Source organism: Corvus hawaiiensis, chromosome 3 (assembly GCF_020740725.1).
Source record: "Corvus hawaiiensis isolate bCorHaw1 chromosome 3, bCorHaw1.pri.cur, whole genome shotgun sequence".
Taxonomy (NCBI): domain Eukaryota; kingdom Metazoa; phylum Chordata; class Aves; order Passeriformes; family Corvidae; genus Corvus; species Corvus hawaiiensis.
Window position 1 is genome coordinate 17,130,529 of NC_063215.1, and position 144,179 is coordinate 17,274,707.

General features: G+C 42.6%; 3 protein-coding genes across 4 annotated transcripts; 1 reads left to right on the forward strand and 2 right to left on the reverse strand.

Annotated features, from left to right (window-relative positions):
• Window positions 1–16,421: 16,421 nt before the first annotated feature.
• RNF144A (ring finger protein 144A) lies at window positions 16,422–89,225 on the reverse strand. Of its 2 annotated transcripts, XM_048296904.1 has the most exons (10): window positions 89,062–89,225; window positions 72,190–72,272; window positions 51,924–52,069; window positions 28,990–29,094; window positions 28,721–28,781; window positions 27,501–27,708; window positions 25,522–25,669; window positions 24,190–24,279; window positions 21,299–21,358; window positions 16,422–21,186 (listed from the first exon to the last, which is right to left on the reverse strand). In XM_048296904.1, exons 3-10 carry the CDS (start codon window positions 52,056–52,058, stop codon window positions 21,055–21,057), a joined length of 939 nt encoding a protein of 312 aa, XP_048152861.1. In that variant the 5' UTR covers window positions 52,059–52,069; window positions 72,190–72,272; window positions 89,062–89,225; the 3' UTR covers window positions 16,422–21,054. The 2 variants fall into 2 exon arrangements, with proteins under 2 accessions (XP_048152861.1, XP_048152862.1); XM_048296905.1 differs by lacking the exon at window positions 21,299–21,358 and having other exon boundaries at window positions 89,062–89,221.
• A 1,330-nt stretch (window positions 89,226–90,555) lies between these two features.
• Window positions 90,556–98,629, reverse strand: RSAD2 (radical S-adenosyl methionine domain containing 2). Its single transcript, XM_048299360.1, has 6 exons — window positions 98,110–98,629; window positions 97,765–97,926; window positions 97,064–97,293; window positions 96,104–96,253; window positions 94,409–94,441; window positions 90,556–93,838 (listed from the first exon to the last, which is right to left on the reverse strand). The coding sequence occupies exons 1-6, from the start codon at window positions 98,432–98,434 to the stop codon at window positions 93,674–93,676; spliced, it is 1,065 nt and encodes a 354-aa protein (XP_048155317.1). The 5' UTR covers window positions 98,435–98,629; the 3' UTR covers window positions 90,556–93,673.
• A 20,676-nt stretch (window positions 98,630–119,305) lies between these two features.
• On the forward strand, window positions 119,306–129,918 carry CMPK2 (cytidine/uridine monophosphate kinase 2). Its single transcript, XM_048299004.1, has 5 exons — window positions 119,306–119,908; window positions 120,256–120,370; window positions 121,185–121,386; window positions 124,789–125,022; window positions 127,908–129,918. The coding sequence occupies exons 1-5, from the start codon at window positions 119,306–119,308 to the stop codon at window positions 128,026–128,028; spliced, it is 1,275 nt and encodes a 424-aa protein (XP_048154961.1). The 3' UTR covers window positions 128,029–129,918.
• Window positions 129,919–144,179: the final 14,261 nt, after the last annotated feature.

Genomic DNA, 144,179 nt, shown 5'->3' on the forward strand with positions numbered 1-144,179 from the left:
ATTCCTAATGCAAACTGTCTGCTGAAGCCTCCTGGAGTTAAGTAAGGAACTCACGAGTGTTGGAACATTTTAGGCTTTGTCCCTTAGAACAAAGTTGTTAAACTATGACCTCATGGTGCCTCTATCGTGGCCTAGATCCAAAGGCAGTTGAAGTCAACTCCTATTGACTTCAGCGGGCTTTGGAACAAGCCCTCTTCCACTTCAGCACAAGGCTATTTTTAATTAATCAAGACAGCCTCACTAGAATCCGTTTTGGCCTTTAAAAATGGAGTGTACTGTTGCCCTGGAACTGAAAGTCTCATCATGATGCTTGGCTATGATATCAGGATGGAAGGAGAGATAAAAGCCCTTTTCTTGCATCAAGCTGCTCCTGTTGGAGCAGCTCTTTTCTTGTTTCTTGTTGCTCAAATAGCAGTGCTATTGTTTGCATTTATTGGTCTCATCTTTTGAGATTTGGAAATCCCTTCCAGGGCAGGCAACCTGCACGCACACATACATTCCCCCAGACCCCCCACCCACACAGGCACACATCATTCATGTGCGCTCATTGCTGCCTATATTTCTGCAGACTTATTTTAACTTCATTGTCTACAATTCACTGATTGTCTATTCAAAATATTTTTTTTATACCTATGTATAATCCAGGACAGATTTCCCAGAAGAATCTGCTATACTATATAGCTATATTGCTGTACACAAGCACTTTTTCCATTTCTTAAACATGTAGCAGAACAACTTTCTTACTATTTTTTGTGTTCAAGGGAGTTTTTTTTATTTCCATTAGTTTTCACAATGTGTTGTCCTGCCTTAAATAATCAAACAATTTCATAGTAACATAAACAGGAGATACTGATTTAAAAAAAGGAAAAAAGAAAAAAACGAGAAATTTCATTTGTTGCTATGCTACTACAGAGCAGTTTTCTCCACAGTCTAAAACAGAAAACAAAATCAAACTGGATTTTTCAACCATATTTCTATCTGTTACAGGCAGTGATAGTTTATATTTCAGACTGTAATTAATGATAGATGTTGACTGTCATACGTCTAAAAGAAGAAAAGCCCATTTCATAAGTAAAACAGAAAACTGAAGAATAACCTCTGATTTGGTATTTCAAAATGTGAATAACTTCTTAGGTTATTATATTTTTTAATATTTGTGTCATAAGAAATCAAAGAATCATAGAATATGCTGAGTTGGAAGGCACCCACAAGGATCACCAAGTCCAGCTCCTGTCCCTGCACAGCACTGTTCCCAAGAGTCACACCATGTGCCTGAGAGCATTGTCCAAATGCTTCTTGAGCTCTGTCAGGCTGGTGCTGTGACCACTGTCATGGGGAGAATGTTCCAGTGCCCAGCCTCCCTCTGCATGAAGAATCTTTCCCTGATATGCCACCTAAACTTCCCCTGACTCAGCTTCACGACATTTTATTTTTCTAAATCAGAATGAGAACAATCTTCAACATGTTACAATTTCTTATTCAAAGTTAATTACAATTTTCAGCTGCCACTGAATTGTGAGAGGAGTAGAAGGTGAGAAGACCTGTTTTTCAAACCAAAAGGTCTTTATCTAGCTTGATATTAATAGAATTCATAAAAGGAAATATTACGAGCTTTCAGTGAGCTTTGTGGATACAAGTCACCACAGAAATGGAAAGTGTTGTTATTTAAAAGAAAAATAGTGATTTCAGGTCCTGAGCCAAAATGAGCCAGGATATGGAAAGAGTCACATCCAAAGCCCTCTGGAGTTAACAATAAGTCTTTCCATTGCTTGCTGTGGAACTTTATTCAAATTGTGAATTTCTCATGGTGACATCTGTGCGTCCTTCATTGATGGATGTGGTGAAACAGTGCTGGTGACGATCACAGATAGATGCCATTGCTGCAAACTGACAATTTCCTGGCTTTGTGTAGCATTTCTTCAGTTTTTCATGCCATTCTTTGGATGTCATCATTCATCTGTTTCCCATGGCTCTTTTCTGTTTCCTATTTGATTTAATTCTCTCCCTTTTTTTTTTTTTTTTTTCTTTCACAAGGTAAAGTTATATATAATCAGATGTAAAACATCATTCTGGAATATGACCAGCCACACTCTATACTTTCTGGTTTACTCTATAGAATTTGTTTCCCTGCTTTTTTTCTTCCCTACAGTACCATACAATACAATACAATACAGGTAAGAAGGGTGGAAATGAAGTACAGTATTGCATTTGTGACAACCTGAGGAATAACACCAGCACTCCTTTCCCATGGGACATGAAATTTCAACTCATGATTTCATGCCACTTCTCCCTATTTAAGTTCTGATGTCATCTTACATTAGAAAAATGCAGGGAAAATGAAAGTGCAGGTTTTTTCCTTGCTTTCCATTTCATAGGAAAACACATTGATATGATTTTGTTCCATTGCTTTGGGAGTAGGGGAGAGTTTAGGTTCAGCTGAGGTCTCCTAAACACGTGCAAAGTTGTGTGAGTCCAACCTGTGTAAGGCTTGCATGAGTACTACTGAGCTGGACTACTGCTCCTCAGTGCATGCTCATAGCTAGCCCAAAGGGACTCAGAAAGTGTCTAATACACCCCTGGAAAACAGTACGCTGTCAATATGTGCGGATGCTATCTCCACTTTGATCTACACAAACTGGGAGCAGGAACAACTTGGTTTTGTGCATTGAGGATGTGTAGGTCTAGAAAGGGTCTCTAGATTCCACAAACACCGTGATATGGCAGGCTTTCAAAGATGATTTCAATCCAGTAAAACAATAAGAAAACAAAGAGAGTAGCGATTTAGTCTATTGACTTCCCAAATAAGTCTGACTTGGCAAACATCACCGCCTGCTATTTCTTTCCCCTCATAAAAAGCTTTCTTTAAGCACTGCAGCTGATACCTGAAAAGACAAGAAGTCTTGTATCCAAGCAGAGTAGTATGTCCTTCTATTTTAAATCTAGTCAGCATGGCAGAGCTGGTGTGCCAAACTGTCCCACTGTTTGGTTATTAAAAAGAAAATAATGTTATTGAATGTGTCTGCATCAGATCTTACCTTCTGGACAAGCAAACTTGGTTTGACATAGGCCTTTGAAACAAGGCTTTCCTTTACCATTGTTCTTTCCTAAATACCCTTTTCTCTGTCTGTTGTTTCTTGAGCTCTCTTCACTTCCAAACCTCTGTTGAAACTATTTCGAAGTCAGATATTTTCCCCTCTTACTGTCTTTTCTCAAAGCCTCTATAAAACAGAGCTCACTGAGCAGGGTGGTCTGTCCTTTCATTTTAGCTGCTGGAAAGGCAAGGAAAAGCCTCTTGCATTTGTTAAGCAAGACTTCTCCTTTGTTCACAAACAGCCACTAAATACTGATATGGATACCTACATCCTGGTAATCATGTAAAGCGGCAGCTGGGACAAACTCAGGCTGCCTTCTCCATGTGCTGTCTTGAGTATTTTCTTCAGGGAGTGAGATTTTAGTATCAGTCCTATCTTATAAAATACCTTAGTGGCCATAGTGACTTGCCCAAGTGTGTGAGCACAGGTCTGAACTTTCCTGAAAATTTGGAGTAGGTACTCCTTGAATCATTACAGATAACACAAGGTCTCATTGTGGATTTAAAATCATTGAACAGCAAATTTCAGAGGTGTTTTGTGAGGTCCCAATCCATCACCAAAACAACCTTCTTCCTATGAAATATTTGTCCAATCTCTTACTAAAACTTTTAGCACAGAGAAATCTGAAAATCTTCAGCCTGTTCTTGGGCTTCACAAACTCTTCCATTAGTAAACCTTTGTTTCACTTCATTGTCCTTTTCTGCGGGCTAAAGCCACTGTTTACCCATCCACTACAGATACAACATGCCTCAACCATTCAAGATCTTGCTCTGAGGAAATAAAGCAGCTCAAGTTATTGCAGGATAGCCTGATATAGTGGGAAAAGGTGATAGGAAATGATAATAAGCCCCTGGCAGGCGAATTTTGTGATAATATTTGATTTAGCCATGTAAAGTACCTATTTTAAAATTACTCCATAACTATTGGTTCATAACTTGGAAGAGTTATAGCTGCCTTCCTGTACATGAAGAGGGCCCATGAGAGAGCTGGAGAGGGACTTTTTACAAGAGCATGTAGTGACAGGACAAGGGGGAATGGCTTCAAACTGAGAGCAGGTTTAGATTAGGCGTTAGCAAGAAATTCTTTACAGTGAGAGTGGTGAGGCACTGGAACAGGTTGCCCAGAGAAGCTGTGGATGCCCCATCCCTGAAAGTATTCCAGGCCAGGATGGCTGGGGTTCTGAGCAACCTGTATAGTGGACGGTGTGCTGCCTGTGGCAAGGGGGTTGGAACTGGATTATTTTAAGGTCCTTTCCAACCCAAACCACCCTATGACTCTACGATTCTGTAAGATTACCATTTAGATTTTCAGGGGCTGCATACCTGCAGATGAAAGTAATTGGCTGAGGGGTGACCAGTCTTCAGGTGGAAACTCAACACCTATCTGGATTTGAAATGAAATGCCAAAACAGAACAAGCTGAAGAAATCCCCTCTATTTTTCATACAGGCACGTATCTTCCCTGTGCAGCCAGGAGGTGGGGAGTACTCTCCAGACATCTCATTTGCTCAACTCACATTCTGGTGGGGGATGTTGCAGAACCTTTCTTAAATGCAACATATACTTCAGTAGCCTTATAGGCCACTAATTGTAGAATCCCCAAACCAAGTGACTAAAATATAAACTATTTTATTTTTCATTCTGATCCCCAGAACCTTGTCACTTTGAGTTAGGGACTTAGAGCACCAAATAAAAGTTAAAAAAAAAAAAAGAATAGATATGTCATCCTAGGTCTTACTACTCCAGAAATAATATCATTGGTCATGGCCTTCAGATTTAGGAGATTATGCTTTTAAACAAAAGTGAATATAAAACACAAGCATGAGACTCGATTTCAGCCAAAATACATTAAGAGGTAAGACTTGCCAAAAATATGATAATGGCAACAGTAAGGGAATTTAGTTTGACCTGCATTTTTTGAACTTCATTTTCATTATAAAATATTATTTTGGAATATCAAACTGCCCAGAAACACATAAATACTTGTGTTAAGCAAGTCTTAGAGAGTCACACCATACAAAGAATTATTATTTATCATTTTTCAATAAGAAAAGATCAAAGCATTCATCCTTCATTGGGATTTTTGAATGTAAGACACCCATCTATTTTTAAACTTACGAATTGCTCTAAAAACAAAGATCAGTCAGAAGGAATAAACCAGAGGGGACTACAGACAACATATAAATATTCAAAGTGAAGACATATGGCTTCTGGCACCAGTGTTCTGCAGTTATGCTGGAAGAGAGAAGAGAATGGAAAGAATGAATATTACCCAAAATTATATTGATTTAAAACATGAATGTCCCAATATGGATCTTCTTATATACGGGCTACACCTGGATATATGGAATTGTGAACTGCTATCTGGAAAAGGCACACCTGCAGACCTGGTGGATATGAACAACTATAAGCAGAAGGGTCACCAAGATGGCCCCATGTGCTTTGGGTGAGTTTAGGCAAGTGTCCCCCACAGATAACTCAGATGACTATTTCTAATCACAGTTCAGAACAGGCATGAAAGCTTAACTATTTGCCACTTTTAATCAAATTCACTTCAAGTTTCCCATGTATGGCTGTATCAAGTTCACTGCTTTAATTTCTCTACTATCAGGTACTTCCCTCAGGAATTCAATTGCTGAAAGAGAGCACATGCAACACTCTGTTTGCATTTCCCCAAAAGATTTCTAGACTTTTTCACAGAAATAACACTTGAAAACAGCAAGTCTATCCTGTCAGCTCAGAAACAAAATGAGAACCAACCTCTGCAGCAGGCAGTCAGGAACATAACCCTCTAACCAGTTCCACAAAAACAAACATACAGAACGCCTCAGAAATAAATTTATCTCCGGAAGTTTAAGCAGCTAAAACTTATTCATCTCAGACTGCAATTTTACAGCAACTACAGTGATACTTCCAAGGGGCTGCTAAATGTACAAGTGTAAAAGTATCCCACAAGCTCCAGTGTTGGTTCTGGGGAAGAGAAGAACCTTCTGTCAGGCTTGCTTGGGCTATGGGAAACCAACCCCATGGTTCTTTAACATCAGTGGACTGAAAGAGAGAGCATTTAAACCCATCTCATTCTCCCTAGATACCAACCTAGAGACAAGACTAAAACTTGCATAACTTGTGAGATAAGCCTCCTCTGGAGGGAACTGCTTCTTTCTGTTGGATGTAACAGGAGGCTTTGCTGTCTAGCTCTCTAATTTGTAGACATCCAGTTTGGGTGAGATAAAAAAATGTGAGAATCAGTGTGAGAAACTCAGTTTTGGGCTCCTCATTACAGCTCTGTGAAAGGAATGAATGAATAATTTTGCAGAATATAGTAATTAAGCCCACCAAATGTAAATGCTGGAAATTTGCATGTATGCATGTAAAAGAAAGAGAGTGAAAGATTTTGGAGAAATAAGGCTGCCTTGTAAATCCATTTCTTTTGGACACATTTTCGCTGTTGTTATTTATATCCCAGTCCCCAGACTAAAGTGGGATGGAAACTTGCTGTGTTACTGAAAGGTTTTGTTGCATGTTTTGCCACCACTACTAGAGCCATCACTGCTGTTTGATGCAGATCCCTTTACTCTTTTTCAAAATCAGAAGTTTCTCCAGGATACTTAAAAGCAAGAGAAGATGCTGAATAATATAAAACAAGTGACTTCCGTGGTTACCTTTTGGGTTGATTTTTTGACTGGTCTTAGCATTTGCCTCCAACACTGAACACAACAAAATGTTCTTAGAAAGAAAGGATGGGAAATTCAGGGTCAAAAACTTTGCAAAGGTGGAATACAGGCATATTTCTTTGCAAGGACATCAGGTTCTATCAGCAAGGCGTGCATAGGCTGCCACCTAAAAAGTCTAGTCTTCTACAAAAGACAGCAGTTTCCAGCCCTGTCTCCTGAGGGGTTTGAACCTTTCAGCAGTGGCACATTGTTTGGCTGAGAATGGTGTCTCTGGTCCCCATCAACTTCCTACTAGGATGCTTAACCTCTAGCTTGGGCAGGAAAAATACTGACTGGAAAAATACCCTTGAAAGGGTGCCAGTCCCTGATTTCAGTCCTTCTGCCAAGGTCAAATTCCTTTCAATTTCAAAACTCTTTTCATTTAGTATTATTCCCTGTGGTTGAGAAGAGTTTCCCATGGACACCTTTGGAACTATTTAATCATTCTTTATACTGATCTAAGTCTCATTAAATGTTAAGCTGTAAGATGCTAAAATTACAGTATTACAAGGTTTGGCCCATGAACTTGCCCCATATGAAGATGAAAAGTGACTCTCTTCAGTGACCCTGGTTGAAGTGCTGAATGAAGGCAAGTCAGTTTGTGCTCAGCCAAGCGGGAATGCTGCAGCCATCAAGGGAAGTGTCCTGCCAGCAGTCCAGGCTTGAGCAGATTTGCATAGCAGAAGTAAAGTGACCCTGATATGCACTTTTCTGCACAGACAATTAATTAAACACAGTAGAAATAGTCTTTTACACAGGTATTCTATGAAACAAAGTATGTGTTTTTCACATAAACGTTTTACACTTGCTTGGTTTGCATATGGTGTTTTTTCTCCTTTCACTTGTATTTGCCTGATGGGCTTATGCAATGGTTTTCTTTTGTTTTTAATTACACTACTGTGTGTTTCCTTTTTTTAATAAGTACAGCATCCTCTTGTACTCTACTGGACAATTCCCCCCTAATTCTTTACACTTTTGTCCTTGCCCCCACATGAATCTGCTTTGCCAAGTTTTCAGCTGACATAACATTGTTCATATCCAGGAAATTACTGAGCTCCTACTGTTTTACCGCTTCTGTTTAACCATGGATTAAACAGACAGCCTCTCTTCAGCTGCCTGCAAGGTCTCACTGGTACACATCAGGACTCTTGATTGCTGCCTGCTTGCCAGTCTATATGGAACAAAACCTGTGTCTCATTATCTCCATGCATAAAAGAAGCAGAGTAACGTAAAACAATATCCCAAAAAAATGGCAGTAGTAATTTGTGGAACTATCTGAAAACATGCTAGAAATCCTCCAGTATAATCTATAACCAGTGCTGGCTGCAGGCAGTACAGATTCAAAACACTGAAAGAGAGCCACAGTAAGAGAGCCACAAGGAAAGCATTATTTCTCAGAGTAATTGTGGACTAGTAAATCTGGTTATTTCCTTCTCTCCTACCTACTCTCCTTTAGCCTCACATATTTCTTCAGAAAGCTGATACTAAAGTGATATCACATACCAGAATATCTTCATCCTGCATCTTGGGGAAGTGTCTACACCCCCAAATATTTCTGTTGAACTGAGTAACTTTCTGTCTTCAAAAATATGGCTAGCAGAGTTCACCTCTTCGATGCTCCATATGTGGACCCAAGGAATCAGGAAAGGTGCTTGAACTCGTCTCTTATATCTGGTAAGTGGATCAATTCCCCAACACTCTGCATGGAGGACATCAAGATGCTGTTCAGTGCTTTTTGCTACTTTTCCCACATTCTTTCTCAGTTGTTGCAATGAGTTAGCTGTTGTTCTGACAGAAGTTAGTCACAATATTCACAGGTTACTTACGCAATACCACTGATCCCTGATGTCAAAGTCTGGGAGGGCATTAGCTTCTGGAATTGCCAATCACCAGCACGTATTGTGCGATAACTCTAGAAATCGTGTTGAGACCCAGAGGTAAGTGAGTGTGGAGAAACTTAGGGTCAAAGTGCCTTCTAAGTAGCTCTCACTGCAAAGGCTTGAACAGCAGTGATGCTCACAAGCTGCAGGACTGCCTAGTGCCTGACTTCTGGGGGATTATCAGCCTAGATAAAGATCTCTTTCACTCTTCACTAAGTCAAAAACTAAATGCACAGTGATATCTGAATATAGGTTGTTGGGGTTTTTTCCCCCAGATAGATATAGATTTTCATGCCAATATAAAAAGCATTTCTCTTTCACATTTAAAAAAAAAAAAAAAAAAGAGAAAAGAGAGACTATTCAGTTTAGCCAATGGTAGGTTGTTTCTGGGTACCCTATACCTGGAACATGTAATTCTGACCGATTTGGCATAAAGGAACTAAGCTGCATGTAAAATATTTTGTACAAAACAAAGAATAAAATGCAACACCTTGTTGTATTTATTATTTATTCAAAAAATCCTACTTTTGAAGCTTGTGCTGTATCTTAGTTTTGGTTTGTTTTGGGATTTTTTTAAACATATTGGTTCTGATTGTCATAATGAATGAAAACTTGCACACATGGATGTTTATCGTTCAAAAGCCAAAAAGACGGACATAGATAATCCAGAACTTCCTTTTTCTTTATGATAATGCCTTTACACCTCCCATGATTTTCCAGAAGCTGCCTCATAAATGGGTCATTCACACATCACATGAGGACTATTTCTGCATTATGCAGAACAGAGGCTGAAGGAATCTGCTGCAGGGTATCTCAGTCTGCATTGCAGTCCTTCACAGGATACACAGTGTGTCTGCAGGTGGAAGTGCAAAATAGACTTACTGGTACAGATTTGCAGGTTTGCCAGAGCTGGCAAACCGGAGCTGGTTTCTACGTGTAAGGATTCTATCTAATGGTTAAAAATTGAATGTAGTCCTCTCTATATAAAAACTATACAATATATGACTCTTTAGCAATGCAGAGAAGAGAAAAATGAAGAATTCAGTACTTTGACTTTGAATGAGGAAGTGAAACACCTGTTAGGCTGGAAAGTTTAACTGAATTTTTATTGAGTTCCCTTTGTGTACCACCAAGGTGTCTTTCAGGTTAAGGCATCACCATATCAAAGCATGTCCTGAGCATGTCTCAGATGAAACACATTCTGATACCTGATTAATAAGTCATAAATCAAATCTTTTTAGGGAAATTGTTAACAATTGTTAACAATAGTTGTTGAGCTGTTCCTGTTTAAAAGAGCATGCTTTGTTTTACTCAAGAGTTTACTAAAGTTTAACAAGATCTGTTTCCTTAATCACTTACTACTTCTTCCTCCTTTTCCCTTTGAATATTATTTTGTCTCATATCTCTGTATTAATTCAAAGTCATAATTTTCATTGGCAGCTTTCTACATATTCAAATTATTGACCAAAAGATCTTTACCAGAGAAAGAAAAATCCTTGGTAGCAAAGAGCACCTCTCATACTGCTTTGTCAAAAAAAAAATCAGGAGGCCAGGCTAAATCAAACATAACTAGAGGCCATCTTGCCTGGATTATAATTAATTTTGAATTCCTCCTGTTGCCATGACACCATGCATGAAAAGAAATAAGCCAGGCATTGTGCAGTACTCAAGAGCTCACTGAAATTTTGGGGTTTGCTTCTTATGTTTAAAATAGGAAGAAAACAGTGAAACAAAAGCCAGCAGTAACACTAGTGCAGTTTTCCTCTCTGTGGAGGGGGAGAGGGATACATGCCAGGTATCTTTTGAAATTTTGCTTGTTGAAGGAAGTAATAATGAATCAGAGATATTTGCCTAAATTTCCTGATTCTACTCCTGACAAACCAAGTAATTATCACCTTTTCTAATCTTTGCAGACTACCTTAATTTAATATTCCTAAGTGACTACCCCCTCCCAGCTGCTTCAGGGGCAGCAATTAGCCCAAGCACTGCACACAACCCACACACTCTTCACACAAACCTTATGTTGAGCCTTCAGTAGCTCTTCAGAGAAGCTGGGAGAGAATGAGTTCTTCAGGCAAAAAACCTATTGTACACAAAGAACATACAGGACACTCTAGAGAGGAATGAAATTTTTTCTGAACCTCCTGTTCTAACTGCTTTTATGGCTTTTAAAGAGATTATTACACTTTGTTGTTAACAGAAAAAGGTTTTCTTCTCCCTACCGACACGTTGAGTGCTCCTTGTATCCAGAAGCTTTGTTTGTAGTGCTTCACATGTGGTTGTTGAACACTCAGAAACATAAAGCTCTATAAAACTCTTCCACTGGGGCGTTGTTAGTTGTTTTATTGGCAAATCCCACCTGATGCAGCCTCCTGAGCAAGACCAGTAACTGCTGCTTGAAGAAACACTGCAGCTGTCTCTGTGGGGCTGCTGCCCACGCATGTTTGGAGATGGTCATCTCTGAGCAGAGACAATCATGACCATTGCTAGGGAGTGCTCCATGGTGCTGTGAGCTGCATGAAAAGGGCAGGCAGGCAGCTCTCAGCTGCTTTGCTGACACTGGATAGCAGCTAGAGCTCCTCTGCAAGCTTCATATTCAAGTTGGGATAAAGAAAGTCATAGTCCATCCAGCCCAGAGCAGCGTTATAACCTTACTGAGCTGTGCTGACAGGCTGCACATCTGAGGTTTCTGTCAAAGACTTTAAAGACTTTAAGTACTGAGTGTCCTGAAGGGTCATTAAGGTATCCTGTGATTTAAAACAGATGTTGCTGCAACCTCAAGCATTTCTCAGCTTCCTTTCCCTCACAGCCATAGCTTTTCCCTGCAGCTTCTGGCTAGACCCTGTGGCTCAGAAGGTGTTTTCTCAGGCTTAATGTTAAAAGCTGTGAAAGACAGATGGTTGCACCCGACAGAATTCTTTAGGTTTAAGGAGCCCTAGGATGTCTCTAGAAGGACAAAGGATGCTGCTTGGCTGTAGCTTTTCACATTCAGTTTATTTCCACAACACAGTGCCAGAGAAAATATCTGGGTAAATTCTCTCAGTCTTAGGGCAAAGGAGAAGCTGAGTCAGAGGGTCAGCTCTCACATAAGGCACTTGCATTTTAACCCAGTCACAACCTTCCTCTGCCTCCCTTACTAAGTCTTAGGTGTAAGGAAATGCTAGTAACTGACTGCAGAGCCTGCAATGCAGCACATCCTGAGATCACAAGCGAAAGGATAAAAATTGCTGGTAAGGATGATGGCACTGAGCACCAACGTACATTTTAGTCACAGCATAGATAAAGGTGACAGAGAGAAAGGTGCAATTTCTCAGAGCCTCTCCCTTCTGCTGCTCTGGATCTCTCTGCTTTCTGATTCCAGTTGTGGGAAACAGCAAGACAGCACTCCCCCGGCCCCCACGGATTTGCATCTTTCAAGGGCTATTCTTCAATACTCTGCACCTAGAAACACTACCCTGCTGCTGGGAAGCCAGGAAAAGCTGCAAGGAACACTGAAAGGCTGGAGGCGTCCTTCACTGAGAAGATTCTCAGTCCGTAGCCCCCTCATTGATACTGAAGGCTGGGATTTGCTGAACAAAATGCATGGATATGGTGGGAGTAAAGCACTAGTGGTCTGGTAAGATACACTGTCCTATCCTAATCCTCTAATTGCACCATTTCACATAAGAAAATTTCAAGGTTCTGAAAAGGAAAAACGGATTCAGCTCAAAAACATGCTCCAAGCACATTCCTAACAGGCTGAAATTGGCATGAACTAGAAGTTTCCTGGGAGTCCCTGGAATTTTGTCAGGGAGATGGTGGCAGCCAGGAATGCACACTATATGTTTTTTTTTAAAAGTTAAAGTTTGTGTTAGTATTGGCAGGATCCTGAAACAAACCTCTAGGCCACAAAAAAAATGAGAAACCAACTTTTTGCTTTGCTCTACTCAGATGCACTTGGTGGCTAGGCAGGGGTAGGAAGACATGTGAACTTTGGAATGTATATAAATAGAGACGTAAAGGCAGAAGGACTCACAGCAACCTCCCCTGTTGCATCTTGCCTCCCCTGCCAAACATGTTGACTGTTGAAGTGATGATTGCAGTTATTGTTTGGACAGTTGCATTGTTTCTGCTGAACATCTGTATTAAGGAACACAGATACAACAGCAGGCGTGGGTAGGAAGGGAGAAAAGAGTAATTTGGCTGAGCTACAATATCCGTCCATTACAAAATATAGAGAAGATGCAGCGTTATTAGCCAAATCTTACTCTGTTTGTAACCAACTGATTTTTAGTGTTTCCCCTTCTTCTCCCAGTGAAGTCATTGTTTTTTGAACCTGGCATTTTGAAAAAGACCCCTGGTACCCCTGCTTTGCACCTCTCATTTTACATTTGTAGGCTGGAACATCTCTATATCGACTTTTGAAAGTTCAAACACTTGGGCTTTTTCCCTGTCAGAAAAGGTTTATACATGCTCGGAGAACAGGAGCAATAATGCCTGCTAGTATCAGAGACTGGAACAGCCCCAGCAGAGTGTGCAGGCCCATCATAACATCGTTATTTTTAGCCTCGTCTTTACAATTAGCTCTGCGGAGGCTTTGAAACACAGACTTTACAAGCCCGAGGTAGAAATCCGGTTCCCAGGGATTTCTCCTGCAAGGCAGCCCACGCTGAGCCGAGGCGATCGGCGGCTGCTCCCTGCTGGTTCGCGGCAGCACCGCTCACTGCCCGGAACACCCTTCCCGGGGGCTTTGCTAAGGCAGCTGGGACAGTTTATCCCTATTCCAACTCAGGAATCCCTCACTCGACCTGTACCCCTTGTAGCAGTTACATGAGGCTTCAGCCAAATGAGTCCACTAACAATTACTAAGGCATGAAAACAAAGAAACACTGCACTCTGCTCATCTGCCGCGGCAATTTTAAACGCAATTTTGCACAAGCTCATGCATTTCTCTTGTGGCTAACCCCTGAAGTGACAGTGGCATTCTCAAAATACAGTAAGATCTCAAGATTTTGAAGCAGCCCAAGCATTTCTGCCACCCACCACATCATCATCTTGAGGGAGCAAAGAGAAAAAATGTGTGCTTGTTTGCAATTGTTCTCAAGAATAACACACAGCAGTGAGACTACAGGAATGGCTGAGCCAACACCTTTTAGACTGATATGAGCAGCTCAGGCCTACAGAACTTGCTAAATTGCAGTTTCTACAAAATTATGCAACAGAATTTCTTCTTCCTGTAGTCTCATATGAGTACACAAACTAAAAGACACATTTGACATTTAGGGAGATGCTGTGCATAAAAATAAAGTACACATCAGCTAGACTCATATATAGATCCAGATTTTAGAATTTTGCACTGAGTTAGGACACTTACAGTTTACTCCCAGGGGCTCTCTTTATTGGGCTTACAGTGTTAATTTCATTTTCGGCTTTAAAAAAACAAACAAATAAAACAAGGAACACTGGAATATATTCACAGCACACACAACTTGACATTGTTCTGTCACATACCACAAAAGAACTGGAGTCTTTTAAGTGCATTTCCGTTGCTTGCATGTGTGAGTTGGTTTGTATGATTTACAGCATCTAAACATTTTGTATATGTGACTCATGTTAAGTTATAATCATCACACACAGAGTGATCTGGAAAAAGAGTAACCTGGTTCTTATTTGCACCACTGAGTTCTGCACTGGTATCTGAAAGCAGTCCTTGTGATAAGGCACTCTATAACTGCTGTCCTCAGTTTTAGCCATGTAAAAGTTACAAGGACAAGGACAGTTTAGACTTCTGTCCTCAAAGTATATGGGAAAAAAACACACCTGAGAAGCATCTTGAGAGGCTAAAAGAGCTGATTTTTCTAGACAACAACCTTAGTAAAAGCAGCATAGAATGGGAAGGGAAATGTCCCAAAGACTCGGGAAATGTGTCTTTGCACTGACTAGCACTAGTTAAGGCCAGACACACAAATGTCAAGACACCTCATACTTAAGTGATGTCAGATACTAGGCTGAATCTTGGTTCCCAGAGCACAGAATCTGGGTAGCAAAGCTTTCTTGTACAAATAGCCATACCTGTCACCTTCAAACTCAGCAAAAGTTTCATTGGTTTCAATACATCCTGCGTAAAGTAAGTCCTGGTACAGATGCAGTGCTGACAGGTCAAGTACCCACGGCACAAAATCTCTTATGAGGAACTTCCTAGCAGATCTTCAATTAAAAAAAAAGAAGAAAGGTGCTTTGTGGATGCACTGTGCTCACAAGTTGGTAGTGGCAATTTCTAGCACTACCCCCCATACATGTGTGTGTACACAATACTAATTCCATTAGTACCACTGTAACTAGCAGAATGCTAGAACTAGCACAAGGGTTTTGTGCTGTGCAATTCTATTGTCTCAATCTTTCCGTTCTTACAGGACAGTTACTGACATGATTTTGACCGGAACTGTTCCATCCAATGCCCAGGTAGCACTTCAGGAGTTACTCTGGGGCTGGGGTCCCTCCTAACAGAACTTACTACTATGGATGTGGTTCAGTTCTGGCAACTGAATGATCTTGGACACTGTTTACTAGAACATACGTGTGCTAGAAGTTTGTCACCTAAGAATTCAACTTAAATTTTCTTATTTTAGACAGTTGACTGTCACTCCACTCAATTTCTGCAGTGCTTGATTTTCTGATGACAGACTGTTGTGCAGAAGCCCAGCCACGCATCTGAAAGGCATGGCTTATAAAATCCTTCTATAGCGAGGGAAGCTGAACCTGGTAGATGAACAGAGGGACTGTCCAGGAGCTAAAGATCACTAAACTACACAGTTATTGCACATGACTGAGAAATAATCCTACTCTCCAAGAGAAAACTACACCACCAAACATACGCTAATTGGAAACAACCCAGTGTGGGAGTAGCAGAAGCAAGCAGAAAGATCATTTTGTTACCAATACCTGCTCCTAGAAGAGGTCAAAACTCCTTGTGGCTTTTAGAGACTATTTTCTGCCCAATTAATTGAACAAAATATCTAACTTGATCTTACCCTTACAGAGAAAAATCACTATGCTTCATGAAAATGAAACAAGAAATGACTTAGTAGCAGCTATTATGTGGCCTTTTCTAAAGCTGTCAGGTATAAAGCACATGGATGCATATTATTTATGCACACTGTCTTCTTGAAGAAATTGTGCCTGTGCTTTTTTTATGGTTATAGACAAATTGTACCCTAACAAGTGAGAAATATACTGTGGGGATTAAAGGAAAGTCTCCACTCTCAACTGCAGTTTAGGCAAAATGCAAAGTGCTTGTTGATGGAGTCAAGAATGAGAAGTCATTACCACTGTTGGAGAGTTAAATACACTCACTTATTCAGGAGATTGGGCTTTGCCTTTAAGTTTCACTTCCACACCACCAGACTGAGGGGAGTACAAGCTGCTTGCAGCCACCTGCACCAGACCTAAACCCATGGTGCAAGAACACACACACACACACACCTCAGAGTGATCCTTGGGGCAGCATGTTCACCTGGCTAGAGCATCCATCCCCGGACTGCAACAGGAGCTAGGACAAGGACCCAGCTGTGCACCAAATTAGCACTAGAGATACCCAGATTCCCTCTTTTAGCTAAGCTGAGAGATGATGAGTCAGAAACCACAATTATGCCCAGAATTGTGGCAGGAGGTCTCCAGGCCGCAGGCTGTGCTTGCTCCAAAGGACTGAGAGGCAGAGAAGCACAGGGAAAAGTCACTATGAAGAATCACAGGAAACACATTCATTTAAAATATCTATTGAAATTACAAATTAAACTCTCCAATATGATTCAAAGTACAAAACACCACATTAAAAGGCATTCAACAGCTCCTTTATACATCACAGTGTTAGTGGCACAAAATGCACTTACATTTCAAATACATCAACAGAACTATTTTTACACTGGTCAAATACATTATTTATACATATGCATGACTCCTTCATGCTTATCCCTATACAATTTTAAAATACATCATAATGAAATGATCAAGAAAGGTTCAGTTATGTACCATGTACCTGTACCTAATGTTCCTGGAATTCTTATAACATATACACAAATCAAAGCAGTAATGAAGGCCACAGGGCTCTAAACACAAATAGCATGCCTTACTTAGTACAAGTGCATGAGCAATTAAGGGCTGATGCTGGCTTTTTTGATGTCCTTAATATCACTGTGATCAACAACTGTAATTTACTTGTTTCCCTCAGGCTTTTAGATTATGTACATGAAATGTACAAACTTTGGTTTTAAAAAAGCAAACCTGCACAAAGGTTTATGCATGCTGCACCTCACTATAATGATAATGGTCTGCATTAAAAATATTCATTCCTATACAGTAAAAGGCCTATAGATGAAATGCACACAGAACTTCATTTTAATCTTCCTGCCCACAACAATTTTTTAAAAAAAGAACTTCGTATTTTTCTGACCTATGGATATTTTATCCTGTCAGCTCCGTAAATGAGAGCTTTTCACTAATTTTGATTGTCTTCTGCATGTCAGGAGCTCAGCTGTACACTGAAGTGTTGATCCAGTCAGCCGTTATTTGGGCTTTTGCCTAATTTATGCACCAGAATATCTGAGAAAAGATCATGCTTCTTAGTATGCGGGGGACAGTATCCTAAATTCTTGACATGCTAAGGTCAGTAGTAGGAGGCTTCAGGATGAATGCCAACATGAATACAACTGAAATATTAACATAAAACTACAGTAATCTTTTGTATATAATTGTTCATTTTGAAGAGCCTCAAAACCAATGAATTTGCCCCCACAGCCCTCCTGAAGTAAACACTGGTCCATTCACTTATAAGATGGTTAAACTGAGATAAAAGGTGGTAAGTGACTTGTCCAATGTCACAGGGAAAAACCCAACACTACCACCACTGAAGATGAAGTGGGCTGCGCTCCTGATCTCTCTCAGGACTGGCTTCAGCCCAGCTAATGGCAAGCCTAGGGAGATGCACAGCCTCTGGAACTGGGACTCCACACTCACTAGACACGACACCACATGACACCCCAGAAGAACATGCAGATGATGTACTGTTACAAACTCCATTAAACAGCATTTACAAACAGGCCTTTCAATTAAGAGCTGGACTTGATTCTTGTGGGTCCCTTCAACTCAGAATATTCTACGATTCTGTGTGAATATACACCCCCTAAATAATAGCATAACCATAAAAATGCAACAAAAATCATGCTGTGATACTTATTTTTCTGGTTCAAAAAAAGCCATAGCTGTTGTAACAGATTTTCATTTGAAAAGAAGAAGAAACAAACATTCCCATGGCAGGAGGTTTAAATGTCAGAGTTTAAAATGATGTATTTACAATTCAGTTTTAGGGTATTAAATGTCACAGTATCAACATAAGCTGTAACATAAAAGCACCCTGAATTTAATACATCACCACCAAAAGTTGCTACTTTGGAACCAAATCAGCATTAAAAATAGTAATAGTAGTAATAATAATATTAACAATAACAAAAACAAACAAAAAATCCCCGAGAATACAGATGGAATGACATTTAGCAAACCTGAAGAGACTAGGTAGGTATTTGGTAAATATATGTAGGCATATAGTCTATCCCAACAGCTGGGATGCGAAACAAGAGCTGTGTCGTTAAAATCACCAGTAGAAATTCAAGTACGTTGAGATCAGAGAAATACTGACACAGTTTTCTGATTATACATAATGTTACCTGTGAGTATCAATTATAAATTATCATTTTAAAATTTCTGTATTTGCAAAGAACTTATTTCTCTTTCCTTTTTCTTTTAAATCTGGAAATGCATTAATTTTGACATTGACTATTAACTGGCTGCACAGCACTTTGGAAAAGTCAAATTTTGCTGTATTTCCACATAAAACCTCTCAGAAAGTCACAGAGAAAATAAACCTCCTCATACCAGGACACTCAATACTGTTCACAGGCCACTGAACCTCTCCTGCTTACTATGATCCCAGTAGGAGAACTGGTCATCAGTCACAGCCACAATACAGCAAAATCCCTCAGTGCCCCCAGCTAGAAAATTAATAACCCATGAAGTCTTTACATCCTATTGTCCAGAGTTTTTTTTCTCCAGTTAAACAGAATTACAGGGCCAAGGAGGAAAGGCCATAGTTCAAGCTTACCTGCAGGAAGCTGTCCTTTGCAGAAGGGTTTCCATTAATTCTGCACAATGAAGCTGTGACGCAGGACAACTCAGGTGTGTGGCTTGGGATCCCTCTGGGAGATGGACTGAGCTGATGCCAGAGCCAGAGGAACACAAGCACTTCCCTGCCTGCTCAAGTCAGCAGTGCTTGACACACCCCTGGGAGCTGGCAAACATGGATCAATTACCAGACTTCCCTATGGATATTCTTTAACAACTAAGCAATTTTTAGTAATAAAGATAGCTGAAATACTAAAAATACTCAGATAACAAAAGATATGAACTGTGCATTGCCATAAACAATCTGAAGATATCACAAGGAGTTCAGATTTGCTGGAAACCAGCTATCCTTTTTATTCACATTACAGAGGCTGAACTCATTAAAATCAAGCCAAGCAAGTGAAATGCAGATAATCTTCAGCTCCTAGAGCTAAAATCTCTGGTTATATACAGTTTGTATTTGGATAGCACTATACTTGGAAGATAAGGGAGAAGTTTTATAAAAAGAAATTGTCCCTTTTCAAAACTGTATCCTACAACATTTTTATTTAACAGATAGACAGTGTAAAACAAAAGATAACAAGGATTTTTTTTTATGGTTGAGGTATGAAAACATATTCCCAGCCTGTGACAGCAGCCAGATCCATTTGAGAATATTAAGATATTTTCAGTGGAAAGTTATCTTGGCTTCAAGATATTCATCCATCTCAGTACACTGCCGACACAAAGAAATAAATGATGAAGAAAAAATGCAGTACAACTTCAGTCCAGAAGCCATTCAAAACAATGTTTTGCTTCAGTACTACAGACATACACATTGTCTCAGGTGCTTCATATTTCATGGCAAGAAGTTACTAGTCAAATTCTTGTAGCATTTAAAATCAGAGCAAAATGGTTTTCAACAAAATATTTTTAAAGAGAAACCTCAATGATGTAGTATGTTGAACAGCACGCTTTACTGCCCTGAAAACACAGCACTGAATTCTGCAAAACTATCAAGTGATTAGTTCTCAAATAAAAACTTATTTTGTCACAGTATTGTTATTAACATAATACACCACATATCATACAATATTAACTCTGGAAAATGGGCTAAGTAGTTTAAATGCAAAGTACAATTTCCACAAATATCCCAGGCATTTTCATATTAACTACAGGGATAACCATGACGTATTTTTGTATTTAAAAAGAAAGACTCATTGATAACCCAAGAGTCTGCTAAATAGTAATGTTAGTCCTGTATTTTTTAATAGTTGTCCTAAAGACAGAAGCAAGCTATCCTGAATTTCCAAAATATTTCAATAGCACAGCTATTTACACATTTGGTTTAAATAGGATTATATATATATATATATATATCTCTATGTATCTATAAAAAGATTAAGATACCTGGATTAGAACTTACACAGCCCTGTAAGTGTACCAGAACCCTAAACAACAGCAAAAAATAACAATTCAGAAAAACACTAGTGGTCCAGGGGTAATCAATACCATCAATGCATTTTTAAAAGAAACTTGATTAAATAGCAGGTTTGTGTCACCATTCAACCTTTCAGCTTCATCAATTAATTTTAAAATGTAGTTTTTAACCAAACAAATTTCCTATAAGACTTTATAAAATTTGTGGAAGGCAGTAGGACCAACTTGTCCCTCTGATCCTCCCAAAATTTCAAGAAAGGCATAGGATGGCCTATATGCACCTTACTAATTTTGTTACACTTGGAAAAATAGGTACTAAAAAGGACATTGTGATGGCTTTAACAAAAACAGATGTGTAATAAAGTCACACAAAGTTGACTATCTGATTTAAATAGTAGGCAACTTAAACATATGTTTAAAACACCAAATTTGGAAGCAAATAGATATGCAGAAGTTTGTATGCTTTTTCAGCTTGGCTTGCTGATGTCATTCAGTACAGTTTCCAGTTCACCAGCAAGGCAGCACCAACTTTTTGTACTATATTTAGCAGTATCACCTCTTCATTTCAGATAGCTACTCAGGTCTGTGGTCTCCCTTTAGCACCTAACTTGCCTTCTATTACCCTCCTTGTCTATTATCAAGTGATCTGTACAACGGTAGTAACAACAGTTCCTGGAATCAAGACTGTGTCAATGAAAAGCAGAATGGGGCACGTAAGGCTACAGCAATGTAAGTGCAAGAGGGAAACGTAACAGCAACAGTAAAATCAAAACATGTGATGAGTCCAATCTTCTCCCAGGCTAGGTAGGTAGAGGGTCATCATCTCCTTTATTACATTTGCACTTGCAGCACAGAACAAATGGTGTAGCAAGTAGAAGGAAAGGGGAGGCCACCAAAAGTAGAAGACCAAATCCTGCAAAAATGCCTACTACCTGTAAGAGAAAGGGATAGCATTGAGTCAGGGATAGCATTGCCTAGATTCTGTGTCTGCTGACACCATTGCATCATCTGTGTCCATCAAAGACTTCAGCAAATGCCACTGACCTTATCAGAGCCAGGACCCTCCCACAGGTATACTACAGTCAGCTCCTGTGACCAGTAAATGTGAGTGAAAGCAGAGTGTGAATGTTTGTGTTTTATGGCTCCAGTCAAACTGTGCCACACAACTGTTTTATCATACAAAGTGATGCAGAAGGCTATTTGCCTTTTTGAGTTTTCCTTTATCTCAAAAAAATACTGAAGCAAATCACTACTTTTTTTCTGGATCAAACCTAAATACTAAATATTGGAATCAAGGCTACAAGAAAGTTAAGACTTCCACTTTCAAATGCTCCCTTTTTTTCTGAGGAAAGCTTCAAGAAGAATTAGTCAAGGTGTTGGTGGTGTTCAGAGAATCTGGGAATACTCCCACAAATGTCCCACCAGCATACCCACAACCTTGGGAATTTCAATCACAGATTACAAACACTAGGGGCTACAGGAGGACTTTGCATATGCAATGGCTTTTTGCAGTCAGACCTGAGCTCAGCCTGCTGCTTCAGGGAACAAGATCTAACTCTTTTCCATTGACATTTATTGATCACCTCCTTCCCAGCATGAGCAGAGGACCATAGATTTACCCATCTGGTCAATGTGACAAAGTAGTAATTTCTACAGAGCGTGGATTTGGAAAATTATTTAAAAAACATTCAAGTTGAGCTTCATTGCCTGAGAAAGTTTCCCATTTGCCATAGGCAACTCTAAGAGTGATGCTGCAACAATATGCCCACAAATTATTTGAGAAAATAACTTAGATTTATTCATATGAGAGTGTCTCTGAATAATTTTGAATAATGAAGGCAAGAGTGGATTGCTAATGCAATAGCAAAACCTCACAGCAGAAGGTGAAACGAAATTAAGAGTGCATTACTCATTAAGGATTCTTCTAGTCAGGGCTAGATACGCCACTTCAATTAGCTGGCAAATATTAAATTAGCATGGGATGATGCAGTAGCACTTTTGCTGGCCACGGATAATTTGGTGTTGATGATCTTGCACATGGTCCGAGGTTGTGCTGCCGCGGAACTTCGGCGGTGGGAGCGCCGGGCAGCCGCGGGAGATGGCGCTGTGGGACAGCGCTCCCGGCGCACACGCACCCACCCTGATCAGCATGCCGGGCGCGGCTGCCCGGCCATGAGGAGCCCGAGCTGCCTTGCTCTAACGATTCTATTTCTTCCCAGCAACAATTTCTTTTTCAGCTTCAGAGGTGGGCACGTTTCATAACTCATTCTCTTTATTTTGGTGGTGCTGACAATCTGATGCAACTTCTACTAATCTTTACATTTATTTCCCAGAAACCAAAGTTCAATTCTCATCTTTAAAAAACATGAGCTGCATCTATTGCCATGCTGCTCTTTGCAGCCCAGGCTGAGTGCACTGGTCAGACAGAGCCAAGCTAGAACTTGGCAATTCAGTGCACCAGACTGACTACTCGTAATTAATATAAAACATCTATTTACACCTTCCTTTCAGCCTCAATATGCCATCAAATAAATCATAAAGTTTCATTTTTTTTTGTTTTGCTAGTTTTGTTTTTTGATGTGGTTGGGGGGGGGGGAGGGAGGTGTTTATTTTTAAGTCAAACTGTGTGCTGAGTATTATTTATTTACTTTTTACTTGGTTCTTTTTCTTCTGAAGAAATTGCTGCCCTACTAGGCATCAAGCCATTTTCTCTGGCCAAAACAAGTATTTTTTTAAACCCACAAAAAACAAACCAAAGACTCACCTCAATTTGCTTTGGATAAATCTAAGAAGAAATTTAACAACTTAGTCAAAGTTAACATAAGGAAACAACTGCAGTGTTGATTTGGCTTCAGTGGGTTTAGCAGAATTATATTTTGACTAGTAGTGAATTATCACCTTTCTCAACAATGACCAGATTATCAAACATGCCGTGTATCAAACAGATCTGCACAAACTGCAATGGCTTAGAGCATATTCCAAATACCAGATTAATCACCTCATACTACAGCTTTGTCAAGTAAGCTTAATGTACTCACTTCGTGAGATACCACTGGCTAATCCAAGCAAAACCCAGTCCACAGCTCAGACACCCAGCGGTGTGGGTGGAAGGAGAGGGGTGAGATCCTTCTGTATTTCAGTTTAGCTGTTTATCCAGACTTGATGATTATTCTATAGACTTGGGGTTTTTGCTCACATGGAAAGACATCTGTACTTCAAGAAAAGTACCTCATCTGAAGCTAAGGTAGCTTTTTACAGGCACACAGTTAATTTAGGAAGAGATGACTCAGATATGCAGATGTCCCCGTATCTCTGAAGTGACTGTAAAGGCGGTAGATTGGACCAAGTCACACATGAGCATTTATACTGCATGCATCAAAGTGCTGCAGAGAGCTCTTTTATTACCAGCATTCCTGCTGAGTCTAGCAACACTGAATCTAGACTACAAGAGGTATTCCCACACTCTCTGCAATTGTCAGTTTGAATCTGTGTTTGAAACGACTGAAAAACCTTCAGGGTTACTTTCTATCCAGCCTACAGGAACGAGTCCGATGGAGTCCATAGCTAGTTAATGACTGTATTCAGGTTAATTCCTTTCCAGCTCTGGATCCAGAGCTAAAAATGCCTTGCAGGAAGAGCTTGCTTGAAAATAATACTGACGATGGCAACCTAATTCATCCTCCAAATTCAGTGAGAAGATATCTGGACTGGCACTGAACTTGCTCTGCAAATGTATCTTTTCTTCTCAGTGGTGTTTTGCCAAGGAGGCTCTTCTCCAGGAGAGCTAATTGTTCCACTCCAAGCTACTGCCCTCTTTTTATCTGCTATGAAAATCAGGTACCATTTGGCACAGAATTTTACCCTAAGGTGTTAAAACGAGGCGTTAAAATGACAGCAGCAGACCTGTAGAGAGCTTTCAAAGATCTGAGCTTTACCTGTGTCCTGTGCCAGATAACAGACGCCCTGGAGTGCCCCAGCTTGTTTCGACAAGGTCCTTTGTCATAATGTATAAGGAGAAAATCATCCTACAAAATATTGAATGAGAAGGTAGGCAATAAACAGAAGTTCTTCAAGTTACAAAATACTATATCCTGACAATTTAAACCCAGGAATCACACAGGAAGATAGAAGCAAGCAGATACAGCCACGTCCAACCTTTCCAAAGTGCTTTGTTTACAGTTAGGTGTCTTCACAAACACGTTTGTTTGGCGTGTGTTGTAGATTATAACAAATTCTTCTCCCAAAAGGTCTCAGGCTGCATATTTAAATGCTAGCATGAAGTTTAGCAAGAGAATCCAAGAAGATAAGCCAACCATTACATGTATTTTACACACATACAGAAGGAGCAAAGGAAAATCAGTACTTGTACTGCAGACTTCCCAAAGTTGGTTCCTTTACCTAGCTGAAGAACAGAAAGACAATACAGATTTTTCAGATATTATGTCCCTATCGGTCCTGTAAGCATCTCACAAACCAGCCAAGATTGCAGGCCTAGTTATAAGTGAACACTGCTTTTTTTATCTATGAGAGCATGTGAGAAGCCTGTGACTTCAGGATTGTTAGTAAAGTATTCAAATGGGACAACCACAGGATTTGAATAGTCGCAGTAGCTTTCAGGAACCTAATTTCCTTTGCTATTGTTAACAATGTTACAAAGTAAAACTGATGACATGGAAACAGATGCTGTGTATTGTACATACTCTGATCTGTAGGCATGATAACAGGCTGATTATAAAAAAATATAAACATATGACAGCAGCAGCTTATAGACCAATAAATTCCTGGTGTTGTGAGAACACTGCATTCTTTCTCCTATGTCAGATCTATTTCTTGTCCAACAGAATACAATGAATGGTAAACAAATCTGACTGCTAGTGACATACCACATATAGTTTTTTAAATTTCCTCAGACTAAAAGCATTGCTAGTCTCACACTGTAATGCCTTCAAGAAAGGCAACATTGAAAAGTCACTACTGGAAAAAAAAAGACACACCCCTCTCCATGTTAGGTGCCATGTAAAGATCATGAACAGATTCTTGTCATAAAATTTAACTATTTATTTACTGACTCAGACTAAATGCTAAGTTCATACAGGTCAGACAAGTAAAACAGAGGATACAAATCCTATCAAATTCCCAGCATCAGCTCTGGTCAGTTATGGCCAGAAGCTAGTGAGCTATTTATTTAATTGATTAAAGAGACAGCTGGATGGCAAAGCAATGAACTTTTAAGCTTCTGAGAGCCAGAGTGCATTGCATGTACTCACATCAAGAGATTCCAGACAGTACCAGCAAAAGGCATGTTTGCAATTCTTACACATCATTTGGGCACAGCCTTCATCTCGTTCAATGTAAACTTTACACTTTGGACAGCGTTTGATTGGAGCATCATCATCTTCCATTTTAAAAACTGAACTGTGGGAGAGAGTGAGAAATTAGTAAAATGTGTGGCCATGTCAGTTTAGAGAAGAATGTCTACTAAGAACTGTGCTACGAAGGCAAGCCTGCTTTTTTGTTTAAAAAAAGAGAAATTACTAGAGATTCAGGTATTCAAGTGAGTTTTATTATTCAGATATTTTGGCTACACACTACTTTTCAAACATATCTCTAGAAAAAGATATTTAATGACTACAGTGTCTACGTAAAAGTTAGGATATTTTCTTTACCATGTAAAAACCAGCTGGTTTTGTTATAGAGTGGTACTAATAGATATTGAACAGTTTTCTCCTGTAATGTATCAGATGAGCAGCAGCTAGCTCACACCTAAATGTTTTGTACATCTAGATTATTTTCCTTTTCTCCCCTTTCTTTCTCAGATGAAGAAACAATCCCATGATTGCACAAAAAACCCCAGACCACATTCCTTTGGACTAGTGCACCAGGGATAGATTACTCGTCTGTGCCTTCCTTGAGGATTCTCCCCAGGAGTTTCCTTCCAAATCAAGAACCCTAAGGTTTTGGTGCATGTCATTCTTTCATTTTCAGTTAAACTTTGTCAACAGAGTGCTAACAAGTCACTATTCATGAGTTAGGGTCAGCACTGACTCTTCTTGCACAAGTGTGCAGAACCACAGGTGTCCCCTCACATAATGGGCACAAGACAGAGGAATGTTTAAACAGTGGAACAACTTCTATCTCCCTTGAGTAGCTTTCTACTGTGTGCAGGTTTTATGCTAACAACTAAAATGTACCTTAAATGACAATTCCTGCAGCTACTGCCAGTGTGAAATACAATAATGACTGATGGGGAATCAACAGTTTGCTGGAAAACAGGACTCATGATTGATTGATTGATTTGCCCAACAGCAGGATAAAAGGACACACACTAATTACTAACGCTAGGGGCTACTGTACTAGAAAAAAATGCTTTGTATACATAAAATGTATATGAAACTCCAAATGCTGCTAAGAGGCACATTATGCTCCAGAATATGAAAAAACAAATTTTACTTTTACTTGGTGAAGTAAAAAAATGAAGCGTGAAATGAAAACTAAAAGCAACCAGAGCACTAAACAAAAATAGATTAAGTTTGTTACCTCGCCATGAAGTTTAGCAACCTTCAGTTCTTGTCAAGGACACACAAAAGCATGTGCAAAAGTTAGCGTATTTGATCAGGAACTCATCATGACAGCATCCTAGCTAGTCATCTGTTACAGCAAAGTGTCAAAGAAGATAAGTTATGAGTAACTAAGTCCAAGGATGGGCAGGGCTTTAATGATGCCTTGGAGTGCAATACAATCTTTGAAAAAGCCCAAACATGACGTGGAACACATGCACAATGGCCTTTCTTATTCAGTGGCTGCAGTTTGCCACCAGAGACCACTTGAAACAGAACCTAAGATCATAGGCCAAATGTGCAGCAGAGGGGATGATTGACAGGGTATCCTAAAAATCACTGTCTGGCATGATGTAATCAACTCTCACATTGTCCAGGAGAGCAGCAGTAACAAGATCATCTCTCAAGAGAAGCTGATGAGCTGCCTGGATGTCATATTTTTCCCACTAGGGCAAAAGGCCAAAGGCTTAAGCAGCTCCTTTGTGCTTTGCTGGGAATGGCGGCAAAGAGTAAGGCTGCCAAGAGCTATTCAGTTTTAGAATACAGCATTTAAAGAACAGGAATGACTAAGTGAAGGAAACAGCTTTAGAACAAAACATCAGGAAAATGCTTCTTTACTATTCATAATCCGATTTGTTCAACGATTGAGTGTTTAGCTTCTAAATACTTGATTTTTTGCAGTATTTTACCTTGTTTCTCCTGGAAGAAAAGAGATTGGCATGTTCTCTTGACAGCCTTGACCTGGATGCCAATTAGATTTGCAAGCAGAGCAGAACTCAATGTCACACACTTTGCACTGCACCAGTTGAGGGTCCTGTGGGCTTGATTCCTGGAGCTGGCAAACTGCCTGGCAAGTAGAGGATGGACACCAAGTCCGGCATGGATCCAAAAGCACTTCTGCAAAGGGACATAAAAGAACCAAATTCAAAGGCGGATACAAGATCAGCCTTCCATAACAATGCATTCCAGCTGAGGTTGACTGGCACGGCATTTGAAGACACAAATTTTCAAAAGGAGCTTTTTAATTTATGCAACCTACTTTGACATAAATTTGGCCTGCTTTGCGAACAGGCACCAAACCAAAGTGAGTTTCACAAGTCTCAATTAATTGCCCACTTTCATTCACTGAACTAAACTTGTTCTGAGAATGAGATGTGTTTTTTTACAGTTGTACTTGAAGTTAAATACAGCGTATACTATGCCGTAAAACCCACCAGAAAGTGTTTTTACAATGCCTTGCCCAGAGGAACCTATTTCAAGTTGACTTCTACCCTAATGTAACCACATGATTAACAACAGCATAAGATACAGTTTCCTCCCTTTCTTGGAGGCTCCTTACACGTAAGTCATTTCATGTTTCAAAGCCTACTGAAGGCAATAAATTACTGCAGTGGTTTCTAGGCTGGGTCCTGCCCTCAGTAAAACCTTACTGTAAGTTCTCTATGGCCACACCATTCCACATCTCCATAGGCACACAGTCAGCTTATGTTCTTAACATGCTTGTATCATTACACACAGAACCACCCATTAATTCTGTACCAAATGCCATCCCAGGAGATAATGTTGGCTCTGTGAAAGAGGTCAGTATTCTTCTCCAGCCCCTACAGTACTAGTAGGCAACTTAAACAGCAAAGCTCAAAATAGAAGTCACTCCCTCCTTAGTTATTTAGGAATATAATACATAGCAATTTTCTTTCCTTAGTTTATTCCCAGAGTGCTGCAGTTCTGGGAATCATGCAGGCAAGAACAGAAGCAATTACTTTTTAGGTTTTAGGGTTTTTCTTTCTGATGACCAAGCAATTAACACACAATGCTACTTCAAGAACATATACAGAGATTCAGATTTATAGGATCACTCTGAAACAAACCCATTCTCACAGCCTTCAGTGGGTAGTGTTACACGTGTTACCTCTTTCAAACTGTAGCTTCTTATACCTTTGCATGATTTCTGATGCAACCATACACTCAATCTGTTCAAAGAAGGAAAAGAAGAAAAAAGTTCTAGTTAGGAACAGTAATAATCTAAGTCCTTTTAAACAAAGAGAGACAGAGTATTTGACCTTTGAAGAATTAATTAAGATATATATTGTCAACAATGGAAGCTGTAACATAAAAAGCAAGACCTATTTAAACATCCTGTAAGGAAAATAAAACACCCTGTTTGCAGGAAAAGCGTACCTCATTTTCTTGCAGATGACCTCTCTTTGGGCAGGCAGCATCTGGGCAGCTGATTGCTGTTTCTAGACCTTCTTTGATCAGAAGTTCCACATACTGTTTTAGGCACTGTAAGAGAGCCAAACACTGAGTTAACTATTCTGTGAATGATAAATCACTCAGTATTTTAACAGCTTTAGTCTAAAAATCTGAAGAACTCAAACTTCGAAATCAAACAGGTACTACTGTGTCCCTTTTACAGCCATGAGCCACACTCATAGCTTTTGCTACAAGTAGAAAACAGGAAGTTCATTTCCCTATCAAATCATAGAATCATTTAGGTTGAAAAAGACCTCCAGGATCACTTAAACCAAAATTAACAAAATAACTCTTCATCAATTTAAAATATGCAGCAAATTAAAAAATAACAATGGGGAAAGCACAAATCGAACAGGAAGCAGAGGGGGCAAAAACAATAAAACACCTCCATGACACAATTAGATTAACCACACTCTGAAGATCACTGCCTAACTGGAAGCCACAACATAGCCTAGTAAGCAGTAATTCCCCATAGAGAGACATCTGTCAAGCATACTAGAGCACAAAGGGAGTTGTGTATCTTGCCATCTATTCCTGGAAAATAACTATTTCAACGTCATAGTTAAAGAAGTAACTTTTCCATAGAAAGGAAAAATGTGAGAATTAGGACTCCCTGAAGAACTACAGTTTCCATGGGGACCAAATAATAAATATTGGTAATACTAATACTTTTCTCCCCTAGCAACCACAGCATTTTACCCAACTCATAACTGAAAATGTAGTCTCTAACACAGCAGTGCACCACGCGGCTGTCAACAAAACAGAGAAGAAAAGTGGGTATTTTTGACCAAGGGCAAATTAAGATCAAACCTTGTTATTCTTGAAGAGCAACAACCCCCCTCCACCTCCATCCTTCCTACATCAAGCTGAGAGCTAATGCATAGGCATCTATTGGGAAGGCAAGGGAGCGATGAAGAGACCCAGCTCTCTGCTGATACCATCCAACTTCTACCTGCCCAACGCTACACAGAAAGAGCAAACGAGGGTCTGCTTCCCAGTGGATGGGGCACCCTGTGATGTTTTCATTCTGCTTGTGAGCTCAGCTGGCATTAGCGAACTGCAGACAATTACAGAACGAGGTCCCTAACTCTCTCCTAGCAGATGTGTGAATAAAGAGTGAGGCTAGACCAACAGCAGAGAGAAATGAAACCAGCTCTGCATACAGCTGTGTGGGAGGCAAGAAGGATTACACACTCTGCAGCAAACTGGCAAAACAAGGATTTTAGTTACCATTTCCAGACATTTGAAAAAGGTATGCAGCTGCTGACTCACCACCAGCCTGGAAGGGAACGGGCTGCATTGACCTTGCCAAGGCTGGTATGCCTAACTTCAGGTCAGAGCACAAAACTGCTTCTCCCAAACTGCTTCTGCCTTCAGCCTGCGCAATCAAACAGCCCGTCAACAAGCACCTTCCAGCCTAACCCTCAGGCATGTGGCTTATAGCTGTTAAAAGTTCAGACTTCAAAACTCCTCTCTTTCTCTTCTGCCTCTTGATTTGTCTATTCAGCTCCTTTCAGACACCTCTATTAACAAATTATTCTAAATTTTACCTCTTGCAGCTTGATTGCAGCAAAGATGTTACTTCCTGCCCACACAATCTCTGTTGCTCTGGTCCACAGCATTTCTGGTGGCAACTTGCCACCACCTTGATAGCACAACAAATCATTTGTTAGAGCCCCCTTTCCCTGTGTCTACCATGCATTAGAGAAAGCAGGTCAATTTTTTGGGAAAGAAAAACAGAGATCAGATAACTGATATTTATAAAATTTTTAATTGTGCAAAGAAATCCATGCATGACAGACTACATGTAATCTTTGTCTTCCTCAGCAGGGATTTAATGAGGCAACTGTTCACTTAGAAGATGTTTGACTTGCAGAAGATTTCCAAGCCTTCATTTGGAGCTCTGCAGGGCGGGTGGTGGAACACTTCAAGAGAGTCAGTACCAGCAACCAACAGGCTGCGCTCTGCAAGACCCAGGCCCTAGGTTGCATACCTTGGCAAGCTGTGATTTCAGCTGTAGTGAGGTCATTAGTACTCCTATAATGACACTGCTGGCTCTTCCCTTTCCTCTCCATTTGCGGATGCAAAGTGTGGATTAAAATGAAAATGCATACATTTTTAATGCCAGCACTTAACACTTATAGAAAGTACTTTTCAAGCTGAATGAGCTTTGCTATCATTAATCATTAATGTGGCTAATTCTCCTCCTCAACCTGTTTAGGACTATTGCCAAAGCCTATTTGATTTGCTTCCCTTTCCTCTCATTTTCCAAGAAACAACACAGTTCATCCCTGTCATGAGCAGTGTCCATGGCCTTTCCCTTCCCTTGATGGGGCATTGGCCCCTGCCTTCTCAAAATCAGCACAACCAAGTGCATTTCTCATGCTTCACCTTCTGACAAATGCCTCAAGGCTACGGAATACTGCTGGAAAATAGGCAGAGGATAAAACACATATCAACTCAAGGCTCCCCTGAGAATTCTTGGGTGGAGAAAGAGTAACCCAAAGCGGTTGTGAGGGAATGTGATGCACAGGGTACCTGTGGCTTCTCTTGAGAGCGGACACAAAATGCGCAACTTGTATCAGACAGGCTACAGTACCAGAAATGCAGCAGAATGCAAGCAAAACAACAAAGTAGGATTAGGTATTCAATCATATACTATGAAAAATTCATTGTAAAACAATTACAAAAATGTGACAGATTTTTGCTAATTTTCTATGCAACTTGACCCAATGCTGGAAGAAGTTCATACTCCTTCCATTAAGGCAATAAAGTACTGTATAGCACAAACAAAAAATGTGGGAGTGCAAGTCACCCAAAACAAATTCAAAATGAACTGTATTATGTAACTTTTCTCAGAGAAAAACAGGAACCAAAATTAGATACCTAAGGGCTGAGACTGGAGTAAGGTCACAAGAGTACACTGATCCGTGTAAAACGAATATGCTGAGGAATGTATTTATTATTCCTCTAATGGACGTGTGTCAGAAGAGACCAGTTAGCTCCCCTGAGCACTACTCCTGTATGGTTCCCCGTGCATACATACTCCTTGTGCATCCCTGCTCTGTCCTCTTTCCATCACTGTTGTCCTTTCTGATGTGTGGATAACTTTTTCTGTCACATGGTAATCCATAAATCCTACTGGCATTTGCTGTCCCCATGACAAAGTGCAGGAGCACATCCACTTTGAGGAGTTTTAGCCCAGATCCATTCCCCCACAAAGATCAACTGAGAGCCCAATTCAGCAGCAGTTTTACTATAAGCTGCCTATGTAAATTGGGAACACTTTTTTTTTCTGTTGCCTCAGAGACAGATGACTAATAAAGGAATGATTTCCTTTCTGAAGCTGCCAAGCACAGCGTAGTATTTAAAGCTTCGCAAGATGTGTTGCACTTCTAACTTTTATATATCAAGGATTGTGCCACTCAGAAAGGTACATGTAGTGACCACTGATGTGCCATGGCTTTAGAGCTGCATATCTTTTTGTCTAACATTATAAAGATCAACGTACCTATATAGGAATCAAAATGCTTATTTTTTTCCTAATTTCAAAACCATAACACATAATCTTGCTTTGCTGCATTTAGCTCTAACAAATCTGCACAGGCCACAGCAAAGTTTATATATAAAGAATTAAAATTTTTTGCTTTCCCTTTTCTTTTAGAAGAATTTCAGGAACAATCATGCTTACTTCTGATGTTGGTGCTTTGATTTATTTCTCCTGACATCAAACCCCAAATAAACCCCACCATAATTCCAAAAAAGGAATCTCAACTTTCATTGTTTACATGGGAGGCAACACTAATCTACCATCTGCTTTGACAGAAAAAATGTGTTCATTTGGTGCCTGAGGTCATTTTAAAATACGAAATGCACATAATTAAAAACATTTCGATGGTTTGGGAAAGTTATAACCAATTTACTTTTAAGAACATGTTATTGCTGCTATTGCAGCAAACAAGGAATGGTTTTTCAAGATGTCACCTTTTATTTGAGAGTTAGGCAGACAAAAAGATTATCCTGCACTATTTTCTTAACAGCTGATAGGTGGAATTTGTCAAAATGGAGACTTCTGACTATACTAATGCTGCAGATGCAAATGCCAAATCATATGGGAAATTTTTAAATCAGTCCAGGGATTTGGAAAGGCCAAAAACACATGACAAGAGTCAAGTGTATCTTCACCATATCACTTGATTTATTTCTTAAAACTTCAAATATATTTTAGTGTGGGCACTAGGCCACAGTCATCAGATCCAAATGAATTGTGCACTACATGCAGAATCGTCACATGCTGGTATTGGAAAACAAATTTTAAAAAACCAAACACATGCACTGGTAAAACTGAAAGGGGAAAAAAATAAAAATAAGAAATCTAGCATTAATCAAGTTCTAAAAAAGAAAGGGAATTGGGTTTTTACAATGCATTTAGTAACAATAAATATTAAAAGTAGGCAAAGGTAGTTGCTATTGTGCACAAACATTAACCTTGGAAATAACCCTACACTTCAGGCAGACAATCACTAAGAGTTTACATTGCATTTCAGAAACACAAGAAAGGGCTGACATGCTTTTTCAATGAGGGTGATTTTTTAAAGCTCAAGCTGAAAATGTTTTCAAATAGGATGATTATTAACATGTGGACTAAATTGCTGGTCTCAAATTCTGTATCATCTGCAAACCAGGGTTAGATGAACATCTAAAAATATACATGCATAAATACACATACATATAATTACATAAACTTGCATTCAACCACATGAAGACTCAGGAAACACTGGATGGTATTTTGTGATCCACTTTACAAGTGACATCAGGGTAGATGCACGCAAAGATCCCTTTGGGCCCTACATTCTAGGAAAGAATATGAAGAATATGAAAGGATATTGAGTGAGAAGAATTTATTTTGTAGTGTCTTGTAGCTACAAATGTACAGTTTGGTCTATGGGTCGCTTTTATGCTAATAGGATACTAAGCTAAAGCTCAAAATTCATGTGATGGGGGTACAGAGATGACAAAAACTACTACTGCATCAACTACTTTTTCAAGTATTTTGTAGCATTTTTACGCTATGCATACAAGGAATTTTTCTTTACATTGCTTTGAAACGACTACAAAGAAGGTGATATCTTTTCCTTCCATAAGACAGTGCAATACCATGGTTATTATACTGCTCTGTGCTAATTCCCCTAAGCCAATTCTGCAGTCAGTCTGGTGAATAGGTATTTATACTGGTAGACACATTGCCTGTCAATCTTTTGGGTAATGTGATGTAATGTGCTATTTTAACTTCAAATTATAACACTACAGTGATGCAGTGTGCAATACTCACTGGGGCAAGGCGAGACAGTGCGTGTGAGAGTGAGTGAATTTCTTCCACAACAAAAAAACCTGAGTGTCTATGTCTCAGGCGAAGGCTAATACTCTTGGAATAATAGCTCCCATCCCTTTTGTCCAAATAGCAAATTCACTCTGGTAGAGAGCTTTTACCTGAATGTCATTTTGTAGAAATATTTTCCATTTAGAAAAACCTGAACAATTCCAAGAAGAAAAACTCCCCTAAAATAAGCAGCCTACGTCTCAGGTGCTCTCTGAAGAGGGAAGAATGATATAATGCTAGGGTCTTTGCTACTCCTGAAAGAGAGATTCTTGTAGCCATATATAACTATAATATGCTACTTTTTTAAATATTTTGGTGATACTTCTAAAAGCAACAGGAATGCTCATCTGGTAACAGGACAAATCACAGAATCATAGCATGGCCTGGGTTGGGACAGACCTTAAACGTCTAGTTCCAACCCTTTTGCCATAGGCAGGGACACTTTCTACTAGCCCAGAGCTCAGAGCTCTATCCAAACTGGCCCTGAACAGTTCCAGGGATGAGGCATTCACAACTTCTCTGGGTAACCTGTCCAGCACCTCGCCACCATCATCGTAAAGAATTCCATACTAGTATCTAATCCTACTCTTTTCCAGTGTGAAGCCATTCCCACTTGTCCAGTCACTACATGCCTTTATAAAAAGTCCCTCCAATTTTCTTGTACGGCCTCCTAGTTGGACTCCCTTTAGCAAACCCCATTATAAGGTTACCTGGCCCTGCCCTCCCTTTAATCCTGACCCACAAGCTCTTGGTCGGTTCCTTATCCATCCTGAAGTACAGCTCCACACCCTCCAGCTGGTTACTGACATACAGGGTGACACCTCCATTTCTTCTGCCTGTCCTTCCTAAAGAGCCTGTATCCTTCCATTCCAACATTCCAGTCACAGGAGCCATATTATTTTAAACTTAAGTTTTTCACAGAAAAAGAAAACTACTTTCTGAGAAATTTCCATGGTATACTTACAGCACACAAGAAAACAAGTGCGAGAAAAGAAAAAGAATGGGAAGTTCCTCAGAGAGCTTTTAAGCTTCTTTCGAATTTACTACGTGGCCTTTTTGTGTTTAGTTATAAACCTGCCTCAAATCTATAGCTGCTTAATAACAGGCTCAACCTGGAACAACTCTTGCATTGCTGCTCCAGTGTGCCCAATTCTCTATAGTAGATCTACACCCTAGCTTTTTAGTATCACCCTAATCCTACTTAGTTGACGAGTGACTTACTGGAAAATACCTATGCACACTTAATCACAGAGATCTGTTTGAGGCATATGCGTGACTGTGGGAGGGATTTTTTTTCTTTACTAGATAAACTGTCAGCTATACTGACCAAATCCACAAGCACAAGCTATACTTAACGTCACAAACCACCTCGATTGGAGACAGATGTACGTTAGAAGTGTTTACTTTGAACTTAAATAATTTCCACTTCTATAGACATTTTTTCACAAAAAATTACCAACTTGCAAAGAAATCTTCACTATTACAACTCAAATTTTTATAAACCCTGATTTATCATCTTAAGAATAAATCACAGGAAGAAAAAATCCACTTATCTTGACACGCAGTACTTCAAATCTGAAAGCAGTAACAGAGAACTCTTACATGTTTAGCCTTTATATCCTTGGTTTTGTTATAGAGACAGAAATTCTGCAACACAAGCATTATCAACCCTTGACTCCAAGACAAGCATGTGCAAGGCACTCCAGAGCTCTGCTGCAGGGAAATATCCAGAGCCTCATGCTGTGAACAAGAACATACACACCGAGAGACTCTGGTCAGGACCAGAGATAGGTAACATCACAGCTGATACATGTTTTCCCCAAAGTGGCAAGCAACTTGGAAGACCTCTGAGAGGTTTCCTGCCTCTACCTTCCCGATACTTGGCCTCTTTTTAAAGACATTTTTTTGTTTGAAATTGCCAAGGGTAAATGCCTCTTTCTCCCATCATGCTGCCAATGATTAAAGACTCCGTCAGCTGTGCTGTAGCCCTTTCATAGACTATATTGACAATCTAAATGCCATCACATCATCTTGCCTGTGATGATGGCCAAACAGGATGATGGCTAGGAAAGATAAACACAACCCATGTGCTTCCATGTTTGAGGACAAACCATCCAAGCATTCTTTCCTGAGCTGTAAAAATTATTCTTGTCCAAGAGTCCCTGCTCTCCCAGCCCCTGGAAGAATCTTCGTATGGGGACTGACTGCATCTTGGCAGGAACACACTCACCCATTGCAAATGCTGCTGTGGTTAGTGCAATGAGGGTTGTTGATTCATCCTGTGGACAGCACAGCAGACAGTGCTGCTTTGGTTCTACCTCTGTCTAAACTCCTTCTGACAGTAAACCCAAGTATCACAGCAGTCTCCGGTACACACTACTTAATCAATGCAAACAACAACCCGCAGACAAGATGTTCATATTAGGGATGAGGTACATCACCTCCTAACGCTCCACCATAAGACTGCCAGTTTGAGTACAGGGAACAGCACCATCAGGCCCATCAGTCAACAAATGATGGAAGTAAGGCAAGAAGAAATGCATGTACTATCAAGAATGCAGAAAGAGGAGGCCTGATGTTTACTTCAGCTTGAGAAATATCAGGACATGGCAAATATCCTTGGAGACACAGCAATCAATGGCTGCAGAAACCACAAGCAGGACCAAGCAACCAGAACTAAATGCACTGGAAAAACAAGTGCCTTATTCCAGCTGAGTATCGAGAAAGAGAAGGCAACACAGACTTAGAGCTGCCTAGCCTGTGAAAGGTGGGCTAGTTTTTTTTATATACACACTTATTCATGGCTGTGTACTGTAAGATTTATAGAAGTTGAACAATTTTTCTTCAGAGAAATCAATCATATCAGTAGACAGCAGAAATTGGCCAAATGAGACAAGGATAATACCCTGTGATCTGGGCATATCTTCATCTTTGAGTAGGTATTCCAAGTGGATGTACATGTAAACTGTTTTCATTACGGATTTTTATCCCTCCATTACCTTGCATAAAATTTTTGTTCTCAGCTATTCAGGGCTGCAATTGGTAAAAACCCACAGAATAAACTTTAGGAAAATAAATTTATTTTCAAATGTCAACATATGTGGGATGAAACAAATATTCAGAAAGCAAAAACACCACACAAAAAAACCAGTCTTTCTTTATATGTTTGAGAAAAGTTTATTCTATTTCCTAACAGAAATAGCAATTCTGAGTGGGAAGAAAATACACCTGCAGCAAACAAAGGGCCTTCCCTTTTCACATGCAAAACCCTATGCAAACAACAATGAACTAGTTTTCCCAACACCCTGATGAAGACAGATAACATTAACTTAATTTAGTGACAGCACACAGGAGAGGAAAGCTGAAGGCTCTGGATTAAGTTTAGTTTTTACCCAGGGTTCTGTGGTTCCTGCCTATTAAATCAGGGAGTTCTATCATCCCAGCACCTGCACGACAAGTGAGAACCCAGCCAGCCATGTGAACTGCTATGCAAACACACAGTGACCTCGAACCATGAAGCCTCTACTGACACATCACGTGTCAAGGTCAGTATCAGTTCTGTGCTACGGCTGGGGTGTGTGAGCTCAAGCAGCGAGCTCTAAGCTTTGCTGGTGGGAAACAGGGAAACACTACAGCTGCTAAGAAGGACCTTGAACTCTACAAAACCTCACAAGCCATTAGGGTTTTCCCCCTCCCTCCTGTCTCCAAGCAAGTAGGGCATCTCCTTTGATAGAGGTGAGGAACAGCCTGGCATCAGCACGGTCCTGCCCTGCTCAGGTAAGCTTCTCTTGGCAAGCAGAAACAAACTGCACAGGATCAGGAAGGCAGCCAAGCCCACCTGTTTCCATCCACACTGCTCTTGGTGTCTGCCTTGCCTTGGGGGAAGGAGAGGCTGAGGAGGCACTCTGCCTCATATGGAGTGAGGGATAACACTAAGGAAATCACATCTTTTCCTGTCCTTCAACTCAGAGAAGCTCCATGTGCTTCCAGTCAAGCATGACAATAAGAAAAAAAAAGGGATGCCTGATATCACTTATAGGCAGGATAATATTTGCTTTACTGATCTTCAGCCTATAAGGAAGCACAAATAGGGGAATGATTAGAGTATAAACAGTCATGATTAGGCAAATTCAGTAATCCTGTTTAAAAAGGGCTAGTGATAGCAGGAGTTTGTCACTATCCTGCTTGTCAAGCTACTTGAGATAGAATACAACAAACTTAGAGGGACACCTAAAGGTCCAGGTAAGATTAACCAGCTGGCTCAAGGGCTTAAGGTTAGAGCTTAGGGGCAAGATGAGTATGAGTATCTACTAAGCACTGTTAGTTTCAAACACCAAAGTTGATCCACATGTGTGTATCTGGCCAAAAAGAAAGCACAAACAAGCAGCAGAAGGCAGGTCGTAACATTAGTTTTGTCATTTTCTAACTGTAGGTGGCCCTCTCTTTCACATATCTGACTACAGTTTCTCCTTCTATCAGTGTTGGGGTTTTAGTTTAGTCTTAGGTTTTCCTGTTAAAGGAATTTTCTCCCATATGCATGTTGCTAGGGGACAAATAGCTGTACTTAAGAAAGACAAAAAGGGGAGTGGGGCGGGCCTGGCTACTCTTTTGTCTACACCTGGGTGTGGGGACAGTTCGCTCTGAGCGTCCGGAGAGAGAAGCTGCAGAGAAAGGAGCTGCTGCTTCTTTCTTTTTGGCCGTTCTTTCTTCCTGCTGGAAGCAACGCCGGGACCCCAAAAGCCGCTTTCCCTGCCCTGCTGGAGACCGGGCTGTGGCTGCCCTGCCCCGCTGCTGCTTCGAGCTTTCGCTACGCTGTAGCCCTGCTCGCCCTGCCTGCCTGGGCCTCCGTGGTTTTTCCCATCTGGATACATCTCGTCTGCCACCCGGGATTTGCGTTCGTCCCTGCCATTCCAGCCTGCTGTTTCCTGAGAGCCCGGGATCAGCTGCCCAGGGGTTTGTGAAGCCTTTGTTCCATCCTTCCCGGGATCCCAGGGCACCAGAGCCGCGGGTTTCCCAAGCTCGCTCCGGAGCGCCCCCTGCAGCCGCGGGGGAACCATCGCACCTGCCCTGCTCACCGGGAGCCGCCAGCGCCCCTGCCGGCTGCGAGCGGAACTGCACCCGAGGGGAAAGGGCCTGACAGCCGAGAAGGCTGGGACTGGGTTTGTGATTGCTGTTACTGCCATAGTTGTTGTTGTTTTGTTGGACTGGTTATATACATATATATATATAGTAAAGAACTGTTATTCCTATTTCCCACATCTTTGCCTAAAGGCCCTTGATTTCAAAATATAATAACTTGGAGGGAAAAGGGGTTATATCTGCCACTTCAAGGGGGGCCTCTGCCTTCCTTAGCAGACACCTGTCTTTCAAAACCGAGACAGATCTTGGCGCCCAACGTGGGGCCTGAGGGCATTAAGAGATAGAGGTGAAAAAGGAATAACAGTTCCTCGATAACTTTATTTTGTGTGCTGGATATTGGAACCTTGTTAGGCAGCACTATGTGGTCTAGTTTACCCTGGTTTGGGTGGCATGTAGCCGTGGCTATATTCTTCCCCTTTGCAGCTCCTTACTTGAATATGGGTCCTCTGACTAAGGCTACCATTGCTGTTATCCAGCTTGCGTTATGGGTCGAGAAGGTGAGGAATTCATGGGTTTTTAACTTCCTCCGGAATGTGGGCACATGGATAAACAGCTATCACACACTGAGCACATGTTTTTGGGGTTATGTTAACAATGGTACCTTCTGTGAGGAAATGACACCAGGGGAAGTTTTCTCCCAACCCCTCAACCAGTTCTTTGGGCCCACCCCATCAATTTTCGAAGGGTTTAAATTCCCTCTGAATACTAACCATCTGCTGCTGATAGGCCTACTCTATTTAGCATTCAAGGATAAGTTGAGATTGGCTTGGATATCTACCCGGACACCAGCCCCAGAGACTAGAGATCCTGCCCCAGAACCTGACATGGCCCCAGAGAGTAGAGTTCCTACCCCAGAGCCTGATCCTGCCCCAGAGCCTGACACGGCCCCAGACACTAGAGATCCTACCCCAGAGCCAGAGCCTGCCACAGCCCCAGACACTAGAGATCCCGCCCCACAGACTGATACCGCCCAACAGTCCACCTCAGAAATGGACTACCCAAACTGGGTGGGGGTACTGGCAAAAGGGATGCAGGAGATGTGCCAAGAGATGGGTCAGGTGCGCCAGGGGATATGCCAGGAGATGGGTCAGGTGCGCCAGGGGATATGCCAGGAGATGGGTCAGGTGCGCCAGGAGATATGCCAGGAGATGGGCCAGGTGCGCCAGGAGATATGCCAATTGCTAAGGGAATACACCTCCTCAGCTAGTGAAAAACCCTCTCCCTGCCCCAAAGAGGGTGAGTCCGATGGTGCAGCAGTGGAACCCACGGATGTTACAACCGTCCAGGCTTCAGCTGAACCACAAAGACAACCACAGCCAGCAGCAGTCGCCCCTGTGCAAAGGAGGAAGTATAAGACCAAATCAGTACGACCAGTTAATGATGATGGGCAACCAGGGCCCTCACAACCAGCAGGAGAGCCAGAGCCAGAAGTCATCACCGAGTCCCTGTCGCACGACAGTCTCCGTGCTATGCGAAACGACATTGTGCGAAGGGGGCGTGAGCCTTATACCACCTGGCTGCTTCGGGTTTGGGACCTTATGGGCACAAGTGTGCAACTGGATAGTGGTGAGGCAAGGTATCTGGGATCGTTGACCCAGGACCCAGGTGTGGACCAGATATTTGTGAGGGAGCCAGGGCCTCTCTCTCTCTGGGAGCGGCTCTTAATGAGTGTGAGAGAAAGGTTCATTCACAAAGAAAGAATGCAGGAGTATCATCATAGAATGCAGTGGAAGACACTCGAGCAAGGGATCCAACAGCTAAGAGAGGTGGCAATATTAGAGGTACTCTTTGGGAAGGATGGACAGCATGATAATGACCCCGATAAGGTCAAGTGCACAGGACAGATGATGTGGAACCTGGCAAGGCTAGGGCCATCGCAATACACCACCTTCATTGCAACGATTGATGCTGACAATACCCGAGAAACAGTGGGCTCCGTTGCCAACAGGCTCAGGCATTATGACAGCATGATCAATGGCCCGCTGAAAGCTCATGTCTCTGCTGTGGTCCAGGACCTCAAAGAGGACATGAAGGAGATGAGGAAGGAAATGAGGGAGGAGATGAGGGAGGAGATGAGGGAGGAGATGAGGAGGGTCAGTGTGGCACCAGTGCGAGTCACAGGCCCCCAAGTCAGAGCCCGTCGTCCCCCTGCTAGAGAGAGAGGGTACACCCCACGAGCTGAGCTGTGGTTTTTCCTGTGTGAGCATGGGGAAGACATGAGAAGGTGGGATGGGAAACCCACCTCTGCCCTGGCAGCGCAGGTGCGTGAACTCAAGGAGGGAGGCACTAACCGAGGGGGTTCCGCTAAGGTGAAGGTAGCTTCAGCCTCCCGTGACCGAGCTGCCAGGTATTACAGAAGGGAGGATGATATATCGGATCCCCTTGAAGGTACCTCGAGCATGTACGCCCAGGGAAAGAACGATAACCAGGGCTAGAGGGGCCCTGCCTCTAGCCAGGAAGAGGCACGGGAGAACCGAGTTTTCTGGACGGTGTGGATCCGATGGCCTGGCACATCAGAGCCACAAAAATATGATGCATTGGTTGATACTGGGGCACAGTGTACTTTAATGCCATCGGGACATGTGGGGGCAGAACCTGTATCCATCGCTGGGGTGACCGGGGGATCACAGCAGTTGACCCTTTTGGAAGCTGAGGTGAGCCTGACTGGGAAGGAGTGGCAAAAGCATCCGATTGTGACCGGCCCAGAGGCCCCGTGTATTCTGGGCATAGACTTCCTCCGGAATGGCTACTACAAAGACCCAAAAGGACTCAGGTGGGCATTTGGGATTGCTGCTGTGGAGGCAGAGGGCATTAGGCAATTGAACACCCTGCCCGGACTATCTGAGAATCCTTCTGCAGTTGGGCTCCTGAAAGTGGAAGAGCAACGAGTGCCAATTGCCACCTCGACAGTGCACCGCCGGCAGTATCGGACAAATCGAGATGCTGTGATCCCCATCCACAAGATGATCCGCGAGCTGGAGAGTCAAGGGGTGGTCAACAAGACCCACTCACCCTTCAACAGCCCCATCTGGCCTGTGCGCAAGTCTGACGGGGAATGGAGATTGACTGTGGACTATCGTGCCCTGAATGAAGTGACTCCACCGTTGAGCGCTGCCGTGCCAGACATGTTGGAGCTCCAGTACGAGCTGGAGTCCAAAGCAGCAAAGTGGTACGCCACTATTGACATTGCCAATGCATTCTTCTCCATTCCTCTGGCAGCAGAGTGCAGGCCTCAGTTTGCCTTCACCTGGAGGGGCGTGCAGTACACCTGGAACCGACTGCCCCAGGGGTGGAAGCACAGTCCCACCATCTGTCATGGACTGATCTAGACTGCACTAGAAAAGAGTGAGGCTCCAGAACATCTGCAGTACATTGATGACATCATTGTGTGGGGGAACACTGCAACCGAAGTGTTTGAGAAAGGAGAGAGAATAATTCAAATTCTCCTGCAAGCTGGTTTTGCCATCAAGAAGAGCAAGGTCAAGGGACCTGCCCGAGAGATCCAGTTCCTGGGAGTAAAGTGGCAAGATGGACGACGTCAGATTCCCACTGAGGTCATCAATAAGATCACAGCAATGTCTCCGCCGACCAACAAGAAGGAAACACAAGCTTTCCTAGGTGCTATAGGTTTCTGGAGGATGCACATTCCCGAGTACAGCCAGATCGTGAGTCCTCTCTACCTGGTTACCCGCAAGAAGAATGATTTCCACTGGGGCCCTGAACAGCAGCAAGCCTTCGCCCAGATCAAACAGGAAATTGCTCACGCCGTAGCCCTTGGCCCAGTCAGGACAGGACCAGAGGTGAAGAACGTGCTCTACTCTGCAGCCGGGAACAATGGTCTGTCCTGGAGCCTCTGGCAGAAGGTGCCTGGTGAGACTCGGGGCCGACCACTGGGATTCTGGAGCCGAAGCTACAGAGGATCTGAAGCCAACTACACTCCCACCGAGAAGGAAATCCTGGCAGCTTATGAAGGAGTCCAGGCTGCCTCAGAAGTAATCGGCACAGAGGCACAACTCCTCCTGGCACCCCGACTACCGGTGCTGGGGTGGATGTTCAAAGGAAAGGTTCCCTCCACGCATCACGCCACCGACGCTACTTGGAGCAAATGGATTGCCCTCATCACGCAGCGCGCCCGAATTGGAAACCCAAGTCGCCCTGGGATCTTGGAAATAATTACAAACTGGCCAGAAGGTGAGACTTTTGGGTTATCTTCTGAAGAAGAAGAGGAGCAGGTGACACGTGCCGAAGAAGCCCCACCATATAACGAGCTACCAGAGAGTGAAAGACAATACGCCCTCTTCACTGATGGTTCCTGCCGAATTGTAGGCGCTAGCGGGAAATGGAAAGCCGCTGTATGGAGCCCCACACGACAAGTTGCACAGGCCATTGAAGGAGAAGGTGGATCGAGCCAATTTGCTGAGCTCAAAGCTGTCCAATTAGCTCTGGACATAGCTGAAAGAGAGAAGTGGCCAAAGCTCTACCTCTACACCGATTCATGGATGGTAGCCAATGCTCTGTGGGGTTGGCTGGAAAGGTGGAAGAAGGCAAACTGGCAGCGCAGAGGAAAACCAATCTGGGCTGCTGAAGAGTGGAAAGACATTGCCACTCAGGTAGAGAAGCTATCCGTGAAGGTCCGTCATGTAGATGCTCACATCCCCAAGAGCCGGGCTAATGAAGAACATCGTAACAACAAACAGGTAGATCAGGCTGCGAAAATAGAGGTGTCCCAGATAGACTTGGATTGGCAACATAAAGGAGAACTGTTCCTAGCTCGATGGGCCCATGATGCCTCAGGCCATCAGGGCAGAGATGCCACCTATAAGTGGGCACGAGACCGAGGGGTGGATCTAACTATGGACAGTATCTCCCAGGTTATCCATGACTGTGAGACATGCGCTGCGATCAAGCAGGCCAAGCGGGTGAAGCCTCTGTGGTATGGCGGGCGATGGTCCAAATACAAGTATGGGGAGGCCTGGCAGATTGATTACATCACACTGCCTCAAACCCGCCAAGGCAAGCGCTATGTGCTCACAATGGTAGAAGCCACCACTGGGTGGCTGGAGACCTACCCTGTGCCTCATGCTACTGCCCGGAACACCATCCTGGGCCTGGAAAAGCAAGTCCTTTGGAGGCATGGCACCCCTGAGAGAATCGAGTCTGACAATGGGACTCATTTCAAGAACAGCCTTATAAACACCTGGGCTAGAGAACATGGCATTGAGTGGGTGTACCACATCCTTTACCATGCACCAGCAGCTGGGAAGGTTGAGCAGTGTAATGGACTGCTTAAAACCACCTTGAAGGCACTGGGTGGGGGGACTTTCAAAAACTGGGAGATGCATTTAGCAAGAGCCACCTGGTTAGTTAACACTCGAGGTTCCACCAGCCGAGCAGGCCCTGCCCAATCCGAACCCCTACAAACAACAGATGGAGATAAGGTTCCAGTGGTGCACATGAGAGGTATGCTTGGAAAAACTGTTTGGGTAAAGTCTGCCTTGAGCAAAGACAAACCCATCCGTGGGGTTGTTTTTGCTCAGGGACCAGGTTGCACCTGGTGGGTGATGCAAAAGGATGGAGAGACCCGATGCTTACCTCAAGAGGACCTTGTTTTAGGGTGAACTACCCATGGCTCTGTACTTGTATCAATATCAGCATGTATATTTGTATATAATTTGGGTAATGCATAGATTTATATGGTTAAAAAAAAAGTTAAGTTTCATGTAACATGTTAGCATGGGAAAAAATTCGGGGTGGATAATGTTGGGGTTTTAGTTTAGTCTTAGGTTTTCCTGTTAAAGGAATTTTCTCCCATATGCATGTTGCTAGGGGACAAATAGCTGTACTTAAGAAAGACAAAAAGGGGAGTGGGGCGGGCCTGGCTACTCTTTTGTCTACACCTGGGTGTGGGGACAGTTCGCTCTGAGCGTCCGGAGAGAGAAGCTGCAGAGAAAGGAGCTGCTGCTGCTTTCTTTTTGGCCGTTCTTTCTTCCTGCTGGAAGCAACGCCGGGACCCCAAAAGCCGCTTTCCCTGCCCTGCTGGAGACCAGGCTGTGGCTGCCCTGCCCCGCTGCTGCTTCGAGCTTTCGCTACGCTGTAGCCCTGCTCACCCTGCCTTCCTGGGCCTCCGTGGGGTTCTCCCATCTGGATACATCTCGCCTGCCACCCGGGATTTGTGTCCGTCCCTGCCATTCCAGCCTGCTGTTCCTGAGAGCCCGGGATCAACTGCCCAGGGGTTTGTGAAGCCTTTGTTCCATCCTTCCCGGGATCCCAGGGCACCAGAGCCGCGGGTTTCCCAAGCTCGCCCCGGAGCTCCCCCTGCAGCCGCGGGGGAACCATCGCACCTGCCCTGCTCACCGGGAGCCGCCAGCGCCCCTGCCGGCTGCGAGCGGAACTGCACCCGAGGGGAAAGGGCCTGACAGCCGAGAAGGCTGGGACTGGGTTTGTGATTGCTGTTACTGCCATAGTTGTTGTTGTTTTGTTGGACTGGTTATATACATATATATATATAGTAAAGAACTGTTATTCCTATTTCCCACATCTTTGCCTAAAGGCCCTTGATTTCAAAATATAATAACTTGGAGGGAAAAGGGGTTATATCTGCCACTTCAAGGGGGGCCTCTGCCTTCCTTAGCAGACACCTGTCTTTCAAAACCGAGACAATCAGTAAGAAGGAAGACTACAGAGGAGTAATCAAAATTTTTCATCAAAGACAGGTTTTCTGTCATGCTTCATATTTCTTCAAGACATTTGCTTGCTTGGACTACCTACTTGACAGATTTTAGTTTTAAATTTGAGAAAAGTAAGCAATGAATCCGCTGGTACCAGAATGATCAGTACTGCATAACATCTGAAGGGAACTGAACAACCTAATGTGAGGTCAAAAGGAGCTTAGCCTGTCTTGAGCAATAGTGGCATCACTGTACTTGCAACACATTGACACATCTGTGTGTTATATATATATATATAAATTATACAGTATTTATGTACACAGATGTACATGTAAATCCTGAACCAGAACAAATTCAAGCAACTAACTGCTTGACTTCCATGCAAGAATATCAACTGGAAAAAAGCTGTTGTAACTTCAGCACACATACAATTGGTAACACATCAAAGGAACATTGTCTTTTAAGACACGTGAGAATTTCATCATAGATTACAAAATAATCAGAATTTCAGACAGGAATTGGATAAAATTGCTCCCTGCTTATCTCCCATGATCCCCTTAAAAAAACCAAGGCTAAGTCGTAAGTGAAAAAAATTAGTGCAGCAAAAAATGCCAAAAAAAAAATTTAAAAAATGGTGTTCTCTCCTTTACTTTCCTTTTCCTTCTCTAAATGTAAAGCTTTCTGAAGAAAAAAATGCAAAATCAATTACTTCTTCTGAGGCAAGCAACTCCTAAGTGACTATCTAAAAATTTAAGATTACTAGCTATGTATTGTGTGCTACTTAAGTGGGGAAAAATAATTTAATGAAATTATATTTAGGCATTTTGGTCCAAAAATTACACAAGCACGCTTAGGATTGGTCCTATTGTTAACATGATTGTAAAAAGAGAGATACTGGTTTGTCCCTTGATACTACTCAGGAAAACAAACAAAAAGCTAAAAGCAGGTATCTTGTTTTCCTCTCTGCTCTTTAGACTTTTGTTCCTCTGGTACCTCAAGCAATCCAAGAACAGATTTGCTTGAGGTACCAGAGAAAATACATTCTTATAACATTCCTAATGGATGAGATATACAAAACTTGAGCCCACAGCATTTCCTGGGCATTAATGATCATAATGATAAAAACAATAATGGAGTATTGTACTAACTGGCAAAATAATACTATGGGAAATTGTAGTGCCTATGCCTTATCAGCAGAGGAGTGGCAGTCTGCTCTATTTAATCCATGCACAGCTCTGCCAGAAAGCAAATGGAAACAGTGTCCCCATTCTATCTTTCTGAATAGCAATGCTGAACCACTGTACAAGTGTCAGGAAGAGACAATCCTTCATGGAATCTTTACTACAGCACTTCTATGATTATAAAGGGTGAAGACTTGCAGACAAAAATATAGGATTGAGAGACCAGTATATTGATCCAAATACTGCCAACATACCGGTAGTACTGCACTTGAAAGGTCTCTTTGTAATACATACTCATGTTGTTTCAGCTTGCTGTGATTTAGACAGAAGGGCTAGAGCTAGTGGTAAAAGCTGTAGCAAAAGTAGTATTCACATTTGTATGGACATCCCTTTTTCTTTTTTGCTTATATTCCTGGAAAGGCGATCAGTTATGTCTGTTCATTTACAAAACGGAAGCCAGAACAGAATTACACAGTGGTCAAACAATAACCAAGCAGAGAAGAACTGGGTCTACTGTACATAACTCCATGCAAAATCTTGAGTCAAAAGGCTACTCCTTTTTCTTGTTGATTTCAAACAACTTTGATTTGGCCATTTACAAAGCACAGTTCATATGCTGTGTCCCTGGTGTTTCTGGAAATTGTCGCTGGAGGAACACCAGTGGAGGATTCTGCGTACAGCTGTCACACTCTTCCTTAACAACTGTCAATAGGCCAAACAATCTTGCCAGACTCATGGGAGTATTTTCCTCAGCAATTTATCAACCTTCAGGCTGGCCAAAAGATAGAGATGATGGCCTTGGGTTTCAGATGAAGGCCTGGGCTGTAACAGGTTTACAGCTATTGCCTCTTGCATTTACTGGGATTGATTCTTAATACTGCCCTCACCATCATCAAAGAAAGTAAGGGTAGTATTTCCTGTTAATTCACAGGAAAGCTTGAAGATAGATAATTTTTTCAGGGCGCTCATATGTCACCGTAGTAAAGCTTCTAAGTGGCAAACAAGAGGCAGACGAACTACTACTAATTTCTTTAAACAGGATAAAGTTGAAAGAACTATTCAAGACAATCAAATACAAGTAGTAAAAGTGGCTGATGATTCCACCTGAACCGAGTTCAAAACACAAATTCCGTGTCACCAGTCAGATTACTATGTCAGCTGCTAAGAACAGGTTATCGGTAAAGGTTACAGATCTGGTGTCTGTAACCGGTTGTATCTTTCAAAACAGCAGGAAGAGTCAGCAACCACATCCTACCAAGAAGCAGAAGATCAGGGACAGCAGTAAACATCAGAAGGAACAAAGCGAACATGAAAAAAAGTGTATTTGGTAACACAGTCTTTCTGCTGCCATGGAAATGTTACTGAAAACTGGCATTTAAATATTCTCTGCATTCAAGCAACAGGGAGAAACAACACTCAGCTGTAAGTACTAGAACACTAGAGAACAGTTTGCATGAAGTCTATTATTTTATATGCTTTTGCATGCTTGAGCAAACACTTTTTTCACAGTTGATCTACCTTGTTCCATTGGCTGCCTCCTATCTTCAATAACCACCAGGAAAAATAAAATCTATTAAAAAATGGTAGTATTTCCATGAAGAAAAATAAAATATACTAACTAAAATCCTTGATCTAAAATACTAAAAACACATACCCAGAAAACTTTGCTGGAAATGACTTTCAAATTAAAAAAAAAGTCACCCAAACCCATGTCCAAGTCTGTAATACCATATCATAAACCCTTGGGAAATTAAAGTCTGAGCATCATGTATTCCAGAAGTTATAGTCTTACTGATAATACTCCAATTTTTCCTCTGCTGAACCATCATTACAAGGTTTTTGGTGTAAGTGCGCCCATTGCAAAATTAAATGAACTAAAATTTTAATTTAAATTCAGTATTAGGGATGAAAACTTACTAGTAGTTTCCTCTGTTCCTAAATTAACAATATCCATTAACTGTGATGATGATGTTCTTTGTCAAATACTACACTTATGCTCCGCAGTGTCTTGTACTTAACTGACAAGATTCTTGTTATTCCAGGTAAGCATTTGTACAATACAGTAATGTGAACCTGTTATGTGACTAATTATGATATAGCGAAATTAGAATCTGTAATACATTAAATACTTTTCTAGTTACAAGCATGTGCATGGCTATGCTGAGTACTTTTAAAAGGCATTTAAAGAACAATGCAATCATCAGGCACTGTCAACATGGGATTATAAAAAGAAAGTCTGTTTAACTAGTTTCATAACCTTCTATGACAAGGTCACCCACCCTGAACTAAGAATTAGGCAGTGGATGTACTTCCTCTGTATTTTAGTACAACTTCTGTTACTGACGCTCTCAGCATTCTTCTGCATGAGCTGTCCAGCTGTGAGATGAACTCAGTGAAAAACTGGGCTCCAAGGGTTGTAGCGAATGGGACTACATTTATCTGGCAACCAGCCACCAGCACTGTTCCTCAGAGCTCAGTTCTAATGTCAGTTGTGTTCAATACGTTTATCAACTGTTTGGACGCAAGAGATGAATGCACCATTAGCAAGTCTGATGATGATATGAAACTGGGAACTGCTGCTGATTCTTTTGAGGGACAAGATGCCTTGCAGAGGGATCTAGATGAATTGGAGCAGGGAAATGATTAAATCTAACAAGTTGAATTGCCAGATTCTGTACCTGGCATTGAGTAACACCAGGCACAAGTACGAATTAGGAGAGGAGTGCCTGGAGAGCAGTCCAGCAGACAAGGATCTGGGGGTGTTGGGGTGACCCAGCCCCCTGCAGGGCTGGGGCAGCGAGATGCCAGTCAATCCCAGCCCCTCCCCGGACGGAGTTTCCCGAAGAGGCAGACTCAGGGGGTGGGTCGAGGGGCGGCTCAGAAGCCTAAGCCGCACCCCCTGGGCGGTGCCCGGGTCCAAGCCGCCTCCCCCGGTTCTGGAAAATTCCCGGTTACTCGGTTGTTCACTGGTTCTCTGTTATAACTCCCGCCTCTCGGTTCCACCCCCACTCCTGGATATGGCTCTTGTTAAATTGTATCCTCCCCCTGGCTTGTACCTCATTGGTTGTTTTCCCCTTTCACCGGGATTTTCAAATTCCCTATAAAACTGAGGACAAGGCTCCGAGGAGCCATCCCATCACAATCCCATCATTCCCATCACATCGGATTCCAGCCTTCCGAGTTCGTTCGGGTTGCAAAACTTCTAACAATAAACCTGTTAGGAGCCAGACCAGAACAGCCTCTCTCTTCCTTTGTCTCCAAGCTAAGGTGAGCTGATACCATCAGTTCCTGCTGTGTTTCCTCTGCCGAGAGGCCATCGAGCTAGGTCAGCCAGCAGCACCTTTCCTGATTCCGAAGCCGCTTCAGCGATGCGTGGAGGTAACGCATCTGGACTGACTCTGACCTGGGGCACGCCAGAGTTGGTGCCTCGAGCACCAAACGCTGCGTTATGGGGGTGCTGGGTGACAGCAGGCTCCACATGAGTCAGCAGTGCCCCGGCAGTCAGGAGGGCAAAGCCCATCACAGGATCACCAAACACAGCATTGCCAGTTGGTCAAAACAGGCGATTGTCCCACTGTTCAGTTGGTGCAGCCTCACCTTCAGCACTGGGTGGAGTCCTGGGCTTCACCATTTAAGATGTATGTGAAGGTCCTCGGATACATCTCCAGAGGACAACAAAGCTGGCAGAAAGGCTGGAAGGGGTGTCCTGTGAGGAGCAGCTGAGAACCTTAGGTTTGTCTAGTTTGGAGAGAATGAGACTGAGGGGCAACCTCACTGCTCTCTAAAGCTTCTTGAGGAAGGAAAGTAGAAAGGGAGGTGCTGAGCTCTTCTCCTTAGTATCCATTGACAAGAGACATGGGAATGGTTCAAAGATGCACCAGGGAAGATTCAGACTGGACATCAGGAAGCATGTCTTTACAGAGAGGGTGACCAAACACGAACAGGCTTCCTAGAGAGGTGGTTGCTGCACCAAGCCTGTCAGTATTTAAGAGGTATTTGGACAATGCCTTTAATACCATGCTTTAGCTTTTGATGAGCCATGAAGTGCCCAGGACCAGGGACTTGGACCACAGATAGTTCAGTTGAAATGATCCCTTTCAATTGAAAGGTTCTATTCTCTTCTAAAATTAAAAAAAAACCAAAACAAACAAAGACCCACCAAAATCCCAACAGAAAAAAACCCCACCTAAGCACCCAACAAAAACCCAACCAACCACAAAACCACCCCCAAATCCAAGCCACTGACAGATAAAAGGAAAAGTGTGAATAACCTTGGTAAGGAGATAACCATGCAGTATATTAAAGTGCTAAGTAATTTATTTTTTTTTATTACAGGAAAATGAAGGTTTACTTGCCAGTATTTGTGTCATGTACACAACACCATTTCCACTGCAAGAGCAATACTTCAGGGTGAATCCTACCCAGAAGAAACAGTATTTATGCAGTTAAAACCATCCTGTTTTTCACGTGTAATAAAGAACACAAACTCACCAGGGTACAGAAGATGCATTGGCATTGTGCTATTGTTGTCATCTGCTCCACGGGGTATTCACCAAGGCAGAGCTTACAGGACACTAACGGGTCAAGTACCAAGTCCCAGGTAGGCCTGTATCTTGCTGTAGTCATTGCAGAGCAGTCTGAAGAACAGCACAAAAAGCAAAGATACTCCATTATTTCCTTATATTGATACTCTGTACATTTCTGCCACTGGAAATCACATTGTCAGCTATTGCCTGTTGGGTTCGTTTTTTCCAATGACCTAACAAACAACCAGCAACAGTTAACTTCACAGTGCCAGCATATGCACTCCCTTTTATATCCCCTGCCTGATAGAACCTGCATACAGAAAGCAGAAGGAAAAAAACCTCACACCTAATACACTGAAGGTATGAGAGCAAGCAGGAATACACTTAGGTCACAGGCTTTTGTCGCACATTACAAATACAAAAGTCTCGTTTCCAATTCCTATGGTTTTCATCACTAGTTACAAGCTTTCTCTCACCAACATTAAAATTTACTCACGACATTCCTTAACCTCAGCTACCCAGACAAGACTCAAAAGGAGTTTCATAAGTCAGAAATTTATTATGCCCTTTTCCAGCATGATATTTCAACTCAGAGAGCCAGATATTTTTGTTCCCAAGAGCATGACAGATCAATCAGTTTGCTGTTAATTTTAGCAAGAACAATAAATTTTGAGTACACTACAAGTTTTAGCCTGCATTTTCCTCCAACCCTTTCGATATGCTAAGAGCACAACTTTGTTGTGGCAACAACCAGCTGGTGCAAATAAGAGCACAAAGTGAACTATAAGAAGAGGCTATAATAACCTACGTATCACCCTCAAGACAGTGATATGATAGGATCATGCAGAGCATCTTTATCCTAGGCTTCAGGGCCCAGATGGAGCACTGTCAACTGACTAAGCAGAAAGAAAACCTTGCACATAAGAAACATTCTCACAAAGAGGAAAGCTAATTTATGAATTTTACATGAAGAAAAACAAAACAAAACCCCACACTCCCCCGAAACATCTAGGGTAACTTATGGAGTACATCAAATCTTAACAACATTATTTACTAGTAATGTTTTATCACTGTGACACTGACCTTCCAAAGTGTAGAAAATTCACATCCCAAGCTGCTAAGAGGTTCACATTATCGTGCCTGCCTTCTTCCCAAAATTAGGTGTTTCTTTAACATTGTCACACCAGCAATTATGTCACTTGAATCATGATTACAGTTTTTTTCAGGTTTTGTTTTCTTTTTTTTTTCTTCCTTTTCTTCCCCCCCACTTCCACCACCCGCCCTCGCAGGAACTGCTTATTTTTAAGTCATATCTGTGAACTTTGCAAGACCTCCAGAACTGCAACAAACTAATGTTTACTAGACTAGATTTAGGCAGATGTTCAAGAAAAACGTGCTTTTTGTCCCCCAAGAAATCACATGCAGACTTCACAAACATTTCTTTGAAGTACCAGTCTTTGATATTCAATTAATTGTGGGCATGACTCCACCATGGTCTCTAACACATTTCTGAAACAAAGTGAAGATTTTGTCAGCCCTCCCATTCAGTCCAACTCATTAGAAGATGCTTTTTATAAGGTACATAACGGCCACCAAAAGACATTTTTCTAGTGCAGTCAACAGGGAAAAGAATGGGGGAGGGAAGAAAGGTCAAGCAACCCGATTTCCAGGGCTGCTCTAGATCACTTCCTCTGAAAGCCCACACACAAACTCCACACAGTTTCTAAGGAAACAGATGGAACAGCCCCACAGAACAGCACATGAATAACGGCTCCTCCTCACAAAATACAACTTGTGCTGTGCAGTCTTTTTGTAGACCTCAACAGGAAAGTCTGACATGGTGATATGAATGAAACCCCAGGACTTTTAAGGCTGCTAGACTGCTTCTTTACTTCACCACTACTTTTTCATTACACACAAATTACAAGCAAAACCAATTTTCTTCTTCCAAACTTTGGTTTATCTGACACTTACAGACAGATTCATGAGGTATTTGAGAAGTAGTGACCAAACACATCTGAACTGTCTGCTATTAGTTATTTGCTTGTCCTGCCTAGTTTATTGTGTATTTGATGCTTGTGGTAGCAAGTAGATGATACTAGGAAATGAACAATGAAGGACAGATTTGTGTTAAGAATGTACTTGCATACATCAGGCAGACCAAAATCATAGCAAATTTTGCAGTTAAGATGTAGAATCTGACAATTCAGACTAAAGCTCACCAAATATGTGACATGGCTCAATCCAGAAAAAAAAATTAAATATACATATATTCAGTGTGGGTCAATAAGTGACAACAAAGGGAAAATACCAAGCTTTCAGCCCCAAGGCTTACCCTTGTTTTCTAGGACATTCAACAGAGGCTTATTGGTATCACTGTGGTAATTCCACTTTGGCAGCACAACTATACTTCAATAACACCTCACTAGGAAATATTTCTCCTCTTTGTCTTCTGCAAAGCAAGAATGAATCCAAGTAAAATGCCTTCCAAGTTGGCTTTCAAGAGACCAGCAGAAATTAGCTGCCCCAAACAGCTGGCATGTAATCCATGCTGAATTCAGCCATGGTGATAACTGAGCAAAACCTGAATTCAGTCTCAAATAGTAGCAGAGCCATTCCTGCTCACCCCCCCTCCTTGCCAAACACCTTCTTTTAATAAAGAAATTTTGCATTCATTATGGGGCAAGGGGAGGACACGCAATGTCACTGGTGCCATTAAAGCAAAGACCAAGAAATTTGCCTAGAAAACTTGTACAAAAAGCCTCCACACCCCACTGGATCATCTCTCCTGGGTACCCCTGTAAAGGAACAGAGAATGAAGCTTTTAAAAGCACACACTACATCTTGTTTCAAGATCATCCAGCACATTGCTGCAACTAAATAATAAGCCTCTATGTTTACATCACAACACTTAAAAAAGCTTTTTTTTTTTTTTTAAATAAAGCATAAAACTGAACAACAAATTCGTAAGAGAAAAGCTGAAAAACAAACACCTTCTGTCAAAACCAGATTAAAACTCCTACTGTTCCACAACTGTGGCCTCTTATGGCTTCAGACTGTATTCTCATGCTCTGTAGCAATTTGCAATGCTTCAGGGAGAATGCTAAGTAATTGCAAGAAAAACAAGGTAACTAAAAGGATTTCTAGAGGAACAAGATACTGAAAAACATCACTGTGTTGAATGACAACACCAGTTACACAGCCAGTAGAAAATTCTGCCCCATGGTTTGGCTATTTATTAGGAGGTCCTAAGAAATACAGCTAGTAAAGGTACAGAACTACAGTCCAATAGACCTTAGCACACTAAATATATAGTTCACTGGAGATTGTGTTACTTGCCAAACTCAGTCCAAACATCAATACTGATAGCAGATACACCAAATCAGACTTAGAGGCACAGTAAATTAGAAGAGAAGTTAGTCATTAGTTCAGACTCCCAATTCTACTGCAGTTAAGGTCAGTCTCATTTACATATTTTTGCCATGGTCCATATCTGGTAACACTGAATTTGTGAGATCCATGGTAAGACAGCACACAATCTTCCGGGACAGCATCCCAAAGCAAGCTGGAAGTCAGAAGCATAGGATATAGCTTTAGTAAGAGTTTGTTCAGAGCAGTCTTGTCATAAATAATTAACAGCCTGACTAATGACTGTTTAATTCTACAATTACATGTACATCCACACTGAAAGGGAACCTCTGCACAAAGAGAGACAAGAGACTGAAGTCTTCTTACTGTAATAACACATTAGTATATATGAATGCAACTCTTAGGCATTCCCGGAGATGCGCATGGAGTGAGAAGGAAACTTTCATTATTTCTGAAGAACAATTAATGAATTAAGTGAACATGAACTGTATTTCTGAACAGTAATCCCTCAGTTTTCAGTCCACCTACACAGACTACATTTTCTAGTGAGAATAAGTGGCTGATGACCTCTGGTAAGTAAGTCAAGAATAGAACAATTCTTTCTTTTTAGGCCTCAAAGAGTTGCAGAGAACAGTGAAACAAAAAATACTGTGAAAACTCCTGTGAAAGCAGGAAATAATGCAACTTTCTTATATACAAGTCATTCAAGAAATCATAAAACAGTATGATTTTTCTTATTGCATGCTAGTCAGGTATTTAATGGCATTGTACAGTTAAACTGCAATTGCATCATCAACACTTAGGATACATGACTACCTATGTGAGAAGAGTGACTAGAAAATAGGGTTGAATAAAAAGTCATATGCAGCCACATTAGTCACACTAACTGGTGGGTCTTTTCCACCAAGTAAGACTCAAAATAGAGATTTCAGCAGAATCTCAATTTCAGCTTTAGGTCAGGGATGGTTTTAATTTCTAAACTGTCTGTCTCCTACCAGACAGACAGTTAATCAGGTACACTTAAGACATCTGCCTTAAGGAGTTAACTTAATCTGAATTTACTGACATGATGAAAAGCAGCTCTTTTATAAATCAAAGGAAGGGACTTAAATGGGATTTAAAATTTGTTCTCAATCCTCTCGTCCCTCTTTGTCAAAATAACTCTAATTAAAATAATAGAGGCTACTAGATGAAATCAGACATCTGCTATAGTACAGTTTTAGTACTGTGTATATATATTTATAGATATAAAAAGTATATAATTCAGATAACATTTCCTCCTATATAAAGTCAAACACATCTGTCAGTACAACTGTATGTATTTATTTAATACATAGGAAGTATGTTTATATACTATATATTTATACAATTAATATTTATAAATATATAAAAATATAAATCTATACAAAAATCTACAGATTTTTACTTACATGGAAGAAGTCCACAGATGTCTGAAGCGGAGTCATCTGTAGAAGGGCTACTACACTGCATCTTGAAACTGGCCCTGTCTGCCACATCCTCTAAGTATTTTTGACTTTGACCTAAACAGTTTTGAGCCTTCCTCTGCAGCCACATCTGTGCACACGATCCCACAGCTATGGGCCGCACCCTCACGCCAGCAGGGGCTAGGCCCATGATCCAGGTATGGCTAAGGGTATTCAGCAACAGTTCTGGAGCTTGCATTATTTGCTACCCCTCCATCAGAGCTGGAATGTGATGTCATTTTTCATTCTTCCTAGGCTTTTCCAGAGATCCTCAGACAGATCATAGGAAAGAAGCCTACATCACATAATTGACCACTTTGCAACTGTTTCATGTTGGTGTCACCAGTTTTTATTATGCAACTACACAAAAGATAAGGTAATTTTGATCTCACTTTATAAAACAAATTAATTATTACACTCCCCCATCAGGTGGATTTTACAATAACACAAACTGGCAGGCAGACTTACTATCTCTAACTTATCAATCACAGTTAGTTACTGGCATCTATCACTGCAGTAACTGTGTCTCCAAGTCTTAATCCTCACAGAACTGCTTGGGAGGTAAAGCAAATCACTCTCTGTGAGAGGTATCAGTCACACCAACACAAGACTGATTTACAAGGATGTTTAGAGATGACTAACTTCAGAGCTTTGATGCCTGCCTTCCTTAGGTTCTTAAATCCTGTCAACCTGTCAAATGCCTACCTAACTCTCCAGGCTTAACTCATAATCTGATCCACATTCAACTGCACAAGTCCAGCAGATACATATCACCCTGTGAATTCCAGACAACCCCAACCACTAAAGCCACATTCTTTCTTCCAGCAGTATAACAGAGTGCTGTTTATAGGCATAACTCTTTTCAACATGTAAGAAACTTCTGTTTATACAGAGTATAGTCCCTACACAGGCTAACCACTAATTTCAACCTCTCCAGGTTCTTATCTTCAAGCTATTCCAGGGCCCAAACCCAGAAGAGATAAAAGACCATGTATAAGCTTAGAGCACTGTCAGCAACTTCAGTCTCCTGGACAACATAGCACAGGGGAAACAAGCTCTGAATTGAGGGACTTCAATCCATTCATAAATAACCACTGTGTTTCTTTGCTTTACCTCCCTGACTGATAAAATCCTGTTTTAAATATATATATAACATATATACACACACGTATCTACGTGTACATATAGATGTATAAATACATACATGTATAAAGATTACATTGATATATTCCAATGCCAAGAAAATAAAGAATGTCTTTTTTCACTGATAAAAGGTATCTGAACAGTAACATTGAGTGCAAAACAAAATAAATCTAGTGGACTGTTTCAGGGAAAAAACACTGTTAGGACACGTTAGAAGACGGAAAAAAAACCAAAACCACACCAATTTAATTGCTAAATACCTGGTTAAAATTTTTTCTTGTTTCTTTTCCAGAGAAAAGAGTATTATACAAGGCAACCATCCCTGCCAAAACCTAAGACAATGTGGTTTGATTACTGTACAGACCATGAAAGATTTTAAATATTAGAAAAGCAATGGACAGTTTCTAGACCTATGGATATGAGGATACTGCCTATCAAACACATGGGTGGGTAGAGAGGAAAATATGGAGACAAACACAGAAAACAACAGATTGTTATAACCTCCTTCAGAAGAATACTATGAATAGACATGCCATAAGCTGTCCATGCAGAAGTACTCCAGAGAGCTGGATCCTTGCACATATTCCAAAAACACAGTCACTGAATGTGACAGAGCCAAAGACTTTCCTGACCTCGCATTTTCCTATGTTTGTCACTGGCACTGCTGCCACTGTGGCTTCTTGTAGCACTGCCAAACAGCAGCAACCTGAAATAAACTGGGTGAGGCTGTTATTCAGATCCTGTAGGCAAGGGTGAAAACATTTCAAAGAAAAAAAAGAAAATCACTTAATTCCATCTGAAAGAAACTGCAGATGGGAAAGGCAAACAGGTAGAAGGGAAAGAACTGGAAGAGTCAAAGGTAAGAAAAAAGAAATTTAATAAATATAAAAATGGTGTAGTAAGTAAGACAATAGAAAACATAGGAAAGATGGGAGAAATCTGGAGAAAATAGCCGAAACAGATCATCCTCCTGGCTCTTCCCAGAAGCTGCATATTTTGTTACACAAAGTAAAATAACAATTGAAGTGGAATCCCACTGCAACATGGCCCAAACATTCAATATTCCCAAAAGATGACACAAACAAAAGGACAGGTGTGTAAATACTAAAGAACATTGTTCAGAACTCATGCATCTAATCAATGTTTGCTATCCAAGAGATTATAAAAGCATTGGAGCAGCACATGACAGGCAAAAGCTGGGAAATCCTTGCACCATGCCATTTCCCAGCATTGGAGTCCCAGATCCTCAGCACACCTCAGAGCACTCCCAGCAGTCAGAGGCACAAGGCCTAAGATAATTTGAAACAGCCAGGTCAAGATGATATGCATTTTAAAAGCATCCTCATCTCTGCTGGATGGGAAAACTCCATCCCACATAATATGGGAGAAAAGCCTGGACACTGTAGAACCGGTTTATCAACTGGATCTGAAACTGGAATGAGTGCATCACATTTTGGTCTACAAAGAACAAGCCTGCCCATCTCATTTTCTTGCTTTAAGAGTCATGAAACTATTAGATCCTTATTAAAACCCTTCGTATACTTTACCACAGTAAACCACTGTCTTTGAATACTGGGGCCAACACCAAGGCAACCATCTGTGAATTACCGTGGCAACGACTAAACCCATACGAAGCGTGCGAGGCCACAGGTTAAATCACTAACAGTCAAAATGTTTAAACTTTGAGTATTTTAGAGAAGGGAAATCAGCTGCACACAGAAGGGGTCTTAAAGTGAGGCAAGGTGAAGTCAACCTAAAAGAGACTGATCTTACAGTCAGTTGTAACCTAAGCACAACTGCATAGACCCTCCAACACTATCTGGCACTCAGAAGTGACTTGAGACCAAATAGCATCCTAGCCTGTAAAGGCCACAGTAAAAAGAAGGGCACAGACAATTCCACTGCTCTCTAGGGAAACATCTTATTTTATTATTTTCCAGACATTCCTAGACCACCCACTCAAAAACAACTATGTTTTCTGCTATGTCTTTTCTCCCCATCGCTTACATTTCCCCATGTTTTTATTTTCTCTTCCCCAACTCTTTTCCCCTCCACCCCTTTCCTTGTTTCCTCTTATTCTTTCCCTCCTCTCTGCTTACAAGAATTGATGAATTAATGCACTCTGGGCTGTCTCCACAACAGCAATAAATCAGTAAGGAGCAGTTTGAAGCTCTGACATACCACAAGCTTTTTCCTTCTCCAGAGTTGACTCTCTCAGAAAAGTAAGAGCTATGTTTACACCAAGTCCAAATAACACCAAGTTTGAGCTCTTTAGTTTTCCTTCTTGGGGGGAAAGAGAAAAGCCTTAGAAGCTTAAATCTAGAAACCACATTTAAAACTATGCAAAGTTATTGTGAAACTGAAAATATGAGCAAGGGCAATGGAACTCTAATTCTTACCGAGACATTTGGACCACCTCTCAAAAGGAAATCAAAACTGTTCTTTTACTTGCAACTATGACAAAATGCATGCGCAGGGCATGCTGTATTTCCATTGTGCTTTGCAAGTCTCAGATGAGGAGCAGAGTACATGGGATTGAGAAGCCCACCACAAACCCTCTCAAGGTGTCACTTACATACTAACAGTGGAGCTCAGGTTTGAACAACAGCTCCTGTGTTAGTTGTAAGACAACACATGTCTAAGTACCAGCCCTTCCTATGCTAGATCTGAAATGCAAAGCAGATATGCTGCTGGCTGAAAGCAGCATTCAGAGGGGGGTAAAGTCTGGTTAAGGCTATTAACTGTAGCTCTTTGTTCTTTTGTCTCAGTAACCACAAAATTCCAGGTAGATACTGGTAAGAGACAGCATCTTTCACAGCTCTCGGTGTGGACAAGTTCCTGGTCTCATTCCCCCAGAGATCAGAGTGAAGGTTTCCCTTGTTCAGTATTAAGAGGAAGAAGAACCAAGAGAGCACATATAATCAATAGGATTAGAAAGAATGTATTGCCAAAACACAGAAAAAGTGAAAGATTCTTCACAGAGTAAATCTTTATAGGTGTATTTTGTGTACTCATTACAATCATATGGAAAGTTACATTTACTTTTTCCAAAACTATGCCTAAAACCAGCTACACTAACGAGAAGTCAGAGCTTCTCTCCCAAACCACCAGCTTCTATTATACCATTTCACCCTGTGAATTAGACGTCATGGCATACACATTCACCATGCTGGTGTGACACACCAGACTAAACATAAGGAAAAACTTAGGATGGGATTTAGACTGCCTAAGATAGTTACCCTACTGCTGGTGCCTACAGAACCAGATTTTCAGGTAACTGCCTACACTACTTATTCAGAGAGAGGAAGGAAAGTGATTTTGAAGATCTTCAGAGGAAGACAGTGTATCTAATATCAGGCACCTCAGCCAAAGGGAAAAACCCCATCCAAACAGGAAAAAAACCCCAAACCACCACATTTCTGTAGAATTCTGTCTACTAATAATAAACCAAATGGCTTGAGCTGTGCAATGGGCTGAATTATGTGCCAGTACATTTTTTTCCCCCTCTCAAAAACTGAAAACACTGATACAGCCTCCTCAGTACATCCTGCAGACAGGATCTAGTCTCGTCAACACTAGCTGCTACTCACTGTTTTTCTTACTAGTGGTACTAAATTTCAAAATAGATAAGAGAACAAAATATTTTTATCACTATTCATATCATCTGATGCTTTACATGATAAAAATTACAACTATCAGCTAAGACATTTTACAACAAATCTCTGGCCTGACAAACTTGATGACTCTGGATTCAAATCTCCCTTCTTGCACTGTTCAAATCTAATTGATTATTCCCCTGCATCATCCTGAAAGTTTTGTCTTTTCATCTCCTTTCCTATACTTAATACTGTCGTTCTGATTTCCTCCTGCTTGAAGCAGCCTGCTCTCTTCCCATCATACCATCTGTAGCACAATCCAGTTCTCCACTCTTACTGTCCTACTAGGCAACTGGCTTGGAACAAGTGTTCCTTTTCTCTCTGGGAAAGGGGCATCTTGCCTTTAAGCACAATGTTACAAAATTTAATTATACTTTGGTCTATGTTAATATCTAGCCATGCTAACTTGGTGAATAAAGTGATGTTTGTTTCCACATTTCATCTCGCACATCCAAAATTGCATGCTCCAACTATGTATCTCCATGTCCTGGTGAGACAGCCAGCACATGCCTGTGCACAGATGTGTCACTCACATGGGCCAGGGAACGTAAAGACAGATGTTTAATACATAACAGTGCTTGGATTAGGGGCAGATGCTTAATTTGGTCTAGTTTCTAAGTGATGGTCTGGTCAAGTCATTTAGCACAGGCCTTGCAAGACCTTCAATAAACACAGTCAAGACAATTTCTTATGTCAGTGTGAACCACTAAGACTGCGTGCACCAAATAAAAGAGAATCTGATGATTAGAACATCAACTGAGTTAGAAGGAACAACTGATTACCTCTTCTGTCCTAAACTTACTGCATAACTGAGCAGCTCACACAGCTTAGTCAGACAGACACATCAGCTGGTACTGACTACAGCACATGGGCTGAGCAGAGGATGGTGGATGAGTAGTGTATTAGCTGCCTGAATACATGTTTTTCTTCACTTCTCCCTCTGCAGAGAATCTGCATTTAACAGTATTTTCAGAGGTATAATGTATTAGCCTCAACATCAGCCCCAGCTCTAATCCTTCACAGTAATATTACTGCTGCATAGTAATGCTTCATGCTTCATTGCTGTTTTTTCCTCCCTCCCCACCTTAAAACAACATTTGCAGTACAACATACATATACAACCCTTGTTCACTGCAGAAAGCAGCAGCACGTGGCGGCGACTGTGCCTAACACCCCGGCAACACAGGCAGAGATACCAAAACCAAAGGCTGAAGCACTGAGGGCACGTAGAGACAACTGAAAGCATACCAGGGAAGAAACAAAGAGCACAGAATCACCCGTGATGGAAATGCTTCCTTCAGGGCTCCCCTTGTTTAGGTAGCAGATACAGTAAGTTACAGACCTTTTGATTTTGGGAACACATGCAGAGTGCTATTGGGATTTAATCTGTACCACTTTGTACACTTGAGCACAGCTCAAAAATGAATATGTGTTGGTCTCTGGTTTATTACTCTTAGTTTACATTTAGTTTCCTCCTTCTACTCATGAGTAATTGTAGTAAATTAAGATTAAAAATTAAATTTTAGTGCTTGAACTACAGTTTTCTTCCTCATTTACAACAAAATGTTAAGAACAAGCTACTGATAGTTCTACAGTGGCAAATCACTTTCCCTGCCAACTAATTCATTTAGTAAGGACAAGAGGCAGAAGGCAGAAACTAATGCACAGTAAGTTCTACCTGAATATAGGAAGAACTTTACTGTGGAGGTAACTGCACAGGAACACATTTCCCAGAGAGGTTGTGGAGTCTCCCTCACTGGAGATATTCAAGAACTGTCTGGACACAATCCTGTGCCACGTGCTGCAAAATGACTCTGCTTGAGCTGGGAGGTTGGACTGGATGATCTACTGTGGTCCCTTCCAACCTGACCCATTCTGTGATTCAGACCTTTGGGATTTTTAACTTTTACTATTAAGGGACTTGGCTTTTGATTTACACAAACAGAACAGATGTTAAAATTATTCAAGGAATATACCAACAGAATATGCTATCAAAAAAAAAATTAAATAAAGCTTTTCTAACATGGTATCAACAAAATCAATTTGTATTGCAATAAAAATATAAACAGAAAAAGGATGCTGCCGTACACGCCACTGTATTGCTATAAAGAGGAAGCTGAAGGTACTTAAGTCAATCCCTTACACCGTCTACGTACTCATGTAATTCATCCTGTTAAAGAGGGAACACCTCAGGTACAATGATATGCAGGCACTAATACCAAGTGTGACCAGGTACTTAACTCTGTTGTGGATTTGGTATGCAGTGAATGTGACAGCCGACTCAAGAGAGGAATTGCCTGCTACCATTTTGCATTGGCTCCTAAAACTCCTAGACCATAATAACCCCTTCCCCCGATTAACACAGACACTGCAACTGGTGGTCAGTCCTGGTACTCAGAATACACCCCATACTGCACATTCACTGGAGCACTTTTGGGTTTTGTGTCAGTACAAACCATTGGGCATCCTGCTCAATCTGTAACTTTTACCTGCTCATGCACGTGGGCAGAAAGGATGCTGAAACACAGCCCTCCCTGCACATCTTGTGGATCATAGTGCTGACCTGTTTACTAGCAGAAAGCATGCTGGGACCTGGGATAGAAAACACCTACTTACTCTTCAGTTTCACAGTGGAGAGATCTGGCTTGCTGCATAAAGCAGCTGAAATTTGCATAGACTTATTCTGGCAAGGAGAAAAACATTTTTAGGGCAGCTTAAGCTTGTGGTTATCATTCTAGAGGTTTATAAAGAAAAGCTTTAAAAACAAAAACAGTCAAACAAAGCTTTTTCAGTGATTTGTGATGGTTTTTAAAGGAAGTTAAAAATACCAGAATTAAGTAATTTTATTTCCTAAAGAAGGAAACAAAATAAAGCAGTGATACTTATATTTAAAGCACTGACATACACAATATATTCCCTAAGCAACTTCATAAAATTATCTTCTTCCACAGGTACATATGATCAGTCTATGTCCATTACCTAAAAGGTAACTAAAGCTTGTCCCACAAAAACAGGATTCAATAAAAGGCTAATAGTTCTTTGAAAACATGGTTCTCCCTATGTAAAATATCTATGTCAAGTCTTTTACCTTGGACATCCAGTTATGTCTGAAAAACACCTTTTCAGGAGCTTGACATATACTCATATGGGTACTCTGCACAGTCCCAGGTTATTAACAGAAATCAACTGCAAATTCCTCTGTAGGAAAAAGATTTCCCTTTTTCTTTTATATCTGATTAGTGCACACTGCAGTGGGCCACGGGTTACTGAAGTTTATATCAATACAAACAAGTTGTAAGACAATTCAACTAATATCAATAGCCTTGGTACTAAATTCTCTCCCTCAGAAAACAGATGACTAGCTGAATTTAGTGAGCAACCACTTTCCGCAGAGCCATTTGGGTGTCTACTTTGGGGAAGTATCCCTATACAGTATTTGTCTGAGCAGTTCTGGCTCCTGTAGCTTCCCTCCCTTTGTACGCAGCCCAATCAAGTCAAGTTAACATTGAAATAGCTAATAAAGAAAAAAGCCTTTTTTCTTTAAAAAGTTATGACTAAAAGGCTGAATTAAAAACTGCTAAGCAAAGACACTCTACACTTCCCAGAGGTCAAGCGGAGAACATTTTAGATAGTAGGAAACTTTCCAAGTTCAACTTATGCTTTCCCAAACCAAACAAGACACAAACCACAGAAGCCTGCCCTCTTTTTCCAGCTGCTGGGAAGATCACAAATGAGGTTGTTCATTTATGGTCCCAACCAAGTAACATGGTACACACGCCACCACCCACTTCTTCAAACATACCTCTCTATTTAAAGGGAATCCACTGTACTAAAAAATAATTCTTTATTTTAAGTTCTGTAGTTGTTACTTTTTCCTATTTACTTTAATGGTCACCATAGTGTTTTATGTTCAGGACATTGTGAAAATACTGCCAGAGGTCTGACATACCAGTTTAAAATAGACATTTGGAAAGGAATTGCTGCAGGGGTTCTAAACCAAACAACATGGATTACAACCCACTGTTTAAAATTAGGTTTTGTGGTTTGTTTTTAGATATTCCTAGTAACAAACTCAATCTGATTGCTCTTTCTTGGCTCAAGTTACTGCACCTAGCAATCTAGGAGGCCAATAATAGAAATTTCATTCAAAATATTGCTATTAACGTTCCAAAATAAAGAACTATGTGACTGAGCTGTGTCATAGGCCTTGAGGCATTCTCTAGATTTTGCTGGGATTTTTTTGTTGTTGTTGTTTTTTTTTTTGTTTGTTTTGGTTTTTTTTTGTTGTTTTTTTGGATCAACGGACAGTAAATGCTTGACTAGGAGTTAGAAGTTTGACATGCTTTTAGGATTAAATAGTTTCTCAATTTTAAACTACGCACGAAAGAAAAGCTTTCAGGAAGAAACTGAACCTGGAACATCTTTGAATTCCTATTGCACGTTTAATGACAAGACCCCAGCACCAAAGAACAACTGTTTAACCATCAAAGGTATCCCACATTTCTTTTCTGAAATCCTTGGGTAACCTATATTGTCTACTAATAGAGTGTTTTGTCCTAGTTAATTGGCAAAGGCAGCCCTTGAGTTTCTTTCCAGCAGGAAGCCAATTAAACAGATTCAAGAACAAAGCAGTGCTGCTTTAAAAAGCAAACAAGAGGGAGGAGCACAGGAACTGGCTGCTGCTTCTCCAAAAGATTTGGAACAAGCCATTCCTTGAAAAACTGGAGACACAAAGCAGTGCATCTCCTTTACTCTGGTGAGCACAGATGGGAGCAGGAGCATTGCAGCTTGAAGCAAGGTGCTTCAGAACTTGGTGGGCTTCAGAACTCAGGTGAGAAAGGCTAGAGCAGAGCAGTGTAGGAAGACCCCATAATGCAAGAGAATATGGGAAATTCAGGTTTTATTTCAGCCACATCAGACTCTGTTCTGGATAGAGAATAGGGAGGATTTAGCATCAGCCATACTGGACCAGTTGTAAGCCAAGGCAGTGCTACATAAACTCTAAACCTGTGAAGCCTGATAGCTGAAGTCATGCAGTTGAGTTAATGGGGAGTTTGGGAATATGACTGACAAAACAACCAGGTCAGTTTTTACCAGCACATTCATAATTTATCTGTACTTTAAAAGAACAAAAAACCCCAAACCCCACTAAAGAAGGCCCATGGGAGACAGTGGAAATGAGAAGGATAGACAGGAATCATCCAAACACTAGATTTAAAAACAAAGCAAAAGCTGATCACATGGGGCTTCTAACCATGTGGTTGTTAGAAATTAATAAAAGTAACCAACCATTTGTAAAAATGGCTAATGAAGATTTAAAAAGTATAAAAAAAAATAATTGCAACACTATAAAAGGAACCAATTATGGACACAGAAAAATAGCACTAGAGCAAGAATTCAGGGTGCTGGGCAGAGACCTCTTCACTCAGGTGTTGAACAACAATACAGGCTCTCACACTTGGGCACAACACTTCAATACTGAGCGACAAACTGAGCTTAACTTCTAACCACAGATCTGAATCACCTAAGCCGGCTTGAAGAGGATGCTACAATACCTGCTAGTGACCTGAAATAACCAGGAGGTCCAGGTTCTTGCAATGACAGCAATGGTCAGAGAGTTAGCAGATGGAAAAAGCAGACAAAGTGGTATGTGCATAAGTGCATAAGACAATATAATTATCCTGTGACACAGACAGTTTGTACTCTTTCCTGCCTTCCCTACTAATACTCAAAACGAAATGTTTTCTTCTGTGGAGACTGGTTTTGCTTTTTGGTTAAAGAAAGCAGCATTGAAAAGTGGCTGCTGGGCTTGGAACAGCAAGTTCTGAGGTCTGAGAGGGCTCCCAAGTACTTGGAGAAGTTCTTTCCATAGCTCCAGAGAAAACCAGCTTGCTCATGCAGCTCAGCTTGTGCCTGACAGGCCAGCCACCAACCAACTTCCTCGCCAGCCCTGAGCTCAAGGCTTTACAGAAATGGGAACCAGCATCTCAATTTATGACAGACATTAAAAGGACTGCTGAATAATACGGCAAGCTGTAAATCAGCCTTTCACCATGGCAGAAAAGGAAAAGGACTAACTGGACAGTTCCCCTCTCTGAGATCCAGACCTCTCAAGCAGCTTCTCTCCTATTGGCAGTTCTTATTCTGCAGTGTTACTTCAAGCCAACCTGCAAATTTTATAGAAAAGTGAAATTGGATTGAGACATGCAAAAAGCAAGCCACAAGAAACAGGAAGAGCTGAATTTGTACCTACTGTGGATGGGAGGAAGATTTAGTAATAGACATGACGGGAAACACAGAAAGAGCTATCGATCCCTGTAAGGATCAATATACTACCAGGAGAATGGAAAATTGATCAAAGAAATTTAGAGTCTCCACTGTAATGCCTGAATCTAGGGACAAGAAAATTCTCAAGTACTGCTGTAATGGAGTTGTGTACATTGCATTCAAAAAAAAAAAAAAGTGGAAGACCGCTTGTGCAAGCTTAGGAACTGACTGTTATGCAGCAACAAGACTCTTTTGCACAAGATATATGATTGCTGCAAGGTATGCAGCAGTTGCCTAACTCTTTTATAAAGGTCAAAATATACAACAGCAGACACATGTCTTGACTTGTGCCTCCTTCCCTGCTTCATACATTGCCAGTACATTCCAGCACACTTAATACTTTGTACATCTGGAGTAGTCAATGTCCTCTATACCCTTTCTCAAATGCTGAGCTGGAAAAAATGAACCATTCCCAACCCCACTAACTCTTGCAATCCCCTCTTAGAAAGGTGACCAATTTTACAGAACCTGGAACAAACCAGAAAAAGACGATTTCACACATACACAGAATCCATATGAAAAGTAAACATTCACAGCCGGATTTAGTCCTACAAACTTCAAAAGAGGGGAGAAGTAACTCCTAATCAGGTTTTGGTACATGGTACAACACTAAAACGTCTCTATGTTAGAAGCTAATACTGATTAAAAAAAAACCTGCCTGCAACAGCAAAATGACAAAAATATATGAAAAGAAAACCCCTCCAACATTTGAAACAAAGCCTCAGAAATGCTATCTACAGCTATTTATTTCAACAGGATGCCAAGTTCTTCTGCAGCAACAGAGGGGCATTGAAAACTAAGAATTAAAAATCACAAAGGCTGAGAAGGCCATGCCTGGTCAGAACCACTTCCATGTTGCTCTGAACAAGCCACAAATCCAAACATACAAACAACCAGGTAAACAAAGAAATACAGATGGCTTTCAAATGAGCTAATTTACTTTTACAAATTTTGCTTACTGATAAATATTTCCCACTTTCAAACCTTTCTTTATTAGTCAGGAAGATTTTTTGTGAATAAAGCTAATAAAGACATTTAGTTTTTCATCCTATTTCATGAACTATAATTAAAAATAAATTTCACTTTGCAGCTGACAGCACAGAATGAGTTTGTCACCTCCACAATGCAATTCTTTCTTCATGTCACAGGCTGAAAAAACACTTCTTGACTTTTGTAGACAGATATTTACATCTTTATTAAATTTCATTTTACCTACTAGTTTCCTATGTTGGACTGAGCCAAGCTGTGCCTTTGGCTACTGCTATAAGACATAGCAATGATGATTATGATAATAATAATAATGCAAATTATTACTGTATCACTAGATCTTGATCACCCACTTGTCACTAAATTACGGTACAATGACTCAGTTCATATAGGTCTTTAGCTGCATTAAGGTTACAGACAGCTACTTAGAAAACATCTTTTTCTGAAGCAAAGCCAAAATATTTTGATTGCTTCCTTTCACCATGAAATGAAACTTTAGAACCATTTTAAGGTTATAAACAATGAGACACATGATCAACTCTAATAGAAAGTCCCACAATTGCAAGCCAACACTAGATCATTAGAGAAGAATTTTGCATTTTACTGGCAAACTCTGACTTTCCCCATCTGCTCCCTTCTCTCTCTACTAATGAGTAGGAGCAAGCTATGAAAGCATGTCTAAAGATGACAAGAGCACAAGCTTCTCTAGATGCTTAGCAAAAAATCAATGAGCTGTCCCCCTATGTTCAGTATCACACTGACAGGAGTGGCAGGCCTTTGCCTGCCAGACGAGGAAAATCAGAGGGCAACACTCCTCTGCTTTGTATTAATCATCTGAGCTATGTATGGTATGTTCTTGTTCTTTACACAAATACCTCATGATCATCTGTGTGCCACAAATATTTTCTAATACAGATCTCTGCCAGGACATGCTCCATTTCAGTAATCCTTTAGAGCCATTTCAGTGAAATAGGATTGGAGAGCAGCAGAAAGATTCAAGAACTCAAGGCACATTTCAACTATGTATGTTCACAAGATGCCAGAGCTGCTCTCACACTCATCGAAGGCCAGGAATGATTATAGAAGTTCACAGTTGTTTGACTTTTGCCAGAACATATCATACTCAACTTAGGTTTCCACTTGTTTGAGAAAATGAAAGAAAGACTGACCAGTTATGCATGCTTTTTCAAGACAACAGACACAGCTCCTGAGAGTACTTTACAAATGCTTTTTCCTTTGTGTTTCAGAAAATGAGATATGGTGCCTGGAGAGGTTTGAAGATCTTTAGAGGCACCTCAGCAGAAAACTAAACAAACAGCAAGGTGCGAACAGAACAAGCTGCACTGCTGGTAAGAACATGGTGGTAAATGTGGGAAGAAGCAGACCACTGTGCCTGAAGGCATGGGACTCTTCAGGAGAGGGATGGAGAGCTGAAGGAAGGGAGAGAGGCTGAGGGACCTTGGCTCATTTAGCCTCCCACATGGAGATCAAGAAGAGATACAGTCACTCCTGGAATATCCATGATGCAGGGTAAAGTACATCACCAAAGAGGAGAGGAACTGTTTCAAGAAATCATTGACCCCAAGGACAGACATGTATAAACTTGTCATTTTCCACTTCTTATAATTTTCTTCAAGTTTCTAAGTATCAGAAATAAATGTGTTTCTACTATAGCTTTCTAAAAGTAGGAAAAATGCTGATTACTTGTAAACTGAAAGTTTATAAAAGGAATTAACTATCTACAGCCCAAACTGTGATGGACACACAAAAAAATTCTTTTTGATTCTTTGTATTTAAATTTTAAATCAACTAGTTAAAGAAGAAAACAATAAAACTGTAGATTTATTTTTTTTAACCTCAACATGTTTTTTAAACAAGGGATATGACAGACAGCATCAGACATCTTGGTTTTAAAATAAAATTTATCTCTCTTCTTCCCCCTCCATTTAGATTTTCTGCTTATAAAAATATGTGACAATACAGACTTTTCCACTTAGTACTAAAAAATGGAGCAGGAAACAAAAGCCTAGATGAAAAATATTTCAACTAGCTATATAATTAAGAAGTACTTCTTTATATTAAGATATGTAACTCAGAGCATACAGATTGTTACATTAAATCTTCAGTACTCAAGTACAAGCCAATGAGGGTATGATTATGTTTCCACAAGAGGTTTTTCCTGTGATCAAAGAGTCAAGCAAGAACACCATTACACTTTGATAATTAAGCCAAGAACATGAGTTTCAAAAAGGAGGGGAAAAAAAAGTACAGTCTGCCAGTGCATAAGTATATGACTTTTTAGTACTATTTCCAGAAGATGCATATGTACAAAAGTGGCAGTGCTTGGAAAAATGGAAAGCTACCAACAGCAAGTCACAAGCTCATGCAAATGAAAAATCTAGATCTGTCATTATTTCTGCATATAGCCACATATTAGAGCAAGCATAATGCAGAACTTGCAGCTCTAGCCATATTCACGGGATGACCTTTTCCAAACCACAGAGAAATAGATAGGTTTTAATTATTTAAACACAAGTTCTGCTGCCTTGTAAAAGATCTGAAGATAAGTATGTACTCTGTTTTTTGTTTGACTGGAGATACATTTACCAATTCTATCAATAATTAGCTATGGAGTACATATAGAACTGTAGCTATCTCAAAAAGGAAAGGACTATTATCTCACTCCCTTACTTGGAGTATATGGGACATATGGAGGACATGGGATATGGAACTATTAAATCAAAAACCATATATGAAAGCAAAATAGGCTCTGCTACAGAGATAAAGATATATGTGTTTTATATGTGTGTATATATATATACACACATATGTATGATATTTAGAGATTTAAATTTAAAAGCCTAGTGAGCCCATTTTAGGTAGTACCATAAAACTGTACTTTGAGGACTACTATCAAACAAGTCTCTGTGACTTGGATTTTGCTAGGAAGCTAATTAGAACACAGATTTGGTTGTTTTCCTACATTTCTTTGGTAAATGAACCAATTTTTTTCATGCTAGAGATCCATAATTAAAAGCAAACTTTGACAAATTCCCTCCTCTATACTACCCCAGGCTATGTGGCTTCCACTTTTAGGGGAACCACAAGAGCAATTCCAAAGACTGTAAAACCCATGTCTCAGGCATATTTTTCCCTTCCCACAGCTTCTGTTGGCATGAGTCCTATGAAAGTGTGGCTGAATTGAAAACTGCATCTGTCTGTGCCCTGGCCAAGTGTTGTCAAGACAGTCAAGGCAAACACCTACCACAACAATCTCTCCTTTGTCAGTCACAGGGATCCCATGAGAAAGCACCAACCAGTCTACGATTTCAGTAGTGTTAGACAAGCCTGAAAGAAGAAAAAATAAGGGTCACACTTTATTTCAATTGACTGTATAAAACAGAACTAAGAGCTCCATTTTGCCAAGGAGCTTTTAAAATTTGATAGCACGAACAGTCTTAGCAAAGACAGACAAAATTCACCTCCTAACCCTTCCTACTCTCTGCACTTACTGAATCAGTTTGTACTTATCAGCTTGGGAAGATTAATCTCATTACACAAGAGACTTTTACTATTATTAATTTTATTTTTAACAATGATTTTCCAAGCCTGAAAAAAAAATTACATATTACTGTCATCTTGCATACCTGCAGCCCACATTATCCAGAGCTTCAGGAAAACATCACAAACTGTATCCAGATCTAGGTTCAGGGACTTCTTACATACAAAACCAGCAGTGAGCTACAACAGCTTTCTACACACTTAGCAAAGCCATTCTCGAGATTATACTGGGCAAACATACATACAACACAATGTACAAAGCCCACTATGCTGAGCAATAATCACTCTGTAGGCAGAACATTTTAAAAACTGTGATCAGATGGAAGCTATTGTGCAACAGGAAGGCTATCACACAGCTGCCATCAGAGACATGGTGGGATAGCCAGCACAACTGGAGTGCTGCAATGGATGGCTGTAATTCTTCAGACGGGAAAGGCAAGGAAGCAGAGGCAGTGGGGGTAGCCCCGTATATTAGGGAATGTTTTGACTACCTCGAGTTTGATGATGATGACAAGAGGGTTTATAGGTAAGAATCAGGGGAAAGCCAATAAAAGCAGCAGGAGTGATGTAATCCTAGCAGGAGTCTGTTACAGACTGTCCAACCAGGATGAAGAGGCAGATGAAATATGCTGTAAGTAGCTGGAAGAAGCATCATGATCAGTAGCCCTGTTCTTGTGGGGGAATTCAACTTCCAGATAACTGCTAGAAATACAATACAGCAGAGAGAAAACAGTCTAGTCCTGGACTGTGCAGAAGAACTTCCTCAATCAGCTGGTGAATCAGTCAACCAGAAGAGGTGTTCCGCTAGACCTGTTTTTCACAAACCCAGGACTTCTGGGTGATATGATAGTTGGAGACTGTCCTGGGCATAGCAATCACAAAATGATGAAGTTTTTGATTCCTAAAGAAGTAAGGAAGGAGGCCAAAAGAAGGACAGTTTATGACCTTGGCAAATCAGGACTACAAGGATGTTGCGAGGTTATGCAGGGAGAAAATTAGAACAGCTGAAGCCAAACTAGAACTTCATCTGACTACTGCCATAAAAGACCATAAAAAAACTTCCATAAATACATCAACAAGAAAAGTTTCTATAAATACATCAGCAACAAGAAGGGCTAAGGAGTACCACCATCCTTTATTGGATGCAGGGGGGACAGCATAGTCACAAAGGTTGAGGAAAAAGCTGAGGTAATAATACTTTCTTTGCCTCAGTTTTCAACATTAGAGTAATTGTTCTCAGGGTTAAGCAGCACCCTGGGCTGGAAGACAGAGACAGGGAGCAGAATGAATAATTCAAGGCGAAGTTGTCAGTGACCTGCTACACCACTTTGATATTTCACAAGACTGGGGCTGGATGGGACCTACTCAAGGGTACTGAGGGAGCTGGCAGACATACTCACCAAGCTACCTTCAATCGTTTACCAGCAGTCCTAGCTAACCAGGGAGGACACAGGAGACTGGAAATTACCAAAAGTGACACCCATCTAAGAAGGGGCAGAATGAGGATTTGGGGAACTACAGGCCTGTCAGCCTGGTATCAGTGCCAGGGAAGGTGACAGAGCAGATCATCCTGAGTGACATCACACAGCATGTACAGGACAACCAGGGGATCAGGCACAGCCAGCACTGCTTAGGAAAGGCAGTTTCTGCTTGATCAGCCTGACCTCCTTCTGTGACAAGGTGACAAGATTCCCCCATATGTGGCACTGGTGAAGCCACACCTCAAGAGCTGGGCGCAGTTTTGGGCCCCTCTTCTTCTTCTTCTTTTGGGCCCCTCACTTCAAGACACTGAGGTGCTGGAATGTGCCCAGAGAAGAACAACAGAGCTGCTGGAGGGTCTGGAGCACAAATCCTGTGAGGGAGCTGAAGGAGCTGGGGGTGGTTTAGCCTGGAGAAAACAAGGCTGTGAGGAGTGACCTTATCACTCTCTGCAACTACCCAAAAGGAGGTTGTAGCCAAGTGGGGATCAGCCTCTTCTCCCAGGTAAAAAATGATAGGAACAGAGGAGATGGCCTCAAGCTGCACCAGAGGAGGTTTAAGTTGGATATTAGCAAAAGCTTCTTCACTCAAAGGGTTGTCAGGCATTGCAATATGCTCTCCAGGGGAGTGGTGGAGTCACCATCACTGAAGGTATTTCAAAGATGTGTAGATGTGGCACTCAGGGACATGGTTTCGTGGTGGACTTGGCAGAGCTGGGTTAACAGTTAGACTTTATGATCTTAGAGATCTTTTTCAACTAAACAATTTTATGATTCTGTGAATTCAGAAAATAGCAATTGGCAGGAGCCCTACTTTCACTGCAAGCTATTTCCCATTTTTCTGATTTATCCAACAGTATTTTTTTCTCAGAGATAAACCATCAGCTGAGTTCCTTTCCAACAAATACTTATAAAACTTATATACTCAAACTGAGTATATAGATTTTTAACATAAAACCTGTCTTTTGTTACCAAATCTAAAAAAAAATGCAGCTTGGAATTAGTTTATAGCCAAACACACACAATTCTGATCTTCGTTATTCACCTCAACATGCTATTTAAAAATATTTGTAATTATTGAAGTATACCTTAACATTTCAAACTCCTAAAAATAAGCATTTCATTCCTGCAACATTCTCATCCTCCACTGATTTCCATTTAGAGGGAGATGCGATATTGGAAAAATATCTACTATACTTCTAGAAAAAACAAACAAACAGTAGTTACTGCTACTCAGGCAACCAATGCTCAAAAAAAGCTCAGAGATATATATATATGTACTCTAAAATTCTAGGCTACTGATCAGTAATTCAGCCAACATGTGTCACCAAAACAAGGTTCCCCCCTCACTTCTCCCATATCTTCCTCACTTCAACCTTCCCCTCCTTCTTTAAAACAAATCTTGCTTGAAAACTAGGGAAACTGACAAAAATTATTATTGCCCTCTTCCTAAATTATCTTGACCTTTCAGGAGGAAAACCAAAATCTATTTTCATTATGGTGTATCTACTTGTAAAATCAGAAAACTGCTTCCTGGACATTGGGGTCAGAATGTCCATGGGATATATCAGATTGTTAACCTGAACACCACAAATTATTACACATTTCCCAAATACCTGGACAGCAATAAGTAACTTTTACATGGATTACAAATACTGCCTGGGCATACGACCTGCCTTGGGCTGGAAACCTCGAGAAATTCACTGCTTTCTCTAATGGCAGGAAGGGCAATTTACTGGTTTGAAGTAACAGATATAGCTGTTCACCTTTCCATTTAGCTCTTCAGACAGTGTTTCTAGTTATGCTTATCACTCTCTAAATGGGAAGAGGAAAATAAATTTTAAAAGGAAAGTAAAAGAAATTGAGTACAATACACTTTCTTGTCAAGGGAGCTAAGATGCTCAGTCTCTCCTACAGTCAGGGTATGGCTAGTGTTTAAGCTGCTTTCAAACTCATTTCCTAAAGCTCTACCACAGATGTTTTTCATTTCTTCTGCCAGCCCTCCTTCTTTTTAGCACACAACTTGTCCTGGGCCAGCACTCTCAGTCATTACATCAGCTTCATCTGACTTATGCATATCCTAATCTCTTTCTTCCTCTTAAAACCTTGCCCTTGCCAGCACCTCACTCAGCACTTCACTAACCTCTCTACCAGAGCTGCCTTCCTGGGGCCCTCTCCCACCTCTATCTTGCAAAGGTGAGAGAGTTCCTGAGGAAACAAACAGTTCTTTATCACCAGCGTTTGTCACTCCTCCTGTTTGCTCCTGGGCAATCTCTTCGAACCACAAAGAAACAGTTTACCCTCTCTAAAGAACGACCTCACAGATTTACCTCCTACTCCAAGTCTCTCTCTCTCTCCTTATCCAAACTAGAAATTTCAACTCTTCTCTCTGACACTTCCTTGGAGTTATCCAGCTATTAGGTTAAGCTCTACACAGATATGGACAAACCTCTTATCTCCCCTCCCATACAAACTTTCCCAAGAGGCTCTTCTTGATTAGCCAGCATTCTGCCAGTCCCCCAGCCTGCAGACTGATCAAGAAGCTGTACGTCTAAATCCTGTAAGGAAGAACATGCATATAATGTACATAAAATGCAATCTTTTTTCTGATCTCTTAGACAACTAAAATGGTTATCCTGGTACTCAAGATCTTCCTCCTTTTCTCAGGCTTCAACCAAGTAAATCCAACTTCAAGAACTTCTGAAAGGACATAAGCAATGGTCATCACCTGTGCATGCCGCTGGACTATTTTAACTCTTTTATTGCTATTTAATTCACATAACTCCCCCCCCCAACTCTTTTCCCATGATTTTAATACCCTTCTCAGTCTGTTTTCTCTTGATCATTTTTACTAGTGTTTTGTCCCCCATTAGCAACAAAGCAATTTATCTCACAAAGATGACCTGACTAATCAATCCATTCAACATTTTTTAGACATTTGTCTTTGGATGAGATGAAGTCTGCATTAAAATTATCTGAACAGAAACCAGTAACTACTAATAAAAATGCAGGTAGAAAAAAAGCAGCTGCTCACACTCCACCCTTTCCATATTAAATCACTTCCAGGCATTTTTTCACCATTAATGATGATTGTGGGTCTTTCTATACCTTCTGAAGGTTTTCAAAAGACCTTTTAAAGATGTAAAAACAAGGATCAGACACAGAATTTGAGTGTTATTGCCATTAATGCCATGCCAGGAGAAAAATGCTTATTTTATAAATCCCATCAGCCAATGATTTAATTAGCCCTCTCTTCTCTGCCTGTAACAGTGCACTGGTACCTTAAGAGTTCTGTATCCAGCTTGATCCCTACACTTTTGCAGAGTTGCTCTTTTCCATGATGCACTCCCTCATGCTTCATGTCTGGAAAACTTTTCACCAAAAAACCTGAATTCAGCCACATCCTGTATACATACCTTTTGGTTTTACTCATCAAAAAGAAAGAAATCATTCTTTGTGGCTACTTACTTATTATTACAATCTGGTAATGACAGACTGGTAAACAGTGTAATTGGATGCCTTTTTTTTTAAGCTTCTGTCTTAGAAATGAAAATCTTAAATGGTGTCTTGTCTCAGCCCAGTCCTGGAACATCTTGATTCTCAGTTTATTTCCCACAGATATCTATCTACTTGTTTATATTTTACAGTCAGCTGCTGCTCCATTCACCTGGCAGGCTTTTGCTGATGTGCTGTAATGTTTTTCCCAACAAGAAAGCTGTATTGTACAGAGCCACAAGCTGACAGACAGAATTAGGAAACCTGTGTCAGTCTCAGCACAGGGCCAGTGGCAGATGTGGAAAGAAAGGCTGTGGGATCTACTCTCTATTTGTGTGACAGCCCATGGGTCATCTGTTTTTTGTGTCAGCCAAGAGTAGCCAGGAGGCACAAATGGCTGTTAACTCATCTCTCTCCACTTCATCCTGTCAGAGCTTATGATGCAGCTCACAGCCTGGCAGCCACAGGGTCCAAGGACAAACACTAAAGGACACATAGGAAAGAGGATGAGGTTTGACAGGTTATAAGCACAAGAAGGAATTTCAGCTTTGGATTCTCACTTTACTTATAGTGGTGACAACTTGTGATTATGCAAAACATGTCCTCACCAACCTCCTTAGCTTTGTCAGGAGACAGCATTTCATACAGTCCTACACTGTCACCCCTACTCACAGGGGGAAGGGACATGGGATGAAAGATGAGATCCCACAGCAGCCAGGGGCACAACACACTGCTCAAAGGGAAATTCTGCTGTGCAAGGTATTTGACACAAACAAATTGAAGCCCTGTGCCAAGGAGACACAGAGCTACGTCCTGGAAACTTAAGCAAAATTTAAGTGTACAGCTTAGAGAAGAGAGAAGCACATATGAACTCCAGGTAAAGCTCTTTGCTGCGCAGTGCCAGCCTAAGTATGCTGTTGCTCAAGCCAGGAGAGGAAATTCCCATGGATTCTCTGAAGCAGAGTAGGCAGCTACCCACCTGCCACAGTCCTTCCCCTCCTTCCCTCTGGTTTACATATCCCAGACCATTTTCTCTTGGCAAGTGCTATTCAGGTTACCACAGCTGAACAACTATTTGACTGGCTGGTTCCCAACAGTGAGGTGCTTTTCATCAGATCAGATGTGGGAAGCCCTTTAAAGACTTTTTAGAGAAAGCAGCTACATGACTTCATGAAGACAGAAAAGCTCAAAGCACAGTGATAAAAGACATTTTAACAGATCCATTCATACTAATACAGGAGATACTGTGTCCTGAAAACAGGGAAATATAATACATTTCTAGCATGATAGGCCAGAAGATTTAATTGCTAGCTTTGCTTTGAACCTGACAACTATTACTACTCTACTAACTCTTGGATGCACTTCCAAAGAAGCTTTGTCATTTTAGATTTTTAAGAAAAGGTGGTTGGATTTAACTATCAGGTTTATTATAATATGTGCAATAGAAAAGCACACCAAATTAAGCCTTTGTGAGAAGACAATTCCCCACCACATACACACCTGCTCATTAAAAAGCTGGAATGGAAAATGTCTTCCCTGTATTTATTTTTCCCTCCAATGAAGAACAAACAATGAAAACCTATGGTTAAAACAATGAAATCACCATTTCATATTCATTTTACTGGATGAGCTTTTCTAAGCCTTCCAGATGATCCCCAAATGCAGTAAAGTTGAATAAATATTGTATGGGGAGAGGTAGGCATATCACATCATTTAGAAAAATAATATAATTGTGTAGGAAAAAAAAATGCTTTTTCCAGATGGCTAGTCTAATTTCCTAGGGAAAAAATATTAAAATAGTGTAACCACTATTGGGATCTGAGTGTAGTGTAAAAAATGTCTAAATTTTGCAACTTGTCTATCCATCCCTCATAACTGTATGAGAACATAAACCCATTTTTAATTCCTTCATTTACAAATATTTTTGAAGTTATTGTTCACTTACAAGTAGCAGAGAGAAATTAACTAAACAGGGGTCTAAGGTTCAGTCTGACCTAGAAATCAACACTTAACTTGACTTCATTTTGACAGTCAATCACAAATGGACCAAAAGTTGCCAGTCATCTCAGATACACTGAAACACACAAGGGATTTGACTGAAAGAAAGAAAAAAAAGGAAATACACTCTTCCATTTTGAAGACCTCAGATTCACATTCCTGCAATCCTGAAGCATCTACATTCCCTCTTGAAACTTGACCACCCAGAAGATGGACTGGGTGAAGAGAAACACACGGGGCAACTCCTCTCAGGCTACAAAGTGACCACACAACACACGAAGGGGCACAGATGTGAACTGCGGTACAACTGCATTTTGCACAGCCTAAGCCAGATGGACTGACTTGGCAATGGCTCCATCACTGCGACTGCCAGTGAGCTGCACAGCCAAAACAAAGGCACAACAGAAGGCAAGAAACTGATACAATGGCATTATCCCAAAGCATATGCTCCCTGTAACCCTGGAAGTTTTGGGGTAGTCTCCCTAAGCCTGTTGCATGCGAGCTGTACAGTGACTGTCAGTACTCTTCTATACATTGTTCCGTGTCAAACATTTCCCAAAGGCACTCTATCAGTTAAGAGAGGACTATGGTTCTTGGATGGAAAAGGGAATTAGACATGCAATTTATCTTCAGTTTTCTGCCTCAGGTTTCCCATGTAGTCTCAAAAACAAGTCAGTCAACCAACACACCCCTCCTAACACACACAGGAGAACACAGGGACAGTGTGTGAAAAGAGGGAATCCAAATCGGAACTGTCATGAAGGAGAATACAGATCCACATACAGAGCACACAGCCCCTTCCCTGTGTAATCATTTATGACAAGGGAAGCAATGCTGCAATTCATAACACCACAGGCCCATTCAACCTGGCTGTCTTCATGGCTAACACCAGACAACCCTGAGAGGGTTCTGGAATAACTCACATCTTTCCCATCATACAGCACTGCTCATTCACTAACGGGCACATTAAGCCTTCACACATTCAGAGTTCATACAGTTTAAGATGTACCATCAAATGCCCAACATTTGTTTGTTTTGGGACAGACTGCCCCAAAGCCTCTCTTTGCATGTGCATGCTTTGCATATGTGGTACTTCTCCGGAATAGATGACATCTACAAAAGTATACTGCATTCAGATGAAAACAACTGTATTTGTATTATTCTTTTCTGAGGAGTTCATACCTGATTTTCTTTGACAGTTTCATTATATTCCTTAACTGTTAACATCAACAGAAAATATCAACATTCAAATACAGCAAAATATTTTTGGAAATAATTTATGCAAAGTATCCCTATTTCAAAATATCCTCATTTCCTGGTTTCCATGTACTGAATGGCTGCTGAGTAGGAAAAAGAGTATGGAGGAGAAGAATTTGGAAGAGGCTTTTTGTATTATTGTATGAAAAGTAACTTCTTTTACAGAAATATGAAAACAGTATATTCAGGAAAAAAAAGTTCTCTGTTAAACAAGGGTATCCTTCCTGATCCATGAAGACTTTCCATCACTGTAGGTACAGATAATAATTTCAAGTGTCAAGAGCCACCTCAATTAAAGAGAAAGTTAATTTGGCACTTAGACTCCCTAAGCAGATAATGATGCAATAACAGAAAGTACTGTTACAAAGCCCTCTTGAGCATTTAAAAAATGCATTAAAACATGATGTGCTTTATATAATGCATACATTAAAAAATTAAGTGTCTGTATAAAATATGAACACTTATAAAACAGGAACACAAGTTTTAAATTTTTTCTTATTTTCTTGTTACAGCATTTACTATTTTCAGGTAGTGGAATTCTACATATTTTCACTGAATGAAAAAAATCAAAGCCTGATGAATGCCTGGGAACAATCTCGTTGAGTAACTGCCGATTTTCTCCCACTCGAGCACTGAAACATTTGGACAGCAAACACAAAGACTTTAGCTAACATGAAGTACCTAAACTCAGGTCTACAGCTCCTACAAAGAGCATTTCCTGCATATTTCCAGGAAGACCTATTTGCTGATGGTCAGATACTAACCTTCAGTAGCCTTTCAGCAATTTACAAGAGCTCAGATACATACTGTCTGGAATTTAAGCCTGCTTGTTTTAAGTTTATTTGATTGTAAAGATTTTTTTTTTTTTTAGGAGAATGATTTCCTCTCTTTCCTGTAAAGCTCTAGATACTGTGAATTCTTCATAAAGAATAGGGCTGGGTAAGTCCCATGTTAAGGCAATCACATGAAAACTCCCTTGGTATTGAGAAAACACGTGGATTTTCACATTAGTTGAGATGGTCTTGATAAGACATCCTTATGTGCACATACTGTTTTACTCCAGAACTCTCCAGGTTATAATTTTAGTAACACCCTGTCCAGCACAGCACAAAAACTGTTTTGTGGGGGTTTTTTTTTCCCCTCTGAAAATAACACCATCTTTGCCCTCCCACAGTTCAAGATCAGAACTGGTTGATACTATAGTGAAAATACACTTATTTCTATGAAAAGGATGGGTTCAGTCTCATGGGGTGAAAAATGAAGCTGCACAAGAAAAGATACTAAAGGGAAAGGGAAAAAGTAGAGATCCTCACCGACCCTGCTGCCCTTGCAGCAATCCCTCCTGAAGCTGTCACTAACAGCAGTGTTGCCTGCCAATAACATGGTACATCACTATTATTAGCACAACGAAGGGGCACAATAGTTTGACTCTTCCTTATATTGGGATCTGTGGTGAATCATCCCATCCAAAAGCAACTATTCCTATTAATAAAAGCAACAAGGACATGCCTGTATTGGTCTTCAGACCAATACAGTAGAATCATGGAGGACAGGAAACAAAACCAAAGAAACCCCCAAAAAACCCATGCAGACCTTTCAGACAAGACAGAGCAAAACAGTAAACTTTCCAAAAAAGAGCAGACCCTGAAAACACATTTATCTGTAACTATAAGAAAGCTTCACAGCAGTAGTCTAAATCAAAAAGCAGGGAACACAGTCATAAACATTGTATTTCATTCAAATCTGTGAACTTCAGCTTTTTAAGGAGCTAATGGAAATGTGAAGTGACTGATGCAAATATTTAGCACTAAATGACAGTTTGCTAAAAAGAATATCACATTCTTTGGATTTATGAGTCGTATCTGAATTTGTCATTCCTTGATTTTTGACTAAATACGTAACATAAACTGAAGTTAGAACTACCTTGTTGCTCCCTCTGAAGTGAGACTTTATTTTTAAGACAATGACGACCTGGAACAAAAGAGAACAGAAGACAGAGAAGTGGCTTATCACACTCCTAGTGACTCTACAGATGCAAAAGGGCTAAGACAGTAAGACCACTAAGAACTATTATGTTTCACTTTCAATAAAAGTCAGTGTTAAAACATTTAAGAATGGATTTTCAGACATAAATCCATGCAAAGTAAATGGCCAATGCTGCTGCTCCAGTGGGACATCACATAATGGAAGAAAGGAGATAGGTGATGGCAGGTCATATATTCTGAACACCACCACAGCTGATGCCCAGTGACAGCAGCAGTTTGATGAAGTCAAGCTGTTTGCTCCAGCAAGCAGCAGAGGTAAAAAACTACAGAGGAGAGAAGGACGAACTCACACTGCAGAGAATGGCTCTCTCAGAGCCACAAGGATCCAAAGTAAAGGACATAACCGCATAGAGCGGAGACAACAGCATGGAGAGGTGCCAGGGTCAGCAGCATTGCTTTGAGCAAGCTTCACACAGCACCAATTTTTCCAGCATAACCTTCCCCAAGGCCAAGACTGACATATCTCATGGTAAAGAGAAACAAACAAGCTTGCAGACTTTAGATAAACTTACGCCCTGCAGGTGAGTATGAACAGATGAACATCCATAAACTTAAAAACCTTCTGAGTGCTTACCATCAGAGCTACAGCTACACCCTTAGGAAGTGGTTGGCTTCAGCTCCCGTAGCAACTACAAGGCTCACCACCATCTTGTGCCTAACCTGTAGAGATTTCACTTCTCAGTGATTAACAGGAAGAGCTGACTACTCTGTTTTACCTGAGGCACAAAGCTTATGACCTCAGCTTGGTCTTTGGAGCAAGCCAGAGCCCAGCAGGCTCAAAGTCTGGTCCTCAGTGATCAGTGAGGCCAAACTTCAAGATGGAATAAGCATCAACAACCCATTGGAGCTGGCACGTGCATCCTGCAGCTGTGACTGTGGTTATCCTACTTCTCACAGCTTTCCAGCAACAGTTAGTGAGACCTAATGAATACTGTCACTACATCTTCCCTAGAAAGCTAGACTCACACAAACACAACTAAGAAACAGTAATTGACACAAGCATAACCTAGTGATTTTAAAGTAGAGAGAAATCACCAGCAAACCTTTCAAAAGATAAGATGTCAATAAATATCTCAAATACAAAGAAAAAAAACTGGAAAGCTTTAATAAAAGCTGTGGCTTGGTTGGGTTTGTTTTTTTTTTTTTTAATTTAAATATGGTCTGCCTTTCCACAAATCTAACACACCTTATATACCTTCAACATGTATCTTTGGTCAGCACTTTTTCCACAAAAGTAAGGACAGTACGCATCAAAGGTAAAACTAATGCATAATTAATCTAAGAAAGTAAGTGTAGGTGTTTTCTCCTCTAGGTTCCAACTGCATGACAGGAAATACATTATTCATGAAGGAAGATGATGGTACAACATTAATCAAGTCAGCATGACAAGACAAACAAAGACCACAAGATGTATTCAACAGATACCAGTGTGCAAAAGTGATCAGCTAACTGAAAGGTTCACACAGAGTCTGTTTACAGAAAACACATACTGAGGAGAAATACAGAAATAAGATGGAACTGTTTGAATTTGCATCCTATTAAGTCTTGTTCCATTTGGGGAACAATCTTTATACAATACAACTACAAAAACAAGTTTCTGGGTGCCTAAAGAATTGTTATTACAAATCAAAATTGTTAAAAGAATTATTTTAAGTCTTGCCTTTTATTAAACTGGAATTCACATAAGCAGGACATATGAAGAACAACAATAAAATAAAATCTTTTATAAACCAATGAATCTTTCCTTTCATATCATGTACTTTTGCCATATTACAAGGCTACTTAGGGCTAAAGACTAAACACTTGCTCTTCTTCATATTCAAAACTATTGCAAAAATATTCAGAAATGAAGGAACAGTATAATTTGAAACTGTGTCAACAATGTAAGTTGATTTGTAAGCAACTGAGCCAGTAAAACTCAGTTTCCTAGGAATGTGTGTCAAAGTTGCAGGAAGAGTTCAAGCTCTCCTTCAGCAGGCATCTTTCCATCTGCTGAGGCTACCTACTGCCAGAAAAGGTGTAGATTTATTGGAAATAAACTACCACCCTCTCACAAATGCAACTGGAATTGCTCAAAAGATTTAGAAACTAAGAGCAAGAATGAAAATTACACATTCACAAGAGAGTTGCATGCAATCTCTGTTTTCTCAGAAAACCAGGCTAAAAATATACATACACTGACTGCAAATAGCTTGGTCTTGAACTTGCAGCGTCTGTCATAAGACTGCACTGGAGACATGAGCCTGACCACACAAGTCACAGAGCATTGCTCTCATTCTGTCTGGATGGATGTACTTCTTAATACGGGAATAGAGAGACGAAGGGAAAACGGTTTCCCTTAAGAAGGAAACCCAGACTTAACAAAAGAGGACAAACATTGTCTGAAGCACCAGGCCCAGAAAAATACAGTTGCTTTACAGAATGCAGCAAGACCCCTCCTATCACCAGAGGGAGGGTGCATTTGGGCAAGGAACAGACTCTGCCCACCCACATCACCACAGCCATCCTGTGCAGTCACTAAAGGGACGCAGCCCTGACTGAAAACATTGTGTAGGACAGAATGCAGCCACTTCTGATGCTTCTGTCGGACCTACTCCCACCAGATGCTGTTTAGAGTAACGAAAGAGTAAAAAAAATATGTATTTATATACATACATTACATAAAATATTGTATAGAGCATATGTTTTATATACATACACATATAAAAGGAAATTAATATCTGTGAGATTATAAAATCCATACACAGATCCTCATCAGTGATAAAACATGAAGCAAATCAACAGTTAAACAGCAATGACAGAAGTAAGCATAGGAAGAAGCTGATCATGTACCAGATTATCAAGGACCAATAATGGATTTTTGTCTCAATATATTTTCCTAATTCATTTTCATATTCCTCATACTTCCTATTCCTGGCTAAGTGTAAGAGTCCTCTACAAGGACTAGATGTGTGCAACAGTATACGATTCTTATCCTACACATGATCTATTTATTAGAGATTGGAGTTGAGATGAAGGCTGGTCAGCTGAAACTGCCTCCAAGAACCATAGTGATAGCTTTTATAACTTGTAGTTCATACTGGAGTTTTATGGTTACAGGAAATAACCCAAATACTCCAGAAACAGAACATTCAGTAAAATTTCCAAGTGAAATTCAAGAATAAAGACTCCAAAACTATGAAATCTGGCAAAGCAGTGATCAGTACAAACAAGCTGAACATTCGTACGTCATGAAAAAAATTATGCCTGAACCTGGTAAGTTAGAATTTTATTTTCCAGACAGCCTGCAAGACCCATCTATACTCTGAAGTATTTCAGATGATCCATTGGAGATCATGAACAAGAAAAAGTTTATATTAAATAAGCTGTAATGTGTTTCTTCAAACACAAATCATTTCTGTTCAATATAAACATGATGTAGTTGTATTAAACTGTCATAGTGATACCTGGAGGACAACAGCAAGGTGATTCAATGCAACAAGCTACCACCCACTTGCTATTCTTGGAATGAAAAGATGAAAATACTGCTGTAATAAGGAAATAACATAGTCATGCCAAGACTAGAACCCTCTGAAAAGATATTTTTTCCTCACAGTAACTAAAAGTTACCAGACATATTGATTCACTTTCTCTGTTCCTCATTTTCTTCAGCCTTTTTGAGAAAAGTCTGAACTTATAGTGTTACCACTTTAAGTGGCACCATCAGCAAACAGTCAAGCTATTTGAAAATCCATTTTGTACGATCACTGTCAGCTCCAGAATTTGCTGACTGCATATGCAGAAAAACTGTAAGCATTTTTGATCCCAGCTGATTAAGAAATACAAAAAAACATTCCTATCACTTTGCAGCACGCAGCCAGAGGAGTAAGTATATTTTCAACAGCTCCTCCCAGCCATCAGAAGTGAAAAACAGACATTATCATTATGATCATTTTGTTTGATCTCCTTCAAAAGGTCAGGGAAAGATGAATTTTATGAGCTTGTTTCTGCAAAGCAAAACAGAAAAGGATCCTGCCTTATAAAAAGAACAGCTGAGCACAGCCCCAGTTGGACATGGCAGAATCACTACACCACTCAAACCGAGTGGTGGGTTAGTTTGTAATTGTTTTCCATTTCTTTTTTGTAATTCAAGATGTAAAAAAGAACACAGTGAAAAGCAAGTCTTCTAATGAAACCACAGACTACTAACTCAACTGCATAACTACTGATATTAATCCACAGGAAATATGGTGATAAGTGTAACAGGTTCCAATTCCCCTGCTGCATCAGGTCTCTAGGAGAGAAAAGGTCTGTGCTCGCTGACCAGGCTGCAGGATGATCAGAGCCATTATTTTTCCCTGAATCAGCACTGGGAGGGCAAACAAGAGTTTTCTGCCAGCCTATGAGAGCATTCTTGTAAATACAGCAGATATACTGAAGCCATTCATACCCACTGCATGACACTGCAGCCAAAATTCATGTTTAAGACAGCAGCCTTGTCCTTTGGCTTAACTGAAAGAAAAGCTGTCAGAAGTTATAAAAAACCCCCACAAGAAATATGACAAATACTTGGGGGAAAAAAAAACAACCCACACTTAAAACCAAAAAAGTTAAGCAAACGTAGTATTTTTTCCCCTACAAATGATTGCCTTAAAATACTGAATTAGGCAAAACAACAGTCTCTAAGTGAAGGTAACTTACAATACTGTGCTTCAAGGGCAAAAACCTACAATAAGTGAATACAATAAACATATGATTTGATCTAGCAGCTCCTAGGATATGAATTATGGTGATTGAGAAATAAGGAAAAATCAACCTTCTGTTTTACATAAAGGATGGCTTATACAAAGTAGTTGTATCAAATTGAAACACCCATCATTGTAATATTATTTCAATCACAGATGGTTTTTCCCGCTCATAATACACAGATTGCACAAGTGGATAATGATAATGAGACATGATGGGAAAGGGGGGGAGTAAAGAAATAAAATTTCATCCCACGGGGCAAGGATGGTGGTGGGAAAAAGCCTGTCTTTTTCAAGACACTCCTAAACAAAAGAACTATTTCTCCCTCCTACCACCACTCTTCTCACGTGATCTTGCTTTTCTTGGATATTTAACAAACTTCATGTCAAGTCACTTTGATACCTCACTGCCAGGAAAAAATAATCTAAGTTTTCCCACACTGTAAAGTCCCATTTAAGTATAAACTAAGCATTTTCATTAAAGGCACAAATCTCCCCCTCACCATACTATAACCCCACACACTCTTTTACCCACCCCGATCACCCCTTCACTAGCTTCTGATGCCTGCGAGAGAAGCATAAACAAGCAGACAACCAGCCACCAGAAGTTAAACTACTGATGTAATCTCTCCGGTAGCACTCTGCCCAAGAACATGTAACTTCAGTTCAGCCACTCCTGGGCCAGCGCTGATAAGATAATGTGAAATGAAGCAATCCATTTCACAATGTAAACAGTTGTTTGGCTACACGGAAAACAATATAAACAAATGCATCTATTTATAAATCATTATTTATACTTGTTGTAGACCAGGAATATTATGTTCCAGGGCAGAAGTGACAGTATTTCCAAGAACACAGCAAAAATTCAAACAGCTGGTATCTTCTTCCATCAGCCTTCCCCGCTGACAGTCCCTGTTCCAGTTCTATAGAAGTCATAAACCCATAATGCGGGGCCTGATCTGTTCAGGAACAAGATACCCTTGAGCCAGCGGGTGGGTGGGGCAACCTCATTATCGTACCTATGGGTTCTTCCAACAGCTCAAAAAAGTCAACAGTAACATCTCTTCAGCTCAGGGAAGGAAAACGCGAGCCTTTTCCTACTCCTACCACGCCTGCAACCCAAACGAACCAATTTCTCCCCAAGCGGCACACTTCGCTTCTACCAAGAACACTGGCTGGGGATGGCACTTCACAGACCCCTATACTCGTTACTTCTCCCTCCCCGAAGAATGGCTACTGCACTCCAGGGCACTGGGCTCTTTCGAGGCGTTTTCGCTCATTTACGGAAACCCCAAGACAGAGCACACGCGGGGCTGAGGAGCCGCTGTCATTACGCCCCCGACGCGGCGCTCCGCCGGCGGCAGCGCTTCCAGCCGGCAGCCTGTGCCCTGCCGTGCCCTCCTCACAACCAGGCACCGCTCCCGACACAGGGATAGGGATAACGCCGCCCCGGGGAACGCCCGGCACAGCCCTTTCCGTAAAGGGGTCGCGGGTCCCCCGCGCGCTCCGGCGCCGCCTCCCGTTGCCCCACCGCCCCGCCGGGGTGAGCGACGACTCCCCACCGCCCCGGGCGCCTTACCGTGCCGCAGCAGCCCCTGCCAGCGCCGGGCGGCCCGCGGGCGGTGCGCGGCGCTGTCCCGCGCTATCCCGCGGAGCCACGGCAGGACGCCGCCGCCCCATCCATGATCTCCACCTCCCGCAGAGCCGGAGTGTGCGCGGCAGGCGCCGCTCCCGGTCTTTTCTCCGGCGGGGGAGGAGGAGGAGAGGGTGGGGTGAGGGCGGGCGGGGGCGGGCGCACCCGCGGCGGGCGGTCGCCATTAACGGCCGCGCTCGCGCCGCCGCCCACTTTGAAGCGGCCGCGCCGCGCCCGGCACAGCGGCGCCCCCTGGCGGCGGCGGGAGGCGCCTCCCGGCCCGCGGCCGCGGGGTTCCCGGGGTTTCCCGCTTGGCAGCGCCGCCGGCCCGGGCGTGCCAAGCCGAGCCGAGCCGAGCCGCCGGTTTTACCGTGGGGTTTTTCATCTGCTTGAAGCAATAGCACCTCGGGTTGCCTGAGCGTGATAGCCCGGGCCCAGCAGGTCCGTCAGCGGCAGAGAGAACAACGGGGCTGGTTGTGCAGAGGAGGCGAGGGTTTGTCCTGCCTTCCAGGGAAGGAAGGAGGGGAGCGCACGGGAACCATGACGGGCACGGCTCTTCTGCGAGCGCTGTTCGAGCCTCCCTGTTGCTGGTGTCTGTACGGAGCAAGGGCCGGTGCTCCTGCGACAGGCAGGGAGGCACAGCAGGATGCACACCGAGCTGGCGTGCGAATAGGAGCTGTGTGGTGGGTTCATCCGGCGCAGCTCAGCCCTGGCCCGGGCCGCTGCCGGGGTGACACACAGCCCAGCAGCCACCCCAGGGTGACACACAGCCCAGCAGCCACCCCGGGGTGACACACAGCCCAGCAGCCACCCCGGGCTGACACACAGCCCAGCAGCCACCCCGCGCACGGGGCACACAGCATCTCGCTGCGGCACTGCTGTTGGGCATCCTCAGACCACCGCAATATGCGGGGGGGGGATGGCACGGGGTGGGGGGGCGTAAAAAGCTAAGCATCCTCTCACACACAGCCAAATACTGTGAAAAGCTCAATTCAGATTGTCTAGTACAAGAGTTTACACCGAGCCTGAAGATGGAAGATGAGCTTGAGAAGCTGCTTGTCTCCAGTCTTCTAAATAGACTGTCTTTTCTCTCTTATTTACCGTAACAGAAGATAATCTTATTTTTGTCCCCGGATATTTATGGATAGCTGTGCCTTTCATATCAGCTGTCGTCTGAACAGCACAAGGTATTTGAACTGTCTTCTCCCAGCACAGCCCAGTCCACTCAGGCTTGTAACAAGTGCCTTTCATCACGAGGAGAATCACCACCATTGTTCTCCATTTCAGCCTAGATGCTGCCCTTGGCACCGTGCAAGTAGCTCCCCCCCCCCCCCCCAAATACAGACTAAATGCATCCAGAATTACAGATCTCTTGTGAATGCAGCCACACACTCTGTGAGTATGGCTTATATTACAGGAAAAAAAAAAATACAGACAAACTTAGGAAAATAGAAACATTTATTGAAATGTGCAAGACACTCGTGAAATACTTAGCACTAATTATTTGACACTATTACTCCAAAATTCAGCATTTGTAACATTCAAATATATCAGCATCCTTCACACGGAAAAAGAGGGCATCCTAAAGTGCATCTTAAGTGACAATTTTACTCATTAGCCTAGGTATAGTCACAATTTTATCAAAGTCATTCTCTCAAACACTCATTGTCTACAAATTTTTTACTATACTAACTGTAAAATGTTAGTAGAATGCAGCGTTAGTTCCTAATTCAGCTTGTTTAGCAAGTGCTTAGCTGCAATACTATGATATTACACACAAATATACAATTAAGCATATCTGTGTTTATAAGACTTAAATTTACTCCTGACTTTTCAGGATCACGGCATATCTGTAATCCCTAAACCTGGGAGTAACCCTGTTGAATTCAGTTTTATTTTTCTAGTCCCATACTGAAAGGTAGCCCCTACTACATAATGAAAGCCTAAAGTCCACTTTTGGTCCAATATGAACTGTGTTTATAATTTTTTTAAAATAAACTAGATTAATCAACTGTAGCCAAATTTTTGTTGTTTTACACAACAATAGATTTTGTGTATAAAAATGCCAATAGCTGTTCATTAACTTAAATAACTCTCAGTCAAACTGTGTAATGTCAGATTCTTCATTTCTGATTTACACAACTCGTATTTCCTTTGAAAAAGAGTATCACACAGAGCAGAAACTTTTTATTAATTATGTATGGTAGCAAGAGGTGATCTAAAATCCCTAATATTTTAGGAAGGTAAGAATGTAGAACCTTCTAACAAAAGCCATCTTAAATGTCTGTCCATTATTTACTGGATTTTGACATTTTTAGCTCCTTGTTTCTCCTGCAGCTTCCTCCATAGGCATAGAGGAAGCAAAAGAATAACCATTTACAGGGTAAAATGCAAAGCAAAGAATGTCAGGATTTCTGGATCTGAACAGGAGTTTGCGTACCTCACATCTGAGTGCTGTGCTACAGCTGGCATTTTCTGCAGAAGCTGCAAGGTGGTAGATTTTTGGTACATTGATGCACTAAATCTTTGCCCATGCTGGGACTGAGCCAGCAGCAGAGGAAAATGCTTCTTTTCTATCAGTGTGGTGTAGGTACTGGGGAAGAGACTAGATTTAATATTTGGGCAGGGGAAGTCAAACCCCAGTTACATAAATTTGCACTGCCCATAGAGCCAGGCAGAATTCCAGCCAAGGTCAGTGAAACAGCTGCCAGAAGACTGTGGGGTTACTGTGTGTGGGCCACATTTTAAATGTCACTTTGTGTTAATACAAGAAAAAAAAAATACTCAAATGCCAGTGTCTAGGAAGTGTTGTGATTGCAAAATTCAAAATACAAAGGGACAAAAGAGCACCACTGAGTATACTTACAGTTAGGATAGTAAAAATAGAAACTGAAGGAATTATAAATGGAAACATTTTCACAGTGCATTCAGAGTAGCACTCTCCTTTACACAGAAGTAGCAGCTCCTATTTAAGCATTTTCCCCTTCAACTTTGAAGATCCATTAGGTGAATACAAAACATTTCTCTCAAAAACCTCTTAAAAAATCAACTAACATTTCCAAAAAAATGAAAGAAGGTGTCACTTTCTCTACGTGGTACATTTAATGCATGCTGGCTCCCAACTGCTGCAAATATTTAAATGTGTGAGACAGCCCAGACATTGAGTTCAGTGGACAGGACGAATGAGTAGTGCTGTCTCACTTCTGCTCTGTGCAGTGCTTATCCCCGTGCCCTTCAGAGAGAGGGAGGATGGGACTAGTTAAATTTGAAAAACCTCAATTATAAAGCCATAACAATTGCCAGAAAACCAAGAATGAGGGCAGTATATTAGATTATTTTTCAGTTTTTGGGGATTTTTCTTATTTTTCTGTATTTTATATTGATGCTACCTGTTCTTAAAATCATAAGCAGCTCTCACAAAACCCAATTAGTTTCATTTAATGTCTGCAGCTTTGTAACCAGCAAGCTAATTAGTTACTGAGACAAGCAACTTTTAAAACAAGGTTGTTTGATATATGAACTTTGTTGTTTGTAATTCCATGGCTTAGCAAAAAAAAAAGCTAGTATGCAACAGAAGATATATGTAGGTTGTTCTACATGGTATTAATTAGTTTGAGAAAGAATCTTCATCAGAACTGTATGCACACAGAGAGAATATAGTTAAAAATAATAAATCAATATTTACAAATGAAAGGAAAATGGAGCAATTAATTAATAAAAGGAAAACAATGTTTCAGTGTAAATATTTGTTAGAACCAAGGACATTGACAATGTGAAATATGATGTTGTTTGTCATTAGGTAAAATGTACTTCTAGGTTTTAGGACGCACAAATACAATATTTTTTCATGACTAAAAATATGTTTTCACAGAAAATTACATCCCCCAACATTTTTGCAAATATCATGTGTATATAGAGGAGAGGGAGAAGATGATCTTACAGTTAAATCTTAAAGAATGAAAAGTGACATTTTTTTCACCTTGATTTCCTTTTAAATACATGGTTACTTAATGATTCCTAAATTCTTACCCTCTATTACCCCTGAAAAAGGCAGAGGGTGCTTCCAGAGGCCTGCCAGCTGGCCCTTGTGTGATCTACTGAGGAACTGCAATCCATCTTTCCCTGAGAAACAGGCAGAATGCATTCCCCTATAAGAATTTTGACTTCTCCATCATTACAGCTGTTTATAATGAATTAGAGATTGGGGTGTTTTTTGGTTTATTATCTGGCATGCACACTCATGTAGTGTTTTATAAACATTTCCTACATGACATTATGTTAACAGTTTGCATAAGTCCTTTGTGCAATGGACTAGAAAGTTTATTTCAGAGATCTGTTCATGTGAAAGCTCTGAAAGTACTTGGTCATGTTTAAGAAAATAAAAAACAACATAACCTGCTTTTAAAAAACATGTAACATGTTCACATATAGAGTTATACTGAACATCAGTCTGTGTAAAATACCAAGTGTAGTTAAAAGCATTAGATACAAGTATACACTCACCTATAAATATACACCTATTTTTACAGAATGCACTGCCCTAACTCAGTATATTGAGTCACCAGTCCAGTTTCATGTCAGCTTTACTCCATACATACTTTCCCCCTCTTCTTAGGAACATCTTCTCATCAAATCCACTGAATTTTATAGCTGCTTCTACACCAACATCCAGGATAGATTTGGAAGGCTCTTTCCGTCCATTTCTACAGTTTAGAAAACGCATCTGGAACATCAATATACAAGATGATAAGATGTTGGAAAGTCAATTTGCACAAGCTTAATTTTTCTACAGACTTAAGCAAGTTGGACTGCAATTCCACAAAAGCCTTTGTAAGTGCATGAAGAGGTTCACTCTAGTCCTTAGAAGGCTCAAAAACTCATGGTTAAACATGTGACCTATCTTAGCAGGAACAAAACAATATCATAATTCATGAAGATTAAACGTTGGCTCTTCAGTTACATGTAAACTAAGTAGGCACTTTGAAACTTAACTTTCAGGGCAAGTTCTGTATTTTTATATTACAGAAGAAAAAAAGCAAAGATGTCCTGCAAAAATAGACATCTACACTTTAACATTTGTGATGCAGTGATTATGCATGCAAGCTGATGGCGACTTCTCCTTAGGTCATACTATATTATAGTTCACAATATGTCTGATGGGAATAAATCACATCTGTTCCTTGTACTACATGGTAAAATTGTTTTATAGAATGCAGAGTAAATTTAACTGGTTATCACTGTTGTATACATACATATATTAGCATACAAATACCACGTATCAAAAAAGACTTACATATTCATCCAGAATGAGGTATGAATCCCTCATCTGTAATAGAACAAAAGGAAAAACTAAATTAATATACAAATCAAAATTCCATTATAGTGAAAAACGAGGGACAAAACAAACAACTATTCATTCAAAGTCTGATACAAATCTTTGAAACAGTTGCTGTATGACCACTGTTTCAGTGAGCTTGGATGAAATTTATAGAAATAAATTACAGAATTGCTAGAATAACTTTATGTATGAATAAATTAATAATTCTTGGAATATGACCTGTCCAGTTTCTAATTGAAATGTAGGTGTCCAACTGGATAAAGGTGTTTTAAATAATATCCAAGTTTTCTATTAACTTCTACACCAGAAGAACTTAAGAGTTTTGCGTGCTGGAATGATTATGCCATTTTCCAAGCAAATGACATGACCATTTAAACTGGGGTATTTAATCATTACCCCACCAGACAAAGGTGTTCTCCCAGCTCAAAGGTAAAAAAGCTCTCAGGTCTGCACCAAGAAATAGGCCAACAGCTGAAATAAGACAGGTTTGCTTAGCTAAATGGGCATCTCCTAAGTAATCCTCCTTAAAATTCTCTGGGTAGCTGGAGCTTGCTGCTGTGTAGGACAGGAAATCTGATCAGTTTGGTGTCCCTCTTTCACACAGGTTTACCAGAAATCAGAAACAGTCTTCTGGAAGCAAACCTACCATGGGAAGCCTTTTTCGTAGGACTTCTTTTATGAAAAAATAAAAGTAGAAACAGTTCTGGGTTCTTATCTTTACCCCTTCTCTGATGAGTGCTCCCTCCCACCAAAAGCCTTGAACTGCACAGTCCCACTTTTATGTCTTACATAGCAAAGGCAACCCAGTCTGCTCACTTGAGCTCTCCATACATTAAGAAGTAAACTGTAAATGGAGTCTTAATCTGTGGAGAGGAAAAGGAACACAAGATGGAAGATTTAAGGCACTCCTGAACTTGATTCAACTTGCTATTTCCTCACTTAGCTCATAAACTTTCTGAACGATGAGTCTTCTTACTCTTCCCATCCCATGTTTAGGGTCTGTAGGCATTTACAAAATGGCCAGAGCTCCACCCTTAGGCACCAAAGTACTTTAGTGTGGCTAATGTAAGCTGGATGGCAGCTGATCAAGTTAACTGGTAGGCTCTGCAGGAGCACAAAGAGTCTTCTCCTGAATAAAGAGCCTAAGTGTGCAATCCAAAGGAGTTCAGACAGAAAATGTTAGAAATGTAACTTTATTGTGAGCGGGATTACCTAAAAACACTAAATATATTGCTGGCTGCCATGCTGTCTTACTTCATGTAGGTTGATGACACTGGCATAATGTAACATCATAGTGAATTTCTGTCAGGAAACAATACTTAGAGTATAAATTGTGTTTACATTAACTTTGAACCTTTTCAGGATCTTGCGCCCAAGTCAGGAAGAGTATTCCCACTGGTGCCCACAGGACTGGAATCAGTGGGTTTTTACTGTTTTGCTAATAACTTTGTTGTCAATGAAAATCCTAAAAGAAAATTAAAACTCTTGGCTTCCACCATTACAAAACCAGTTGCTGATAAAGTTGTACTGCACCTCTTCTAAGCTACCTTTAATAGGAAAAATACTAATTGCCATGAAGGTTTCTTGTTCCTTTCAAATATTTTAACATTATTTAAAAACAAAGTTACAAAAGGACAGTTTAATTTTTACCTTCTGATTAGATTCAGGTACCAAACAGGAGACATATTTGTGGCGATCCAGGAATCGATCAAAATCTTCATCACTAATAACAAATTTTTCTGCTTCTCTTAGAGCATCCTCACCACTGTTCTCTCCTTCGATAAGCAGGCACTGGAATACCTGAACACAGTAAACACCTGGTTAAGACTTTATGTTTTCGCTTGCCTTGAGGATAACAGTCTCAGTAGCAGTGTCTTTAATTTTTCTGTCAGTGGAGTCACACTGACACAATTTGTGATAACCGAATACTACACAAAGGGCATGGTGCAGATTTATTTTTTGTAAATTAACATTACAGAGTTTTAAATGTTATAAATGATGATTCTCCTTACCATGTGATATTTCACTTACAGTGTGTTTTGGTGTTTGTTTTTTTTTTCTGAGTAATTCAGTGTGCATAAAAAATCACATGAAGCAAATATTGAGAAATTATTCCACAAGTTCTCCCATATTTATGTCACATAATCTCTACCCATTTTCAGAGTTATTTCTAGTAAAAAATCATGTGTGTACAGTAACCTCTAATGCTCTATAAAATTAATATACACTTACATCTTGCTAACAATATATTGACTTTAATGTTCAGTAATTTTTCCTAATTTTCTCTACACCATAACATATTTTCACATGTTAAAGGCTTTCTGTATTAATTTTAATATAATAAAACAACCTAGATCTACACACACTGAAACAGTAATTTTCTGTACATAACAAAACCCAAAAAAGATTCTTGATCTACTGGGCTCCATTTAAGTGCAGAAAGAGAGAGAACCTATCTCAGCACTATGCAACATTGACAAGAAGGCTCCTAACACCAGCCTAAGCTGGAACTAAAGATAAGACTTGGGTAAAATAGAGGTTCAGACAACTCCAGGACTTCATTATTACTTTTCTTTGAACAGGAAATCTGTAGTAACACTACTTTCTTACCTTCCAGCGCACAGGGTTGAGTGCCTTGATCTGCTCATTCATATCTTCCTCAACATTAAATCTGTTGATGACTGAATTTATTTTAAAAGCAACAGCATACTCTCGGCACCACTGTCTCAGTTTATGCAGATTTTCTACATGGTTCTTCTTTCCTTGACGACGGCCAATTAAAATGTTGACATCCTCATCAAAACTATCACATGAAATTGCCAGAATATCTAAATATTCACCTGAAAACAAGTTTTAAAAATTGATTAATGTCTAGTCCCTCAGCTAAAAGCTGTCAGGACTCTGCTCGCTTTCACTTCCTTATCATCTCTCACGAAACGCCATGTAAATACAGTTCTGTGGAGTCATCCCATCAACCACAAAAGCCACATCAACAGCAGCATCAAAACGTAGCTTGTGTGTGTGTGCGCGTGTGTGTGTGCGTGTGTGTGTGTGTGTCCCCAGCATTATGGAGACAGCCGGAACTATTGTTTTGTTACACCATTATACCAAAAATTTTTTGGTATAATGCCTATATTCACAACAGATAATCAACACTGTTTCACTGGTATTTACATTTGGTTTGCATTTACTATAAATGAACCACTAAGAAACCATCTCCCACTTGCTCCCAAGCCCATCTATGGGTGAGGCTGCCCCGTGGAGGCTCCCCAGCCCTGCCAGTGCAGCTGTGCCCACTGGTTCCTCCTTACCATACTTCTCGAACCACTGCTTTCTGATCAGGCTGCCATTGCTAACGATGCTGACACTTGGGAGCTCCAACTCCTGCTTGCAAAACTGGACCAGTTTGCCTACAAATTCGCCTCTGTCCTGAAGAAACGGTTCTCCTCCCGAGAAATTTATTTTCTCCATTCCTAGAGAAGGACCAAAGTAAGATGCTGTGAACTTCTGCTGCCCATCCCCTGCTCCTGCTCAATGCTATCAGTGTCCCACGGCAGAGGGACAGGGACATCCCCGGGATAACTTTTTCGATGGCACTTGGTCCTGCGGGGTCCTCCCTTCCCGGTTCCCTCCGGCCGCCCCTCCTCTGGACTCACCAGCCTCCTTGAGCATCGCCAGCCCTCGCTTGGCTTCCTCCAGGGGCAGCACGAAGGACGTCTTGGCCGTATGGAAGCAGAAGCCGCACTTGTAGTTGCACTGCCGGGTGAAGTGGTAATTGACGCTGGTGGGTGTCGGGGCCGCGTCCTCCCATTCCCGCTCCCGCTCCGGCCGGGGGGCCGAGTCCCGCCAGCCGGGCAGGGACAGCGACAGGGGCAGGGACAGGGGAGCCAGGCTCCAGCACAGCGCGCCCAGGCGCCCCCGCAGCGCCGCCAGCACCGCCCGCCCGACGGACAGCAGCCGGCCCAGCACGGCCAGTTGCATGGTTCGGCTCGGCTCGGACCCGATGGGATGCGCTGCCGTTCACTTCCACCCGCCTGGACACGATTCGACTGGACTTGGTTCGGCTGGTCTCGGCTCGGTTCAGTCCGACCCGGCTCGGCTCGGCTCGCAGGCTGCAGAGAGGTGCCCGGCGTTCCGCATTTAAATGCGCGGTGACCGCCTCCCCTCCGCGCTCGTCCCGCCCCGCCGTGCCGGACCGCGGGGGAACCGCTCGGTTTCGTTTTCCGTTCTCGCAGAAACGAAACTTGGCACCGAGCCGCGATGTTTTCCTTCTCCCTCCCCGCCCCACGTGTGACCCCAGTGTCCCTACGCCCCAGAGCCGCTTCTCGTCCACGGCCACCGCGGAACCCGCCGACTGCCCGGGGCTGGGAGCAGGTTTGAGCACCTCTGGCTTTGAGCGGGTCTGGCATCCAGGACCCCTTTTGGTGTATGAGGTCCCAGTGACTTTGTCTCTTGTGGTTAAACTCATGAAGCATGGGGAAAACTGAGCTTGTATAACTGCACTGCACCCTTGTCAGGCAGTCAGGAGCTTCTGTAAGTTTAAATAATTTTGCATGGAAGACCAATCCAAGTTAGGAAGCCTGATGACTTCAAATACATGAAAAGAAAATAATTGCAGATTCTGTAATTCTTGGTCTCCAATAAAGCACCTCGAACAAAGCTACTGCACCAAGTTGAGCATATGGTTAGCCTTAACAACAGGAACAGTTGGCAGCCTGAGGTGAGACATTGGTGGCTGCCCACTCATGGTAACACCAGAAAGGACCAGGACCAAACTGCCAGTTTCCATATTCCTGAATTCCTTGGTAGCACAACAGGTATTGCTGGAGAAGGAGCCCCTCCATCATAACACCAGTTGCTGTCTTCAGTCCTCCAGTGCGTCCAGATGCACCAACAGGTTTGTCATGAATTTTCAGCCTCACTCTGTCTTCAGCCAGCTTGTCCTCACTCTTGTGTGAGCTTTTTAATGTTGCTGCTGCTGCCAAGGTGTTAAGATTTGAGTGGTACTCAAATCTTAACACCTTCCAACTGCGTGTTATCAATGGCCTAAAATGGAGCTTGACTCATTTTCATTGGCCAGTTAGAACTGCTGATGTAGCCAAGCAGTCTTTTCCTCACGTTGCCTTCTTTTTATCTCCTTTTTCTTTCCCCTTTGAAAAAAGGGGTGGAACTATCTTCATCCTGTTTGCAAATTTTCATGGAAAACAAAACCTGATTGTGAATAAGAAATGTTAATTATGCCTGTCATTGGCTATCTTCAAATTCCTTTCATCCTTCCCTCACTTTCCTGGAGATGATCTACTGGCTGAATAATGTCTGGATCAGCAAAAACCAGTTTGAACAGTTTTTACTGTTTGAACAGTTTTTATTGTCATCTCTATCAGCTGTTTCTTGCTGGAACAGGTTCATGCCAGTAGGGAAGGATGAGAGACTTCTTGCTGTGTCTGGCTCCAGTAGTGCCACCTCACAAAGTTATTGCTGCAGCATGATGGGAAACATCTCCCTTCTGAGGCTTTCCAAAATGGTCTCAGAGGTTGTCAGCAGAGATTACTCCAGCAGGAGTTAACCATGTGCCCTTCCAGTTCCTTGAGGTTTATGTAAGACACAAGCTTAAGGATAAAAGCAGGATATTCTAATAAATAAAGAGTTTGTTGATCACAAACTCGAAAATATAATTGGAAAGGGAGGTGGACAAGACAATGCAAATTTAAACTGAAATCTGACATTGAAGTTGTGCATTGGTAGGGTCAATGTTTCAAATAATTTGGAGAAGTCTGACATACCCTGTTTCCTCCTCACTCCGTACATCCCTTCTGTTGCATGGTAAGAATCCTATTCCATTTCTTATCTTCTCTGTTCCCAGTTCAAATTCCTTTCTTTCCCCATTCATGTCTCTTGTTCATGTCAAGTTGAGCCAATGAAGGTGTAGAGCTACAACCTTTTTCTCTTCTTTGAGGTGGAAACCTTATTACTAGCCCTGAGCTTGTTGCCTAGTACCTCAGCTGGCTAGAAAAATTAAGTTCAAAATACTTAATCTCCAAAGTCAGTAAAGAATCCTTGATGGTTATCAATTTCTCTCAACACAAGACTTACATCCAATACCCAAACACTCCAAAAACATGTCATAAAAATATTGCTCAATGAATCAGAAAACTAAAGCATTAGCATGTTTGGATTGTTTTTTCTTTGAAATCACAGATCTCTGTTTCAAGGAACAAAACATGCAGGGAACTTTGCACCCAAGCGTACCCAAAACTTTGTAATTCTATCAGTGCTTTCTTAGAAAATGGAAATTAAAGTTATTTTTATTTTTTGCCTCAACTAATTATGTTTTCAGATGACACTCTCTGCATTACTAAAGAGCCTCACAAAGTAAACCCAGACCAGGATGTGCCCCCTGCATATGTACAAGTCCCAGCAGCATCAAGAAAGACATTCGCATTTGACATCCCAAACTGTCTTAGCTCACAGGCTCTATGGTGAGACCTACAAGAAAACACAAGTGTGCATTTTTATGTGCAGGCTTTGAATCTACACGAAATATTGCAAGCAAGAACTGTAATGAATTTTTCTGTCCTGATGCCTTCTGGAAGAGTCTCAGAAAAGCATAAATGTTCTTTGAAAACTGTAGGAAGTATGATTCCTTCCTCTAGCTTCCTATAGAAATCATCTTACAGTGGCCTGATGGAGTCCCAGTACTAAAAATGTTTCAGTTCTCCAAATCTGCATCTAAAAACCCTTTAAAGATTAATAGAATTTTCCAAAAATGATTGAATAATGTTATTAATGGTGCACTAGATAATAAATAAGTACACAACTAGCATGGAAGAATCCAAATGGATAAACATACATAATACACTTGTGCTTAGTTGCTAGGAAAGCAAAACTTTTAAAACAACTATCTAATATTTATCTAATTAATGTAATTTTATATTTTAAATAAATATATTGCTTTTTCCTGTGTGGCTGTTTGGCAGTTTCAGTCAAACAGTTTCTTACTAGGGAAACCAAAGTACTGATACAAACCAGTAAAATAAAAAAGGTTAAAGGAGGAGTCATATCACGTCACCTGGGAGGACTAGAAATGGTTCAAGGACAACCAGGCAAGTCATTCAATGGCAGATGTAATTTTTAGCATTTGATAAATGTATTACTTCTTGCTCTAGTCTCAGCTGGAAATTATTTCTTTCTCATTGCATCTGCAGCACTATAAATGGGATTCTGTCAAGGACCTTGTACTTAGAGTGACTCATCTCTCCTTTGGATGCAGAAATCCGATGGGAAATTACCAAACAGAAAGCTAAAACTCACATGCAATTAAGTTATGAAAGACATATGAAACACACAATATAAATATAGATACAGATTAGGCACATTTGAAAGAAGTCCACCACGGGCCCTTAGTAGTGTACATGTGATTTCCCATTCAGAAAGTATTTTAAAAGATAGTTTCTATGATCTAGAACAAGATTAGAGAATTGTGGAATGATAGAATACCAGGTTGGGAGGGACTGAAAGGATCTGATGATCCTTTCTTGACAAAAGTATGTTGCAAGAAGGATCCTTCTGTGTCCTTTCCACAGCCTTCCCCAAACATCTGGCAGTGGCCACTGTCATGGGCAGAAGAGGAATCTCTCCTGGCCTGACACTATACTGACATCGGTGTGTTGCTGCCTGTTTTGAGCTTCCCATCCCCCCTCCCAAAGACATGTGCTCCGAGTTCCTTTGTTCCAAGCGCGGGCAAAGCCAAATGTAACTCAGACTCTTCAGCAGTGTCTGATTGGCCGCTCACCCCGGGTCCGCCCCCAGTCATCCCCTTGCCCCTTCTCCGAATAAAAAGATGGTCGAGGGGAGGCAAAGGCTCTCTCTCAGCTCAGCTACCTTCCTGTAAACATCTCTGGTCGTCTGTCTCATTTAAAGGCTTCTAACTGCAGGGAATTGAGCGAGCAGGGAGCTATATTTCTCCCTCTTTGCTTCTGCTGATGGTATTTGCTCTGCAGCTGATTCAGGTACCGATTTTAGAGCTACTAAAGTGCTAGATCGCCCGTGCTACCTCTCAAGGTTGCTCGAGGCTTTCTAAGGCATTGAAATACAAGCGCTAGCCGGTATAAAGCTGAAAAGATACCTTCCACATTTGGCGCCCAGCGTGCTATCTCTGAACTCCGGTTCTGAGAGACTTTCAGGGTGTCCCGGCAGCTGTGTCTGCTGGAGTTAGCTCTGCACGTCCTGCTGTGCCAGCTCTGTGTGGCGCGGTGTTACTTTTTGTGTAACATCGAGCCCAGAGCCTCAGCCTGTGCCCTCCCCCACGCCACGTGGCGAGGGAACGGCTGGAAAGCAGAAGACCCTTCTCGCGTGTTTTTTTTTTCTCCGGACCTGCTTTCCTGTGATAAATCCAGAATTCTGGTGAGTATTTCCCTGCTGGTTTAGGGGCTCCTGTCTTAAGCTGGTGCCGGTGTAAACTTTCTCTCTTTTTTTTTCCTCTTTTTTCGTGAGTAAGGGGTTGAGGTTTCGTGTGCATTCATAATGGGATCTGAAGTTTCTGCACACCATAGAGAAATATACCACCAAGTTCAAAGTTACCTTTCTTTAACTGGGCATAAATACCCTAAAAATCTAGTTCAATCTTTTGTACAATGGCTTTTTCAGTACTTTCCTAATCTGACCTCCGAAGACATAAGATCTGCTGAATTTTGGGATAAGGTGGGGAGAAAACTCTCCTCTCTGAGGCGTGCAGGAGATGAAACAGTTTCAAAATTCTTTCCTCTCCTGTTACTAAGTTATACTTTGCCGGAGAAAAAGGCAGTACATGAAAAGCCACTGCAAAACCCCCCTGTTAATCCCCTCATACCCTCTTCCAACCCCTGTGTCCCGGACCCCTCTTCCCCTACGCTGGAAAACACAGCTAGAGCAGACTGCTTCTCAGCACAGGAGAGCTATCGTCCTCCTGGCTCACCCGTGTTTCCTCAGCACCCTGCCTTGGATGGGAATCCGGAGCCCATCCCAGGACCTTCCCAACCCCTTTTCTCCACTCCTTTGTCCCCAGTTTCTAGCCCTCATGTTTCAAGCGCGCGAAAAAACCCCTTCTCCCCTGATCTCTTTGTTCCCAGGGACGGCCATTGCCATGTGCTCGCAGCCCGGGAAAAAACCCCTCCCCCCAACCGCTTTTCTCCCAGTTTGTTTGTCTCCAGTAATGGCGGACGCAATGGTCCTTCCTCTCCAAACTACACCTCCCACAATCCCTTTCTCCCCCATCCCACAAATCCCTTCTTGTCCCCATCCCCTCCCACTCCTGCGTCACACCCTGACCCCGCCCCCAACCCCGTCCCCACAGCGTCGTGTTTCACCCCTCCCTCTGTTCCCGCCCATGGCTCAAGTGCCGCCCCTGCCTCCCACAACCCCGCCCCCGACCCCTCCCCTCCGCCGGCCGTGTCCCCGCCTCCACTCCCCGCCCCTGCCCCTCCACTCCCTGCCCCTGCTTCCCATTGTCCCGCCCCAGGTTCCCACAGTCCTGTGACTGCCCCTCTGAATCCGAGAACCCATGCCTACCAGGAAGTAACTCCAACTGCTTCTACTACACTCTCTTGTACTAGCAATGGAGCTAACCCTGACTGGAAACCCCTTTCTTATTCTGATATTAAGGATTTGTGCAAGGCAATTAAGGAGTTTGGAATGCATAGTAATTATTTTAAGAGCCTTTTAAGTGCTACTTTTGCAACTCACTTACTTGTACCTCATGATTTACTTACATTAATGCAAACTCTTCTCACACCTGGTGATTTTATGGTGTGGAAAAAGCAATGGAAAATAATTTTATCTGATTTATTGAAAATTTTGTGGCAAACTCCAGATAATTACCTGGATTTTGAAAACAATTATATCACATTAGACCTTTTATCTGGTGACAATAATATGGCAAATCCTCAAAAACAAGCAATGCTTATCCCTCGTCCAGTTCTTACTGAAATCACACGTGCTGCTGAAAAGGCCTTAACATTATTACCATCTCAAACTCCTAATTCTCATTATACCACCATTAAGCAATTGCCAAATGAAAATATTCACTTTTATAACCGTTTGTACGAAGCTGTCTCTTCCCAGGTCCCTAATCCTGACCTCCAACAAGCACTCCTACTCGAACTTCTCCAAGTTAATACAAATGATGCTTGCAAACAAGTCATTCTCACTCTCCCGCTGTATCCTCCTCCTACTGTTGAATCCATCCTCGAAGTCTGTACTAAGAAGGTGCAGCTGAACACAGCTGCTCCCTTTTTGAAAAAAGTGGGGATGGTTGGGGAGGTTGTGGAGAATGTTACAGGTACAGGAGAAACTCAATCGCGCGGTAACTTTGTATGCTATCGTTGTCAGAAAAAGGGACATGTAGCTCGCAATTGCAGAGCAATTATAACTGCTGATAAAAACTCTCCAAAGACTGTTTCCCCAGGTCAACAGCAGGGAAACTAGCGACTCAACGCGTCCTAACAGCTCCGCGTTCAGACATAAATAGGGCTGCAGACAAAGCAACTTGGACTTCTGGACTCAGGTTTAAGGTAACCTGTGATAAAGCACACCATTTCAACAACAACAAACAGACTGTAATACCCATTTCATTCCAGAATTTGGACCACATGCCAGAATTTACATACCTTTTTGTTATTGGGGATACTCGGGAAACACCTGCTGGGATAGAGGTTTGTTGGGGTTTTAGTTTAGTCTTAGGTTTTCCTGTTAAAGGAATTTTCTCCCATATGCATGTTGCTAGGGGACAAATAGCTGTACTTAAGAAAGACAAAAAGGGGAGTGGGGCAGGCCTGGCTACTCTTTTGTCTACACCTGGGTGTGGGGACAGTTCGCTCTGAGCGTCCGGAGAGAGAAGCTGCAGAGAAAGGAGCTGCTGCTGCTTTCTTTTTGGCCGTTCTTTCTTCCTGTTGGAAGCAACGCCGGGACCCCAAAAGCCGCTTTTCCCTGCCCTGCTGGAGACCGAGCTGTGGCTGTCCTGCTCCGCTGCTGCTTCGAGCTTTCGCTACGCTGTAGCCCTGCTCACCCTGCCTGCCTGGGCCTCCGTGGGTTTTTTCCCATCTGGATACATCTCGTCTGCCACCCGGGATTTGCGTTCGTCCCTGCCATTCCAGCCTGCTGTTCCTGAGAGTCCGGGATCGGCTGCCCAGCGGTTTGTGAAGCCTTTGTTCCATCCCTTCCCGGGATCCCAGGGCACCAGAGCCGCGTGTGTCCCGAGCTCGCTCCGGAGCGCCCCCTGCAGCCGCGGGGGAACCATCGCACCTGCCCTGCTCACCGGGAGCCGCCAGCGCCCCTGCCGGCTGCGAGCGGAACTGCACCCGAGGGGAAAGGGCCTGACAGCCGAGAGGGCTGGGACTGGGTTTGTGATTGCTGTTACTGCCAGAGTTGTTGTTGTTTTGTTTGACTGGTTATATATATATATATATATATATAGTAAAGAACTGTTATTCCTATTTCCCACATCTTCGCCTAAAGGCTCTTGATTTCAAAATATAATAACTTGGAGGGAAAAGGGGTTATATCTGCCACTTCAAGGGGGGCCTCTGCCTTCCTTAGCAGACACCTGTCTTTCAAAACCGAGACAGATCTTGGCGCCCAACGTGGGGCCTGAGGGCATTAAGAGATAGAGGTGAAAAAGGAATAACAGTTCCTCGATAACTTTATTTTGTGTGCTGGATATTGGAACCTTGTTAGGCAGCACTATGTGGTCTAGTTTACCCTGGTTTGGGTGGCATGTAGCCGTGGCTATATTCTTCCCCTTTGCAGCTCCTTACTTGAATATGGGTCCTCTGACTAAGGCTACCATTGCTGTTATCCAGCTTGCGTTATGGGTCGAGAAGGTGAGGAATTCATGGGTTTTTAACTTCCTCCGGAATGTGGGCACATGGATAAACAGCTATCACACACTGAGCACATGTTTTTGGGGTTATGTTAACAATGGTACCTTCTGTGAGGAAATGACACCAGGGGAAGTTTTCTCCCAACCCCTCAACCAGTTCTTTGGGCCCACCCCATCAATTTTCGAAGGGTTTAAATTCCCTCTGAATACTAACCACCTGCTGCTGATAGGCCTACTCTATTTAGCATTCAAGGATAAGTTGAGATTGGCTTGGATATCTACCCGGACACCAGCCCCAGAGACTAGAGATCCTGCCCCAGAACCTGACATGGCCCCAGAGAGTAGAGTTCCTACCCCAGAGCCTGATCCTGCTCCAGAGCCTGACACGGCCCCAGACACTAGAGATCCTACCCCAGAACCTGACACGGCCCCAGACACTAGAGATCCTACCCCAGAGCCAGAGCCTGCCACAGCCCCAGACACTAGAGATCCCGCCCCACAGACTGATACTGCCCAACAGTCCACCTCAGAAATGGACTACCCAAACTGGGTGGGGGTACTGGCAAAAGGGATGCAGGAGATGTGCCAAGAGATGGGTCAGGTGCGCCAGGGGATATGCCAGGAGATGGGTCAGGTGCGCCAGGAGATATGCCAGGAGATGGGCCAGGTGCGCAAGGAGATGTGCCAGGAGATGGGCCAGGTGCGCCAGGAGATATGCCAATTGCTAAGGGAATACACCTCCTCAGCTAGTGAAAAACCCTCTCCCTGCCCCAAAGAGGGTGAGTCCGATGGTGCAGCAGTGGAACCCACGGATGTTACAACCGTCCAGGCTTCAGCTGAACCACAAGGACAACCACAGCCAGCAGCAGTTGCCCCTGTGCAAAGGAGGAAGTATAAGACCAAATCAGTACGACCAGTTAATGATGATGGGCAACCAGGGCCCTCACAACCAGCAGGAGAGCCAGAGCCAGAAATCATTACTGAGTCCCTGTCGCACGACAGTCTCTGTGCTATGCGCAACGACATTGTGCGAAGGGGGCGTGAGCCTTATACCACCTGGCTGCTTCGGGTTTGGGACCTTATGGGCACAAGTGTGCAACTGGATAGTGGTGAGGCAAGGTATCTGGGATCGTTGACCCAGGACCCAGGTGTGGACCAGATATTTGTGAGGGAGCCAGGGCCTCTCTCTCTCTGGGAGCGGCTCTTAATGAGTGTGAGAGAAAGGTTCATTCACAAAGAAAGAATGCAGGAGTATCATCATAGAATGCAGTGGAAGACACTCGAGCAAGGGATCCAACAGCTAAGAGAGGTGGCAATATTAGAGGTACTCTTTGGGAAGGATGGACAGCATGATAATGACCTCGATAAGGTCAGGTGCACAGGACAGATGATGTGGAACCTGGCAAGGCTAGGGCCATCGCAATACACCACCTTCATTGCAACGATTGATGCTGACAATACCCGAGAAACAGTGGGCTCCGTTGCCAACAGGCTCAGGCATTATGACAGCATGATCAATGGCCCGCTGAAAGCTCATGTCTCTGCTGTGGTCCAGGACCTCAAAGAGGAGATGAAGGAGAAGATGGAGGAGATGAGGGAGGAGATGAGGAGGGTCAGTGTGGCACCAGTGCGAGTCACAGGCCCCCAAGTCAGAGCCCGTCGTCCCCCTGCTAGAGAGAGAGGGTACACCCCACGAGCTGAGCTGTGGTTTTTCCTGTGTGAGCATGGGGAAGACATGAGAAGGTGGGATGGGAAACCCACCTCTGCCCTGGCAGCGCGGGTGCGTGAACTCAAGGAGGGAGGCACTAACCGAGGGGGTTCCGCTAAGGTGAAGGTAGCCTCAGCCTCCCGTGATCGAGCTGCCAGGCATTACAGAAGGGAGGATGATATGTCGGATCCCCTTGAAGGTACCTCGAGCATGTACGCCCAGGGAAAGAATGATAACCAGGGCTAGAGGGGCCCTGCCTCTAGCCAGGAAGAGGCACGGGAGAACCGAGTTTTCTGGACGGTGTGGATCCGATGGCCTGGCACATCAGAGCCACAAAAATATGATGCATTGGTTGATACTGGGGCACAGTGTACTTTAATGCCATCGGGACATGTGGGGGCAGAACCTGTATCCATCGCTGGGGTGACCGGGGGATCACAGCAGTTGACCCTTTTGGAAGCTGAGGTGAGCCTGACTGGGAAGGAGTGGCAAAAGCATCCGATTGTGACCGGCCCAGAGGCCCCGTGTATTCTGGGCATAGACTTCCTCCGGAATGGCTACTACAAAGACCCAAAAGGACTCAGGTGGGCATTTGGGATTGCTGCTGTGGAGGCAGAGGGCATTAGGCAATTGAACACCCTGCCTGGACTATCTGAGAATCCTTCTGCAGTTGGGCTCCTGAAAGTGGAAGAGCAACGAGTGCCAATTGCCACCTCGACAGTGCACCGCCGGCAGTATCGGACAAATCGAGATGCTGTGATCCCCATCCACAAGATGATCCGCGAGCTGGAGAGTCAAGGGGTGGTCAGCAAGACCCACTCACCCTTCAACAGCCCCATCTGGCCTGTGCGCAAGTCTGACGGGGAATGGAGATTGACTGTGGACTATCGTGCCCTGAATGAAGTGACTCCACCGCTGAGCGCTGCCGTGCCAGACATGTTGGAGCTCCAGTACGAGCTGGAGTCCAAAGCAGCAAAGTGGTACGCCACTATTGACATTGCCAATGCATTCTTCTCCATTCCTCTGGCAGCAGAGTGCAGGCCTCAGTTTGCCTTCACCTGGAGGGGCGTGCAGTACACCTGGAACCGACTGCCCCAGGGGTGGAAGCACAGTCCCACCATCTGTCATGGACTGATCCAGACTGCACTAGAAAAGAGTGAGGCTCCAGAACATCTGCAGTACATTGATGACATCATTGTGTGGGGGAACACTGCAACCGAAGTGTTTGAGAAAGGAGAGAGAATAATTCAAATTCTCCTGCAAGCTGGTTTTGCCATCAAGAAGAGCAAGGTCAAGGGACCTGCCCGAGAGATCCAGTTCCTGGGAGTAAAGTGGCAAGATGGACGACGTCAGATTCCCACTGAGGTCATCAATAAGATCACAGCAATGTCTCCGCCGACCAACAAGAAGGAAACACAAGCTTTCCTAGGTGCTATAGGTTTCTGGAGGATGCACATTCCCGAGTACAGCCAGATCGTGAGTCCTCTCTACCTGGTTACCCGCAAGAAGAACGATTTCCACTGGGGCCCTGAACAGCAGCAAGCCTTCGCCCAGATCAAACAGGAAATTGCTCACGCCGTAGCCCTTGGCCCAGTCAGGACAGGACCAGAGGTGAAGAACGTGCTCTACTCTGCAGCCGGGAACAATGGTCTGTCCTGGAGCCTCTGGCAGAAGGTGCCTGGTGAGACTCGGGGCCGACCACTGGGATTCTGGAGCCGAAGCTACAGAGGATCTGAAGCCAACTACACTCCCACCGAGAAGGAAATCCTGGCAGCTTATGAAGGAGTCCAGGCTGCCTCAGAAGTAATCGGCACAGAGGCACAACTCCTCCTGGCACCCCGACTACCGGTGCTGGGGTGGATGTTCAGAGGAAAGGTTCCCTCCACGCATCACGCCACCGACGCTACTTGGAGCAAATGGATTGCCCTCATCACGCAGCGCGCCCGAATTGGAAACCCAAGTCGCCCTGGGATCTTGGAAATAATTACAAACTGGCCAGAAGGTGAGACTTTTGGGTTATCTTCTGAAGAAGAAGAGGAGCAGGTGACACGTGCCGAAGAAGCCCCACCATATAACGAGCTACCAGAGAGTGAAAGACAATACGCCCTCTTCACTGATGGTTCCTGCCGAATTGTAGGCGCTAGCCGGAAATGGAAAGCCGCTGTATGGAGCCCCACACGACAAGTTGCACAGGCCACTGAAGGAGAAGGTGGATCGAGCCAATTTGCTGAGCTCAAAGCTGTCCAATTAGCTCTGGACATAGCTGAAAGAGAGAAGTGGCCAAAGCTCTACCTCTACACCGATTCATGGATGGTAGCCAATGCTCTGTGGGGTTGGCTGGAAAGGTGGAAGAAGGCAAACTGGCAGCGCAGAGGAAAACCAATCTGGGCTGCTGAAGAGTGGAAAGACATTGCCACTCGGGTAGAGAAGCTATCCGTGAAGGTCCGTCATGTAGATGCTCACATCCCCAAAAGCCGGGCTAATGAAGAACATCGTAACAACAAACAGGTAGATCAGGCTGCGAAAATAGAGGTGTCCCAGATAGACTTGGATTGGCAACATAAAGGAGAACTGTTCTTAGCTCGATGGGCCCATGATGCCTCAGGCCATCAGGGCAGAGATGCCACCTATAAGTGGGCACGAGACCGAGGGGTGGATCTAACCATGGACAGTATCTCCCAGGTTATCCATGACTGTGAGACATGCGCTGCGATCAAGCAGGCCAAGCGGGTGAAGCCTCTGTGGTATGGCGGGCGATGGTCCAAATACAAGTATGGGGAGGCCTGGCAGATTGATTACATCACACTGCCTCAAACCCGCCAAGGCAAGCGCTATGTGCTCACAATGGTAGAAGCCACCACTGGGTGGCTGGAGACCTACCCTGTGCCTCACGCTACTGCCCGGAACACCATCCTGGGCCTGGAAAAGCAAGTCCTTTGGAGGCATGGCACCCCTGAGAGAATCGAGTCTGACAATGGGACTCATTTCAAGAACAGCCTTATAAACACCTGGGCTAGAGAACATGGCATAGAGTGGGTGTACCACATCCCTTACCATGCACCAGCAGCTGGGAAGGTTGAGCGGTGTAATGGACTGCTTAAAACCACCTTGAAGGCACTGGGTGGGGGGACTTTCAAAAACTGGGAGATGCATTTAGCAAGAGCCACCTGGTTAGTTAACACTCGAGGTTCCACCAGCCGAGCAGGCCCTGCCCAATCCGAACCCCTACAAACAACAGATGGAGATAAGGTTCCAGTGGTGCACATGAGAGGTATGCTTGGAAAAACTGTTTGGGTAAAGTCTGCCTTGAGCAAAGACAAACCCATCCGTGGGGTTGTTTTTGCTCAGGGACCAGGTTGCACCTGGTGGGTGATGCAAAAGGATGGAGAGACCCGATGCTTACCTCAAGAGGACCTTGTTTTAGGGTGAACTACCCATGGATCTGCACTTGTATCAATATCAGCATGTATATTTGTATATAATTTGGGTAATGCATAGATTTATATGGTTAAAAAAAAGTTAAGTTTCATGTAACATGTTAGTATGGGAAAAAATTCGGGGTGGATAATGTTGGGGTTTTAGTTTAGTCTTAGTTTTTTTTCCTGTTAAAGGAATTTTCTCCCATATGCATGTTGCTAGGGGACAAATAGCTGTACTTAAGAAAGACAAAAAGGGGAGTGGGGCAGGCCTGGCTACTCTTTTGTCTACACCTGGGTGTGGGGACAGTTCGCTCTGAGCGTCCGGAGAGAGAAGCTGCAGAGAAAGGAGCTGCTGCTGCTTTCTTTTTGGCCGTTCTTTCTTCCTGCTGGAAGCAACGCCGGGACCCCAAAAGCCGCTTTTCCCTGCCCTGCTGGAGACCGAGCTGTGGCTGTCCTGCTCCGCTGCTGCTTCGAGCTTTCGCTACGCTGTAGCCCTGCTCACCCTGCCTGCCTGGGCCTCCGTGGGTTTTTTCCCATCTGGATACATCTCGTCTGCCACCCGGGATTTGCGTTCGTCCCTGCCATTCCAGCCTGCTGTTCCTGAGAGTCCGGGATCGGCTGCCCAGCGGTTTGTGAAGCCTTTGTTCCATCCCTTCCCGGGATCCCAGGGCACCAGAGCCGCGTGTGTCCCGAGCTCGCTCCGGAGCGCCCCCTGCAGCCGCGGGGGAACCATCGCACCTGCCCTGCTCACCGGGAGCCGCCAGCGCCCCTGCCGGCTGCGAGCGGAACTGCACCCGAGGGGAAAGGGCCTGACAGCCGAGAGGGCTGGGACTGGGTTTGTGATTGCTGTTACTGCCAGAGTTGTTGTTGTTTTGTTTGACTGGTTATATATATATATATATATATATAGTAAAGAACTGTTATTCCTATTTCCCACATCTTCGCCTAAAGGCTCTTGATTTCAAAATATAATAACTTGGAGGGAAAAGGGGTTATATCTGCCACTTCAAGGGGGGCCTCTGCCTTCCTTAGCAGACACCTGTCTTTCAAAACCGAGACAAGGTTACACCCACACTCATGAAAATGGATCAGAACGGGTGTTCTAACCTAATTGTACAATGTATATATCCACCGTATTTTATGCCTAAAGGTCAAGTCATTGCACAGGCCTTTCCACTGCCCAAATACCTGCCCACAGATGGTCATATCCCAGCCATCTGTTGGACTGAGGTTTTGGGAAATGACAAACCTGTAATAGAATGTAAGCTCCGTTACAAATCACATAAAATCAGTATCATGGGAATGTTAGACACAGGTGCTGATGTGTCTGTCATTCCATTTGATAAGTGGCCTACGCAATGGGAATTGCAATCTCAGGGCATCATACAAGGGATTGGAGGTACCCAAATTGCAAAGCAGTCCAAACACACCATCCAAATTGAAGGTCCTGAAGGACAAATAGCGACACTTCGTCCGTATGTCCTAGACACCAAATTCACCCTGTGGGGAAGGGATGCCATGTCTCAGTGGGGAACAAAAATTGATATCACGCCTAGACATCAAAATTTTCCCTTGCAGGCCACTGAAGCAGAGTGCCATCCACATAAATTAACTTGGAAAACAGATGAACTCGTGTGGGTTAACCAGTGGTCGTTAAAAAAAGAAAACTTAGAGGCACTCAAAACATTAGTGGCTGAACAATTGGCTAAAGGAAATATAGTTCCAACTAACAGCCCATGGAACACACCCGTGTTTGTAATACAAAAACCGGGAAAGAACAAATATAGGCTACTCCAAGATCTTAGAGAAGTTAATAAGGTTATTGAAGACATGGGACCCCTTCAACCAGGTATGCCATCACCCTCAATGCTCCCACAACATTGGCATTTAGCTGTTCTTGACATCAAGGATTGCTTCTTTCATATTCCATTCCACCCTGCAGATGCCCCCCGATTTGCATTTTCTGTACCATCTCTTAATCATGAAACTCCCATGGAACGTTATCATTGGCTTGTGCTTCCCCAAGGTATGAAAAATTCCCCAACTCTCTGCCAAGAGTATATTGCTAAAATTCTATCTCCCATCCGTGCCAAAGCAGAGAAAGCCATCATCCTGCATTACATGGATGATGTGCTGGTGTGTGCTCCCAATAATCAGTATCTCGAGCAGACACTTAACATGGTGGTTGAGGCCCTAGAGGCCAAGGGCTTTGAATTACAACCTGAAAAAATGCAGAGAACAAGCCCTTGGAAATACCTCGGACTCAAAATCACAGAAACCTCTATCACCCCAACACCTGTCACCATTAATAATAACCCAAAAACATTAGAGGAAGTGCAACAGATCTGTGGGACACTGAAGTATTTAAGGTCCTGGTTAGGACTCACCACAGAGGATGTAGCTCCTATTGCAAACCTAGTAAAAGGGGAAGGCGGTCCAGCATCCCCTAGATCCCTGACAGAAGAGGCAAGGCAGTCTCTCAAAAAGATACAAGAGCTCATTTCCACCAGACAAGCGCACAGGTGTCAGCCCTCCCTACCCTTTAAGCTTGTCATTCTAGGGAAGGTACCACGCTTTCATGGCCTCATATTTCAGTGGGACAAAGAGCAGAAGGAACCCCTCATCATAATTGAATGGGTATTCCTTCCACTCCAACCTCCTAAAACCATCACACAGCCACAAGAACTAATGGCAAAAATTATCATGAAGGGTAGAGCAAGGCTCCGCACCCTGGCAGGATGTGACTTTGCATGCATCTACTTACCTGTAACAACTGACGCATTAGATCACCTGCTCCAAAATAATATAAATTTACAATTTGCATTAGATAGTTACTCAGGCCAAATCTCAAATCATTACCCAAAACATGACATGTTTAATCTGCCATTCTCTTTCATCCCTCGAGAGATTCAAAGTAGAAAACCCCTCGATGCGATTACCGTTTTTACTGATGCCTCAGGAAAAAGTAAAAAGTCCGTGGTCACATGGAAAAATCCAAAGACGCAAAAGTGGGAATCTGACATCGAGGTAATCCAGGGATCACCACAAGTAGCTGAATTAGCAGCTGTTGTTAGAGCATTTGAGAGGTTCAAAGAGCCCTTTAATTTGGTCACAGACTCAGCATATGTAGCTGGAGTAACTGTTAGAGCTGAGCATGCTCTCCTAAAAGAAATCTCAAACAAGAAAATTTATGATTTACTCTCAAAATTAATTTATCTGGTTTCCCACAGAGAGCATCCCTATTTTGTCATGCATGTGAGGTCACATACAAACCTGCCGGGATTTATTGCAGAGGGTAATCGTAGAGCTGATGCTCTGGCTATGCCAGCAGACATAGTTTTATCAGCCGACTTACCAAAGCTCCCCCAAGTTTTTGAACAAGCAAAATTGAGCCATGCCATGTACCATCAAAATATTCCTGCTCTTATCCGCATGTTCCATCTGTCGCGGACACAGGCAAAAGCAATAGTGGCAACGTGTCCCAACTGCCAGAAGCTACAGCTTCCATCACTGGGCATGGGGGTCAATCCCAGAGGCATTAATAGTGGTGAAGTGTGGCAAATGGACGTCACACATTTCCCTGAATTTGGGAGATTAAAATACGTTCATGTTTCTATTGATACCTTCTCTGGTGCTATGTATGCCTCTGCACATGCAGGTGAAAAGGCTAAGGACGTTGAAAAACATCTTGTCCAAGCTTTTGCCGTGCTCGGTATACCTGAGGAGATAAAAACTGATAATGGACCTGCCTACACCTCCCAGGAGTTTAAAAACTTTCGTCAGCAGTGGGGATTTCGACATGTTACAGGTATTCCTCACTCCCCAACTGGACAAGGCATTGTTGAACGTGCCCATCAAACCCTCAAGCGAATGCTGCTACAACAATCAGGGACCACCAAACTCAACTCACCTGTCCTCAGACTCAGCAAAGCACTGTTTACCATAAACTTCCTGAATGGCACCTTTGAGGATCCAAACCCTCCCATCTATCGTCATTTCCAGAACACCAGGAGACAGAAACTGCAGGAAAATCCAGAAGTCCTGATCCGGGACCCAGAGACTCAAAAAATCCAAGGACCGTACAAACTTGTGACTTGGGGACGTGGGTATGCCAGTGTATCTACCCCTCAAGGACTGAGATGGATCCCAGGGAAGTGGGTAAAACCTTATGTCACTTCCTCAAAAGTTAAGGAGGTTAAAACTGCCTCCTGGAAGAGACGCCGTAAAAAGAATCCTGATTTTGCACCTTCATGTAAACCCCCTACTGCAGATCTTTATGTTAATCCCTTAAGTTAAGTTGCACTGTTTTGCACTCAGGTTTTTGCACTGTATTTTGTAAATCTTTGTCCTGATACTCCATACCATAGATGTCCTGACTAAACCTCTGAGTTTTGACTGGGGAACTAGTTTAAAGGCATCCTAGGTACTGTCGAGTTGTAGGGACGATAGATTACAATTATATTTTGCACTATTGTTTTGTTACTGTTCTATGCACTTTTAAGTTACTAAGAGTTACAACCCAGCTTTAAAGAAAAAAAAATAGGGAATTGTTGCTGCCTGTTTTGAGCTTCCCATCCCCCCTCCCAAAGACATGTGCTCCGAGTTCCTTTGTTCCAAGTGCAGGCAAAGCCAAATGTAACTCAGACTCTTCAGCAGTGTCTGATTGGCCGCTCACCCCGGGTCCGCCCCTAGTCATCCCCTTTCCCCTTCTCCGAATAAAAAGATGGTCGAGGGGAGGCAAAGGCTCTCTCTCAGCTCAGCTACCTTCCTGTAAACACCTCTGGTCGTCTGTCTCATTTGAAGGCTTCTAACTGCAGGGAATTGAGCGAGCAGGGAGCTATATTTCTCCCTCTTTGCTTCTGCTGATGGTATTTGCTCTGCAGCTGATTCAGGTACCGATTTTAGAGCTACTAAAGTGCTAGATCGCCCGTGCTACCTCTCAAGGCTGCTCGAGGCTTTCTAAGGCATTGAAATACAAGCGCTAGCCGGTATAAAGCTGAAAAGATACCTTTACATCGGTGTTCTTATGGTCTTATCTCCAAACCTTTTTCTTTACTGGAGGGCCCTTTAGTGACATTCTTGAAAGTTTATTCTGCATTAAAAGTGCAGTTTTATTTGCATGTATTCCATGTACCTATAAATTTTATGTGCCTTCAACTTAAGTTTTTCCTGCCTGTGTGTGACACAGCTGTTTACAGGACTGTACACTTAGATATATTTTTAAGTTACAGGCTAATCAATTTTCAGTTGGTTTTTTTTTTCTCTTTTTCTACCTTGTGTGGATCAGAATTTTTTGAATATTCATATGGCCTTTTGTTGTCTCTGTATCTCTTCCCTATAGCTCTGTGTAAGCACAGTGGACACTCAAAAATGTGAAAATGCTCCTGAGCAGTGTTTTGTACGTAATTAGCATATTTGTTCTTCAACACTGCTTCATATTATACAGAGGACAAAACTATAAAGGTCCTTGTAAAGAGGCTGAAAAATGCTTACTATAAGTTACTTTCAAAACTGAGTCATACTCCCCCACTGATTTTAAATACAACAAAACATCTTGGGCATAAAAGACAACTCTTTTTTCCTATATTTTTACTTGATTCCTGAAAGACAGTACTTTTAAGTAATTAGGCAGGAGAACAGGCATCACATGCCTATTATGAATGATCTCCTAAGCCTATTATAAATGAAGGAATCACCACCAGCTTCGCTCAGGAATGGTTGTAACAAGGTTATATCAAGGCAGTGAGACGGGAATAGGGAAAACGAAAGTAAGCGCTTTCCATTTGTTCAGAGAGTGGAAAGGCTACACTAGCAAAAGCAAACAAACAATAAAAACCAATCAACAACAAAAACCAACCAGAAGAGAAAGAAGCCAAGAGGTCAGTGAGGGAAATGAGGTCAATGAGGGAAATGACCAGCTTTACAAGTGAAATGAAATGAAACTTGGCTTCAAGTCAGCTGGACCTCAAGCAAACAAATGACTAGAAAAGTGGCAGATAAGTTTCAGTATGGATAAAGGTGAGGCAGTGCAGATCTGAAAGAATCATTGAAACCTTGTGTACCTGATGCTGAGCTCAGCAGTGGCACTTGTGCTGACGACGGAGATCTTAATCACTATTGCTACTCCCCTGAAATCAATGGCTCTGTGGGAGGCAGCAGAGAAAAAAGTCAACTTAAAGCTTAGTATCACTCAGAAACAAGGTAGATTGCATTACTCTGCCAGTCTGTGAAACTTTGGTAAGTGTACCCAAATTCCAACTAGTGGTCCAGTTCAGGTCTCCACATCTTGGCAGGACCTTATGGAGTTAAACAAGTTATCCTTGTTTCTAAATGATCAAGGAGATGAAGCAGCTGCCTTGCAAGGGATGGAGGCTGTCATTTCTGGCATGAAAAGCTGAAGGGGAAATCTGAGTGACGTTTAAAAAAATCCTGTAGGTAATAAATAAACTGAATGTTGAACTGTTATTCACCAAAATCAGTAATATTGTTAGAAGGGTCACTTGCTGAAGTAAGTAGGATGTGAGTTTAAAACTTATAAAAGAAAAGTTTTTATGCAACAGTTGCATTTCTGGAATTGGAGATCACAGGGGTTTGTGGAGGTAGATTCCATCACAGAGTCAAAAAGACATTTAGTTAACTCCATAAGCAAGGGTCTACAACAGGTGCTGAAAGGGAAAGATGAAGATGTACTGTTTAACCTTCCTAATTTGGTGAATGTGGATGCTGGAGGAGCACAGGGACTAGGAGAAGGGACCACAGATAAGCCAGGCATATGTACAGCATGTCATTCTGACAGACAAAATATTGGCTGAGAAGAGCCCCTACTCTTAATCAGTGCATATTATTATGGTCTTAAAACTATCTATTGGCTTCCTGTATAATGAACTGTGTTTTACCCTGTGTCTTCTGGTATCCATACCCAATGCCATAGCCATATGTTTGAGTGATGTGGAATGGTGCTGGAGTTCTCAGGTATGAAACAGCCTTAAAAAAACCCAAATGAATTTTGATACATGATGCTGAGACTGTATTGCAGAGCTTCCAAGGCTACATTTCCAGTTCCACCCAGCCTTTCACCGGCTTCTTCGGGATGGGAAGTTTCCAACTAGTACAGATGATTTGCAACTGTTACTGCCTATGAGCTGCTCCCTGCTCCCTGCAGTTACAGCAAAAGGTATTTGTGCATGTCTTTGAAATGACCAGAGGAAGACAAGTTTCCAAGGAATTTCTTGTAGAGTAGAGTATATTTGTTCAGAAAATGCATCAAAAGTTTAACTTTAGATATCTCTAAGTGGCAGTTTTTCAACTATTGAAAAAGAGGAAAAGTTTTCTACAGAGATGCAGGTTGTCCAGCATTTTAAGCTACATCTTCTGAAAACTCAAAAACTACATTTTGGGCAGTGTTACTCATAACAGCTGTCATGAGACTCAGTGCTATTGCTGTTTTCAATGCTTCTGGTTCCTGCCTCTGAGCTGATGAAAGCTGAAATTGGCCACTGCAAAGTTATGAAAACAGGCTTGTTAATGTCCGGTTTGCTCCCAAAAATTGTGTCTGTTGGTCTTGTTATCAAGGCACTGAGTGGCCAAATAATGGGGTCAAGTTACTGATATACCTGACAGCCCAGTGGTGCTTGGGCACTGCTACTCAACAAAACACTTTAGTTTATTTACAGCTTATTTGCAATTTTGGGCCAGTCTCAAGCAGCGGAGCATATTTGCACTTCTGGGTTTTTTTTGTTTCTCTTTTTTTCTTTTTCTTTTTTCTTTTTTTAAATTTTTTTTTTTCTTTTTTTAGGAGATAGCCAGGATTCAGCCACGAGAGCCCGTGGGAATATGACTCTTTCTTGCTGGCGGGCGGGACCTTACATCCCATGATTGCTGGCGCCCATCCGCGCACAGAGCCATTCCCCGCGGGACCGAGCCCGTTCATCCCGGTGCCACTCACGCAGGGCGGGGAAGGCAGAAGGGCGTTCCGAGGAGCTGCCCCTTGCTCCGGGCTGGTCCCCGAAGACCGGCGCTTTCCCGGACGGCCGGGCCAGTTTCGTTTCCCGCTGGCTCCTCCTCCGCCTCCGCCCGCCTTTCTCCGCCCTGCTCCCGGCTCCCTGCTCCCGGCTCCCTGCTCCCTGCTCCCGGCTCCCGGCTCCCGGCTCCCGGCTCCCGGTTCCCTGCCCCCTGCCCCGGGCTCCCGGCTCCCGGCTCCCTGCTCCCGGCTCCCTGCTCCCGGCTCCCGGCTCCCGGCTCCCGGTTCCCTGCCCCCTGCCCCGGGCTCCCGGCTCCCGGCTCCCTGCTCCCGGCTCCCGGCTCCCGGCTCTCTGCTCCCGGCTCCCGGCTCTCTGCTCCCGGCTCCCGGCTCCCGGCTCCCGGCTCCGGGCCCGGCGATGCTGCGGCGCTGCGCCCCGGGGTCACCGGGCCCCCGGCCCGTGGTCCGCGCTCTGCCGCCCTCCGCCAGCGCCCTCCGCCAGCGCCTGCGCCAGGTCAGCACCGCGGCCGCGGGGCCGACGTTCGGCTCTTCAGCGCCGTGCGACGGGCGGGTGCCAAGGGGACGAGGGGTAATCGTTTCAAACGAAGGGAGGGCAGATTCTGAGCAGATGTAAGGAAGAAGTTTTTAACGGTGAGGGTGGCGAAACACTGGCGCAGGTTGCCCAGAGAGGTGATGGATGTCCCATCTCTTGAAACATTCCAGGTCAGATTGGACAGGGCTCTGAGAGACCTGATCTAGTTTAGGATGTCCCAGTGCACTGCGTGGGGGGTTGGACTGGATGGTCTTTAAAGGTCCCTTCCGACCCAGGACATTCTATGATTCCATGATCTCTCCTTGCAGTGTGCGGGACGGATCCCAGAGGCTGAAGCAGTACTCGACCTGCTGGAGAAATGTCCAGAGCACCAAAAAAAAGGAGGTTTTCCCGTCATAGTTTTTGAGGGGCTGGATGCCACAGGTAAGAGCAATGTATGGTTGAAGAACTACAGATGAGAAATTGTTGAAAAGAGCAACTGCTATGGTTTTTGTTCAGGAATAAGGCTTAAAAATAAAATAATAATAAAAAAACCAGCCTGGATTCCTGTGACAGAAAAGGAGTTAGTAATTATAAATGCCAATCTCTCTTTCTTACTTGTAAAAGATTAGTGTATGTTAATTTACATTCAGTGGTTTGATTCCTTACCTATGTAAATGAAAGAATACAGAGTGGAGTACTGAAAGTTAAATTTCTTGTGCAGATGATGAAACATACTTTTACTGGAGAGTTTTCAAATAAATGAACTAAAATAGTGGTAGTCTGGGAAACTGACAGCAGTTTGTCTCAGGGAGAAATATTACTTGCCTCTGAATAGCTTTGCTTTCTGACTTGTCAGTTAAAGAGAATTGAAAATCTCCATAAAAAGAAAGAACTGGATGACCAGCATGACAACATTAACATAAATTGCAACCTAGAAAAATATTATAAATGAATATATAGGGTAATTGCCATGACTATACAGAGAAATTGCCATGCAGTTAATGCATTTAAGGGAGTGAAGGCTAAGAGTTGGTGAAAGCAAGTACTGGAAGGCCCAGAGAGCAGGAAGGGGAGGAATTCCTGCAACCAGACTCAGAATCAGTTTCCGCTGGAAACCTTATGACAAGATACTCAGGTTACATATTCAGATGTCAGAACCTGTGCTCCACATGAACAGACAGGAGCGTTTTTCAGTTTTTAAAACTCAGGTGTATCTGGTAAACAATATAACAAATCTTTCCTTCTGTAAATGTAGGCAAAACCACGGTGACCCAGGCTGTTAAGGACACCCTGAATGGTGTTCTGCTGCGGTCCCCACCAGCCTGCATCAGCCAGTGGAGGACGGTATTTGATGATGAGCCAACACTCGTTAAAAGAGCATTTTATGCTGCGGGCAACTACATTCTGGCGTCAGAGATAGCAAAAGCATCCACTCAGGCACCTGTGATCGTAGACAGGTTTGTGTACTTAAGAAGCCCTCTTATATCAGTGCCATCACACAGTTGTTCAGTGTTACAAGCAGTCAGTGATTGTGTTTCTTCAGGGGTTTTGTTTTGAGTTTTTTTGTAGCTTGTATTGGGGTTTTTTGGAAGCACTCTGCAGAGAGTCAGATAAACATTATGTCTTCTAAAGAGTAACACTTATGATAACATAAAAATAGGGAACTTCCTAAAGCTAGTCCTAACTAGCTTTAGGACACAAGAAAGTTCTTACATCTTCAGTTAGGAATAGTGGAGGCACAGATTGTGCATCCTGAGCTAAAACTGTTTTGTGACAAACCAGAGGAAACTGTGGGCTGCTGGTCATGGCTGTCTCTAAGACGTGTCTGAGATATGGGTGGATTGGAATGACTGAGTTTTAGGTAGACTCACTCTTTGTGAATGTAAAGCCAGAAATATGCTTCCCACTTTTTTGGGTTTGTTTGCGTTATTTCTGGTTTTCACTAACTGTGTAGGCAGCTTACAATATTACTTTTAATAAAAAGTCTAGATGCACTTTGAACCCTCTGGCTTATTTCAGTAGGTGTACTGTAACCTCCTGCTGCAATACACACACACACACACACACAGAGTTGTTTGCATGTGAGTGCTATTGTTGGGGTCCCTCCCCTGCCGTGTAGCCCTGGGAGAGGGGCCCTGAGGGCACAGACACGGGGCTTCCCTGCCCCTGCTCAGCCTCGTTCCCATTGGTTGGTTTGTGTTCCCTACGCGGGCAGAAGGACCCTTGGTCCCGTGACTGGAACAGTTCCTGGGCAGAGCCCCGGCCATGCGGCTGGAGAAATAAGCATCTCTGAAACAGCTATCAAGAATCTGTCTGTCCATATATATTTCCTTTCCACGGGACTCCTGGTTTGATATATGCGTGTTGCAGGATCCCCACTGCAACAAATGGTGGAGATTTGTGAGCAGAACGATCCCCGATCCCTAAGCGACTGATTTGTGTGAGTAAACCCTGGAAACTTTGGATTCCTCTTCTTGGTTTTGCTTTGCTATTCCATATCTAAACTATGGAGGAACCGTGGGAAGACTCTTGGCTCTCAGAGCCGCATATGGACATTTATCTTAAACTAAAAATGATTCTTGAACAACGATTTGTAAATTTTAGCTTGATTCAAGCTCAAAAAGAACTGAAACACTTCCTGGCATGGTTGTTTAAGAACTTTTTCTATGTTTCTTGGGATTTAATTATTACCAAGGGCTTTTGGAAAACCGTTTGGACACAGTTAATACTGGAGTCAAAATATATGCCGATGGAAGAATATTTTCGTGAATATTATTTAGTTACCGAGACTGTTGAGCAATGTCAGCTGTGTCCTGGCGAAGGGAAGTGTGGCGCAGGGACCGTGCGGCCCAGGCCACGTGCACCGAGCGCTCTGAGAGCAGCAGCGAGGCAGTTCCCGCGCGCGGGCGGAGCCACGCGAGCCGCAGTGTCGGTGGCGGAGCGAGGCGCGGCGGGACCCGGCGGTGCCCGAATGGCCCTGTGCAGTGCGTGGTGGCGCGAGCCCCGTGAACGCCCGACCGAGAGGGGCGGCGCGCGGGCGGCGGCTGGCGGCGATGGCGGTGGAACGGAGCCGCGCCCGGCCGAGACGCGCGCTGGAGCGGGGCGCGGGGGGGTCGTCGCTCGGGGGCCCAGCCGAGACGTGGGTGCAGCGCCCGGCAGCGGCAGCGAAGCTGCGACCAGAGGAGGCGACGCACGGAGAACTGAGCGGCGTGGCCCGGCCCGGCCCGCGCAGCCCCGAACGCGACCCCGGGAAGAGCGCGCAGGCACCAGCAGCTCCGAGAATTCCAACACGGGAGCGACCGAAGGAGAGAGCAAAGACGCAGCGAGACAGAAAACAGCAGCCACTCGAAAAAACGAAACGATCATAGTAACTAAGACCTTAGGGATAGTAAAATGGTATAATGTTAAGCAAAATTATGGTTTTATAACAAGGTGTGACAACCAGCAAGACATATTCGTGCATAGAACTGCTATTAAAAAGAATAACCCTGAAAAATGCATCCCAAGCTTGGGAGATGGAGAGGTGGTGGAATTTAATATTGTACTAGGGAGAAAAGGGTTACAAGCATCGCAGGTCACTGGGCCTGATGGTGTTCCTGTAAAAGGCAGTATATATGCAAAAAATCGTAGTCATGTTAGACAGTATCTCCATTGTAAGCCCCCCCTACAGTTTCCCTTTCCTAATCCCACCTTTCCCTTTTACCCTATGTCCTATTACCCCCAGTGTATTCCCAATCCGTTTTTTCATCCATGGTTTCCCTCACAAAACCATGCTTTTGCCAATTGTTTCCCCAAAAATCCCTTTCCAATGCCGAGTGGGGGATGAAAAGGGGGAGGGAAGAAGTTAAACCCTCTCCTGCCTCAGTTTCCCCACAAAGCATGCTCAGAGAATTCTGTCTCCCTTCTGTCAGCCCTAAGATGTTCCAGAGAATCTGTTTGGACATTTAAAGACTCAGGAGGGGTGGCTTGTTTTGTTTTGAAACTGTTCTTGTTATGTTTATCCAGTTGTTTTCATTCTCCTTTTATTAAAATAAAACGAGTGAGGTGTTGGGGTCCCTCCCCCGCCGTGCAGCCCTGGGAGAGGGGCCCTGAGGGCACAGACACGGGGTTTCCTGCCCCTGCTCAGCCTCGTTCCCATTGGTTGGTTTGTGTTCCCTGCGCGGGCAGAAGGACCCTTGGTCCTGTGACTGGAACAGTTCCTGGGCAGAGCTCCGGCCATGCGGCTGGAGAAATAAACATCTCTGAAACAGCTATCAAGAATCTGTCTGTCCATATATATTTCCTTTCCACGGGACTCCTGGTTTGATATATGCGTGTTGCAGGATCCCCACTGCAACATGCTATTTTCAACCAGCCTCAAATCCACTGAAATCTATCAAACACAGTGCCTTGTAGTGGTGAGAATGTTAAAGAAAGTGAAATTAGTAGCATTAGTAATGTCTGTGTTCATTCACATGTTTGTGAAGACTGCATGTTCTCTACCAAATCTGTTTCTTGAAGTAGGATAGGAACCACAAAAAAGGGGACTCAGAGTAAAGTATTTTGAGATATAGTGAATCTCTTCTTTGACCTGTCTCAATATATGAGGAGACTTTCTTTTGACAGGAGTATCTGGAACAGTCTTTGCATAATGTTTTAATTAACAGTTCACATTAGCTCTGAATAGTGCACCGAGCAATATCATTGTTAAGAAATAATGGATAGCACAGAACTGTTACTTGGTTTTCTCTTCAAAGCCATGGTGTCACCTATCTCATTGTTAATGACTTGTTGTTATAGTGGCAACTGTCTCCTACAATACTGAAGAATTAGTGTCCTCTTTAAAATTTCTCTCCCTCCATTTGGTGTTTTCCTGACAGATATTGGCACAGCACAGCTGCCTACACAATTGCTACTGAAACAAGTGGGGAAGTCCAGGATCTTCCACCAGTTCAAGATGAAGTGTATCAGTGGCCTGAAGATCTGCTTAAACCTGATCTTGTTCTTCTCCTGACTGTTGACCCTGACGAACGAGTCCGGAGACTTCAGCATCGGGGGCTGCAGAAAACAAAGGAGGAAGCTGAGTTGGAAGCTAACAATTTGTTTCGCCAAAGGTACCCTTTAATGGGGAATACGAGGCTCGAGGCAATCTTGGCTCCTGTAGGACCAATAACAAACGTGCCTCTCACATTATTGGGATAAGAATTTCCTTTGTATAAGCTTTTGGTTTGGGTTTTTTTTTTGGAAAGGATTCATGGCTGACAGGGAGAGTAAATTCTGTCACGTCTAATTAAAACTGTTTGAAAGATGCAGATGTAGAATTTAATTGTCCTGTAAAGAAGCTTTGAGTTCAAATACTTCTATTTTGCTTTGCTGCTTTTATTTGAGCACCTTTCTTAGTGAGGTCATGAAGGAGAGAGACCTAAAAGTTCCAGGACTGGGAGGCAAGAAGTTGAAACACACAGCTTCCCCAGGAAATTCTGGAATTGAGCTCCAGATTAAGAGAATAAAATTTAAATGTCCTCTTGTAGATTTCCTTAGTTATGCAAAGTGTCTCAGGTACCAGTATAGTCAATACGTTCAGTGGAGCCTTCAAAGTGATTCACCTCACCACTCATTTGGAGCTCAGTGATCTAAACTTCAGTATCTAAAGCCTTTTGATATGAGCGTGACAGATGTGATGCAGAACCTGTGGAGACTTTCTGGGCTAGGAACTGGAAGCTGAATGAGATAGTCCAGAGCATCTCAAGCAGTACTAGGTGCATTAACTTAAGCAACTGAATGTCACCCTAGGTATCCTACTTTAGAGGGTGCTGAATTTCTGTCTAGGCTCTGCCAATGTATTGATTAGATCATCTTTGTTTAAGGTGGAAACTTAAATACCCAGTGTTTGTGTAGATACCTCAGCAGAGACACCTGAATATTGGTTTCCATATCTACAAGCAAGGCTGAAATCTACCTCTAGGGTTTTAAATTTCTGGTGATGATATACCTTAAAAATAGTCGCTGGCAACAGCCAACATGGCTTTACAAAGGGGAGATTTTGCCTGACAAATTCAACATTGGTGGATAGGGCAGAGCAACTGACAAAGCCTACCTGGACTTCTGCAAAGTGTTTGGCAATGTCCCACATGACATCCTCATCTTCAAATTGGAGAGACGTGGATTTGATTGATGGACCATTCAGTGGATGAAGAACTGGCTGGATGGCAGCACACAAAGAGTTGTGGTCAATGGCTTATTGTCCACATGGGAAACAGCGACAAGTGGTGTCCCCTGGGGTCGCTATTGGGGCTGATACTATTCAGCATCTTTTTGGTGACATGGACAGTGGAAGCAAGTGCACCCTCAGCAGATTTGCTGACAGCACCAAGCTGTGTGGTGCAGTGGACATGCTGGAGGAAGGGATGCCATCCAGAGGAATCTGGACAGGCTTGAGAGGTGGACCTGTGCAAACCTCATGAAGTTCAACAAAGGGAAGGACAGTGTCCTACATCTGGGTCGTGGCAATCCCAAGCACATCTACAGGTTGGACGGAGAAGTGATTGAGAGCACCCTGCAGAGAAAGATTTGGGGGTTGATGCACCATCAAAAGCCAGCAGGTTGAAGGAGGGGATTCTCCTCCTGTACATTGCTCCTGTGAGGCCCCACCTGGAGTGCTGAGTCCAGTTTTGGTGTCCCCAACATAGGAAGTACATGGAACTGTTGGAGCAAGTTCAGAGGAGGGTCACAAAGTTGATAAGAGAACTGGAGCACCTCCTCTATGAAGACAGACTGAGAAAGTTGGGACTGTTTAGCCTGGAGAAGAGAAGGTTGAGTGGACACCCCATAGCAATCTTCCAGTATCTGAAGGGGCCTACAGGGAAGCCAGATAGGAACTCTTCACCCAGAACTGTAGAGATAGAACAAGGAGTAATTGATACAGATGGAAAGAGGGGAAATTTAAGTTAGCTATTAGGAAGAAATTTTTAACTGTGAGGGTTGTGAGATACTGAAACAGGTTGCCCAGAGATGCTGTGGATGTCCCAACTCTAGCAGTGTTCATAGTCAGGTTGCATAAGGCCTTGAGCAACCTGGTCTGGTGGGAGGTGTCCCTGCCCATGGTAGGGAAGTTGGGACTAGATGGTCTTTAGAGTCCATTCCATAGAAACATTCTATGATTCTATGATTCTGTGATTGCCTAATTTTGACAGAAACTCTGTGGACACAGAGCTCATATAGAGGGACCTGCAGAGGGATGAGTTAGCTAGGGGACACACTGACATTTAAGAAGCTTTTATGTTTTAATTCTGTTACTTATTCTTGTCAGAAAGCCCTTAGTTATTTCCACCTGTTAATTATGTCAATCTAAATATGAGAACATCCAAAATCTTCATTGATTTGTCTTGTGACTTCCATCCTGAATGGCATTATGGGAACATAGAAAATAATATTCACATCCTCATTCACACCCTCAAAGGCTAAATGTGAGAGAGTTCTGCATTACGCTTATAGCCTAAGTGAGGAGGTTTTCATCCTGTATTTCATCCTTTTATTTATCCAGTTAGTTGATCAGAGGAAGAGGTTGAATGATATGTCAACTCTGTAATCCAGTGAGTCAAAGCTGAGATCAGTCAATGAGCACACCTACACAATGCAATGCCAAATAGTTCAGAGATACCTTAGCAGAAACTGAAAAAATTAATTCAGCTGCTAGGAGCAGACTGTCCACTCTACTGCTATACCAGACTGTATACAGTGATAAGCCTTTATGCCATGCCATGTTAAAGTGGCTGGAGCTTTGGGAATCAATGTCAAGGAAACTATATGCTTTGAGATTTACATTGTAATAGTTACTAATGGTTTATTGCTCTTTGCAGTAGATTTCATTCTTAGCTTCATATTAGATTTTCTATCTTCTGTCTCTGCAGTGCAAGCACTGTCTTCTGAGACTGATGACTAATGCCATTTCATATGCCTGCCTTTTGAAGTTTAATTTCTCTTGTTTTGTTTTAAATAGAGTTGAAGAGTCATACAGAAGGATGGTGAATCCTGCATGCCAAGAGGTTGATGCCAGCCCCTCCAAAGAAGAGGTTCTCAAGACAGTGCTACAACTAATTAAGAAACACTGTGCTTTTTGAAAGCAACTTTTGTGTAGTAGCACTTAAAAGATACTTTTTATTGCCCCACTGGTTTTGGTACCTGGAAATGCACAGTGATGCATTTTGCCTCACAGAAATACTGAATACTATTTTATTCTTTCACCAGTAATCTGTGCAGGTTATCTGTTTTGTGGTTGCTACTGTACTTTTCTGTATAAGGCAAAATGCTACTCACATCATTCAGCATTGTTAGTAAAGAAACAAACATACTACTGTCATGTACGAAGTACCTCAGAGTGCTCTCTGACACCAGGACATTTTGAGATGCTATCATGATGCATCTTCATCACCAGGAGAACCTGTTCCTGAATCTATTGTGTACCAAAATTTGCTGGACTGCATCAGGAGCATTAGATGCCCAAGGAGATGCTGAAATATCATCAGCACTAAAACAATAAAATGACATTTCATTGTAATTAAATGTCATAACATTTAGGAACAGAAAATCCAGTGGCCCAGTGCTGTTTTTTTGGAATAGAGGATGAGCAGCTGTTGCTGTGATGGGCATCTTGGAAAAAAACATGTTGTAAATGAGTGCCAGTAAACACCAAGGGCTCTAAGTAATAAAGTCCAAGCCTGTTTATATATGCAACTGAAATATCAGTTATTTTCAGAGGGAAACCAGACAATGCCAGCAAATGAGAAACAGAGACCTGAGGGGAACCTGAATTAAAAACTTATAAATGATCACTAAAATATTTTTTACAAAAATTTTTCTCTGTCCTATTAATATTTTTAATGTGAACTAGTGTTCTTTTGAGAGAATGAGAAATGAAAAACTGCAGAAATTCTGAGCAATGGCAATGATTGCACCTTTTCACTTTTCTTTCTTGAGTGGGTGTTTGCACAGGTTGAATGTGGAAGCAGGCTACATCAAGACTTCAGGTCTGCAAAGGCTTATTTTTTACATACATTAGTTTCACTATTGTAACTCCTAAGTATAAAGCTAAACTTATGGATAAGACTTTGTGAGGTCAGAAATTAAGCTGCAGTTTCAGAAAAAAAAACCAAACTAAAATGTAAATTTGGCTTAAAGCACTTTTATTTACTTTCCTGTTTTAAGCAAGTGCAATTATCAATGAATCTATCTTCTAAATAAAAATATACTCAGTACTGTAATTCCTATATCCAGTCTGTATATACACGGTGATAGAAAGAAAAACTTCTAAAATACATTTTATTCATACACTGTTTAATGGTTTTGAGTATGTTATTAATATATTATATAATTTATACATTCTATAAATTTATAAATCCTAGAAATAGATGCTGTTGTGTTTTGTATATTATTTGTATTTCAGCAGCCTTTGGATTTGCCACACATGCAGACTGAAAATGCACACTTGTAGATGCTCCAATTATTTTAGAAATTATAAAGCTTTCATGTATTCAGTCCTGGATAGAGGAAATTCTCATCCAGAAGACACCACTGCATAGGAATGATCAGGGTGCAAATATGTGCCTGTCCTAAACATTGTGTAGGTAAAAGATAACCGGGCCTGAGAAACTCCACTGGCCTTTTCTCCTTACGCAAATGTTGTAATGTATTTGAACCCTGTTAGTGTGCCCCAGCCAAACCATCTTCAGTTATTCTTATCAGAGCCCTCAGGAATTCATCGAGGTTACTGAAATGCAAACTGCACTAAACTGGGAAAGAAGAAGCTGAGAAGCAGAATACCAAGACAGCAAGAAATAGAGAAGGACTGTGCCGCACTGGACTAGAACCAGTGACATTTTCTGAAAAGTGCGTGCAGAGCGTGTGGACAAGGTAGAGGGACCAATCAAGTAGTGTGTGAGCACGTGTACAGTGGTTGCAAAATGCATAAGTAGAGTGTAATGTAAACAATAAATGGCTTCTGTGAAATCATATTGATTCGTTGTTCAGCAGTCCTGAGCCCCGCACGCAAACTTGCACATGAAGCCAGACTTTCTGGGTTTTGATGCTGAGTTCTTACAAGTGTAGCTTTGTATTCGAAATGGTGCTGATAATATATATACCTGCAAAAATTGACATCAGACATTGTTAATTACACACGTGCAGAATATATTCATAGTCTAAGTTTTTCTATAACCCAAAGCTACTGATGCAGACTAGGAGAACAACAGAGAACGGTAGACAAAACCAACATTCCCTTTCTCACATCTTTGTTAGAATTAAAGGTCTGCAAGAAGCTGTGTGCCATGTGCAGGATATTAATGTGCGGAATCACTCCCATGCTTCCCATTTCTGTGGCATTTCTGCCAGATTTTTGTCCCCAGTGTCTAAAAGGACTGCACTTTTACATTCAGAACAAATCACAGAATCACAGAAAGTCTTAGGTTAGAAGGACCTTAAGGATCATCTAGTTCCAAAACCCCTGCTGTGGGCTGGGATACCATCCACTAGATCAGGTTTCTCAGGGGCCCATTCAATCTGGACTTGAACACTTCCAGGGATCAGGCGCCCCCAACTTCTCTAGGCAACCTGTTCCAGTGCCTCAACACCCTCACAGTAAAGAATTTCTTCCTAATATCTAATCTAAATCTCCCCTTTTTTAGTTTAAAACTATTTCCCCTTGTCCTGTCACTATCTTCCCTCCTCTTTATAAGACTCTTTTAGGTATTGGAAAGCTGCTTTAAGGTCTCCCCAAAGCATTCACTTCTCCAGTCTGAACAGCCCCAACTCTCTCAGCCTGCCTTTGTAGGAGAGGTGCTTCAGCTCTCTGATCACATTTGTGACTTCCTCTGGACCCACAGAGATGTTCAAATGTTTGTCAAAGGTTTGTCAATGCCTCCTAGTACACAGGCAGGTCTGGGAGAGGAGCAGCAGGAATGCACAAATGGCCATCCCATACCCAGCAAGAGCATCACCTGGGTTAGAAACTCACAGAAACTTTTCCTGAACAGTTTGATGGCCACAAGAGGTCAGAATTTTTGTTCAAGTGTTTGAAAGGCTCGTAATCTCCAAGTATTTCCATGCAGATTCAGAAATTTAGGCTGTTCCTTGGCAGGTAAATGTGCTTTTCTTCTGCTTTGGATAGTCTTTGTTGTGTAAGACTGGCAGGTTAAGCCGTGGCACAGTGCTGGCCCGTGGCCAGCGGCCTCTGCCAAGCTGAGTGTGGTCAGCCCAGGGAGCATCCCTGCTTATCTGCAGCCAGCCCATGCTGGATGCCAGGAGTTTGCTGGTACAGACAAGGACTGCTCTCTGTCAGTCACCCTCAGGACAGGAAACGTGCCAAAGCTTGTTTCTTTTATTACTATCCCAGCAAAATTAGTAATTTGATAATTTATTGATTTACTAGCTTTAGGACATGGTCCTGCAAAGACCCTGATGCTACAGTCCCCAGAGCATCTGGGGCATTAGGCCAGTAAGTTACACAAATAGAAACTGAATCTCAAGCTTTGCAATTATTCTGTTAAAGCCAGTGAATTCAGCCCTTGCTGAACAATAAATGCAATTCGTAAAATTCATCTGTTTCTTGAAGGACAAAGCAATACTTTTGTTGCTGTCAGATTAAGCTTTGTATCCTTTTTAGTTTATTAAAAAAAGAGTTTTAAATGAGGGAATTTTACAATAAATGCTATTTTTATTATTTTGTTTATTCTATATCATGTATTTTATTTCATAGAACACATCATAGTATTTCAAGCATTTTCTTTCTCCTCTTTAATCTCTTTTGCTTCAATTTTTTTGGTCTAGAGGGGAATAGATGCTAAAATAAAATGGTATTCAGTTGTCTAAACATAGACATCTACAGCAGTTAGTCTCCCTAAGGTATCTGAGATGTTTGCGTGGGGCTGCCAGATATGACACGAGACATTTGGTTGAGCTGTTGATCTGCAGAGTGGCAGCTGGAGGCCTGCAGGGATACCATATGGTGCCTAAAATGGCACCATTCACCCATTTAAGCAGTGAGAGGCTTAGAAAGCAGCAGTGCAGCCTCTTTGGGTTGTGTCTACATTAGCAGGTGGCCTGGAACAAGTAGGGACAATCTGTAGCACAGAGGAGCTGGCACAGGGGACCCAGTGTGTGCCCTCTGTGTATTTCAGAGATTTATTTTAGACCAGCTCTAATCTGGTCACATTGACTGACCTCATGTTAGCAGCTGTAGTGCAGTAAGTGTGCTCCTACACCAGATCGTTTTTGTTTGGCTTTTGTCTGGATGGAGTCCAGTTGATAGATGCCAGGACTGTACCAGCACATGAAGCAAAGCATGATAAGGATGGGTGGTCAGGAGGAACACTGCCACAGCACTGCTGATCCAAGCTGAAGTGCTAATGTGGATGCATTGTGTAGAAGAGAGGTAGAAGCAACACAGATCTCTTGAAAAGGTTTCCTTGGAGTTAAAACGGACTTTGGGGCCAGGTCCATGTTCCTGGGCTACCTGGCAGATATAACCTCAGGACAGGTGCAAAGAGTGGATTTTGTGCATGCTTGACCCCATCCTGTCATAGCATGAGGTGTAGCCATGGGGCTCACCCAGTGTATCAGTAGTGAGTGCTGCTGTCAGTCTGGGAGGTGAGGGTGCTACTTGCAAGCAAATACCAAACTCCTGCAGTGAAATGTAAGGCAGGTGTTCAGCCATTCTCCTCCCCAAAATAAAAGTTTTCAAGACAATTTCCCCAAAGTCAGATGCTAGGAGGCAATATGCAGGCTCTTTCAGAAGACGTGAAATATTTATCTCCACAACAGCTACAGTTTCAAAGTCATGATTTTTATCATTATTTTCTGTATAGTTATGAAGAAATTTTATATAAAAACTGATATCTTATCAAGTAGGAGTTCACTAGTGCCTGGAACTAGCACATGGCAGCTAGAGAGGCCAGTTCTTCACTAGGTTTTTTTCACTGTGCTGTATCTTGTGTCTTTTCCCCATAACATTACCAGCTTTCAGAAATTTGTTTAAAACTGTGCATGCTGCCTCTGCTATCAATTCCTGCCTTTTCAGAGGCAGGAGAGTCTGGACACTCAATGGGACTTTGTTAAAAGGAAAAATGTCTCTCTCCAAGTTCAGGATAAACAAAGCCCCCAAGGAGTTTTTATTTTCTTTTTTTCTTTTTCCTGCTTTTTTAGTCCCAGTTACCCTATTTTATTAATTCAAATAGTTGAAGAAACTTTTGAGTTGTTGCTTCAGGGGGCTTCATTGACTTTGATCTTCTAAATGGAAAGCTTTGTTCAATAAAATTAAATCAGCTCTTTTGTAAAGACAAAGATCATCACCCCCTGGCTTAACTTAACTAAACAGATGTAGAGTTTATGTAAATATGCAGTCAGTGCAATAGGAAAAAAAGCTAGAATACCTTTCCATTAGTGTAAAAATGCATTTTGTATTACCAGCTGGCCAGTCATGACCTTTTATTCAGCCATAAAGACAGTGCATGTCATGTACTCCAAAGCAGGGGAAATATGATGAAAAATGCTATGTCTGCAACCTCATTGCTTATGAAAATACCCAGACAGAAAAGCTGCATTTTAAGCATGTGGCAAGTACAGAACGAATTCCAGTAGGGTAATTTACTTTTTCTTCTTCTCTCCCCCTCCCTGGGGACAGCTACACTAGTGAAAGCGTAGTGCAGGCTGCAGAATTGCTTGGGCTTTCAGTTTTATTTCGTGCAGGATGTTGTAACCAAATAGGCACAGCTTCCCATGAGAAGAAAGAAGACACAACTTTTGCAGATGTTCAAGACCACATCCCACAGCTGTAAGTCTCCTGAGCCAGTGCTGAGGCTTTTGCTGGTGATGCAAACACCACACCCCGAGTACTGTGCTCAGTTTTGGGCACCTCACTACCAGAAAGTCATTGAGGTGCCAGAGTGTCTCCAAAGAACAGCAACAAAGCTGGTGAAAGGTCCAGACCACAGATCCTATGAGGAGTGGCTGAGGGAGCTGGGGGTGTTTAGCCTGGAGAAAAGGAGGCTCGATGGAGATCTTATCACTATCTGCAAGTACCTGAGAGGAGGCTGTGGTGAGGTATTACAGCTGGTGTGGGGTCAGTGGCTCTGACCCAGGAAGAGGTGACCGGCCCAGGGAGATGGTCCCGAAAGAAATTGCCTTCCTGAGGTCCAGTGTCTTCCCTCAGCTGCTGGCAGAGGAGCCCTTGCAGAGGCTGTCAGCTCTTTAGAGATATCAGCTCGTGGTTTCAGCTCAGCTCTGCAGGGCAGCCTCCAGGCCAAGCCAGACCAGAGAGAGAGACGAGAGGCTCGTGTGGCTGGTTCCGCACGAAGGCAGCTTTATTGTTGGTTCCCTCCAGCAAAGGGGAAAGCTTTTATAGGGATACAGGGGATGGGTGAAGGCCAATGGGTTACAAAGGATCTGCATAGGGTCTCCTAAAGGATTGTGGGTCTGTCTTTTTTCGCCATGACCAAAGAAGTGGTTGCTTTTCCAGGGAGTCCTGCTGGGCGATTGCAAAATCTCTTATCTCAGCAGAGATCCCTCCAGGGCAGGGGCTGGGCATACCCCACAGTGCGGTGGGGTTTAGTCTTTTCTCCCAAATAATAAAGCAATAGGACAAGAGAAAATGGCTTCAAGTCATGCCAGGAAAGGTTTAGATTTGATATTAGAAAAAATTTCTTAATGGAAAGATTTGTCCAGCATTGGAATAGGCTGCTTAGGGAAGTGGTGGCCATCCCCGGAGGTATTAAAAAAATTTGTAGATGTGGCACTTGGGGACACAATTTGGGGGTGGACTTGGCAGTGCTGGGTTAACGGTTGGATTCGATGATCTTGAAGGTCTTTTCCAACCTAAATGATCCTATGATTCTGTGATTCTTTGACCATTTCCATGTAGGTCTTCCTTGACTCTGGTGTTGGTCAGACTTGGAAGAGGTTGGAGCGATAATGATGCACCAGGCTAAGGAGTCTCATCTGCTGATGGAAACAGATTTCATAGTATTGACACACAGACAATATTGTGCTGCTGTCTGTGAAGTTTGGTCTGTATCCAGCTGCATCAGTTCCTTGTTCCCAGACAGCAAAGTATTGGGGCGAATACTCCAGTTCATGACTGCAGCTACCAGAATCTTGCCTTTCCCTCCTGCATTCCAAAGTGGTGGCAGCCTAAGCTTCTTATCTTGTCTCTCCAAAAAAGAAATCCTCAAACATCTTAAGACTATTTATTGTTTTCTTCCAAAATGGGATGCAATGCTTCTGTGTCAAGTCGGCAAAAACTAGTATTTTAATTTGAAAAATTCATTCACTCTACAACAATATTTTCCTAGAGCTGATTACCTAAGTGTCAAATGAGCTGTATAGACTTTCCTTGGTAATGTAGTTTGTACATCATTTTTGTGCACTATGTATGTGTATTGCCCAAACACTATGGGTTTTGCTCTGCTTTTCCAATTTTCTTATGAGATTTGTTTGGTAAATGGAATATGGGCTATTTTAGTAAAGGGGAAGTACTTAAAATTAGCTTTTATTTAGCAGTTTGCAGCTTCTGAACTGCTGTTAGGTTTAACTGTGATATTTAAGATCAGAAGCCTTGAATTGGGTGTGACTCTGCTTCCCTGTGGCAGCACAGCTCCTCAGCTCCAAGCAGCATTCCCATATGACTCTGGTAACACAGCAAAGAGTTCAGCTCTGGAGTTCATCTCCGTTACAGCTACAGCTGCCTTCTTGGAGGATGCATCATCTGTGCAACAACTGCTCTCAAGGTACTGTGAAAAGCCTGTCCTTTTTTCTGTGTGGGAGTTTCACTGAGCAGGCAGATCGGAAATGATCTAACGTGGGCTCTTCATAGGAAATTAGGACTTTGTTGTCTGCAGCTGCAATTCAAAGGATGCACCTATATGTAGCTTTGCCAGCAATCCCCCAAACTAGATTCACTTTCTCAAAGTGTTTGACCTTAGGAAGAAATTTCTTGGTTTTTACAAAGGTTTTCCTATAAATCTAATTCAGCTGGGAGAAAGCATGTTGTTATGTAAGTCTCCAGTAGCACTGGATCTACAGGGTGGATTTTCAGGAAAATTTCACAGTTATCAGAAGAGACAGGTGTTGTTACCCTCATTTTTTCAGGGCAAAACAAAAGAGCAGCTGTGGAACTGTCCTGGAGAATGGAGCAGAATGGTCTGCAGCCAGTTGTACACACAAATTCACCAGCCTGACCACAGAACCCTGGGGCACTGCCCATGCCTTAGAAATACAATCAAACAAGATTGCAGGAGGCTGCAGAAAGCCCCTTGAGGAGGACAAAGGCAAACAGGAAAAGTCTTCCAATAGAAACAAAACAACCTGGGACCTGCTCCAAGTTTGCATCCCACCAGGCAGAGGGGAGATCTGAGTTACAGGGGAGCCATCAAGGGCTGTGCTCAGCCCAAGCCATTATAAAGAATGAGACAGGAAAAAGAATGAGACAGGAAAAGTGAGTAGTATTCTAACAAAAGGCAGGCTCAAAGGAACATACATTTCTCTCCTGAAAGGCCATGCCACACAAAGTGCAGTAAATATCCCATACAAAATCAGTAATGGGAAAAAATGAAAAAATTGCAACAGTAGAGGCATTTTTGTTTCAAAAACACGTAATTTATGATAGAATCACACTGATGCAAAACTGAAAGGATACAAAGATGCAAGAAGGCTGAACTGGATGCACACCATCCTGAACTGTGCACGTGTACCTGTGTGTGGGTATGTGTGCACACACACGTGCTGTGGGAAGGCATAGGGAATTATATCTGTCTCTAATACATGACTTTGTTATATGATGGGTATTTTGTTTCAAGTGTCTCCTGCCTGGAAGTTTAATGTAGATCCCTAAGAAATGGCAACTGTAGGTCAGTGGATCCCAGATGTTTCCCTGGGCTGCCTCCCCCTGTATAGCTCACCAGGGGGGAGAAATGATTCATGCATAACCTGATCCATGCAAGGGACACTCCAGTGAGTGCAATGATCTGCATACACAGTTTTGGCTCTCTAGCCCTCAGTGCCATCTAGCACACTTCTAAAACCACTGCATATCTTCTCAGAAAGCACTGTGATCTGTTAGTGAAGCATGACTGCTTTCACATATATAAGACGAGGCTTGTGATTTCCTAATCTTTTCCCCACAGGGTTACAAGAGCAAAAACTCTCTTATTCCCAAAGCATTTTTAGCCTGACTCTTACCAGAGAAAAGAGACAAGAGATTGAACCTTTGAAGGCAGAGTAAGGACCTGACCTGTGGTTATGTCTTCTTGGAGTGTATTGTGTCAATCTGTTGTGTACAGGAGAAACATTTCTGTCCCTGTTCCTTCAAGGTAGGTGGGCAAGCCCTGGACAGGCTTTTCACTGGAAGGGTAGCACCAAAGTAAGGTTGTGCTCCTGGGCAGATGTGAGTGGTGCACCTGATGGTGAGGAGGATCTAACATGGGCCTTCTTCTCAGTCTTTCCACTTCACTATTTTTGGAGACCTTTAAGCTATGCATAATTTCTGCAATGAGTTCCTTGATCAAAGTCTACACTCTGCATTTAAAGTGCAGATACCTATTCAGATTTCTCACTTCATCTTTGGAGGACAGCAAAAAAAATGCTGTGTTGATTAGCTTTTAGAGAACATCAGCAATAGGGATGGGAGATGCATTGCAGACAAAACTAAAACTCTTAAACCAAAATTACGGCCCGAGAAACTGTTCAAGAATGTTCTGAAGCTCAACTTCTCTCATATCTCTCCCTGCCTTCACTCAAGACTATAAATGCTGAAGCAGTAAGAAATCCTGCTTACAGAGGGGTCTGTATCAATAAAAACACAGCAGGCTTGAAAGCTTTGCAGGAGGCTTGTTCTCACCATTGTTTCACTTCTCTATTTGAAGATTTGTTTTTGTTTTGTTCTCTTCCTCACAGCTGTACTTACTGAGAGAGACATGAATATAGTTTAGATGGTGTTGATTCATATCATGCAGGAAAAATTGAAGAAGTGAGTGATTTTAGCATTTCCCATTGCCAGGTAAAGGAGCAGAAAATAGCTGCAGAATTGGAGGTACTGGCACAAGAAGGGGTGAGGAGATGACCAGTGGGAAGGAGGAATAGAAAGATTTCTGTAATCAAGCTCTTGTTATCATTCTCACTCTGCAGAGAAACAGCTTTTGAGTAAATAGCAAACCTTGCTTTACTTTGGTTTACAGTATTGAAAATAAGCAGGAACATACTAGCTAGCACACTGCAGGAGAAAACAAATCATGTCCTTTGCTTCCAGCCATGACAGTGGTACAGCCAGTTGTGATAGGGAAAGCCTGTAATCCAGTTCCAGTAAATCAAGCACAGCTGGGGCATCAGCAAGTCTGTGGTTTGCTTTTGTCCCCTGGGACCGGGGTTGTGTTAATGTTGCATGCACAGCCTGTGGAGCTGGGGTAAGTCACAGAAGTCTGGATCTGGGTCTGAGCTCCTTCAGAGGTCACAGCTGCTTTGGCTGGGGATTTTGGGTTAGGCTCATTACAGATTATCACTCTGAGCTCTGGTATTCTTTCTCAGTGTGGAGTTAACAGGATCCACATGGTGGATTTGGAATCTAATATTCAGATTTGGAGAGCCCTGGGCACTAAGCCCCGATCTTTGATAGGAACTGTGCACATGCTGAGACTTGGGCTAGCAGGTCCTGCATGTTGGTCAGCAGTGAGAAAGTGTCTCGCTCTGTTTCAGACACTGGAAAGGGTTCAGAGCCTCAGGATATACTCATTTTCAAATGCCTCAATAAGAAAAATTAAATATATGAAGCAACAGAGCTGTATGGGAAATACTTACAAGAATGTCAAAGGACTTCCCCCCTCATAATCTGTTCTATAGCATAAAAGGGCATGGAAAGAACAGCTTTTCTTTTAGACAAATAACTTATTTCTTTTGTCAAACCTTGTCCTTTGTAAGGGCTGTCTGCCCATCACAGACAGAAGCAGAGAGATCTCAGATTGCAGGCTTTTTCCATCACTGGCTGTCTGCCTGCATGCCTGACCTATGCATGCCTGACCTATTGATGTCCATGTTGCTCCGTGCAGAGACTTGCACAGAAAGGAACACTGCCTCTTGACATAAGGATCCTCTGTTTTGACCTCTGGGAAAAGATATTTTAGAGTGTATTTTGCCTGAGGCAGGCCCGGTACTACGAAATCCTCTCCTTGCAGGATCATGGGGCCCAAAGGGAGATACAGGGAGCTGGGTTCTGCTCCACAACGTCTGTGAGGAGGTGGGAGGGAGGGCAGAGCCCCAGCAACACACAGGAGGTGACTGGGTTTTGGCAGCACCCTCAGAGATCTACAGAGCCTGAGGCTTTATCTGCAGGGTGGCCAACATCTGACAAAACAATCTGCTGGAAGGCTTGTGGAGGGAACCTTGCAGATTTTCCTGATGCTTGCCCAGATTTCCCCACACAGGGAGCAGATCTGGCACGAGCTATGTGAGCAGTTTGATTTCCAAATGCACCGTGCCATAAATTCCATCAAACAAGGAAACACTGCAGATCAGATGGTGGGCTGCAACCCACCCATCTCATTCCATTCGAGTGCCTAAACCAGTTAGGATGCCAGTTCCTTTTCTTTAAATTTCTTTTCTTTTACTCCTTCTTTAATCCCATGTATGAAGCACGCTTGTGCATAAAGGGAAATCTGCAGCACATTAGAGGAAATCTGTCTCTTCTGAAGTGCTTGTTTGCAGCTCTGGAAGGAATCTTTTAGAGCCACCAGAGGGAGTGAGAGTACTGAACAAGGCAGTTTGGGATTCAAGCTTTAGAGTGACAGAAACACAGAAATCATAAAGAGCTAGAAGGAGAGGAGGCGTGGCTCAGAATGTACGTGGTTGCATTTAGATGTAGAAACCCCAAAGAAATTCTAAAGCCCATTTTGATGCATGTGCTAGGTGTTGGGTTTTTTTTGTTTTTGTTTTGTTTTTGTTTTTTGGGGTTTTTTTTGTTTGTTTTTTGGTGGGTTTTTTTTGGGTTCTTTGTTTTTTGATTTTTTTTCTAATTCTTGATTTCTTTTTACAATCCACCTGGCTAAACTGCATAAGCTGCTAAATGGCGTAAAGATGTAGCCATTACAAGTACATTATACCATCCCTCTAATAGAAAGGCAAAAGTGGAATATTAAATAAAGTGATTAATATGACCCTCAGTTGCACAGAATTCAAACACAATACTCTACAACAGCACTGCTGAAGCAAGGTTTGCTTTTTCTGTCATTTCTCTCATGTGGCTATATGCAAATCACCCAAACTCAGATCCTCATTGATAATAAGGAAACCTAACACTCTGAAAACCAGCAGAACTCAAGTACCTAAATAATACTGTAGTCCTAGTTCCCCTATGCTCCATTTGCTCTATGTGTCTGAGCTGCAGCTTCTTTCCCTCACAGAGAAACAGACCATGCTCAGGGCACTAAAGAGTGTAAGATTATATGTTTCAGGGACCTGGGGCTCAAGGGCTTTGATTGTTACAACTAGCATAAAATAAGCGGGATTTTTAACAACATTTTTTGTTCAAGGACATCCTGGGCTGGTTTTCCATGCAGCCATGCAGAAGGCATGCTGCTAAGGCTACGAGCCAGGCACTCTGATTAAAAAGTCAAGATCTCCAGAACTCTGCAGCATAGCACACACACCATGAGTCTGTCTTGCTGTTACAGACGTGTCCTTTGTGTCTCTCAAGTTTTATCAGTTTCTGTTATTGTACCGGGTTCATTCAGGATGCAATACATAAGGGTGTGTCACGTTTTTCCATCACAGATCTTATTTTTCAACGAGTTATAAAATTTCATTCTTGGTTGCAATCTGACATATGTAGTTGAGAACCTGCTGCTTTTAAAGCATGCCTTGAAGCATTCTTTGAATCAAATTGGGCTACTAAGAAAAAGGGGACTGCACTCCATAGAACATTGGTTCTAAAGTTGGAATTCATCCCCATCCTTCTCCTGATACCACATAATGGTAGGAGTAATATGAATTACTGGTGTTAAATATTATAGCATCATTTAGGTTGGAAAAGACATCTAAGACAATTGAGTCCAACCTTTAATCTAAAACACACTAGACTGTGTCCCAAAGGGTCACATCTACACATCTTTTAAATACCTCCAGGAGTGGTGACTCAACCACTTCCATGACATGTTCCAATGCTGGAAAAACCCCTTCCTGTGAAGAAATTTTTCCTAATATCCAATATAAACCTTTCCTGGCACAACTTGAAGCCATTTCCTCTTGTCTATCACTTGTTAACTGGCAGAAAAGGCCAACACCCTCCTGGCTACAACCTCCTTTCAGGTAGTTATAGAGAGCAATAAGGTCACCCCTGAACCTCCTTTTACTCCAGGCTAAACACCCCCTGCTTCCTCAGCTGTGCCTCATATGACTTAACTCTCCACACCCTTCACCAGCTCTGTTGCCCTTCCCTGGACTCATTCCAGCCCTTCAGTATCTTTCTTGTAGTGAGGAGCCCAGAGCTGAACACAGGACTCGAGGTGCAGTCTCATCAGTGCTGAGTACAGGGGGAAAATCACTGCCCTGGTCCTGCTGGCCATTCTATTGCTGATACAGGCCAGGATGCCATTGGCCTTCTTGGCTACCTGGGCACACACTGGCTCATGTTCAGCTGGTTCTCAGCCCCCCCATATCCTTTTCCACCAGGCAGCTTTCCAGCCGCTCTGCCCCAAGCCTGTAGCACTTCCTGCAGTTGTTGTTATCCAAGGGCAGGACTCAGCACTTGGTTTTACTGAATCTCATACCACTGGCCTTGGGCCCAACATCACCGTACAGCCTTTCTAATCTCTGGGAGATCAACACTGCTGCACAACTATGGCAGTACAAGTGGCTCCAGCCACTCTGTCTCCTGACAAAAACACAAACAACCAGCTGTGGTGGTCAGCAACCCAAGTTTAGCATGTAAGTTTCAATCATGGTGAGAACCCATGAGTCCCTTGTTCTGTCTTTTGCATGTTTTCTCCCAACTGGTTAATGTTTTCCCTTCCCTGTTTTTTGTATGAAGTTATGTATATTCATTTCCCTTCTTTAATATCTATCAGTTCTAGAAAGTTCTTTGTTCCTCGACGCCCCATTGGATCCTTCCCTCAGTCCCTCCTATGTGTTGTTCCCAATGGTTCCCCTGCTGTCAATCCCACCTGCTTGTCTCTATCCCATGGGCTGAGATCCCTTTCCCCACCTATTCTGTACCCAGTGTGAGATCCCTGGACCCTCCCACCAACTGGCTTCTTCGTCCCTGTCTTTTCACGGGAATAAACCTGCATGGAACACATATGGAGAGTCCCCTCTTTTTCTTCTTTCCCTTCACCTGCGTGCCTGCTTAACAGCGACAGAAGGATACAGCCCCTTCAGGGTGAGGAGCTCTACCCCTTTTCATTGTGTGATGGGCATTGAGTGCCACCTTCCAGAGGGGTTTCAGCGTTGACCTCCGGGCTTCTTTGTGTCAGCACACGAGGGGTAAAACCCCCTTCTGCCAGCTCACTGCCGCTGCAAAACCCCTCACACAACTTGGTGTCATCTGCAAATGGACTGAGTGTGCCCTCAATCCCTGTGCCAGGTCATTGACAAAGCTATTGAACAGGACTGTCCCCAAAAGTGAGCCCTGGGGAACATCACTAGTGACTAGCTACCAGCTGGATGTTACTCCATTCACCACCACTCTCTGGGCCTGGCCATCCAGCCAGTTCTTTTTCATTGTGGACATAACATATTAGCTCCATAGTCAAGGCTGTATTGAATTTTGATTTTAAAGCAAGGGAAAGATTTACTGTTGAAAAAATAGCTGTAGGGCCTTAAAAGTTACAGGTATTGTGTAAGTCCATGCCTTTTCTAAACTTTATAAATAGTGTTCTTTATGGTGAATTGTCCCGGTTTGAGACAAATTTGGAGGAAGGTCCAAATTTGAACGTTCTCTGATAGAAGGCAGGTTACAGCCAGCCCTCCCCCACCAGGTTCGGGAAAAAAGAATTTTTCCTCAGAGGAAGGTAAAAGGAAAAAACCCATTTATTTAACAGACACAATGCACAATGGGAAAAGAATAATAATGCTAAATAATAAAACCTCTCGCTGTGGAGAGAAACCTGGGAAGATTTTATAGTCCTTTCTGTGGGTGTGGCTTCTCTCCTCCTCTTCAGAGCTGGGTTTTTGGTGTAGGCCCCTCCGGGCCAGAGATACACTGTCTCCCAGGTATGTTCTGGTGCTGCCAAACAGTTCCAGAAGAGAAGAAGAAGAAACGGAAGTCCCAGGGAAACAAATGAGTTTAACTCTCCGTCTCTCTCTTCTGACAAAAGGAGCCAAGAGCTGGGAAAAGCAGGAAGGTGCTTGCCTCCGCTCTGCAGCAGCAGTAGCAGCTATCTCTGTGTCCTTGGAGCACAAACTGCTTTGAAAAGTTTATCTGGCTTTTTTTTTTTTTTCACCTTCTCTCGCACCCAGTTTTAAAGACACAGAAAGGCACAGGAATCACATCTAGGCATAGAGCAGTGATAGGGGATATACATCATAAAGTCACTCCAAGACATGAATGTTGTTTGAAATGTCTTCTTTTAAGACACCATTTTTAGTTTTTCATAACTTTGCTAGTTTTTCTGAGTTGAAATATCCCCTGCATCATGCTTGCCCCAGAGTTAATGCTGTTTGGAAAAGTGTTAGCAAAATATTCAGGAGAAACATTTCAAAACCAGCACACTGACTTCCCAGCATGGCACGTAGGAAAAGACAAGCTGCGTCACCCATTTTAGAAAGTTTCAGCCACCATTTGGTTAAAGGACTCTCATCTCCATGGTTTGCACTGCAGCAGAAACCTGGGTTATGAACCACTCCTGACTACGTGTCAGAAACATGAGGGCAGCACTCACAAAGAAACCCAACCCAAAGCCTACCAGCATCTGGGCAAGTCATAAGCCTCTGCACTGCAGTGGCAAGCTGTTAAAGAAACCTGATGCTCCTGCTGGTGAGCATGGTCTGACAGGGCTGGGCAGAGCTCTCCCTGCAGCCTCATCACCCACATCCAGCACTGGGCATCATGCACGATGGCACAGGGCTGCTTCTACCAGCTCTCCCAGCTCACTGGGAAAAAGAAGAGCTCTGTTATATCAGCCGAAGGATCAAAAAGTTTGGGGATAACCCAAAAGCAGGGAGCTATGCACTTGAATATGCACAACAGAGGACCACTCTCTGTATGCGGCCAAAGGGCAGATGGCACTGTTTGAGGCTCCTGTGC

Bases quoted from the DNA above. Each gene is read 5' to 3' on its own strand.
- RNF144A (XM_048296904.1), bottom strand. From the start codon at position 52,058: ATGACTACAGCAAGATACAGGCCTACCTGGGACTTGGTACTTGACCCG. The intron at 25,670-27,500 runs GTAAAATACTGC...TCTCTCCCACAG, and splicing joins TTTCTTCCAGGAGAAACAAG to TTCAGTTTTTAAAATGGAAG. The intron at 21,359-24,189 runs GTAAAGCTCAGA...GCTTTCACTCAC, and splicing joins TTATCTGGCACAGGACACAG to ATTTACTGGTCACAGGAGCT.
- RSAD2 (XM_048299360.1), bottom strand. From the start codon at position 98,434: ATGCAACTGGCCGTGCTGGGCCGGCTGCTGTCCGTCGGGCGGGCGGTG. The intron at 96,254-97,063 runs GTAAGAAAGTAG...TACTGTGTTCAG, and splicing joins TCAACCCTGTGCGCTGGAAG to GTATTCCAGTGCCTGCTTAT. The intron at 93,839-94,408 runs GTAAGTCTTTTT...TTGATGTTCCAG, and splicing joins ACCTCATTCTGGATGAATAT to ATGCGTTTTCTAAACTGTAG.
- CMPK2 (XM_048299004.1), top strand. From the start codon at position 119,306: ATGATTGCTGGCGCCCATCCGCGCACAGAGCCATTCCCCGCGGGACCG. The intron at 120,371-121,184 runs GTAAGAGCAATG...CTGTAAATGTAG, and splicing joins TGAGGGGCTGGATGCCACAG to GCAAAACCACGGTGACCCAG. The intron at 125,023-127,907 runs GTACCCTTTAAT...TGTTTTAAATAG, and splicing joins AACAATTTGTTTCGCCAAAG to AGTTGAAGAGTCATACAGAA.